The sequence below is a fragment of the Chrysemys picta genome, chromosome 7, assembly GCF_011386835.1.
Source record: "Chrysemys picta bellii isolate R12L10 chromosome 7, ASM1138683v2, whole genome shotgun sequence".
Lineage (NCBI taxonomy): Eukaryota > Metazoa > Chordata > Testudines > Emydidae > Chrysemys > Chrysemys picta.
The window spans coordinates 63,304,857-63,426,752 of NC_088797.1; the positions used below are offsets into that span (position 1 = coordinate 63,304,857).

Below are 121,896 nucleotides of genomic sequence, written 5' to 3' on the forward strand. Positions count from 1 at the left end.
TGACTTCCCCTTACCCCCGCAGCAGTTTTATGGCTCCCTCCTCCCTAAGGATGAATTCTGGCCAGAGGTTGCTGAGCCCGGAGACAGCCCAGGCGGAGACCAGCAAAGGAGTGGCCGCCCTAGCCAAGGGGAGCCCCATTGCTGAGGAGCAGCTGCCCAGGATGGGCTCCAAGGCAGTGGGATGCAGGGGCCAAACCACCTCCAGCCCTCTGCTGCCTTTCAGTGTGGAGTCCCTGCTGATCACGGAGCGCAAGCTGTGTCCCCGGAGCAGTCGCCCGCACCAGCCACCCCCTGCTGCCACTGCTGAAGTGCCACCCGCCCGGGCCCGGAGCAGCTTGTACACAGCGGAGTCAGGCCAAGATTTCCTGGAGCAGCGGGCTAAGCAGCAGCTACCAGCAGTGGAGAGTCCGGGTGACAAGGAGCCCAACTCCTGGTTTGCAAAATCTGCCTGTTCTCCACCAAGTAAGTACCTAAAGTGACCCCACACCTCTGCGTGTCAGAGCACAGAGCCAGCCTGGGCAACTGTCAGTCCAGCTAGCGGGACCCCTGGGACCCTTCCCCCTGCCTGCCAGAGCAGCGGGGGGAGCACTAAACTCATGGGGTGCGGGCTCCCTCCCTTGCTGGTATGTGACCCTCTCCCCACCTGAGAGCCCAGGCCAGGCTCACCTGTGGCCTCCTCTGAACAGCAGAATGGTCAGGACCTGGCCCCACCAGTGGGAAGGGCATGTTGACCACAGGGATAGTGGATGGGGAGACAATAGCCATTCAGTGGGCCCTAACTCACCCCAGCCCCTTGCTTGCGCTGTGAAGCTCTAGCCAGGCTGAGGTGCCATCACTTCAACCCCGAGCCAACCCTGAGACGGCTGCAGCTTCCCATGCTCTGCACCTACGAGCCCTGTGTGAGCAGCACAGCCTGACCCGGGCTCCTGCTGGGACCTACAGCCTTGTGGTAGAGTCTGCCAGGCCATTAGCCCTGCTATCACTCCGCGCCCCCAGCAGCCCTCGCCAGCCGCTCACTTCTGAACAGTGGGGGAAAGGCCCAGTGTGCTCTCACTGAACATTGCTAATGGTGCGCAGGGCGCCTGGACCTGGCCTGCACTCCTCCCTCAGGGGTCCCATCTGGGCCCAGGGCCACAGCTCATACCACTTGGTGCCTACCTATGAGCTCAGCTCCTCTGCCCACACCCAGGCCAGGTGCACGGTGAAACCCATTGCTCTGACCCCAGGCGGCTCTGACCCCAGGCAGCTCTTCCCCTGTGAGCTGAATGGCACACTGGCCACTCTGTGGAGCCAGGCACTGGGAACCCCGCGGGCAGGGGAGGGATCTGCCTGCTCTCTCCAGCTGAGACAGGAGCTCCTGGGGACTAATGTGTGGAGCCTTTGTGCCACAGCACCCTGCTCCCTGACAGCCAGTGCCCCATCCGCATCCCAGCTCAGCATGCCCAGCCCCATGCCTGAGGGAGTCTCCGGGCCCCAAATAGGGGCTTTGTGAGTACCCGTTGTGCAGTTGCTGAGGGGAAGGCCTGCTCTGTGCCATGCTGGCTTCCTAGCCCCGAGGGACCAGGCCCTGCACCAAAGCTAGCCCCACTGGGGAAACGTGCATTCATGGCAGGGCTGGAGCCCAGGATGGGCTCCATGTCTGATGTGGGTAGGAATACAGGGCTGGAGGGTCCTAGAGATTGCTTCTTTGGCCTGGCAGCCGGCCCAGGGCCACTCCACACTAAGTAGCTGGGCTGTTTGTTTGTGTCACCTTGCAGGGCAGCCCAGCCCTCCACCCTGCACTCTGAGGAAGCACAAGAACAATCGCAAGCCCCGCACGCCCTTCACCACCTCGCAGCTGCTGGCGCTTGAGAGGAAGTTCCGGCAGAAGCAGTATCTGTCCATCGCTGAGCGGGCCGAGTTCTCCAGCTCCCTCAATCTCACAGAGACCCAGGTCAAGATCTGGTTCCAGAACCGCAGGGCTAAGGCCAAGAGGTTACAGGAAGCAGAGCTGGAGAAGCTCAAACTGGCCACCAAGCCCTTGCTGCCCTCTTTTGCCCTGCCCTTCCCGCTGGGGGCACACCTGGGCTCCCCCTCCCTGTACGGAGCAACCAGCACTTTCCCCAGCAGAGCAGCCCTGCAGCCTGTCCCAGGTCTCTTCACAGCGCCAGTCACCTATGGCATGTACTACCTATCCTAACAACCTGGTGCAGGGGCTAGGCTCTGTGTACAGCGCTTGGGTCAAAGTGCCCCCGGCCTGCGCTACTGCACACGGGGCGAGCAGCACAATATGCGAGCCGGCAAACCCACTTCTTCACTGGCTGCTGATTGTGGACTAGCCCCCTTCTGACCAGCATGCACTGAGTGGCTTACGGCTGCCAAGGGTCAGTCCCTGGCTGTGGAACAGCAGGCGAAAATCCACTGGGAATAGTGTTTGGGCTTCAACGCTAAGGATCGCTGCCTCTCAGATTGTAGGCAAGAAAAAGTTCCTTCCCCATGGGCTCCCTCACTGCAGCACCCCAATGCAATGCACTTGCTTCCCAGCCCAGCTGGCACAGGGCTGACTTTAGCTCTGAACTGTGTCAGGTTCCTCTTGATCCTGGTGTGAATCTGATCCTGTCTTCCAGCCTCTGAACAGGGGAGACCCAATCACAGTACAACAGGAAGTTCCCATCTCCCTGTATTGGTCTCTGATGGCCTTTTCTGTTAGCATCTCCCTCTCCCAAGCATATCCTAGTCTAGGGGAGCTTGTCCCTGAGTGTTTACAATAACTACAAGTCACTGGTCTCGATGCTGGGGTTGCAGAGAGCAGGTCTCTGGCCTTTGCTGGTCTGACTGATTCAGCGTGATGATACTGTGTGGCTTGAACACCCATGGATGCGATTGTGCTTGAAACTGACACTGCAGCACTGCATGAGAAGCCTGGTGCTTCCCCTGATGCTGCATGGCAGAGCACAAGGTGTTGAAGAGCAACGAGAATAAAACAGCACAAAGCAGAGACTGCTCCCCCCCTGCACCCCTAACACACACACATTCTTCCAGAACCAGCTTGGGTTTGATTAATCAGCCCTCCTCAGTGACCTCCTCCCCCCACTCCCGACTACCGCTCCGCAAGGAGCCTCCTGGCATGAATGAGTTCCGCCCAGTCATGACTTCAAGGTATGGGACCAACAGGGCTGCCGAGAGCGGGCTTGGTCCTCTGTAAAAAAAAATTTTTCGGGCCTCCCAGCAAGGGCGGACCAGCTAAACAGGGCCAATGGGGGCGGGGAGGGGAAGCCGGGCTCCCTTCCGGACCGCTGAGCCATGGTAATTTGTACTGGCTCTCTTCCCCCCCACCCCCCATCGGCCCTGGGGACCAATGGGCCTGACTCTGCTGCCATTATCCATGAGCAGCTGGCCTCACGGAGTCACCCCATTGGGGGATGGAGCTCTGCCGGGCCCATGCTGCCCTCCCTGGGGCTGGCAGTGACTCAAGGCCAGGTCCCTTAGTGCTCTCTTGCTGTAAATAGGTGACAGTCTGATTTTTGTATGGGTCACTAGGGGGCTGTATTTGAGGATGCTAAGCTGTTTATAGGTGAGTTCTCGCTAGGACTCACAGGTGTGTCTACGCTGTGTGCATTTCAGCCCATGTGAAAGGCGCAGAGCTAATTCCATGTACATAGTTTGGGTTTTGTACAGAGCCCTGAATGGGCTGGGACAGAAATCTCCCTGTTTTGTACAAAGCAGTCAGTCAATAAAGCCTCTAAGTTAATCAAGGCAGCGGTGCCGCTCACAGCTTTGTTCTTTGTAAACAATATCGTTGCTTTCCCCAAAACGTAACAAACTGTCTCCTAACCAGAGCCAGTGTATTCAGCCTGCACAATGAGGCCTGGCTGCTGGGGAGAGCCAAGAGGGGTTCCTGTAAAATACCGCACAGATTAGCGAGGCCTGCCTGCCCGGCAGGTGTCAGGCTTGGGCTGCACACACAGCACTGCTTCCTCTCCTGCCAGTGCGATAATACTTGGGGCTCTTTGGATGTACTGCAAAAAGCTACCTCTGTCATTGCCCCGGCGTCTAGCCAGCTACTGTGCACTGCCACTGCTAGAGGCAACCCCCAGCCATCTCAGAGGAGTGAACGGAATTGAGGTGGCTGCCCTGCCAGAGAGCAGAGCCACTTCTCCAGGTGTTGGAGGCCTCCCAGGTGCCAAGGGTCTCGCTCCAAGCCCCCAGGCAGTGGCTCCGGTCCACTCCCTAGCACTTTGCAGCCCCGCTTCACCTGCTCCCTCCTCTCCCCCACGCACCACACAGTATAGGAGCTGCTGCTCTTGTGGTGCTTCCCCAGCTCACTGCCCATCTTCCTGGCTCAGGCCAGGAAGGGCGCAGCCTGGGGCTACTTACCAGTGGCAGGAAGTGGGGCAAGCCCAGGCACTGGTCAGGGCTTTAAGCGTGTCTTTGCAGCCACATTTCTTAAGAAGCTTCCTGAGGTGCTGCCAGAGAAGGTCCCAGCACTCTGTCAGGGGAATGCACCTCTCTAGGTGACCCGTCACACTGCCCTTCCCCTTTGGAGGAGGCTTTGGGAAACCTGGGGTCCCTTTCTGCTCCAGGAAAGCTGGGGTGGGGTGGGGTCCTACAGTTCACTGCCTGTTAGGCAGCCCTCTGGGTCCCAGGCACTTGCCCTGCTCCCAGTCAGGGAAGGCTTGGTGCTTAGCAGCCATTCTGAACTGGAAGCCCATGTCTCAGACTTTGTCATGATTTTAAACGTGTAGCAAACAGTGTGTGTTTGCACTAGGCAGCGTCAGTCCTCAGAACAGGAAATTACTGGTATTTCTTGGAGACCTGTCAAGTTTCAAACTGTGGCTGGCTGTGAGGAGTAAGGGGCTGGGGCTGCGGATCCAGACCTGCCTTTGCTCTTCCTTTAGGCACGATCGCCACCTGCTGGGTGCCAGACACTCTGCACCGACTGGGCTAGAATCCATCCCTTGAAGAAGCTACTGCTACAGCACTACTCAAGCCTCTGTGGGAATGGTTCTAGCAACTACCCTCCAATGCCCAGTCCTTCAACCGCTTCTCCTCATATCTGCCCTCTCCTAGCCTGGCTCCCTTTGGCCTGCTGCTCTGCCAATGTACCACCTGAATGAGTTTTCATTATCTTATCAGAGACAGTAGATGGGGTCTGAACTGCCTCTGCTTTACTGCAGCCTCTAAGGGAGTGCTGTTGGGCCACATCTGCAAGGGTTGCCTTCAAGACTCTGGGGCCATAACATCCTGCAGCAACTGTGCTCCTCGGGAACCATGACACTTTCCACTGTAGGAGTGACAGGTATGAGAGATGGAGATAGATTTTTGCTTAACAGCCCCCCAACTGTGGAATCCCTTCCAGGAAGAGATTAACCAGATCTCATTGCCTTCAAGACAAAATGTGAGACTCACTTCTTTGACAAAGTCTCCCCATTACAATAATGTTTTTGGCAAAGTGGTAGTGATGCCAATATTTCAAGCTGCCTAATCCTTTCCATTGTAATTCCCTAGACTCGCTGCTTATAACGTTGACAAACTTTTCTTCTGAAAGTTTCAGCAAATTAGGTTAGCCATTTTTAGATCCAGATCAATAAAAAAATAGATACTTTCACCGACGCTAAAAACATTTCCAAAGCTAGTTTGAACATCCCTAGGGCTGTGCAGCAGGAACTGGACATTTGGCAAAGGGATAGTTGTGGGGTCAGGGCAGTGCCTTTCACCACCTCCATAAAAATCTCTTCAGATTTGTAAGCCATAGGAAATCTCCCTTGGCACACGCTTGTTATTTCTTGATCAGTCCTACTGCACTGAGTTTGCTTCCAAGCCCCACTGAGCCTTCTTCATTGTTTCCAAATAACTGCATAGACTAATAGTGTAAGCGAGGTGGTGATGGCAGGAGCATGCCAGTCCTACAGCTGTCGTTTGGCCACTGGGAAAGTAGCTAGGCTAGGAGACACAAGCCTGTGAACTCTAATCATTAACACTTAATATCGGGTAGGGCTTCATACACCTGCTTTAAGACAGAGGCAAGTATTCCCCCCCTTCACAGATAACTGGGGATCAGTAAAGTTGCACAAGATCACTTCTGGTAGAGCTAGGAAGAGAACCCAGGTCTCTGAAGTGGCAGACCTACCTTTCAGTCACTTAGCCATACTGTGTTTTGGAATGTCCGTGCTAAATCTGTGTGCTTGGCTAGGGTGGCTCAATTCATTCCTGCACCAGTGAGGTATTTGCCACAGGGGACAAGGGGAGACAGCTTGTACGTCCCTTTATGAAGGTGCAGTTCAGCCAACACAAAGGGGCCACAAAGCACTGATGAATCATGCTCCATGTCTTCAAAATGGGGCTACTCTGACATACCCCTCTTCACAAATAGGTTTGTAACCCACAGATTAATGAGCACATTGTAAATGCAAAGCATCATTTAAAAGCAAAGACCACTCAGGAGTGCTAATTTGCAGATCCCTTCTCTACTCATTAGACCACACTCCCCCACCACAGCCAGGAAAGAACATGGACATACATTCCCAGCATTCTACAAATGTCTACAAAATAGTGGTTTAACGCACTGGCAAAGGGTGTGTTCTATCCCTCCCAATAAAGGCTATATACACAACAGCCTGATAGCTAAAGAGTGGGGGTCTAGGGAGCAACCGAGGTATGGTATTTAAAGCCCTTGTTTACTGTTACAATGTTAAATGCCTATGGGGGGGCTCTGGTCTGTTAGCAGCAGCTACCACTGTGAAGAACCGCCTTTAAAATCCCTTTTATTAAGCTTGTATAAAAAAGGAAAACAATGAAAACATTCCAACCATAAAAGGTTACACACATTTTAATTTCAACATTTCCCCGTATTCTGACCCAGCCTTTTAGCTGTCTAGACTCTCTTAAAGACATGACAGTCCTTGGCAGGATATTAAAGATGATGTTAACTGTCCTAATTGGGAAGCAACAGTCTCATTAGGCCGTCTCCATTGAAACAGCAATTTATAGTGCTTGTTTTAGGGCCAAATCAGCCTCAGTCAATAATTGTTTTTAGGTGCTTCATTTTGCATATCACACACTAACTAGCCCCTTTCTGCACCATTTAAACTCTTTCCAAACTGGCAATGCCCTGTTACTTTCCTTAATTCAATCACATACTCAGAAATTCTTTCATTGCCTTTTTGACTCCATTTATAAAAGTAGGAATGACTGTGATCACCATGGCTTTTGGGGATAGATGAGTTTGTAGAATTTCCACATAATCAGCAAATGTTTCGGCTGCAAGTTTAAAAAGCTGTTAGGCTGCTTAGTAAGATGCACATTTTAGCTCATTATGCTCAGTAAAACTGACTCTCTTCTCATCAGTTATACCATTTGCTCGTCTATCCTGTTCCAATCTCTTTCGAGAGGTGGGCCAGTCTGCTACTGAACTACCAAACAAGTCAATTTCCCCCAAAGTGCCAGACATTTTTAACACAATTTTTCTCTAAGTGAGCAGATCACTTATAGTCCTAGTGTTGCAAGGTGCAGTTCCCTTTTTAGTTGCACTGCCCCTAGGCCGCTCCCTATTCTGACTGTATTCCCAGATTAGAATCCTTGCCTTGCTGCTGAAGTGTTGTGTCTCTTGCTCTTTAAGCCACAAACAGGGTACGAAGGAACCATACAGGCAAGTGGAATCCAACTAGCAGTGTTTATTCAATGAACACAATATGCCAGACCTAGCTACATACACACATTGTCACTCTGGTTGGATTCTGGCAACTTCTAAAATATAGACCAGTGAGTACCACTAGAGGGCTCACAAATTATTTAAAGGGATACTACTTTATTCCTAACCCCTAGAAAGTAAAAGTGGTATGCTGCTTGGTCTATAGGTCTGAAACTGGCTTTGGGTGTCTGGGGCTCCTGGACTATACTGCACAGCACTTTGTGGTGTGCGATACTCTCGGTCATTCCAAACTCCCACCACTCCCCATGGGGTGGAGACCCCTCCTACAGCTGTTGTGGCAGCAGGAATTGATTCAGAAACCACTCCAACTGCTTTATCAGCAAACAATCACTGTCATCTGTGAACAAACAGCCCCAAGAACCCCTCCAACCAGAAGGCATCTTACCAGGGCTTCTTTCCGTGGGTTATGACGCTTCCTTCTGGGGCTGCAGCCCTGCAAATCTGCCTGTGCACAGGGACCGCACAGGAGGTAGCGGGCTGTGGGCCAGGCAGTAGCAGGGCTGCATGGTACTTCTCCTTGCACTCTCTGGGCTGTGCCCTGACCAGGAAAGAAAGCGCTAAGAGTTGTTGAGGCCCAACTCCCGGAGAGCACAGGGAGAGGCACCATGCAGCTCTGTGGGCCCCTAGCTCTGCATAGAAACCCCCACATCCTGGCTGCAGCCCTCCCCCCCACTGCTGCCTTGTGAGTAGGCAGGCTTACAGGGCTGCAGCCTCGCAAACCTGCCTTTCATATATTAGCAACTCCTGGATAGCAGCACCTTTTTGCTGGTGACCAAGGGGTTGATAATAAGTGGAATCTACTGTAGATATAACTGAACTTTAAAAAAATACCTTAGGCCTTGGCTACACTGGCAATTCACAGCGCTGCACTCGCTGCGCTCAGGGGTGTGAAAAAACACCCCCCTGAGCGCAGCGAGTGCAGCGCTGTAAAGTGCCAGTGTAATCAGCGCCTGCAGCGCTGCACTCGCTCGCAGCGCTGCAAGCTATTCCCCTCAGAGAGGTGAAGTACTTGCTGCGCTGCGAGAGAGCTCTCGCAGCGCTGGTGGCACAACTACACTCGCGCTTCACAGCGCTGCCGCAGCAGCACTGTGAATCCGCGAGTGTAGCCAAGGCCTAAGTTGCAAAGCAGCTAGTTTATTTCTTCTGGGTTTGGGAGAGTTGTTCTTTCATGCCTTGGTATTATGGCCTATCAGTAGTGACAACACAGTTTGGGTTGTATCAGTATTTTCTGATTTAGAGGGTCGGTACCTCAGCATCTAACCTTGTCTCAAAACCCTTTTTTGTAAACATGCTGATACCAGTAGCTCTGTGTACTTGGGGAACCAGGGCACAGTAGCCAGCCTGTCTGAGGCCTGGTCCACACTAACCCCCCACTTCGAACTAAGGTACGCAAATTCAGCTACGTTAATAACGTAGCTGAATTCAAAGTACCTTAGTTCGAACTTACCGCGGGTCCAGACGCGGCAGGCAGGCTCCCCCGTCGATGCCGCGTACTCCTCTCACCGAGCTGGAGTACCGGCGTCAACGGCGAGCACTTCCGGGATCGATCCCAGAAGATCAACTGCTTACCGCCGGACCCGGAGGTAAGTGTAGACCTACCTTGACTCATGAAAGACACCACCCAATCAGAGAAAAGACTTGCAGAGAGCAGTGAAGGGCGTTGGGAGACACACCTGGACCCTCCTGACAAGGGTGATAAGATTAAGGCATCTCCATTAGCATACAGAATGGAGAACAGAGAACCACACAGAACTCTGGGACCAGAAAAGTAGGGAAGCACTGCATCACGGAGGATCTCTGCTCCAGATGTTAATGAACCTACATCTGCACACACCCAGCTCAGCAGTTATCAGACCAATTATAGTAATAAATCCTTGATTGATATCCAAAATACTGAAGCAGCCTAATTGCATTGTGAGCTCCCTCGAAGAAAACACCACCCATAGCCAAGAGTGATCAGCTCCTATCGTCTAGCCTAAAGAAAACCCTTGAGTCATCAGCTTACCCATAAATAAATCTAGTGTTCTCCCTTGAACCATTGTTGTTTCTCTACAAAACCCTCTACCTATGCCCAAGTAAGTGTTCTGATGCATGGACCCAAACTCTGCATCAGTTCTACTGGGACTCAGTCTCCTGACTGATCGTGCTGGGGGCTCTGCCTGTCTCCAGCACTCAGGACCCTGAGCTAACACCATCACCTGGGAACCCTGACCAGTTCAAGCCTCATGAAGTAGGTGAGATCCCTCCATCCCTCTCTCTCTCTGTTTTCTTTTCTGCCTCAGGTATTAACCTTTAATAATGTAACTTATGTTTGTTTAGCCCTCCTTGTGTAGTTATCACTATTATTCAATAAATAACTTTTATGGTTAAGCTGGTTGCTTCTCTCTCCCTCTCTCTGACTTTACTTTTTTGTGTTTTTAGCTTCTCCATTTACTCTGCAGCAACGCTTCTTTTACCTAAGCTAAAGATCCCTGTAGCGCCCCAAAATAGTGTGGGGTTTGCTCATCAAGTGGGTTACTACCAGTACAATTGTAATGTGAAAGTGGGGATAGGGACGTGCTGAATCTGTGGCATATAAGGGTGGCAGCTTGAGAGTGCGGATTGACCAGGACCACTCAGACTTGCTCTGTTAGTGCCTGTGTGTATGTTCATCTGATTCTGGAGCTGGAGGAATCCAGCCCTGGGGAACCTAGATCCTGCAGGGTGGCTCCATTGGGAGGGGACTTGCAGAAGGGAGAAGTAGAGCTCCATATGAACACACAAGTGACACAAGCAATACATTAATAGAATTACAGAACCACACCCCTCCGAAGAGTAATCCTAATAAATGAGGATACCTCAAAGTAACGGGCACATCTGGTAACAGAGACTTGAACCACATTTCAGCCACTAATGACTATGTGTGTGAAAGATTTTCAACGTGTATTTTGGGGTCGGCTGTTGCTGGGTTTTTTAGGAAGTTTGGGAAAACCAGAGCACGAGAAAAGCCTGATTTTTTTACACCCTGCACATTTGCTGCCCCCTGCAGCTGCCTGAGCAGTAACATTGTGACATCAGAGATAATCAGCCACTTAGCACTCTCTCCCTCCAGGTCATTTGCACACTGGGAAAGTCACCAGGGCCCTGGCTGTCATGGCAACAGCTGCCTTTGCTGATTTCCCATAACATTATTTCAGAGGAGCTGCAGTCAAAGCTGGGCTTGGATCAGCTGCTACTCGGTTCCTTTGGGCTTGTACTGGGGTACTCTACACTGCTTTTCGAAGGTACTTGCTGAAAAGGGGGTTACTTGAAACGAAGATAGAGAATTACAGCTCCTTTCATGTATATTGTTTATTTGCTTCTTACCCATTGGACGCTATATATGGCTTTCTGAATATTTACCTGTCGTCTCTTATCATCACAAGAAAGACTCGCACTTATTCCCCCCTCAAACAAGACTTTGTACAATGCTCAAACAAAAAACTGTGTTTCACATTAGTTAAGGTTGCTCTCATCAATAAACTAATCCACAAAAATTAGAAAATACAAAATTAGAGGATGAAAAGAGTGCAAAGTCAAGCACTCTCAAGTTAGAAAATGCCAGAATGAACATTGCTCATGAACCAGTCGGGACCCCCGCAGAGATCCAGTGCACCCCCAAACAAACTCCAGGATCTTCTTCTGGAGGCTGACCAGGCTTCTCAAGAGCAGGCTCAGGGTATTGAACTGGTGCTAGAGCATGGACAGGAACAGCTGGTTGATCACAAGTGCCCTGCCTCAAAAGGAAAGGCACCAGAGCAGCCCCATCCACCTCCTCCCCGGAACGGCGTGCTGCGGCTCCCTCCTCCCCCTAGCAAGGCTGATCCAGCTGATTGGCGGTGGCGGGGAGGGGAACGTAGCACGCTGGGGAAAGGGGCGGGGCAGGAGCCAGGCTGACAGCAGAGTCGCCACGGAGCTGCAGCATCTCCCAGTGTCAAGCTTCTCTGACCCCAGAGGAGAGAGCGGGGGGGCAGAGAAGAATGTGCCGGGGCCCCTTTCGATCGTGGGCCTGGTGCCATGGCGCCACTGGCGCCATTGTAAATCCGGTATTGCATTCAAGGGGTGTTTCTTTCACACCCCTGAGCGACGAAAGTGCAATGTCGATATGGCCTTAGTCAGCTCCCAGGTGAGAAAACTCCAAGGTTTTGCCACAAACCAGCTCTTAATCCCTCACCTTACACCTCCCAGTCCTTTGTTCTTAAGCTGTAGTCTCTGCTCAGCTTCCCTGCTGAGAATTGGGGAAATCCTCTCTCTGGGTCATTGGTTGTTAGGTGTCAATGTCCTGGTGACTGGGCTTTCTATTGTCCTCTCAGATTTTCCACTGATATGGGTCTGTCTCGTTCAGTCCTTTTAATGACACATTCTGCCGGCTCAAACAGCTAGGCAACACACACACCCATGTGTATCAGCCTGCCCTGAGAGCAAACTTATTCCCCCACTGTGTAGCCACGTAAAGCGTAGGGGAAACCAAGGCACATTGGCTTCATAAAAAATATTACCAAAAATTCCTATTTCTTCACAGCTATGACCTTACAGTCCAGGCTGAGTATTGATACTAGGCACCGATTCCTCATGTCATGGAGGCCCCACTTTTTGGACAGCAGGGCAAGCATGGCCTGCCCTGCACAACATGAGACATGCCCCACTCCCCGGGGCCTTGGTCCGGACAACGGCAATGTCTAGCCCAAGAACGTTCCAGAATGCACAGTATAACTCTCAAGTTCAGCCCATTATTGCCTAGAGATTTTATGTTAGGCATCGTATGGAGGGTTTCCAAGAACTCAGACAGAGTGAGAGGAAGCTCCAGCCAAACCCGGTCATTCACACTGACTGTGAGTGTGATCCCCCATGGGATCTCACAAGCATCAGCATTAGTTGGACCATGGAGAAGTCTGCATAGAAAGCTCCCATCCTTTCCTGCTTCTCCACTGGATCCGTAAGAGGGGTGCTGTCTTCTTCCAGAGGGCAGGTGGCATGCTTTTTCTCCATGGCATAGAAGCAGGAGCCGCAATCCACCTCCTGAAGAAGCTGGATACATGATCAGACAAAATCATCCTGCATCCAATGGTCATCAAGGACCCAGAGCTCATCCTGCTTCTCCTGACACTACTTGCAGCAGGATGGATCTGCAGGGTGAGTGTCCAGGCACCTCTCCGGCTCCAAAACCTTCCACCCCAACTGCTCAATCGCCACATCCCTCCTCTGACTGGCCCCCCGATGTAGTCATGACAGAAGAACTAGGCATGTCTCTTCCCCACATCCCACCACCTCTCCTCCCGCCAGGCCAGCCAGAACTTCCAGGAGGCTGTTAAAATGCCAGTAGGCCAGCCCCAGCTGCCCAGGCATCAAATAAACCATCACGGATACCAGATGGTGGTCCAAGAAGGGGACCAACCTGATGCTGGAGGAGTGGGCCCACAAAGAGTTAAAAAGGAAACGTAAATGCGGTCCAGCCACGAGTGGCATGACTGAGTATACTCCACACAGACACAGGAAAAGGAGGTGGAGTCACCCAGGTGGTGGTTGCTCCAGACATCTACGAGGGCGTAACAATCTCCCTGAGGACATCCACTGTGGCCTAGCACTTCTCTCACGCACATCCAGAGTGCTGTTAAAATTCCCACCCAGGACCAGGCACTTACGAGAATCCAAAGTGCCAAGGAAGGCAGAGCCCACTGATACAACTGCACCTGCTTCGGGATTGGGTATCGGGGCACAGATCAAGTTGACAAGATTGAGGATCAGCCCCTCCTTGCAGACCCTGAGGTGCAGATGGCACCCTGGCATGACCTCGGCAACCCCCAGGACCTTGGGCCATAGGTCCGGGGAAAACAGGGTGGCCATCCAGCCCAAGAGTGCAGTGAGGTGGCTGAAGTACACCCTCTTCCCTCCCACCCCAGCCGCCAGCTGGCTTTGGTGGCTGAATCTATGTGAGTCTCCTGCAGGAAGATCACAGAGTACCACCCCCACACCCCCCAAAGCGAGGAGAGCACCTAGCATCAGCAGAGACTCACCCTACAGCCTCTTGTATTTGTATTCAGAGATGCAATGGTAGTTGGTTTAATTGGGGGCAGCGGCACCACCTGCACCTGCAACCTGTGCTTGATCCCAAAGGTGTCAGGGAATTGTGGAATCTGTGAGTTCACTGGTAGGCTGCCGAGTGCCACTCCTTGATCCCTTGACCCTCCTGATACGGCCCTTTCACCCTGGAAGAGGAGATTGAAATCCCCCCCCACTTCTGGAGAGTGCCTTCCTCCTGGAGCCTCGTGAGTCTTCCAGGAATTGGTACAGCTTTTCCTGTAGCATGGCAGGAGCCGAGAGGTCTCCAGCCTTGACTGAGTCCATGGACTCCCAGTCATCCTCCAGCTGGCCCCCACCAACATCTCCACAGCCTTTTGGGCAGGGGAGTTTACCCTTACTTTGATGGTGATGGAATGCTGGCATACCACCACCTTTACCACATTGTCCACCTCGTCCCCAGACAAAGGAGTGAGTGGAGTACAGAAGCTCCTGGTGGAGCGGGGAAGGGAAACAAATACAACCCTTTGGTTAAGTGCCCCTTCTCCATGCATTTATGGAACTCAAACATCTACAAACACAAGATCCCCTCCTCCTTCCTTCTCTCTTGCTTTTCCTTTGCTGCAGAAATTGCTGGCGTTGGATCATCCATGATCACAATGGACAGACCCAAGCCTTCCCTGCCCTCAGTGTACAGTAAATTCAACACATCCATTGTTGTGCTCAACCAGGAGGAGCAAGCAAACCCATGAATGATTAGTTGTATCTTTTATTAACCTCAGGGGACAAGGCCTTTTCTGCTTGTCTTTACTTGTCATTCCTTGTGAATCTGCTCCAGTGACCTTCATACTTTCTTCTTCATGCTTTTAAATCCTCGGCTGGCGCCCTGCCCGAAGCAAACGGTTGATGGGATTCTGCAACATAAATATACCATGTTAATACAAAAATCTTGATGTCTTGTTTTTTTGTACTTATGCATGTGCCACTCATAGCACACTTAACCGGAATGGTCACTTTGCTGAGATGCCTAACAAGAAACCAACTTATTCTGATAGGAAATGACAATGACTGCTGTTTAACAGAGAGCGCATTAGCAAAAGTTCTGCTTCATAGGGACACAGTCAGCAATGTAAAGGCAGGACCTGAACAGGGAAGGATTGGTCTGTGAGGAGACAGCATACTTCCACCTCTCCTTGGCAACCCTTTAGTTCTCCACACCCTAAACTCTTTAAAAATCCCCCTAGCCCTTATGAACGCTATTTAACATCTTCATCAATGACTTGGAAGAAAACATAAAATCATGACTGATAACATTTGCAGATGATACAAAGATTGGGAGAGTGGTAAATAAGGTCACTGATTCAGAGCAATATGGATCACTTGGTAAACTGGCCACAAGCAAATAATATGCATTTTAATACAGTTAAATGTAAATGTATACATTTGGGAATAAAGAATGTAGGCCATACTTACAGGATGGGGGACCCTATCCTGGGAAGCAGTGACATTGAAAGAGATTTGGAGGTCATGGCAGATAATCAACTGAACATGAGTTCCCAGTGTGACACTGTGGTCAAAAAGCTAATGTGATCCTGAGATGCATAAACAGGGGAATTTCAAGTAGGAGTAGAGAGGTTATTTTACCTCAGTATTTGCCACTGGTGCAACTGCTGCTGTAATACTGTGTCCAGTTCTGGTGCTCATGATTCAAGAAGGATGTTTATAGATTGAAGAGGGTCCATAGAATGATTAAAGAATTAGAAAACATGCCTTCTAGAATCATAGGACTGGAAAGGACCTCAAGAGGTCATCTAGTCCAGTCCCCTGCACTCATGGCAGGGCTACGTATTATCTAGACCATCCCTAACAGGTATTTGTTTAACTTGCTCTTAAAATCTTCACTGATGGAGATTCCACAACCTCCCCAGGCAATTTATTTCAGTGCTTAACTACCCAGACAGTTAGGATGTTTTTCCTAATGTCCAACCTAAACCTCCCTTGCTGCTATTTACGCCCATTGCTTCTTGTCCTATCCTCAGCGGTTAAGAACAATTTTTCTCTCTCCTCCTTGTAACAACTTTTTATGTACTTGAAAACTGTTATGTCCCCTTATAATGATAAGCTAAATAGATTGAGCTTCTTGAGTGTAACAAAAAGAAGGTTAAGGGGTGACTTGATTACTGTCTACAAGTATCTACATGGGGAGCAAATATTTAATTATGGGCTCTTCAATGTAGCAGCTAAAGATATAATATGATCCAAAGGCTGGAATTTGAAGCTAGACAAATTCAGACTGGAAATAAAGGCATACATTTTCAATGGTGAGAGTAATGAATCATTAGAACAATTTACCAAGGGTCACGATAAATTCTCCATCACTGACAACTTTTAAAGCAAGATTAGATGTTTTTCTAAAAGATCTGCTCTAGGAATTATGGTATTTTGGGGAAGTTCTCTGGCCTGTGACATATAGGAGGTCAGGCTAGATGATTCACAATGGTCCCTTCTGGCTTTGGAATTTATGAATGATACATTCTGTTCACATTTTGAAGGGTTTTTAACTGATGCAGCGGTGTCTGCCTGCAGAAAACCTGAAACAGCATCTGTGAGGTTTGAATTTCCTTGTTCATCTCATCCAGTCGGTGAGTTAGAGATCTGAGTTGACATGTCAACACTTAACTATTTCACTGCCCAAAGGGGGGGGGGGAGGGAGGGGAATATCACATTATGAAGATCTGCATAAGCCACTATGAGTAACAGCTCATTTTGGCCCCATGTATGTTACACCTGGAAGATACTTCCTCTTATTCCTTCCTCCTCCTAAATCAAGGAGCCAAGCCCCAAGAGGCTAGCAAGGCAAGCCTCACCAAGGGGAGTCGAGCCCAGCAGAACACACATGATCATTTTTTGAACATCTGCACAGTTTAATGTGAGCAGTGTCTTATTTTAGCATCTGAAGCAGAAGGACCTTATTTTGTGGGCAGAACTTGGAAAACCACTACTCGCCCCCAATTCAACTTTTTGGTAAAGTGAAGTTTAAGTTATACATTTGTATCTTAAAGGAGACTGAAAAGTCTGGGGGTAGGCCCTGTCTATACAACAAAGTTGCAGTGATTTAACTTCATTGGTTTAGAAAGCAATATAGCTAAATGCGTGCAATATCCTTTTGTAGGCTTTGAAATTTTTACCATTATTATGGGTAGGCAAGGCTTGAAGTCTGGGACTGAGGCCTGAGCCAAGTTAGGTAATTTTACAAAAATATTCACCCTGTTTTTCTGGATCAGTGTTAGCCCTTGTGTAAGCAAGTCTCCTGCAGCTAGAGCCATTTTCCCACCATCTCATTTGAACTTTTTTCACCATATTAACGGACAATATGGTAAAAATGTGCCTGGCCAGTAGAGCCTCATCTATGGCCTGGTCTACACTACGAGTTTAGGTCGACTTTAGCGTTAAATTGAATTAAGCCTGGACACGTTCACACGACGAAGCCCTTTCTTTCGACTTAAAGGGCCCTTGTCAAGGCTGTATCCCCACTTTGAACTTTAGGGTACAAATGTGGGGGCCTGCATGAAAACTTCTAAGCTTAACTACCAGCTTAGCTCTGGTCCGCTGCCACCATCTCAAAGCTAATTCCCTTCCCTGGGTAGCCTTGAGAAACCTTTCACCAATTCCCTGGTGATTACAGATCCAACCCCCTTGGATCTAAAAACAAGGAAAAATCAATTAGGTTCTTAAAAAGAAGGCTTTTAATTAAAGAAAAAGGTAAAAATCATCTCTGTAAAATCAGGATGGAAAATAACTTTACAGGGTAATCAAACTTAAAGAGCTCAGAGGACCCCCCTCTAGCCTCAGGTTCAAAGCATAGCAAACAAAGATAAACACTTTAGTAAAAGGTACATTTACAAGTTGAGAAAACAAAGTAAAACTAAGACGCCTTGCCTGGCTATTTACTTACAAGTTTGAAATAGGAGAGACTTGTTTAGGAAGATGTGGAGAACCTGGATTGATGTCTGGTCCCTCTCAGTCCCAAGAGCGAACGAACTCCCAAATAAAGAGCACAAACAAAAGCCTTCCGCTCCCCCCCCCCCCAAGATTTGAAAGTATCTTGTCCCCTTATTGGTCCTTTGGGTCAGATGCCAGCCAGGTTACCTGAGCTTCTTAACCCTTTACAGGGAAAAGGATTTTGGAGTCTCTGGCCAGGAGGGATTTTATAGTACTGTACACAGGACAGCTGTTACCCTTCCCTTTATACTTATGACAGCCCTTTAAACCGGTTTCTTTACACCGCCTCCAACGAGGGGATTAGCGATAAAATCGGCCTTTGCGGGTCGGAATTGGGGTAGTGTGGACGGAATTCGACGTTATTGGCCTCCGGGAGCTATCCCACAGTGCTTCATTGTGACCGCTCTGGACAGCACTCTCAACTCAGATGCACTGACCAGGTAGACAGGAAAAGCCCCGCGAACGTTTGAATTTCATTTCCTGTTTGCCCAGCGTGGAGAGCACAGGTGACCACGCAGAGCTCATCAGCACAGGTAACCGTGATGGAGTCCCAGGATCGCAAAAGAGCTCCAGCATGGACAGAACGGGAGGTACGGGATCTGCTCGCCATATGGGGAGATGAATCAGTGCTAGCTGAACTCCGTAGCAGTAAAAGAAATGGCAAAGTATTAGAAAAGGTCTCCAAGGCCATGAAGGACAGAGGCCATAACAGGGACGCACAGCAGTGCCACGTGAAAATTAAGGAGCTACGGCAAGCCTACCACAAAGCCAGAGAAGCAAACGGAAAGTCCGGGGCAGAGCCGCAAACTTGCCGCTTCTACGTGGAGCTGCATGCCATTCTAGTGGGTGCAGCCACCACTACCCCAACTGTGTGCTATGACTCCCTCACTGGAGAAACACAGGGAAGAGGGTTCGGGGAACGAGGAAGATGAGGATGGGGGTAATGTAGGTAGCTCACAGCAGCAAGGAAGCGGAGAAACCGGTTTCCCCAACAGCCAGGATATGTTTGTCACCCTGGACCTGGAACCAGTAACCCCCGAACTCACCCAAGACCCTCAGGGCACACAGGGGACCTCTGGTGAGTGTACCTTTGTAAATATTACACATGGCTTAAAAGCAAGCGTGTTCAATGATTAATTTGCCCTGGCAATCGCGGCCAGTACAGCTACTGGAAAAGTCTGTTAACGTGTATGGGGATGGAGCGGAAATCCTCCAGGGACATCTCCAGAAAGCTCTCCTTCATGTACTCCCAAAGCCTTTGCAAAAGGTTTCTGGGGAGGGCTGCCTTATCCCGTCCGCCATGGTAGGACACTTTACCACGCCAGGCCAGTAGCACGTAGTCTGGAATCATTGCATAACAAAGCATTGTAGCATATGGTCCCGGTGTTTGCTGGCATGCAGACAACATCCATTCCTTATCGCTCTTTGTTATCCTCAGGAGAGTAATATCATTCATGGTCACCTGGTTGAAATGGGGTGATTTTATTAAGGGGACATTCAGAGGTGCCCGTTCCTGCTCTGCTGAACAGAAATGTTCCCCGCTGTTAGCCACGCGGTGGGGGGAGGGGTGAAGTCATCATCCCAGAGAATTGGGTGTGAGGGGGATTTGTTGGGTTTGTGCTGCATGTTAACCCGGAAACCGCAGCCCCTCCTTTTACATTGCAAACCCATTTTAAATGGCCAACCCAATTCATCCTTGATATAGGAAATGAGGGCGCTGCTGTTTGAAACCATTCCCACATGTTAATAAGGTTAAAAAAGCCGAAAGACTGTGGCTTACCATGGCTGCCTGCAAGCCGAAATCTGTTGCCTGGCACCGCGTGAGTGATCTCTCACACGAAACTGGCAGGCCCTCACTATCAGAGGAAAAATGCGACCTTGTAACGAAAGAGTGTACCCATTGTTCTCTAAAATGTGTCTTTTTTAACCACCTCTCCCTTCTCCTCCACCAGCTGCAAATGTTTCTCCTTCACAGAGGCTAGTGAACATTAGAAAGAGAAAACGGAGGACGCGGGACGATATGTTCACGGAGCTCCAGATGTCCTCCCACGCTGATAGAGCACAGCAGAATGCGTGGAGGCAGTCAATGTCAGACATCAGGAAAGCACAATATGAACGAGAGGAGAGGTGGCGGGCTGAATCGCGGGCTGAACAGAGCAAGTTGCAGGCTGAAGATGATAGGTGGCGTCAGCTTGCAGACAGAAGGCAAGAGCATCAAACTGATATGCTCCAGCGTATGGTTGAGCTGCAGGAAAGGCAGCAGGAGCAGAGACCGCCGCTACAGCCCCTGTGTAACCAACAGCCCTCCTCCCCAAGTTCCATAGCCTCCTCACCCAGACGCCCAAGAACGTGGTGGGGGGGCCTCCGGCCACCCAGTCACTCCACCCCAGATATTTGCCCGAGCATCAGAAGGCTGGTTAAAGTTTTAAAATGCAGTGTGTCCTTTTCCTTCCCTCCTCCCCCACCCATCCCGGGCTACCTTGGCAATTATCCCCCTAGTTGTGTGATGAATTAATAAAGAGTGCATGAATGTGAAATAACAATGACTTTATTGCCTCTGCAAGCGGTGCTCAAAGTGGGGAGGGGAGGGTGGGGTGGTTGGTTTACAGGGAAGTAGAGTGAACCGGGTGGGGGGGGGGGGCAGAGGGTTCATCAAGGAGAAACAAACAGAAGTTTCACACCGTAGCCTGGCCAGTAACAAAACTCGTTTTCAAAGCTTCTCTGATGCACACCGCGCCCTGCTGTGCTCCTCTAACCGCCCTGGTGTCTGGCTGCGCGTAATCAGCGGCCAGGCGATTTGCCTCAACCTCCCACCCCGCCATAAATGTCTCCCCCTTACTCTCACAGATATTGTGGAGCGCACAGCAAGTAGCAATAACAATGGGGATATTCTTTTCGCTGAGGTCTGAGCGAGTCAGTAAGCTGCGCCAGCGCGCTTTTAAACGTCCAAATGCACATTCCACCACCATTCGGCACTTGCTCAGCCTGTAGTTGAACAGGTCCTGACTCCTGTCCAGGCTGCCTGTGTACGGCTTCATGAGCCATGGCATTAAGGGGTAGGCTGGGTCCCATCCACTATTGACTGCACGTTGCCCAGAGTCACTACCCTTGATATCACCAGGTCTTTCATTGCCCTGGCAAATTGGATCACAGCAGCCCCCACAGTAGATTTGCCCACTCCAAATTGATTCCTGACTGACCGGTAGTTGTCTGGTGTTGCAAGCTTCCACAGGGCTATCGCCACTCGCTTCTCAACTGTGAGGGCTGCTCTCATCCTGGTATTCTGGCGCTTCAGGTCAGGGGAAAGCAAGTCACAAAGTTCCATGAAAGTGCCCTTACGCATGCGAAAGTTTCGCAGCCACTGGGAATCGTCCCACACCTGCAGCACGATGCGGTCCCACCAGTCTGTGCTTGTTTCCCGGGCCCAGAATCGGCGTTCCACACCATGAACCTGCCCCAGTAACACCATGATTTCCACATTGCTGGGGCCTGTGCCTTGTGAGAGGTCTATGTCCATGTCAATTTCCTCATCGCTCTCGTCGCCATGCTGCAATCGCCTCCTCGGCTGGTCCCGGTTTCGCTTTGGCATGTCCTGGCTCTGCATATACTACAGGACAATGCGTGTGGTGTTCATAGTGCTCATAATTGCCGCGGTGATCTGAGCTGGCTCCATGATCCTAGTGCTAGCTATGGCGCCTGGTCTGAAAAAAGGCACGAAACTAGTATCTGACGGACCAGGGGAAGGAGGGAGGGAGGGCCGAGTGACGACATGGCGTAGAGGTACAGGGAATTAAAATCAAGAAAGGTGGCTGTGCATCAGGGAGAAACACAAACAACTGTCACACAGAATGGTCCCCGCAAAGATTAAACTGAAAACCCTGGGCTTAGCAGGCCGTTGATTTCACGGAGGGAGGGGAAGCAAATGAATACAGAACAAATCTATTTTTTACATCTTAAGCTGGCAGCTGACGGTGCAGCATGACTGATAGCCACTGCAGTACGACAACGACGGATATCAATCATAATATGCCATCTTCTACCAAAAGGCAAGGGGCTGCTGCTGTGTAGCAATGCAGCCCCACGTCTGCCAGCCCCACGTCTGCCAGCCCCCAGATCGCCCTCGGCCTCTTCTGGGTGCTTAGCAGACAATACTGGGCGATTGGCAGAAAATAGCATACTACGACTGATAGGCATCATCTTCGAGACAGTTGCATGTCTGCCCAGGTGCCCATGATTGACAGCCACTGCAGTACGACAACGATGGTTACCAGTCGTAATATACCATCTTCTACCAAAAGGCAAGGGGCTGGTGCAATGCAGCCCTACGGCTGCCAGCCCCACGGTTACCAGTCATGCTGCACCATCTACCGCCAAAAGGCAGTTAGCTGCTGCTGCTGTGTAGCAATGCAGTACCAGGTCTGCCGGCACCCAGATGACATATGGTGACGGTGAGCTGATCTGAGCGGGCTCCATGCTTGCCGTGGTATGTTGTCTGCACAGGTAACCCAGGTAAAAAGGCGCGAATCTATTGTCTGCCGGTGCTCTGACGGAGGGAGAGGGGCCTGACGACATGTACCCAGAACCCCCAGCGACACTGTTTTGCATCATTCAGGCATTGGGATCTCAACCCAGAATTCCAATGTGCGGTGGAGTCTGCAGGAACTGTGGGATAGCTACCCATAGTGCAATGCTCCGGAAGTTGACGCTAGCCTCGGTACTGTGGACGCGGTCCGCCAACTAGAGCACTTAGAGCATTTTATGTGGGGACACACACAATCGGCTGTATACAACCGATTCCTATAAAACCGGCTTCTATAAATTCGACCTAATTTCGTAGTGTAGACATACCCTATACTAGGGCTCCCACCAGTGCTAACACCAGCTCAGCAGAACTGGTGGGGAAATTTGGTTAAACCTAGATTAGGTTTGAGAGAAAATGCAAATAATAAAATAGCAGAAATGCTGACAAGTGAATTAGATCCCTAGAATTATTTTTGAGTTAAAAACCTCAGGTGTTACTAACAATTAATCAGGGCTGTCAATTAATCACTGTTAATTCAAGTGATTACCTCAAAACAAATTAACTTGATTAAAAAATTAATTGTGATTAACTGCAGTTTTAATCACACAGTTAAACAATAATAGAATACCAATTTAAATGTATTATAAATAGTTTGGGTGTTTTTCTGCATTTTCAAATATATTAATTTCAACTGCACAGAATACAAAATGTACAGTGCTCACTTTATATCTTTATTACAAATATTTGCACTGTAAAAAAGAAAAATAGTATTTTTCAATTCACCTCATACAAGTACTGTAGTACAATCTCTTTATCATGAAAGTACAACTTACAAATTAGATTTTTTTTGTTACGTAACTGCATTCAAAAAAACAAAACAATGTAAAACTTTAGCGCCTACAAGTCCACTCAGTCCTACTTCTTGTTCAGCCAATCACTAAGACAAACAAGTTTGTTTACATTTACAGGAGATAATGCTGCCTGCTACTTATTTACAATGTCACTTGAAAGTGAGAACAGGCATTCACATGGCACTGTTGCAGCCAGCGTTGCAAGGTATTTATCTGCCAAATATGTTAAACATCCTTATGCCCCGTCATGCTTCGACTTGCAAATATTTGTAATAAAAAATAATTATATAAAGTGAGCATTGTATTCTGCATTGTAACTGAAATCAATATATTTGAAAATGTAAAAAAACATCCAAAAATACTCATAATAAATTTAAATTGGTACTCTATTATTGTTTAACAGTGTGATTAAAACGGCAACTAATCGTGATTAATTTTTTTAATAGTTTGACAGCCCTACTAACAATACACATAATGAACTTCAGATTTAAATGAAAAGAATACATATATAGGGATAGTTTTGACCCCCATCCTGGCCTCTGTGCATTGCTGCATTAGCATACAAGGACTGTACAGGAACCACAACTGGCTCTACACTGCCCCTTGCAAGTCCTAGTTACACCAGAGGCTGCTCTAACTATACTGATGGCAGTTTCAATCCATAGAGCAGCCCAGAATTTGGAGCCACCTTTGCACTACCTCACCTAACCTGCTGGAGGTACAGCACACAATCAAATCCACTTGCTTTAACTGGATCCTAAGTAAGACTCAAGAGAAGACTGCACCCCTTCTGGGTCCCCCAGGCTGGCTGATTATTTAAAAAAGGTGAATTTGAGGGCATTTCCTTGGGTGAGTGTGTGCTTCTCATTCATTACACTTCTCTGTTACTGCAAAGATTCTCAGTTGTGACTGCAAGAATCAAAGAAATGAATCACTATCAATGCACAAAGCAGTCATTTGCTGCTGCCACCTGTTAAGTACAGAAACAGCAGTTTAATCCTAGTAAACTGCAAATAAACACTAAGAATTTGCTTTTTTTCTTCAAACTCTTTGCAAACATCAATTAAAAATCATGTTAACTTTTCAGAAGTGCTAAGCTTTGTGCATAAATGTGTATTTAGAAGGCTCAGCCATCACTTGGGATGAGCACTAAAAGGTATTACTTCGCAATACATCACAAGAGCATCCAAAGGCCCCAGTTAAGGTCACGGCCCTATTGCGTTAGGTACTGCTCCAGCACATATGAAGACCTGATCCCTGCAGAAGGAGTTTACATAAAGGAAAAACAGACCTGGATTTATAGAGCTTTTTCTCCTGCAGTGATGAAATTGGGCCACTCATAGGCTGGGTGGGATTCTCCACGCTCTCACTTGGACAAATTTCCATGGAATCTGCTTGCGACTGCTCGTAAGTCTCCACATTCACATCCATTGGCATGCTCACGTCCAGCTTAGAGGGAGGCTTATTGTGCTTGGTGCTGCTGCAGAAACAAAACCCTCCTTTCAGGAGCTGCCAACTGCCTCCAAGTCAGCTTAGGCTCAAGGGCCCAAGGTCATTTGATCAGGAGGCTACAAAACAAATTAAGTAAAACAGGCTCAGGAGAGTCAGAGGGGGCTAGCAGAAGGCAGCAAGTGTCCTTGGTCACTCTGGGTGGCCTGTAAAATGTTCAAGCAAGCAGAGCCCTGCAGTGCTAGAGGGAAGCTGGCTCACAGGAGGCGCTCTCTTACAAGGGGGTCTGCAGAGTGGAGAGTCAGAACTACTGCATTACAGTACATGGGCTTCACCACAAGCTTCTTTCTTATGCCCATAAAGCATACCTGGATTCATCTGGCTGAGCAGGACCAATGAGTTTCCTTCCTTCCATAGCTTAGGGCGTCATGCTCCAAAGAGATGAATGTTGGTGCCTGATCCATGGCTAAGAAAGACACTTTCTACAATCAGCAGTTCACTTCCTTTCTACGTTCTAAGCCATTCAACTGAAAACTAGTGATAACAGAGTGGGTTTGATTGCCTGAGAGATCACTGGCCATTGCCAGTGTCACTGCTCAGATCAGTCTGTAAGAGCCAATGGCTCTGCCCCACTGTGTGCTTACTAAACTGTTAAGGATAGAGATCACCCTTCATTGCTAAATAAGTCTCCATGGTTCCCCAGCCTTGGAATAGGAATGGCAACATTAGGGGAGAGACGAAAAAGTTGATTAGTGACATCATTGCTTCATGTAAGTGTGTCTGTATCCATACCACTACTACATAACTTCTTACAGCCGCCTGAGAAATGGGCATGCCTATGCATGGGGCCAATCAGGACTTTGCTTCTCCAGCTGTTCATGTAGCACTGAAAGGAATCCTATGTAAGTATCTATAACAGTGTCTCTCTCTCCTCTTCCTCCAGACTCAGCTGCACACTCATGGCTGGCTCCTCTCCCTTAATGCTTCCATTGCTCCATGGCCAGGACAGAGAGCCAAGCACCAAACAAAGGAGCATGCCTCTGTTCTGGTCATGTTTTTCAACCAGAATAGAGAGTGCTGCAGAAGAGGTGAGGGATAGGTGTCATCTGGCTGTGGGCAGCACCCTAACCCACAGATAGCGTGAACTGGAAGGGACCTTGCTTGTGCAGGGTCACTGGTACCCTCTGGTTGACTTGCCAGCCTCCTGCACCTGGGATAGGATTCCTGAGCACGTGTTGGGCTCTCCAGGCCCATGCACCCACTCTGGGGATGGATTCCTGCACTTGACACAGCTTGGCAGGCCTTTTCCTGCCACCGCCACCACAATGGAGACTGTTTGCCCTTCAGCCCTGCACTCACTCACCTCCCTGAAGTACACAGGCAGAGAAGGGAACAGAGTGCACCCTTCAGAGCAGAGCAGAGCAGGTGCTGCTGGGATTGCAGCTCGGCTCTCTGTATTTCAGGGAGAGTGCAAGGGAAGCAGGGGGCTGGGCAGAACGGGGAGGACTCATTGGTTCACTGATGAGGAGTGAGCAAATGTCTTTTTAGCACGCCTTTCACTCACGTAATGTGGGTGAGTCATCCCTATTGGAAGGGCCTGAAGGCCAGTATTCCTTGGCTCATGAATTCACATGCTAGGCTCTAACATTTTTGCATTCAGTAAATAACCTCTTTGTACTCCAGAGGCCAGAAATAAACTAGTGCAATTACGGGAAGGGAATGCAGGAGCTCTGGAATCTGACACTAGCTTGTGTAAATATGAAGTGCTACTGACTAAGCCCAGAGAAGCATGAGATTGCTGGATTTTCAGGTGTTCTCTGCTTCTGAGGACCAGTCCCCAGCACACAGAAGGATAAATGCTTGCTTTGTCAGTGTATTTGGCACTTACCTTTTAGCTTTTTTTGGTTTATCAAATCGAAAATCAGAAGGATAAAGATGTACTTTGACTAAGTGATCTTTTCTGTCTTTGCTGCTCTTGAACTTCTCCGCACAGCCTTCTACCAAACACTGATACTAAAAAGCAAGAAGAGGGAAAGGTAATTCTAAAACGTACGCAGTATAAGCAAGATGGGAGTTATTCATACAGCATTTCTCCAAGGCAAGACAAGATGTCTACCTGGCACTTCCACATTGATACACAGTACTAAAGATGTATCATCATCATGTACTGGATCCTCTCTGAAAAGTGATTTAGTCCAATCAAACTATTGGGCTCTACAACTTTTGTTTATGCATGAGAGAAAAGTCATTCCCTCTACCTCAGGAACCACAGTATATTTTATGGCCTGTGTTATTAAGATCATATGATTGTATGGTTCCGTTTAGCCTTAAAAACCTACGAAAGCCAATATAATTCACACATTACAATCTCCAAGTTACATGGGTGCGCTGAGATTGTTTCACAAAATTTGGAACTAGTTCAATTTGTTGGGAAACTACTTCCATCTCTGGTATTAGGAATACATTGTTCATTTTCTGCCACCCCTTGCACATGGCTTCTTGACTGCATGTGTATGAGGCAAAGTCCAAACTGCTAAGGCCCATCAGGCAAAATCCTGGAGAGTGCAATACTGGCTCCCCAAGTACCTGCATATGGTGGCAGCAGGAAACCTCCTTGATCAAAAATGTGTAGTTTACAGAGGACAGAAGAGAGAAGTATCTGCTGACTGAACTCAGGATGCTTAGATATTAGCAAAATTGGAAGCTAGTGGATAAATGTAAAGTAATGCATATTGGAAAAAATAACCCCAACTATACATACAATATGCTGGGGGGCTAATTTAGCTACAACTAATCAAGAAAGAGATCTTGGAGTCATCGTGGATAGTTCTGTGAAGACATCCACGCAGTGTGCAGTGGCAGTCAAAAAAGCAAACAGGATGTTAGGAATCATTAAAAAAGGGATAGAGAATAAGACGGAGAATATTTTATTGCCCTTATATAAATCCATGGTACACCCACATCTTGAATACTGCATACAGATGCGGTCTCCTTATCTCAAAAAAGATATACTGGCATTAGAAAAAGTTCAGAAAAGGACAACTAAAAACTATTAGGGGTTTGGAACGCGTCCCATATGAGGAGAGATTAAAGAGGCTAGGACTTTCAGCTTGGAAAAGAGGAGATTAAGGGGGGATATGATAGAGGTATATAAAATCATGAGTGGTGTGGAGAAAGTGAATAAGGAAAAGTTACAGAGGGTCCTGTGGCACCTTTAAGACTAACAGATGTATTGGAGCATAAGCTTTTGTGGGTGAATGCCTACTTTGTCAGAAAAGTTATTTACTTGTTTCCATAATATAAGAACTAGGGGCCACCAAATGAAATTAATGGGCAGCAGGTTTAAAACAAATAAAAGGAAGTTCTTCTTCACACAGCGCACAGTCAACCTGCGGAATTCCTTGCCTGAGGAGGTTGTGAAGGCTAGGACTATACCAGGGTTTAAAAGAGAACTAGATAAATTCATGGAGGTTAAGTTCATTAATGGCTATTAGCCAGGATGGGTAAGGAATGGTGTCCCTAGCCTCTGTTTGTCAGAGGGTGGAGATGGATGGCAGGAGAGAGATCACTTGATCATTACCTGTTAGGTTCACTCCCTCTAGGGCACCTGGCATTGGCAACTGTCGGTAGACAGGATACTGGGCTGGATGGACTTTTGGTCTGACCCAGTATGGCCGTTCTTATGTTCTTAGTTTGATTAAACCAGTTAACTATTCCAGCTCCACAGATGGGCAAACCAACTACTCCAGCACTGCACATGCAGGACAGAGCCTGTTTGACAAGAGACCCATCTCCCTTGTTTCTTTCCTTTAGGTACTTATTATCTAGGGAGAAGTTAGCTCAAGTCAGACTTACACACTTGTGTTTATCCACTTATTCTCATTTTTACAATAAGCAAAGGAGAGAGGATGGCTAGTCCTACATGCAGGAGATCTGGGTTCTACTCCTGGCACTGTGTGTGACCATGGGAAAGTCTCTTCCTCTCCGAGAGCCACAGTTTCTCCATTAGAAAAACAAGACTAATACATTCTTAAATCACTGGACACTGAGGCATAAAGCACATGTAGTGCTTAGAGATCCTTGGATAGAAGGCACTAGAGACTGCAAAGAATGTTATTGTTTTCCTTTTGTATGAATCAACTTGTGTCTTGTGCTTGGTCTATAACTAGGACCATACCAAATACACAGTCCATTTTGGTCAATTTCACAGTCATAGATTTTTAAAAATAGTACATTTTATGATTTCAGCTATTTAAATCTGAAATTTTACAGTGTTGTAATTGTAGGGGTCCTGACCCAAAAATGAGTTGGGGGAGAGGGGGTAGCAAGGTTACTGTGTGGGGGGGTGTTCCTAGAATGTTCTCACGTGCTGGAGACACCATGAAATCTTTGCTTGCAACTCACCATATTTTGCTTCTCTGCCATTATCTGGAAGAGAGAGTCATGCCACTCCAGGATGTGAGTATCCAACAGATGCACAGAGGGGAAAGAGCGTTTGCAGAAAGAGCACATGTTCCTGTGCAGTGTGTTGTAGTGATGTTCATAACCCTCTAAGGTATCAAAGACCTGGCAGCACCCAACAATATGACAACAGAATTCTGACACCCTAGAAGGAAGCGATGAAAACATTTGTATTTTTAGTTTATGTCAAGGCCACCCAGAGCATGTGGATCAGTTCTTCTGCATACATCTAAATAAAAATCTTTACATTATGGTAGTTTTCATTAATATCTACTCGACACAGGAGAAGATGAGCACTATTAAACTGGAGACACAGTAGAATTAGTTTGTGAGGATTCTGTAATTATTTGTGGCTCAGATTTGTGATCATATTTGTGGCTCAAACTCCTTTTACCTAACTCATAGCTAGAACCTGTGGGTCATGCATACAGAGCTGAACTTACGATTAATTATGGAATGAATTAATACTGGCAGCAGTATGAGGTATGAGCTACTATATTTCAAAATCCCAGTAGATCTCTATGAAATAGCTCACTTTCAGTTTGTTCTCTAGGTAACTGAGTTTTTTCTGGGATGACTACTGAATATTTTGAAACTAGATGGAGATCTTGGGCAATGTGTTCATTTTGACCAGGTTATTCTCCCTGACCAAACATCTGCATATTTTCCCCTGAACTCCAAATCTTTTTAAACTGACTGAAGTAATGATCTATCATGTAATTTACTCGGATCTTCTAGGTTAGCTGAGATTTAAATTCCCAGGTACCTTTGGGAATGCATTGTCCATTTACACCCATGTTTTCTGAAGGGATGATTTCTCCAGATCTGGCAAAGAGATAACCAACATTTCAGATTTAACATCATTTTAAAGCCAAACGCTTCCTCAAAACCTGAATTTTTTTCAATAACTATAGGAAAGCTTCAGGTTCAATAACTATCACGTCATCCACCTATAAGGCACTTTGTGATGTCTTCCTTCCTTCTTCTCCGTTTCCATGATTAGTGCAAAAAATAAAGGAGATTGAAAACATCCCTGTCTAGTGTTTGTATAACTCAGACAGATAAGACTCAACTCCAATGACTTATGCTGATGTTTTTGGACTGGTGTAAAGAGAACTATTCCTCTTAAGGAAAGAAGAGCCAAAGTTTATCTGAAGATGCAACAAACAAACAAAAAAACTGTACCATCCATCAAGAGACCTCTCTTTGTCAAGAAATAACAAAGGGGAATCAGTTTACTTTGAGCTGGTACTAGGAATGATTGAAAGTACTCCACAACTATTCAACATTTGTTTAGCCTTAATGAATCCACTCCGAGACAGATGTATACAACACTGACAGACAGTATGGACCACAAACTGGTAGTTAGAGAGAGGGTCAAAATTCAATCAAATGCATTTTTGTTAACAGGACCCACAACTGAATTTGTATGAACGACACCACTTACTTGGATCTTTCGGTCACTTCGGTAACATTTGTCAGGATATCTTGGAGATACAAGTGTCTATGTATGTCTCCATCCTGGAACAGGAAATAGTGATTATAGGCATGTTACAGCAATGTGTGTTCAAAAAGCAAATTGGAAATTACTTTTATTCCCAACAAGTAACTCTGTTAAAAAAAAGAGTTAAGAATGAGAATACATATTACTGTGAACTCGACTCTGGCTCAAGGATACTATATTGATCTAACTTTGCTAAACCCAGCTTATAGACCACGATTAAAAGTGCAAGTTGGCATACTCAACAGAGACCCTGGGCCTGTGTACACACATGTACCAGTGTCCTTTACTGTTACTATCACCTGCTTTGTTGCTAACAACCGAGAACATAATTCTAGACACACTCAAGGTCACCGAGACTAACTCATGGGCATAATGTTTGAAAAGGATCACTCATCAAAAGGGTATTCTTCTCTAGCTCAAGTGGAAAGGGGCTGTGCTTTTGGAGCAGGAATCAAGAGTTCTCTCTGTGCCATGGCTGAGAAGTTCTAAGTGGCTATATCAGGCAGCACAGCAACAAATATGCTGCTACCATGGACTGCTTTCAGAATTTTTCTTTATAAATAAAATTTAAAAAAGGGGGGGACGGACACAGTCCACTGCAGCTTTCAAAGAAGCACAGTCACTTTGAACCATTTTACTTGTAAATCTGTTTCCATACAGCTTCTTTTCTGCCATTATAATCACGTTTATACATCTGCATGCATCATGTTGCCCTAGCTGCATATCAGAGCATTCTGGAATAGACTCAGCATTTCTTCCCACAGTGCCTCACCAGATGATTGAGTGCCCTGACAGGCACCACTAAAACAGAACACTACACTTCAGACATCATATCATAGAAAGCTGGGAGGACGGAAGGCTGACAAAACTGCTGAATTAGTTACAGCGAGACTGCCATGTTCCAGCCTAGGCAACACATTGAGCTGCCAGTCATGCCATTAACTAGTTACAAACTCAGATAACAGTGCAGAGTCTATAACCAAAGGCAGAGGCCTCACTATCCAGGTGAAAGACAACAAACCCACCCTAGATGGTGGGAAAGGGGAGGGTTGTAACTCCTTCCAACGTGTTGTCCTTGGCCCTGCTAGGGGGCTCTAGTTTTTGTATCTGCTAACAGAAGTCTTATATATTTGATGCCCACTTGTGTGCTTCTCACCCCAACCTGGCCGCTGAAAAGAACTCTCTGTTCCACCCTCACAATGTAGGGCCTTTTAGCTGCTGTGATGAAGAGTGGTGGTGATGGTGGACGATGAATCTGCACAGTTCTGCTCCTGGTCCTAACTGGTTTGGAAGTTTGTCCTCAACCTCTGTGACGAACTCTAGCGCTTGTCTCTGCTGCTGCTGCTCGGACATTTCCTGAGAGCTGCACAACAGAGACAGGATTCCTGACCGTCATTGCTACTTACACAGCTCTGAACAGCAGCAGAGGTACTGCAGCCACCTGTTTGCAGACTTAGTCTCACCTCAGTTTGCTTTGCACTAAAAGACATTTTTTGCAACCAAAAGGGCTAGAGCAGTGATTCTCAAACTTTTGTGCTGGTGACCCCTTTCACATAGCAAGCCTCTGAGTGCAACCCCCCCTTATGAATTAAAAACACTTTTTTTATATATTTAACACCATTATAAATGCTGGAGACAAAGCAGGATTTGGGCTGGAAGCTGACAGCTCGTGATCCCCCCTGTAATAACCTCACGACCCCCTGAGGGGTCCCAACCCCCCCCGTTTGAGAACCCCTGGGCTAGAGACATGAGTATCTACATAAATCTACGTCATGGAGTCTAGCAGAGCGGACACATAGGACCCATGTCCAGGAGCCTGAAGACCCTGGCTATCACAGTGCCCAGCCCATCGGGGATCAGGAAGATTTAACCCACGGCATTCCCCAGCTAGACCACATGAGGGACTCATCCCTGGAGGTTGCTGGGCTGGACTTGCTCCTTTCACCAGTAGGACAAGCTTGCAGCGAGTCTCACAATTTTGGGCAATTTTCCTGTAACCAGAGGTCCTGAGTCACATGACTACATGAAACGCTCCCTTCGTTCAACAGGAGATAGTGTTAAATCTCCTGATTTGGGGGGAATGGGATTTTGGCACTGGGTCAGAGGAACCCCGGGGGTTGGGGGAAGCGCTGAGAACAGAGCTCGCTGCTGTTCGGCCCAGCTGGCGCCGTCGAACGCACAGGTACCCCCTCCGCTGGGACTGCATTTCCCATCCTGCCCCGCGGGTAGCAGGCCAGAGGCCACGCGAGGGCTGCCGGGAGATGTAGTCGCAGCCGGGGCCCTTACCTCAAAGAACTCGTGCTGGCGATGGAAGCGGAGGCGGCTGGGGGCGAAGCAGAACGGGGCCCGCGGCGGGGTGCGGGGCCGGACGGGCAACAGGGGCCGCTCCACCCGCAGCGAGACGCTGAGCTCCGGCGGCAGCAGCATCCTGTCGAAGTCCCTGCGAACAGGGCACGCTCAGCGAACCGCCATCTTTTGGGGGCCAGGGGAACGGGAAGATCACTTCCGGGTCGGCGGGTACTTCCAGGTCACATCGGAGTGGGTCGGGTACCGTGAGGTCTGGGAGCGATCCGGGGCTGCGGTTAGTGAGGAGACATCAGCACCACCCCGCTCCCGGGGTTCCCCAGCGAGCTGGGCAGCGCGGGGAAACACGGGCGGGCGTGCCCTGAAATGACAGGTTCCCACCCTGTTCTCTGATTGGCTCTAGGGATGCTGCCGCTTCTGCGTCAGCCAATCGGAGTCTGCGCACCTCTTCCCCGCGCGCTGCCTGCTCCAGCTAACGGCTGCGGTGTGAATTCCTGAATAGCCCCCGGTTCTCTCCTATTCTCTCGCACTGGGCGCGCGCCCCGGAGCGCCACCTTCCCGCCCAGCGACGTGGGGTCCGCTCCGCGCGCGCCGCTTCCCCTCCCCCCAACGCGCGGCGGCGAGAGCTGCTCTGCCCTGGCACAAGGTACCCGCTTCCCAGCCGGGCGGGCGCCGGGGCGGAGGGACACACGAGGATAGCGGGGTTGGGGGCTGCCGCTCGGCCCTGTTACCCCCCTCAGCGCAAGGCTTGTGCGGGGCTGGCTGGAGAGCGATTATCGCCGGCGCCAGGGAGTGAGCGGGAACCTGGGCCTCGCGTGGGGCCCCCACAGCAACCCCGGGCCTGGGACAGCGGTTCCCGTGGTGGCAACGCGACGGGCAGGGGGAGCTGGCTCTGCGGGGTGGTACTGACCCACAAGGGGATCTGCCCTCTCGCCGAAACCAATAGCAACGCCGGGACTCGGGGTTCTCTGGCACTTGGGTTCTTGGTCTCTGGTGTATTTATTACCGTAGGTTACTTGTTGTGGGACAGGCCAATGAATGTGCGTCAGTAGTGTCGGTGCAGAGGTGTACAAAGGCTTTCTGGAAGAGAGGTTTTTGCAGTTTGCTATAGAGGTTCAGGCACTGGGCTCACCTAATAGAGAGAAGCTCCCTGCTTAGTTTGCATACCACGTGATTTCTAGCCCCTAGCTATAGCATTTTTGTTGTGTTACTGCTCTTGTTTATGGAGATGCCCCACTACTGTCTGCAGGGATTAAAATTAGCTCTAGTCCTGTGGGAATATCTTTCCTACCAAGACAGTGTACATTATTACATCACTGACCTTAATCTGAATTAATGTGACAGGACCCTTCATCCCATTATTCTTAGAGTTCGTTCTCTGTCTGTATTTGATTTGGATCTTTTAAAATTATTAGCTGAAGTAGCATCTTTTGTTTTTATGCAGACTCTCTGCCTGCTCCTTTCATCTTCTCTTTGCTTGGCCCTGTACTATATCTAATTTATGTTGGTATGTAAGGATATCTACTGACAATAAGTCAAAATCAGTTGCTGTTTCCTCCTTGCTAAAACTCCAAATATATTTCTGTTTCCTTTACATTTCAAACCCTGTTGTGAAATAAAGCCACCAGATTCCACTCAGTCTTATTTCCCCCCAGATCTATGTTGGTCTTTTACTTTCTTAAGTGTGGATTTGATTAACCCAGTAAGGTTAGCGAAGTATATTGAAAAACAATGCTAAATTCAGAATAACTGCGTGAGGATTCAGTTATCTTTTTCCCATTAGTTGTTACTCTATTTGATGTTGCAAGAAAATGTGTGGAACTGTAATAAGTAGAAACTGGACACATTTTTATCCTTTAATCTCTAAAGATGAAAAGATCTGCTGTGCTACTCTTCTCTCCCAGGGCTTTTTCTAGACTCGGATTTGGAAAGTGTTTGGGTTATTAACATGTGTTAGCTAAAAACTTCCAAATCCTAGTCTAGACAAGACCTCATTGTGCGATCCAGGCATATATGTAGAGCAGAATATTGGTTTAGGGAAAGGCCCTGCAGATTTTAGAGCATTTTGCTCTTTGTAATCTAGTCTGTGTCTCTATACTATGCCCATCACCTTTGTATCTTGTTGCCAGTATTCAGCTATTCAGTATTTGACCATTATTTAAAAACCATTTTCCTGCTTTTCTCCTGCTAATGGGGCTTTTCAGTTTTGTGCCTTTGGTCAAGATGTTTCCTATTTGATGTGCAGACTTGTTAGTGTAAACTGATGGTTAGCTGCCTTCCTGCCATTTAACCTCTAGAGGGCTTCCTCCCCCTTCAGTGGGAGACGTCTCCCCAAGCATACTTTATGGTTGAGTCAGTGTAACTAATGGGGAGCTTAAGATCTGGTCATCAGATGAAGAGACAAAGTAGGCAGAGGCTGAGAGGCAAAGGAAAGGAAATACTTTTTTCTCTAGCTTTTCCACTGTAATCACTAACAGCTAATCTACATGTGGAAGTTGGCTACTGTAACTATTTCAGAAGTTATTCCAGTATAGCTAAATTATGCTGGAATAATTTTTTTTGAAATAGCTATCCTGGTCAATTTCTCCCAGGTAGACAAGGCCTAACTCAGTTTTAAGTCACATCTTTTGTGATTTTTGGTGCAAGTATGAATTACAAAGAATTTTTTTATTTTGGTGCAAGTATGAGAGCAATCCAGCCTTCAGAAGCCTGCAGCAACACCTTTAAATTTAACCTCTGCTGAAGAGAGCCTGTACTCTGCATATTGCAAAGCTGTGGGGTAAAATTTTCAAAATTGCCTAAGGGGCTTAGGAATCTAGCGGCTTGTTTATACATGGAACTATTTTATACATGGAACTATTCAGGGACAGCTATGTGTGGACACACTTATTCAAGAATGTGTGTGCCTTGTTCCTGGTTAGTTTAATATACTTTAAAAGTGGATTGAACTAAAGAGGAATAAAGCACTCTTATTCCAGAATAAAAGTGTCCACACATGGAGTTATGCAGGAACCGTTATTCCTGCATAACTCCATGGCTATGTACACAATGCAGCTCAAGTTGGTATAAGTTATGTCGCTCAGGAGTATGAATAAGCCGCCCCATTGAGCGACGTAAATTAAACCAACTTAAACGCCGATATGGACAGTGCTAGGTCAGCGGGAGAGCTTCTCCCACCAACATAGCTACGAGCCTATGCCCTAGCAGTGCTAAATTCTGTAGTGTAGTCATAACCATGTGTAAACAAGCCATAAGTCCCAATTTCAAAAATGATTTAGGTACTGAAGAGTCTAAATTATGTTGACTTTCAGTGAAATTTAAGCTTGTCTCATTTTTGAAAATGAGACTTGAGCTCCTAGGCCACTAAGGCAATTTTGAATATTTTTACCCTTGTTGATTAGCTTTGAGTTTTAGTGGTAAGGATCATCTGTTGTGCTTTGCATTCAGTGTGCTGTGAAATCTGTAACCCTAGGTGGAAGCATGAGTGAATTCCGCATTCACCATGATGTCAATGAGCTGTTAAGCCTGCTGCGTGTTCATGGAGGGGAAGGAGCTGAAGTGTACATAGATCTCCTGCAAAAGAACCGAACGCCTTATGTTACCACAACTGTGTCTGCACACAGTGCTAAGGTGAGCTAGTTTGGATTTACTCACTACTAGGCTGCAGTGATGGTTGAAATGCCTTTTTTTTTTTTTTTTTTAATTGGAGTGTGATTAGCTGTCAGGTCTCAAAATATAACCATAAACAGGGAATTGTCATTGAACAGGAGTGTGTCTTGTGCGGGCTCACAGGGATCATTATTGGCCCTATGCTATTTAACATTTTTATCAAGGATCTGGAAGAAAATATAATATCATCACTGATAAAGTGTGCAGATGACACACAAATTGGGGGAGTGGTAAATAATGAAGAGGACAGGTCACTGATGCAGAGCAATCTGGATTGCTTCGTAAGATGGGCATAAGCAAATGATACGCTATTTAATAAGGACATGTAACGTATGCATCTAGGAATAAAGAATAAAGGCCATGCTGATATGCTGGGAGTCCATGAGTTCTTGCCTCACTTCTTCTACTTATGATCATTAATAGTTCTGTGCAATTCCCATCCCTGTTGTTGAGCATGACATCATGCTTTCCTACTGCCTAGAGCAGGGGTAGGCAACCTATGGCATGCGTGCCAAAGGCGGCACTTGAGCTGATTTTCAGTGGCACTCACACTGCCCGGGTCCTGGCCACCGGTCCGAGGGGCTCTACATTTTAATTTAATTTTAAATGAAGCTTCTTAAGCATTTTAAAAACCTTATTTACTGTACATACAACAATAGTTTAGTTATATATTATAGACTTCTAGAAAGAGACCTTCTAAAAACGTTAAAATGTATTACTGGCACGCAAAACCTTGATTTAGAGTGAATAAATGAAGACTCGGCACTCCACTTCTGAAAGGTTGCCGACCCCTGGCCTAGAGTATGGGTATCCTATCCTGTCTGTAAAATGGGGAGGGAATCTGGAGTTTAGAGTGTGTACAGGCACTCTCTGAAGGAACCCGGAACAAAACCTAGATCTGTAACTCATTCATTTAGCCACACTGTCTTTCAGAAAGAATATGCCAGATCTTGGCCATGGTGTCTGTACAATGGGGATATTCCTGTATACCTGCCTTTGCAAAGAACTTTGAGACCTACATGAATGAGAATTGTGTAAATATAAACAATATTAAATGATCAAGTAGAACCCTAACTTGGAAGTCTGTTGCTTTAGCAACTGGATCATACTTCTTGCCCAGAGTCAGTAAGAGAACCCAGTATTCTATTTCTGTCTAGCAGATAGTTGCAGATGACTGTATATCTTTATTTTCTCTCTTTATTTTTAAATCCTGGAAATTCCATGCAATTCCATATAGTTAAATAACTGTATGAAGAGTTACTCGTGGGAGAATTCTGTGCCAAAAAAATAAAAATTCTGTGCGTAATAATTTAAAATTCTGCATATTTTTTGTCAAAATAACATAATATCATGCCAGTTTCAATTATTTTGGTAATTTTATTTCAAAATACCTTTGTTAGCAGGTATGTCTGTAACAATACAGACAACAGAAAAGATTCAGGAAATGTTTTTTGACAAATAGAGTCCTAACTAGGTATAGTAATACAGAACTTTGAGTAATACACCTCTACCCCTATATAATGCTGTCGGGAGCCAAAAAATCTTACCGCGTTGTAGGTGAAACCACTTTATATTGAACTTGCTTTGATCCACCAGAGTGCGCAGTCCTGGCCCCCTCCTCTCCCCCGGAGCGCTGCTTTACCGTGTTATATTGGGTCGCGTTATATCAGGGCAGAGGTATAATTCATTTAAACTACAATACAGAAACGTATTTCCCACATCCCTCAGAAATAGTTGCAAGACTTAGGGGAGTCAGGGATAATGATGGAGCTGAGGGAAAGGGAAGTAATTGCTGGGAAGGAACCTGGAAGTAAACTTGGAGGGTTGTTGGGTGTGGGTGGGAGAAGTATTTAACAGTTTTTTTGGAGAGGAGAGAGAGATTGTTAGGGAGCTGGGGAGCCTCCCCCATAGAGCCCTGGCTGACACCTATCCTCTCCCATTCAGTCAGGCACATCTGGCCCCATCCCCATGTGTCCCTTCAACCCCACTCAGCCCCGCCGTCCCTGATCTCCATGTGGCCCTGCATCCCCGCTCCCATTCAGCCCCCACCCCAGTCTGTCCTCCCCTCACTAGCCCTTCTGAACCCCAGTCTGTGTGACCCCCAGAAGCCCTGTATGCCCCACTCTGTCCGCCCCCATATCCCGTGCCTCCTCATCTGGCCCCACGGGCAGGGCACTGTGAGGAATACAGCTTCCCCTCCTCCCTATCAGCTGCTGGCTGCTATGATAGGTGAGCCAGCTGCCCTCTGTTCTGGTGTCACAGCACCAATTGGTGGGTGAAAGGGGTAACTTCAGAATCTTTCCAGCAGAATGTATTTTCTGCAGAGAACAAAAATCGGCGGGGAACATTCATTCTGCATGTGTGCAGTGGTGTAGAATTCCCCCAGGAGTAAAGAGTGTAAAGGAGAATCACTTAGAAATTAGGAAATGATAGAATTAAGGTAGCACATTGTGACATACAAGGGCACTTTCCGGACTAGTGGGGAGCTGTGTCACCCCTGCCCTGCAATGTTGGGTGCCTTGCTTTAGTAGCTCCCACCTGGGCTGCTCACAAACAGCCTTCCAGCATACAGGACACCCTGAGTGTCTGTGTGTAACTGCAGCCAGTCAGCTACATCCTGGTTCTCACCAGTCTTGGTTATACTGCAGGGTGACTCCAACACACCCTCCATCCGGGATCATCCCCCAGAAATGCATGTCCTGTACTGCCTGGTCCTCTCCTATACAGTACAAATACATTAAGTCTGTGATTTCTTTAAGTCAATAATATGCCATCTTATTATTTTAAATAGAGTACCCAGACACTCCAATTTAAACATACTGGATTAAATAAAACAGTAAAACTAGTTTATTAACTACAAAGACAGAGATTTTAAGTGAGTACAAGTACAGGCATAAAAGTTACAAATGATTACAAGAAAAATAAAGATAAAACACTTAATAGTGTCTAATTTAAGAAACTATATTAGGCTTTGTCTACACTAGCACTTTTGTTGGTCAGGGATCTGAAAAAAACACACTCCTGACCAACATAAGTTTCACCGACAAAAGCCCCAATGAGGACAGCGCTATGTCGGTGGGAGTTGCTGTCCCACCAACATAGCTACCGCCACTTGTTGGGGGTGGTTTAATTATCCTGGTGGGAGAGTTCTCTCCTGCCAGCATAGAGCGATTAAACGGGAGACCTTATAGCGGCGCAGCTGTGCCACTGTAAGGTCCACAGTGTAGACCTGACCTGAGATTCAAGCAAAGTTTCTTACCTCATGCTCCAGCAGATTACTGATCAAACTCTTAAATCAGGACCCTCCTCCCCCGCCGAGTTCAATGGCCGTTTTCCTTTGTCATCTTAGGTGCAATGCCAGAGAGAGAGAGAGGAGGATGTCTTTGGTGTATACCCCTTTTTTATGTAGTTCTGTCTCCGCTTTGAGGAGCATTTCCAGCTGGGAGCAAGATGACAGTCAGTCTAGTGAAGAAAGGAAACTCCATGCTGTGTCTTTGCTAAGATGTAGATTTTTGTCCCTGCTCTCTTCCTTGCCAAAGAATGGCTACTCAGGAGGTAATGGTCCATCAGCCTTGTTGACACCTGGCTGAAGCATTAGCTTGCCCTTTGTCTCCGAGAAAGTGGTTTAGCCACTCCCCAGACTTATCTGGGAAAAATACTTCAGTCATGATTTCAGCTTATGTTTATAAATTTACATATAATGTTGCTATGTGCATTTTGCCATGACATTATTGATCGTAAATTATGAACTTTTAAATGATACCTCACAAGGCATACCTTATACAAACATTATTACAGTAGTGTATAGTTTGGACACAGGGGTATATTCTGTCATACACATGTAAGTTTACTCCTTGCTATTTGTGCATATGCATTTTGATACAGTCTTTAGTTATATGATTACATACTGGTTTTTGCACAGCACCTCAGTGGCTCTTTGTAAAGTTGGGTATGCAAAGGTAGCCCCATTTTACAAACAACATAGCCAAGATTTGACATTTTTTTTTGTTCTTCTAAATCAGGGGTCGGCAACCTTTCAGAAATGGTGTGCCGAGTTTTCATTTATTCACTCTAATGTAAGGTTTCGCATGCCAGTAATACATTTTAACATTTTTAGAAGGTCTCTTTCTATAAGTCTATAATATATAACTAAACTATTGTTGTATGTAAAGTAAATAAAGTTTTTAAAATGTTTAAGAAGATTCATTTAAAATTAAATTAAAATGCAGAGCCCCCCAGACCGGTGGCCAGGACCCAGGCAGTGTGAGTGCCACTGAAAATCAGCTCACGTGCCGCCTTCGGCACGCATGCCATAGGATGCCTACCCCTGTTCTAAATAGTGCATTTGAAACTTTCTCCTAAAATGCTAACATTTATGTTTAAATACTTAACTTGTATTATATGATGTTTTACAGGTTAAAATAGCAGAATTTTCTCGAACTCCAGAAGATTTTTTAAAGAAGTATGATGAGCTGAAATCTAAAAATACAAGAAATTTAGATCCTTTGGTGTATTTGCTGTCAAAGCTCACAGAAGACAAAGAGGTAGCATATTTGTTTCTGCATTTCTGTCAGTCTGATGCATAATATTTGGAAGTAACAACAATTAAGCTGTTTAGACAAACATATCTGAACCAACTAATTAAGATTACAATAGGGTATGTGAGGGCATTCATTTTAACTCCCTGGTTTTGATTACTCATGAATTTCCCAGCAAGTTTTCTTTTAGGCCTAGACGTGAATTTAAATTTTGACTTTGAGAAAAATCCATTCAAGCTATTTTGAATTATATTAGGGGTAAAAACCATACATTTTACAGCTCTGAAAAGATGTTAAGATGTCTTTGTGCATAATATGTATAAAATTGGAAAAATAACAGTTCTAAGCATTTAAAAATTGGACATTTCACCAGAATAGGTCTTCTCTTATGCTCATCACTACACTGCTAAGGCCCGTATCCTGCAATCTGTTCTGCACAGGCTAACTCCTATGCCCACGCAGAGCCCCGTTGATTTCATTTCCGTTCCATGTGGATGTAAGCACACAGATTATATTGCAGGATTTGGGGCCTTAGTTAGAGTCTGAGCTAATATCTGTGGAGAAAGTACTCAGTGTACAAAACTTGATCTGCAGATAGAATTTCTGCATTCAAAATCTTTCTTCTTAAAACTTATCTGGAAACCTTCAACAAAGTAAACTTAATGTCTGAAAATTTTCAAAAGTGGCTTCTTACATTAGATGTCTCCATTTTTAGATGGCCAGCTTGACACATGTTGGCCCTGATTTACAGAAGCTTTAAGCATCTGCAGGTCCCATTGATTCATCTTAGTGCTTCAAAGTTGAGTACCCAAAATCAGAGGTCACTTTTGAGAATTCTGACCTACAGGACTTCAGCAGTTAGTTTCCTGGGGAGATAACCTCATGCCCTAACACGTTTGTTTTTTATGAAGAAAAACTAAAACATAAAAAAACTTTCAACACAGAGACATCAGTGTTTAATGTTTTATGCTATAAATTGTATTTGTTTTTTTTCAAACCCACTCTTCAAGCATGTCTCACTGCACATTACAAGCCCTGCACTCTTGGTATTTGCAATGTGAACAAGTAAAGGAACACAGGGTAGCTGAAATCATCTCATTTTTTTTAAAATGAATTAAAAGGAGTTACAGCTACTCTCCCTGCCACTAATACTCCTGACAATTTCTTAGTTTCAGAATCTTATCTTCTGTTTTCTTTGTTCTTGTTTTAAAAAAATTAATCTCTCTATTCCTTTGTGAGAAATCCACAGTTTCATCTATTGTTTCTAACTGGCTACATCAGGGAAAGAGTAAAGATGAATACAGGAAGGGCTGTCAAATGCATTAAGTAAACATACAGAAAGAGACTTTTTCCCCTCTGTTTTCTGTTACAATTGTCTGGGAGGTTATCTGAAACAATAGAAGGTGTAAAAATGCAAACAAAATTGTGATTTTTTAAATTGGTGTGTCCTTGTAAGTGTCACATCTACAGAGCTTGTAAAGTGCACCCCTTTGGAGCTTTTTTCTCCCTTTTTCCTTTGTGATTTCCTCATTAAAAAAGAGGGGAGGAGTAGAAAAATGTATGTTAATGTAGCATTCACACTGCACATTTAATGCCCAGAAGTCAAGAAATGAAAAAAATTCTCACTAAATTTAACTCAATCACATTGTATATACTGTTCATTATAGTCCAGTTTCTTTTAAAACATATATCTTAATATATTACTGCTTGTTGTTTTATGGCATACATTTAACAGACAGGAAACTGTTTTGGAATGTTTAACTTAGTGACCTTAATGTCACACAGATGTATGTTTTTGCTTGCCATGGCAACATTAAAAAGAGGATCTTGCATAGGGATATGAATACTGTTTTAAAAGTTAACCGTTTAAACGATTAAAATATATTTTGTTTAAACAGTTAACCGGCTGGGGCAGGCGGGGGTTAACGGTTAAGGCGGGTTAAAAGGTAAGACTAATGCTTACCGGTTAACATTTTACATCCCTTATCTTGCACAAAGACAACTTATAAAATACTTGAATCAAGGAGTTGTTGAAAGAGGGGTGAGATGTGCAATAACTGTGTCCATTTCAGTGAAGGTCTCTCTTTTATTTATCATTTTTTGATATTTCTAGAGCATCTTGTCTAAATCCTTGTTCTGCTGCGTTTGTGAATAAGTTTTTTGTTGTTGTGTATTTGTAGACACTCCAGTATTTACAGCAGAATGCTAAGGAAAGGGCAGAACTTGCAGTGAATGCCACAACAAGTGGCAGCATCAGTTTTACCATTCCCTCAACAACTTCCAAGATATCCATGCAGGAACTTGAGGAGTTACGCAAGCAACTTGGCAGTGTAACAACCAGCTCCAGTGTACAGCAGGTACTGTCTCTTCCACAGTCTGGAGATACAAGACTGCCTTGAGAGTGTAGGGCTTTAATCATTATCTTTTATTATCTTGTGGTGTAATTGTGGCAAAGTGCGAATTTTCTGTAATATTTTTATAAATCCTATGTGTGCCTCACTATCCCTCTGTACTTTGCATTGCTTTCCAGTGGAAGGAAAATGGGTAAGTCTTCTCTTGGGTAGGGGAAGAGACTCAGGACATGGTGTGGGTATCACCTTGCTATCTGGTCTGCAGTAAATAAGGATAATTAAGGAACTGGTCAAAACTGATGAAGATCAACATAGGGTCCAAAGGGACAATGAAAGCCCCAACAACTGAACAATTGACACTCAATACTAGGTAGATGGAGTTGCAAACTCAGCATGGCCCTGCCTGGAGGCAGAGGACTGGGAGGGCATAAAGAGTGGGCTTCTGGAAAAAGCCGGCTGCTCTCATCTGGGACTGAAAAAGAAGTCAGAGAGATAGCCTAAGAAGGAGTCCACTACAGCTTGGGTGGTGGATTGCTCTAGCTAGACCAACATGGACTATGTTTTAACATTTGTTTCTCTATGCTAACTCAAGGACTTCCAATGCTGTATTCCAATTGACTTATAAATCCTGCTCTGTTGTGAAAATGCTCTTTGGTGTCACTGCGAATACTTGCTGGGCTGCATCATTCCTTGAAGAATGTACAAGTCTCTAACCAGCAGTCTATTTCAGTTGGACACATTGAGCAGAGCTCACAGTATGAAGCTGAAATTCTGGAGTCAAGAGGTTCCCTTTGGTGGTCTAGCACACTGAAAAGATTCCTCCAAAAGATTGTTTAAAAGCTGGGGCATAGCACAGATTCTGTGGATTTGTGTATGACTGTAATAGAATCCCAGTGCAGGAAGGCAAGGAACTGACAGGTATCTGGTCGAGAGTTTCATCTGGCCTGACCAGTTCAGAGTTCCTTCATTCACTAATATCATAACCTGTATATAAAAGGTGTCATGTAAGTTATCAATAGAAAGCTAATAACATACTGATCATTAATATTATTCTGCCGTGTATATACAGAGGATACATTCAAAATTGCAAACGTATTGGGAATTATGATCTTGAAGTGTGTTTGCAAGGCATGGTTGAAGTTACCCCAACCTAGACAAAGGTACTTCCAAACTACATTAAGAGACAGTGGGAATGCATTTACATAGAAGGTAAACAGAACCATCAAGCTAACAAGGGGAGGAGATAACCACTTAGCATCATGTCAGCGGGGAGATTGCAGGAACAGATCAATTTATATTTTAACAAACCAGCTGGGAAAGAAGCCAGCATGGAACTTCGTTCCCCACAAGACTCCATATCTCCTTCCTCACAGCGTGAATGAACTTTATTTGGGGGTAACTGTCAGGAGAATCCATTTCAAAGGTTCACTGTACTATAAAAGGTCATCTTTCATCTAAGAAGACAAAGAACGGAGCACTTTGGACTTGGTGACAGAGCCTGACCAAGTGGGTGGTCAGCCATGTTGCTGGAAGGTACTGTGGTAAGAATCTTACTTTGAACCAGGACTGTAGTTTTGTTAAGTCTTGGTCTCTAGAAAGCATTTTTCACTTTTATTTGCTTGTAACTATTTCTAACTCTGTCCTTTATACTTGAACTCACTTAAAATCCTATTTCCTTTTGATAATAAACTTGTTTTGCCTTTAATCTAAACCAACCTAATGCTGTGTTGGAATTGAAGTGATAGTTAACACCAGTTATAGTTACAAGCTGTGCACTTTGTCTCTTTAGAGGAGCAAACAAATCGTATTCCTCTGAATGGTTCAGGAAAGGCGTTGGACATTGCAAAGTACACAGTTTTGGGAAAATTCGTGACTGAGCGGTATTTGGTTACACTTGGCAAGATGACCCTGAGCAGGTGGAGTCTAGAATGTGATTGTGTTGTAACAAGCAGACTGCTGGAGTCAGAACTGATCTGGGGCAGCTTATTACACACTCAGATCATGCTTGTATGCTGGCTGGGAGCATCCAGCTACAGCAGCAGAGCATTTTAAGGCACTCAGGGTTACAGGGCAAGTGATGACAACCTCTCACTGGTGTGGATTGCACCTAGAGCATGACACAGTGATAGTAATATAGTCTAGAAGTACAGAAATCCAGTATAAGAGCTGTCCTAAACCCCCATTCACCACCAAGAATATAGGGTTCTTTTCTGGCTATGGGGTTGCACCTTGAATGCACACTCCTCTTCCGGTGTCTTCATGACATTTATCACTGGGACAGTGTAATGTGCTGTCCTATTGGAGTAACTAGTGGCAGTGCCTGTTCATCTGACTTAAGTCCTTGGTTCTCTCATTAGAACTCCTGCCAGTGTCTAGTCCTCAGGATTAGCCTTGTGACTGTTGGGCTCAGAAGCCCAAACTGTTGAAAGGAGAAGGGGATCAGACCATGAGCTGCCTCCTCATCTGGTCCTAATTTTAGAAAGGGAGATTGCATGCAATAGAGGGCCCCAAGCATCTGGTTGCTTTGCTTGTGCTTAAGGCTAGCCCTGATAATGCCCTACTAATGCCAGAAGTGTTTGGAGATGGAACTGGCCAAGGTGGGGGTAATGGTATTGTTGGAGGAGAAAGAAGTGGAAAAGACCAGAACATAGAGAATTCATCCCACCTCAGATGATATTTGGGGTTGATTAGACGACAAGCACAGAGTCCAGCAAAGCCAGTTCCTACATCAGGGAGGACTTGGGATATTTTTATAAGCATCTGCATATTCTGGGGAGCACTGGGTCAATGTGTGCCAGGGATTCCAGGGGAGAATGGTGCATTGGGGTGGGAAAGTGCCATGCATTTCCTCAGATGCTCACTATTCCTAGAGCTGTTCTGTGATTTGTTAGCCAACATGTTATTCTCTGCATAATTTGGAAGATGGTATTAATTCTAGGTTGTGACCCAGATTTCAACCCATAGTGAATTGTCACAGTTGAGAAATAAAACTCTAAAATCACCATTTATTCTGTGGACAATGGTAAACTCTACCTGAGAATGGCAAAATGCAAAAATGATGTCTTCCATGGTACTGGCCACTCCCTTGTAGGCACAAAAGTTAACCTGCCTTTCTGTCTTATTATAGTGACTGAGCACTAGAGTTGGGAATGGAAAAGCCAGGCTGTTTTGTCTTTACTTAGAAGCTTTATTTATTTCAATAACATACAAAGAAAAAAGCCCTGCAGTGTTGTACCCAATAGCCAGGTCCTGCATCCTGTTCTCTCCACTGTTGTCCTCAGATTGACTAGTAATAGATACGTAGTTTGAAATTATGCTTTTCCAGGTCGGTGTTTTTAAAGAAGCCCCTCTCTCCTTTCTGACAGCCTCTTGAGCTTATACGAAAGATACTCCGAGACAAGCAAAACAAGAAGAATTCTGGCCAGCCTATTCCAGTATTTCCAGCCTGGGTGTATGAGAGATCTGCACTTAATGGGGATTTCTTAACTGGCTCCAGTTTAAGCACTGACACAACAGTGCCTATAGGTACGTATCACACAGACAAAAATGACGAGTGTTTTATTCAGTGTATTTGCTCTCTGGTCTCATTCAGATTTCACCAAATACGCAAGATGAGGAGAAAGCTTAGCTCCAGTTAACTCTGCTAAGGCAGAAATGGGCTGAGAGAACAGCTTTAAGGCTTTGTTTACAGTATTTGTCAATACTGAATCCAAGCCCCAAAATTTCATTGGATGCCATGTGTGAAACCAGATGATAACACATCTATTTGCTCCAGTCAGACCCCAGTGTGACAGGTTTCTTCAGATCCTGTAGCTCCTCAGAAAGATGGGGCCTCCTGAGATCATGGTCATTCAGATAACTCATCCCCACCTGGGTGCATGTCAGAAACATCTGGCCAAAGCATCAGGAATCAATGTCATCTGATGGCTCTGAGGGATGGGATGTAGGATGACTTGGAAATGTCATAGTGCTAGTCCTGACTGTATACTCTGTCAGATCCGTTCATACAAGATTTTCTCTGGAGCCACCTTCCCCCAGCATTGTGGAGATGAAAATGATGGTTCTTCTTTGAGTGATTGCACGTGTCTGTGCCACTGTTGGTATGTGTGCGCGCCTCGTGTACAGATATCAAAGAACTTTTCCCTCTGAAGCATCACTCAGGGCAGCTCGAGCGCCCTCTGCCATCAAGCACCATTGGGTGCAGGTATAAGAGGATGGAACCACCCCTGACCCTTCTGTTCCTTCTTACCACCAGTGACAGTTGTTGAAGCGCTCCAACAGTCTTGATATTGCAATTTTTTTCCCCTCACACTTTGTATATAGTTTGTTTTCTTTAGTAATTAATTAGGTATAGAGTATAATTAGTGATAGGTTTTAGTTTTAGGTCCTTTTTGGACTAAATTTGAATCTTGGGACCAGTATTGGAGCCATGCGTAGTTCTCCAGGGATTAAGTCCTGCTGGTCCTGTGCCAGGCCAGTGTTGGTCAGTGATATGTATCACATTTGTAAAGGATTTTTGCCTCTCTAAAAAAAGATAGAACAGCGAGACTTAAGTGTCTTCCTATGGAGGCAGCAAGCCATCTGATTCAGAGCATGCTCTGAGTGCTGCACTTTAAGTATGGAGTACACCACCTGAGATGTCTACAGCATCTTGATCTGTCAGAGAAGAGCGAGATCTTCTAAAGACCCAGAACCCCATTCAGCAAGATCATTGCTGCCAAGGCCACCTAGAGGCAAAGACTCTGGGGGACACTCTGAGGGGAAGTGTTCCCCAGAGTGCTCCTCATCTAGAAAGGGGGTTTTGTCAATTTTGGAACTTTTGCAACTTCCATTGCGGCTGACCCCTGAAGTTCCTATGCAAAGACAGCAAGCTCAAGACCCAGTTCAGGTACCGATGATGCCAGAGGCATACACAGCTGCCAGAGAACTACTCAATCTTTCTGTACCAGTGTCCCTGGTAGTACAGGAAGAATTTCAGCCAGTACTGGTGACTGCAGTTCCTACACTAGCTCTGTTAGAGCATGCAACTTGATGCCCTCTACACTTCTAGTACCTAAGAGCCAGTACATTCCAGAGGAAACCCACCATTAAAATCCTCAGTACCACCATCCCCAGGCTCAGCTTATCTATTTCCTGTCCACACAGGATCTGCTTCACTCTTATCGCAGGACTCAGAGTCATCTCCTTCAGATTCAGAGTTTGGGTCTGTGTCCCATTCAAAACGGGATGCATACCCCTCCATGAGAGCCTTGGGGTCCATGGGTCTCACAGCAGTAAGCACATCTCAAGGCACAATGGCCTGTGCAAGCACAGGCCTCACCACCATGTCAGTGGCCTTTCTGGACTCTGTGGGGTGTCTCTCCCCTGCTAGGACCTTACCTCACCCACCTCAGTTGACTTCTTTGAGGGTGTACTGAGATCATTGGCACCACAGAGAACATTCTCTGACACCCAGTGCAGGTACCAAGCAGCTGGAAGTTGCTCAGACAGCTCCTCCACCACAAGAGAGACCAGACATTGCTTCAGCTCCTGGTACAGTCTTCCTCATCACCAGATGAGGCTATAGAGATGGTGAGCAATTCACTGACACAGGAAGATTACCAGGCTCACAAAGAACTGCTTAAAAGAGTGACCTTAGTGTAAGACATTCGGGTGGAATTGGTCTGCAAGAAATCTTATAAACTAGTGGACATATTAGCTTAGACAGGTTCCTCCAAGTGGTGCTCCTGATTAATGAAGCAATTCTGGAGCCACTCAGAACACTGTGGCACACCCTTTCTTCCCTAGCTCCTACAGCAAAATGTGCCCTTTCTAAGCATTTTGAATGCGTCTACATTCACCCTCCCTCAGGCTCTTGATGGTGGCAGCAGATAATGAGTGAATGAGGCAGGGGCACCGACGCAAAAGGGGAAGGAATCAGAGAGACTGGACTAGTTTGGTTGCAAACTTTATTAGATGATAGGGCTGTAACTTAGACTTGCTAACCAGCAAGCTCTTATAAGGCTAGGTCTACACTACCCGCCTGAATCGGCGGGTAGAAATCGACCTCTCGGGGATCGATTTATCGCGTCCCGTCGGGACGTGACAATCGATCCCCGAATCGACGCTCTTACTCCACCAGCGGAGGTGGGAGTAAGTGCCGTCGACAGAAAGCCACAGAATTCGATTTTGCCGCCGTCCTCACAGCGGGGTAAGTCGGCTGCGATACGTCGAATTCAGCTACGCTATTCACGTAGCTGAATTTGCGTATCTTAAATCGACTCCCCCCTGTAGTGTAGATGTACGCTAAGTCACGTTGATTTCACTCTGTGGGAAAACATGAAGTTTAAAGACAGGCTACCAGAGGACTTCAGGCAGGAATTTATATGTGGTGGTGGAAGAGGGCAAGCTGGTGGCCAGGACAGCTTGGATACAGCAGACTCAGCATCTTGGCTGCAGTCATCCGATCTTCCTCCTGAAGTACAGCAGAACATTCAAGTTCTGCCCTTTGAAGGGCCTCCCTCTTTGTGGAAAAAATGGACGATAGGCCATGTAGCCTAAAAGATTCCAGGACAACTCTGAAGTTGCTTGGAGTCAACACACTGTGACAAGGAGGAAGCAGTTCCAGCCCCAGCAAGCTCACAGTTATCAGAGGTTTATCCCATGGGCCCAAGACCTTCTAAGAAAAAGGGGCAGGAATTACAGGCATTGACCACCTCCGCCCCCTCTTCCTTTGTGACAGTAGGTTCCTCTCGACTAGCAGTTCAGTCTAAGCATGCATTTTGACAGGTTTGTTGATGGCAATATTACAGTTCCTACAGGCCCATCTGTTCCTTCCCATATGTTTGCCAATCATCTATCCCACTTCCTCTGTTCCTGGATTCATGTCACATTGAACTGGTGGGTCCTAAGCACAGTGATCCACCTTTCAGCTGTGGGGGCTCCCTAAGTGGGTATGTTTGCCACAAAGGCCAACAGAAAATGCTATCAGTTCTGCTCCCCAGGGTTCTGTCAAGGCTGATTCTCCACTCTGGCACTTAGAGTGCAGAAAGTGGGGGCCCACAAGGATTCTAAAAATTAGAATATGCATGCTGTCAGACTTTTTAACCTTTTACAGGTAAAGCAAGTAGAGAACAGCTGCCAAGAGGGATTTTGTAGCTAATTGACTGGCTGGGTGTCCATAACAGGGAACTTCCGCCCCCTCCCCCCTTCACTTATCACAGGGTCACAGCCAGGTTCATTAACAAACGCTTTCCTGCTACTATGGAAGAACTCCCTGCTGTATGTCTTTTCTGATACATTCCTGTCCAGAGTCTCATGCAAGACCAAACAGGACCATGCTTGCCTTATACTAATAGCACCAGCGTGGCCTCGGCAATACTAGATCTCAACCCTACTAGTATTGTCGATGAGATCTTTTCAGTCTCTCCTGTTGGATCCAAATGTGATTTCTCAGGACTTCAGCTGTCTGCTCTACCAGCACTTGCAAGCCCTCTGCTTAACAGCATGGATGCTTCATGGTTAACACCATTAGAAAGTGCTTGCTCGAAACACGTTAAGGGTACGTCTATACTTACTTCCTGGTCCGGATGTATGCGATCGATCTTCCGGGATCGATTTATCGCGTCTTGTCTAGACGCGATAAATCGATCCCGGATCGGTCCCGGAAGTGCTTGCCGTCGACGCCGGTACTCCAGCTCAGCGAGAGGAGTACGCGGCATCGACAGGGGAGCCTGCCTGCCGCGTCTGGACCCGCGGTAAGTTCGGACTAAGGTACTTCGAATTCAGCTACGTTAATAACGTAGCTGAATTTGCGTACCTTAGTCCGAAGTGGGGGGTTAGTGTGGACCAGGCCTAAGGAAGTATTTCTGAATAGCAAAAAGCCTTCAACCAGGCACACTTACCTGGCTAAATGGAAATGTTTTTATCTGGTCTTAATAGAAATGTGTCTCTCCAGAGCAAGCTTCCATTAACCATGTTTTGGACTATGTATTGCAACTAAAATACTAAGATATGACAGTTAGTTCTGTTAGAATACATTGAGCAGCTATTTGTTTATCGCCGTTCAGTGGGTAATAGATTGCTTTTTTTTATTTAACTCCATAACTATCAGATTTCTAAAAGGGTTAGACAGGTTATACTCAAAGATACAAGAACTTGTTCCCCCACGGGATCTCAACCTGGTGCTAACAAATTAATGGGACCACCCTCTGAATCTCTTGCGTCTTGTTCCATACTCCACCTCTGTATGAAAGTGGGGTTTCTTGGATGCAAAACCTCCTTGTCCTTTTGCTCTTCCCATGGGTATGTTCCTGGATCCCACCTTGTGACCTCGATCCAGATTTGTTGCCTGACTAGCACATGCGGGTGGTTTCAGCATCCTCCCCTTCTGAGGATGCTGTGCAGTTCCATGACCTTGTGGATTGTATGGTAGCCATGTTGAACTTACCTTCAGTAGCTGTAGAGGAAACCTCCCATCTGGTATTTGATAATGTTGGAGCTACTTCCATGAATAGGTTGTCGCTTCCTATCTTGGATGTTTTTTTGCAACTTGCTATGGCTATTTGGTCAACTCTAGCTTCCTGTCAGCCTGTTAAGTGCTGGAATTATTGATAATATTTGAAATCATTATTATTAATAGGGCAAACCACCAAACATCAATTTAACTATAAATTCCTTTATTAAGTCCAAAGGCCAAATGGTATTTTATACAGTTGCTCTAAACATGTCTAACAGACTAAAAATAAGCAATCACTTCACCCAATATAGTAACAAAGTATTCATAAGCATGTGATCAGTATACTTACAAATAGGCCAGACCTAGGGAAAGCCATCTCATCCTGTCATGCTCCAACATGATTAGGTGGTGTCTGACAATTCTTAGATTCATAACTCTTTTTATACCCTTGAAAAACAAATAATGTGATAACCAATTATCACTTTAGCTAACTAATTTGAGACAGGATTACCCTAGTTTGGAATTTTAATTCAAATAAGATGTGCAACATCTTCTTTCCCAAGGTCTTTCCTCCTTATCAGGGTATTATCAAGGGGGGTTAATGGGCCCACTTCACCTTGAATAGTTCCTTGAAATATGTATTAACTACTTATGCTAAACAATCTGTTTCACCTTGTATTTAGCTGTGACACTCCGAGTATGTTTCCCAGATCTGAAGAAGAGCTAGCTCTATGTAAACTCAAACGTTTGTGTCTCTCACCAAGAGAAGTCGGTCCAATAAAAGATATTACCCCCTACCCACTTTGTTTTTCTAATACCAGAAGGTGAGCCTCTTCCTGGGTCTCATGGGATTGATGGCAGCTACCGCTTATGTGGCCCCCTTTAACCCTCTCAGAATGTTCAGGGTGTTTTGAGTTTATATACCCAGTCAGGACTGTCTTCATATGATTGTCACCATGTCTCAGGATGTTCTGAATTTGCTGAGGTAGTGAACAAACAGATCAAGCATTCTCAGGAATGTTCTGTTCAATCGACCTTCATCAATTATAATGTCAGATACTTCCAACACTGAATGGGGATCCCATTTAGCTCAATTTACAATCCAAAGTCACTGGGCTTTTCAGGGAAAGAGCTTTGCACATTAATCATGGAATCAGCCATTGGCTTGGTTCTCAGATCGTTCCTCCAGAGCTTTGCATATTATTTATAGAATCAGCCATTGGCTTGGTTCTCAGATTGTTCTCAGATGGTATGCAATGACCAGCCAGTGAGAGAAGCATTCACCAATCCCTGCTTGAACAGAACTTATCACCTATGGCGACCTGTCTTAATTCACATACCTAAAGAACATAGTGTATCTATACTGAAAACAGCTCCTTAAATATCTGTACATATATCTTGCAGCGATTAGGATGACCAGTGCATTACTGGCTGTTGGTAGAGACCTCACATGCCACCCTTTGGCATGCTATTATGTAAACATCGGATCTAGGGGTTTCCTGTAAACCCCTATGCACCTCTTATTCCTGCTGCCAGTTGGCACCAAGGCCTCCCTGGATCACAGGCCTTCTGTATGCTTTCACTCCTTTCCATTTTAATTTAGAAAGTGGTGAAGATTTGTCAGGACAGCAAAAATTATATTGATTGCCCCAGCTTGGCCAAAACAGCAGTGATACATGGATCTGCATCAGCTGTCAGACAGATAAAACATGAGTCTTTCTCTGTTTCGAAATATCTTGTCACAATAACAAGACAGGATTCTTTGTTCAAATCTACAGTTGCTTCATCTGACAGGTTAGGCTATTGGACTTGACTAGTCTTGAGCCATCATGTTCTTCGTTGGTACAAAATGTTCTGCTTAGTTCTAGAAGGCTGTCTACAAGATAGTGTTACCTGTTAAAATGGACCAGATTTGTTGCTTAGTTGAGGGATAAATTTGACTTTCTAGTGACCGCTTCCATACCCTGTATTTTACAATATTTAATGTACTTAGCGTCTGAAAGATTGTCTAATTTGTCTTTAAAAGTTCATCTGGCTGTTGTTTCAGTTTACCATGTTTTGATCGTTACTTGAATGCTTTGTGTATTGTTCTTTTGTTTTATTCATCTATTAAAGCAGTCTTCGTTACTGCTATTACATCAGCCAGAAGGGGGAGTGCATTGCATGGCCTGATTGCTAACCTGCCATTTATGAATTTTGACAAAGATGAGGTGGTTCCTACACCTGATCCCAGGTTTTTATCAAAAATAGTGTCTGAGTTTCATATCAATTGGACAATTAATTTACCAGTTTTCTTTCCAAAACCTCATGTTGTTAAAGGAGTGTCTGCCTTACATACTTTCGGTGCTAGGTGAGCTCTTGCATACTACTCAGATGGCATTAAGAGTTTTAGGAAGTCATCTAGACTGTTTATTATACTAAGAATCATGAGTCATGCTGCATCTGCTCAGACTACTTCCCGATGGGTTAAACAATGCATTGCTCAGTGTTGAGAGTTATGGAAATTCCTGAGCTGCCTGCTTTGCGGTCTCATTCTATTAGAGCTGTAGCTGCATCTCTTGCTTGTTTTAAATGTGTTCCTATCAGAGAAATTTGTAAAGCTGCTATTTGGAAGTCAGTATACACATTCACTAAACATTAGGCACTGGATCTAGTGTCTAGAGCAGATGCCAAATTTGGCAGAGAGGTGGCTCAATCGTTATTACTGAGGGAGGTTGTGGAATCCACATCATTGGAGGTTTTTAAGAACAAGTTGGACAAACAACTGTTGGGTGGTCCCAGTTTATTTGTTCCTGCCTTACCACAGGGGTCTGGACTAGATGATCTCTCAAGGTCCTTTCCAGTCCTACATTTCTATGGTTCGATGATGATTTAATTAGGACTCTGTTCTCGTCTTCAGGGTTTTTCAGCACCGCTTGTCAATCTACCTGTAAATAGGAATATGTAGAGCCACTCTAAAAAGAAATGAAGGTTACTTATTTGTAATCAGATTTCTTTGCGTTTACTCTGCATAGTCACACTTTCCCCTTTTTCTCAGAGCCCTATCCAGGTCTTCTGGGTTGGCAGCGGAAGGAACTGAGGTGGTAGAGGGAGCAGCCTTCCCTTTTATAGCCTCACCCTCGGAATATTCAGAGACACCCAGAGAAGGAGTAGGAGGGGGTGGTACACAGGTGCTCCAATAGGCACTGCCTGGAGTGGGAGACAGTTCTACCATTGGGTGCCGTCAGGCAGTGCAGAGTCTATAAGTGTGAATATTCAGGTTTCAGAGTAGCAGCCGTGTTAGTCTGTATCCGCAAAAAGAAGAACAGGAGTACTTGTGGCACCTTAGAGACTAACAAATTTATTAGAGCATAAGCTTTCGTGGAAAGCTTATGCTCTAATAAATTTGTTAGTCTCTAAGGTGCCACAAGTACTCCTGTTCTTCTTTTTGCGAATATTCAGTCATCTTGAAGAACTCCAGTTACAAGTAAGTAACCTTCATTTATTTTTACTGAAAAATTTCAACTCTAGGAAAACTCCTGACAAGAATGGTACTTCCCCAGTTCCAGTACAATTAGATTAGTGAGCAGAGTACAGTTGGGAAGATCAGAAGTGCAAAGTGAATGTAATTTGTTCCATAGCTATCATGGTCATATACGTTGGGTATGTATGTATATCTGTATAACTTATATTTTGGCAGACAAACAAAGTAAAGGATTCTGTTCTCTGGTTTAGAAATCTAAGTGGACATTTTATGGATTTTACCACAGATGAATTATTTTCCATCCCTTACACACACAAAGATGAGGTAACTTAGTCATCTTCTCCTTGAGTCATAATATTTTCTGTTGAGGTCCAAGTACTAGATCAAAACTCTGCAATTTTCACTTAAAAAGTCTCGGTGCACTGTAGTCCATCTTCTCTGAAAATTGCTTTGGTTTATCCTTACTACAAGGCCTAGTTTCACTCTGCTTGTACTAAAAGGTGGGAAGACAGCATTGCCATTGAGGAGAATGATGCATGCTGTCCCTTTTAACAGCACCTCCTCTCCATGTTTCGCTGTCTTTTAATCCAGCCTGAGCATACCAATCAAAAAGCCATGGAGGAATGAAAAAGGGCTGAGAATAGTTCTGTCGTATGTTCAGATTTTGTACTTTTTGTCCTCTGTTTTCAAATAGGTACCTTACCCTTAGCTTCTCAAGAGTCCACAATTGTGGAAGACTTGCTGTATGTCTTGATTGGAGTGGATGGAAGATACATCACAGCACAGCCTCTCATAGGCAGGCAGAACCGAGCTTTCTTAGTGGATCCCAATTTGGACATGTCAGTCAAAGAGCTAGTGACCAGGATTCTTCCTGTAGCTGCGAGTTACTCCACTGTGACCAGGTATCCGATGTGGCCTTTGTTGTTCCCATGTCAGGATGTGTCTGTCTGGTTTTATCTGACACCCAGAATTGAATTACAGAATCTCAGTTTGTGATGTTTTATGCAATGTTTTATTTGCAAGTATGCTGCCTGGTTTAGAAACCACCTTAGTTTAGTTTATACCCATTGGGATATAAAATAAAATAAAAAACCTCCTCAAAGTTGTGCAGCTGGCTTACAAGCCAGCCCCTACCTGAGTCTCTATTGGGTCAGCACCTTAGCTTCAGCAGAGTGGAGCAGTAGTTGTGATGTCCTAGCATCACAGCTGTTTGTGTGGTTCAGGGCTTTTGGGGTCTTAAATGGGGGCAGGAAGAGCAGTTTGTGGTGTTTGCATGCTGAATGCGTCTCTGAACTCTGGCTAGTGGGGTTGGGGTGACTGCTCACTGGGGGCACTCAGCACATACTAGTGAAGTAAATGGTTTACTCCACTTTACTTATACATCTGCTATAAGTATTCTTCTTTCATATGGCATTTAAAAAGCCACGGGCTGAGATTATAGCTGAATCTTGAGATTTGAAAACCCTTCTAATGCTTCTGCGGTAGCTAGGTGGATCCCTTTGTGTCACCACTGTAAGTGTGAATGGGACAGTTGTCTGTGATGTGACTGTGATGAGGTACAAACCAGGCAACACAATTTGGTGATTTTTTTTTTTTTTATTTTTCCATTTGTGGAGGAGATATCCACACCTGTATGTTTTCTGAAGTTGGTTATGTGCAGTCCACTGCCTATGGGGAAGACAGAATCCTAGAACTTCTGGGGGAGGAGATGACAATTTTCATGCAGTCTCCCCTGTTACGTGCCAAAGCACAACAAATGTAATCAAATCAGCAACTGAACGTTCTTAAAGGGCCACCCGATCAGAAAAACAATGGTGATAATGGCCCGTGTCAGGGCCAAACCTTTCCTATAAGTATTAATGATAGTTCTTAGAAAGGAGCTCACTTCACCTTCAAAGTATTATCCAATCTCTCATCTCCTTTCCTTTCCAAACTCCTCAGTCATGCCCTCACTACTTGCTCTCTGGAGTTCTTTTCCTCAATCTTCTTCCTAGGGCTGCTCCATGTGGCTCCCACCCTCTATGCTCCCAAAAATTGTTCTCGCCAGAGCCTCAAATTAACTCTTCTGGCCAGATCTCAGGTCCTGTACTCCAGACTTCTGCCTTTGACACTATCAACCATGCTCTTCCTCTTGAAGTCTTGTCCTCCTTTGGCTTTTGTGACTGTCTTTTTGTGGTTCTCTTACCTCTCTAATAATTTGCTCCAATGCCTCCCTTTCATCTTCCCCCACCCGTGCACACTTTCAATAGGTATCCCACAGGACTTCGGCCTTGGATCCATCCTATTCTCTTTTTTTATCTTATTGCTGGGTAATCTTATCCAGATGCCTACCATATTTACACTGATGACTCTCTAATCTACCTTTCCACTCCAGACTCCACTTCCTCCATCCAAAGTTGCATCTCTGCCTGTCTGTCTGAACATCTCCTCAAGGGTGTCCAGCCAACAACTTAAACTCAGCATGGCCAAAACTGAACCCCGCTCCAAACCTCCCACCTCTCTATCACTGTGGACCACATCACCGTACTCCTGTCACTCAGGCTAGTAACAGTCTCCACCCTCTCTCTAGACTCACATCCAGACCATGTTTCTTTTTCTGTTAACTTATTAGTGTTTTAAATATATATACTGAAAAAAAAACCATGACAAACTATACATAAACTTCTTATAGCTATATTTGATACATTTAATTTTATCAATAAATAAATAAAATAGGAAAGGTTAAAATATAAATCAGTACTTTGTATTTTGTATAAACAAAATTTGTTTATAAATATCCAACTAATTAAAGAAAAATTATTAAGATAAAAAATAGAAGCAAGGGAGGTGTAGGTAGGGGGGGGCAGGGAAAGGCAGTGGGTAGAGAGCAGGAAGGAAGCATTTAATAGGACCATTCAGATACTTCCAGGAAAGCATCCCATGTCTCTGAGAATTTTTCTTGGCCATCACGGAAAGAGGGTCAAGCCTATGAAATCTATGTGCCAGTCTTCAATTGTTGGTCACTTTTTGTATTTCCATTTTTGTAGTAATTTTAGCAATTATTAGTGGTCTGCTTATCCAAAATTTTTCAGATTTATTCAGCTTCCAGTTAACATCCATTAGGTTTAAAATGATATGTTTTAGCTTGTAAGACAATTTTATTTTATAGGAAAAAATTAACTCTGCAGTTAAGTTCTGCTCAAAACCTACAGGTATAGGAGCATTCGCAGAGCATACGGGTGAAGTTAGCACCTGCTGAATCACAGTGTCAACGTTTGTCTGACTTAGCGGCACCTGTTTTGAACAGTCGGAGAGGGGTCTGATGCATGTTCCATGTGATTTTCTGATGGATTAATCATAAACGGAGGTCCAAGGAACAGCTCAGAGCACTGGCTAAAATATGTTTCTATTGGTTAGCAGAGAATAATTGGCCTAGTTCCTCCTCCCATTTCTTTTTTAGGGAATCTGTGTTTAAGTCAAATTTGCCGTCCAAGTTTGTATATAGTGTTACCATAGCTCTTGGCAATCTGGATAATAATTGGAGAAATGAAATCAGTTCAGGTGGGTCGGGGTAGCTCAGGCATTGGAACCAAACAGATAGGAGATGGCATTTTTAAGTTAGATACATTCCCACTCCTCCTTGGTCTGTAGATTGAACATCTTTTTTAATATTGTAAAGGAGAGGAAGGTATAATTTTCAATAAATTGACTGATAGTCAAAATCCCTTTCCTAATGCAGTCTGGCCAAATGATGGGGTTGCCTGCTAGAGAGAGTTTCAAGTTACCCCAGATAGAGGCCTTGCTATGTAGAAAAGGGTGATTTTTAAATTTAGTAGACGTATGCCAAGTATTTCTGACTGCCACAATAATGGTAATTGTTCTTTAGGGAATCGATAGTAATCCAAGTGCAGCACCTTGGAAAGGGGTAAAGGAGTAACCAATTCTTCTTCCAGCTGGAGCTGATCTGGGGCTCTACAGCAGGAGGGAATGAGCTGCTGTGCAGCTTGGCTAAGAATTATTCCCTGATGATAAAGTTTGAAGTTGGAAAATCTAAACCCACCTCTTTTGGCAGGGAGCTGTAATCTTTGTAAGGAGAATCTGGGTTTGTTACCGGCACCTCACAAGAAGGACTGAACATGTTGTTAATTTTGGTAAAATAAAAGGGAGGAATATAGATAGGGAGGGAATTCAGAATAAAAAGGATCCTGGAAAAGGTATTCATTTTAATTGTTTATTTTTCCCAAAGGAAGAGAGGTAGTGCCTGTCATCGATTTAAATTGTTGCTAATTGCATAGTTGAGGCTAGGTTAACCTTGCCTATGTTCTTAATTTTCTTTGGGAACAGGATGCCATGATCTCTGAAGTCTCTGTTGCCATCTAAATGTCCCTACAGGAGAGTTACTTCCAAATAGATCCAATGAGATCATCATTGCTTCTGACTTATCCCAATGTATCTTGTAAGTCAGAGAATTTGTCAGTTATCTATTGTATGTAGGATATCTGGAATAGATTGATCCAGATCTTTAATAAATAAGATGATGCCTGCATATGGAAGGATTTTGTCTCCTGAGTCCGTGATTTGATCCCTTAAATACCTGTGTTCCCTAATATAATATTGCAAGTGGTTCTAATGCTAGATTGAACAGGAGAGGGGAGAGCAGGCATCCCTGGTTAATTCCCCCCAAAAAATCAAAGGAGGGATATTGTGCTATTTTTTAAGATGTGAGAGTTGAAATTATAATATAACAGTTTTATCCATGAAATAAAGAATTTCCCCACCCAAATTTATCTAGGGTAAGAAACTGATATTGCCTTTTCACTCTGTCAAAGACTTTGTGTGTCGAGATGATTAAATGATTGCATGGGAATTTCTAGAACGTTGGTGGAATGCAATAACATTAATCACCTGTGTGTGATCTGAATCATGCTTTTTTTTTTTAATAAATCTCACTTGATTGGGATGAACCCTATCACTCATTACTTTTTCAAGCCTCTCAGCCAGTATTTTTGAAAGTATTTTATATCATTATTGATTAAAGAGATGGGTCTATAGTTATTACACTTTCGCACATTCTTACCCAGTTTAAATAGTACAATAGTTAGGGCTTTCCTCATAGTAGGACATAACATATCTTTATTTAAGGCATTTTTGGAAATGTATAATAGCTTAGGAATCAGAATTTCTTTGAGACTTTGATAGAATTCTATCAGTAAGCATCCTCCTGGTGGGGAAAGTCTTGCTCAGGCTTATTTCTGTTATGAACTTGATTATTTCCTCGGATTGCAAGGGAGATGCCAGTCTTGCATGTTGCTCTTCTGAGATTTGTGGGAGGTTGAGTTTGAACAACTTTATTCGGCTCTTTTGGGTCAGGTGGTGAATTATTATCGTAAAAAATTATTGAACTGGTAGAATTTCAAAAATTGATTATTGAGCTCTTTTTAATTAGTAATAACCTATCCTTGTTCTGATTTGAGGAATACTATTCGGGATGTTTGGCCTCTCACTTTTAATCTTCATGCAATAATTTTATCCTCTTTTTCCCAACTCCCAGTGTGTTTGTTTGAGTATAAAAAGAGCGAATTTGGCTTGTGCTGAAGTCGATCTATTTACTTCACACTGAAGATTAATTTTTTAAGATTCCTTGGGAGGGGTAGTTTGCACATTCTAAATCTAGACATTTAAATTGTTTGGTTAATTCCAGGAGCTGAGCCTGGTAAGCCCTCTTTCTAACCACTGAGTATGAAATGATCCTTCCCCTAATAAAAGCTCATCCTACAGGGTAGATCAGGATATCTCTGACATATCATTTGTTTTGAAGAAAAACCCAATTTCTTCTGTGACAGAGTATTGAGAATGTTTATCTTTCAAAAGAGAGGAGTTCAGTCTCCATCCTTTACAAATCCAGTTTGTCTTGGGAGGGGGAAATTGTAGTATTGCTGGTGCATGATCAGAGATCATGATAGACTTGATTTCATTATGAAGCACTGAGTCCATCAAATTTGTAGAAATCAGGAAGAAATCTACTTGTGAATATGTGGAATGTGGAGAGGAGAAAAAAATAAAATCCTTCATTGTAGGGTTTTCCAACCTCTAGACATCTTTTCACCCTATTTTTTACATGTGATCTTTTATAATGCTTCTAGCATGTGACTGTGTATGCTTGGGCCAGCTTGACTTGTCCAAAAAAAGAGTCCAACACCTCGCTAAAATCTGCTATGATGACTGATTCTAGTGGGATACTAATTAATTTGGAAAAAAATTGTATAAAAACCCAGACCATGTCTAATTTTTGCTACTTCTTCCTATGTAATATTTCGAAGATTCAGTATTCTCTTTCTGTCTACACAGCTAAAAATCTCAGCCAGGTCCTACAGTAATCGCCTCTTCACTGCAACCTTGCCTTTCTTTAGTCCGTTCACATTGCTGCTGCTCAGATCATCTTCCTGGCTTGTTATTGATCACATCACTCCCTTCTCTGTCCTTCCACTGGCTTTACCTTCACCTTTAAGGCCCTTGACAATTTAACTCCACCCTACAGAGTTGCTTTCTTAGTTTACTGCAATGTCAAGCTCACTTTCACTTTGTCAACTTGCCCATCCCTTACCACCTAGCAGTTAGATGCTGAGCCCTGCTGTGACCATGACTAGGCAGGTAGTGAGCTGGGACTGCCTGTTCTTTCCTTCCTGTTCCTACTCTCGCTAACTCCCCCATACCTGCCATTCCTCTCCCCTGACCTATATTCCAAGATTAAAAACCCAACGTGAAGTCCGTAACTAACTAATGTGTGCTGATCAGCACCATGCTTATTTGCATGTATGTTATTCCCTGATTTCATCTGTATGTATTTTTTGTAAGCTCCCTGGAGCAGGGAATGTTCTTCATCTATGTTTGCCCTTGAGTGCTACTTTAATAAAAAATATTGTTGTTAAAGTCCCCCAGTGGCTAGAATCAGAAGCACATATGAAGTCAGCAATATCTTATTACCCTACATTTCACACAGCACCAGGGGGAGGGAATGCTTTTAAAAATAGAAAAATGTGATGGTTAAACAACAAAAATTGACTGGAGGGAGTCAAGGCAAGTATAGCCCTTAAAGCTACTTTATATTTATTTTTTTAAAAACTGCATAGATTTCAAGATGACAGTGCAGCTTCTAACTAGGTTGCACTCTGCCCTTCATGCTTCTACAATGACATGTAAATACAGCTCCTGAAAACATTAAACACTGCCTTGACAAACAATTTTTTGTACGCTTTTTTGCAGGTTCATTGAGGAAAAATCTTCGTTCGAGTACGGACAGGTAAATCATGCTTTGGCAGCAGCAATGAGGACCCTTATCAAAGAATACATGATTCTTATCACCCAGCTGGAGCATCTTCAGAGACAAGGGCTTTTGTCCCTACAGAAACTGTGGTTTTATATCCAGCCCACAATGAGGACCATGGAGATTCTTGCTTCACTTGGTAGGTGTCCATACTTTCTAATGATTGTTAAATTTTTCATGTCTTTGTCACGAGGTTCCAAAAGCTGCATAGAACTATAAATGATGCCCACATTACATGCAGTAATCTGCTTCTGTACAGCGTTCAAAGTGAACTCTAAAGAGGATTTTAATTATCAAAACTCTGTTATGAGATTCCAGAAGAGGACCAAGTAGCAATGGTTTAATTAGTGCTGTATTAACAGGTTTACTGATTTGTTACTGACTTTAATGTGCCTCCATAACACTGTTTGTTAGTGGCAATCATAGTTAAGGTTGAATCAGTCCTCTTCAGTTTGATGGGACCTTAAAACTCCTCTGTAGCCTAACGGGAGGTTTTTGATCAAAATAAAAATCTGTTCTTTAAAGATTCTCTGAATTTTGAAGTGAAGGGGAGGGTGTGTACTGCTTCAGGGAGACCAGATGAACTGTCTTACAAGTGCCACTTCCTTAAATTTCCCTTTTCTGGAATGCTATAGCTAACAAGCTAAGTTAAGGTTCCCCTTGCTCTGAAACATGCAGGTGTCCTGCAGTTCCCATCTCCTGCCCCACACTGTAATACTAACCCATTCATTTGCCCCAAGTACAGTATTGCTTTAGTATAGTACTTTTGAAGAAAGCCATTCTGGCATAACTGCAGAATGCTGTGCCAAGTTTGGGAGTGTATTTCCTTGGCATGACCACATACTTCCAGTCTCCCATGCAATTCAACAAATTCCTCTCAGTTATGGCTAGTAGTACTTTGCACTTGCCCCATTGCTTTAGCAAAGCATCCCCTTTACCCAAATTTTACTGTTATCCTAACTGAATTCAGAGGTTGAAGCAATTTGCATGAGAACTGTGTGTGTTAGTGGAGAAAATAAACATCTACCACCAGTGGATACATCTACATAGTGAGCGGCAGCAAGTCTGAGCCCAGGTTGACAGGCTCAGGCTTGTGCTACGCACTAAAAATAGCTACGTAGACATTGCGGCTCAAGTTGGAGCTTAGGTTCTGAAGCACCCCCCATTCCCCGAGGCTTCAGAGCCTGAGCCGCAACATCTACATATCTATTTTAGTGTGGGAGCGTGAGCCCCAAATCTGACAACCTGGGCTCAGACTTCCTGCCACTTCCTGTGTAGATGTACCCTTAGAGATCAGGCTTCTCTTCCCAGCTGTGTCACTAATGTCCTATGTAACCTTTAGCAAGTCACTTTAGTTATGTCTGCACTCATGCTAGGAGTGAGTCTCTCAGCCCAGGTAGACAGACTATTGTAGCTTGACTTGAGCTAGCGTGCTAAAAATAACAATGTGGATGTTGTGGCTCTAGTGGAGACTCAGGCTAGCTACCTGAGCTCAGTCCCAAATAGTCAGGTGGACTTGAAAGCCCGAGCTGCTGCTTGAGGCACAACGTCCACACTGCTATTTTTAGTACGCTAGCTTGAGCTAGTATGAATCTTGTCTTCCCAGGCTAGGAGGCTCACTCTGAGCTGCAACGTAGACATACGTTAGGATTCCTCAATTACCCATCTGGAGAATGGACCTGTTCCTGTGTCCCCTGGGTCTAGGGAGCTTTTTGGACCCTGATCCTGCAAACATTTGTGCATGTGCTTGACTTTAACCCTGGTGACTTGGAGGATTTTTTAACATCTGTTCTTGTTTTATTAAAAAAATGTTTTCAGGTCATCTTTAAATGTTGACTGCATAGCGGAATGGGTGCTGAGAATCCGCTAAATAATAGCACGTGTGCACTTCAAAAGTGAGGAGCGTGCTGCATTTTATGTAGCATCTGAGTTAATAAACCACAATTCTTATGCTGAAATCTAGCCAACTAATTAGCTGATAACTCTTTCCATAACCAGATGTTTGTGTGAATTGCCAATAGTTAAGCCCGTGTTTCAGAATTCTCAGTCTGTTACTTTGAGCCTTGATAGCCTTTAACAAAATGACTCATTCTGTAAATGTGTAGATTTAAATTAAATGCCTTTTGCCTTAAGAGTTTTTCCTTTTTTTTTTTTTTTTTTTAATTATAGCCACTTCTGTGGATAAAGGTGAGTGTATGGGAGGGTCAACCCTTAGCTTACTTCACGACAGGACTTTCAACTATACAGGAGACAGCCAAGCACAAGAGCTGTGTCTATACTTAACCAAGGCAGCCAGCGTGCCTTATTTTGAAATTCTGGAGAAGTGGATCTATAGAGGCATCATCAATGATCCATACAGGTACAGAAACATTGAAACAAAATTAATAAATCCTGATTGTTAGTTTTACATTTTCTAGTACACTGTAATATTGATTTGCTTTTGAGTAAATGATGGTAGCACCAAAATAAAGTGCCTATTTTACATATATTAAAGACACAATTGTACAACAAAGAATAAAACTAGTAGCCTGTCTTTGCCCCCGATCCCGGGGGTGTGAGGAAAAAACCCTGAAAATGAAGTCCAGTCCTCTCCCCGATGTGCCCTCAGGGCAGCCCTGCATTCCCCAAAGCCTGGGAATATAGGTAATCAGATTCAAGCCATTTCCAGGGATGGAGAAGCAGATTCCAAAGTCAGGAGCTCTTGGGAAGAATGTCCTGCCAACAGTGCTCAGTTTCTTTTTTTTTTTTTTTTTTTTTTGAGGGAAGTCCAGCTTAAGTGCCTCCCCTGACCGCAGCTGTGGAGGTATGTCACAGGGAGAGGGGCTTCTTTCAACTGCACTGGTCCCAAGCCATGTAGGGCTTTATAAATGAAAACCAATGCCTCATGTTCCACATGGAAAGCAGTAAGAAACCAGTGCAGATCATGCTTGTTCACAGTCCAACAGAATTTCTTTTCTTTTTACAAAGTTTGATAACTTAAAAATGGCATAAAGGGATTTTATCGTAATATGGGGAAATGGCATTTTCCACAGTGCACACTTTTTAGATTTACTTTTCATCCTTGTATAACTCAAACCAGAATTTTCTTCAATGGCTTGGCTTTTAATTTTAAGGCCAATCTATACTATAGAGATTTGGTAAATTTGTAGCCATGCTATACAATATCTGACTCCACACAAGGTTTACTTCTCTTGCCATGGTTAAAACATGGTTCCTCACTGTGAGTGGTACCAGTACTGCTCAATAACAAGGCTGTAACACAATTTGTGACAACCTGCACTGGAGATGGAACCAACTTGTGACATACTAAAGTACAATCCAGACCAGTCGGGAGCTATGTCACCTTGCCTTGTGACCTGGGGTGCTGTGCAATACCTTGCTGCTGTAGCCTCCAACCTGGACTGCTCACCAAATGCCACCAGCATGCAGATCACTCCCAGATGTGTTTGTGTAACTGCAGCCTGTCAGTCACAGCCTGGCTTTCACCAGCCTTGGTTATACTGCAGGGTGACTCCAACACACTCCCAGTTCCGGATTTCCCCCCAGAAATGTGTATCCTGTACTGCCCAGCCCTCTCCTGGATAGTCCAAATATATTAAGCCCCTTATTCCTTGAAGGGAATAATATACACTAGCCTATTATCCTAAATAGAGTTACCCAGACACGCTGGATTAGACAAAACAATAAAACATGTTTATTAACCACAAAGAGAGAGATTTTAAGTGAATACAAGTAATGCGGCATAAAAGTCAGAAATGGTTACGATAAAAATAAAACGCTTTCTAGGGCCTAACTTAACAAACTGTATCAGATTCAAGCAAAATATCTCACCACATGCTTCCAACAAGACTACTGACCAGACTCTTCAGGGCAGGGCTGTGGGGTTTGGAACATACGTTAATAAAAGATTCCTCTGTATGATGTTAACTTCATATACAATGTTGCCACACATATTTTATCAATACTATACTGACCAGCCAATTTTGAGTTTTCAAATGATACCTTACAAGGCATACCTTGCACAATGATTATTACGGTAGTATGTAGGATGTGAATACATGGGAGTATTCCATCACACACCTATCTGGTATCAGGGGGTAGCCGTGTTAGTCTGTATCTACAAAAACAACAAGGAGTCTGGTGGCACCTTAAAGACTAACAGATTTATTTGGGCAAAAGCTTTCGTGGGTAAAAACCTCACTTCTCAGGTCTGTGTAACCAGGCTAGTCAATCTTCCTACATCCCAGGTGCCTGTACTGAAGAACATCCCAAAATCCATGGTGTAAAATACTTGCAGTCTTCTGTCCCTGGCATGAGTGTTTGAGGCAGCATGGGGGAAGGACAGCTGCTTATTTTTTTCCTTAGAATGCACTGATGCAAGAGTTATTGTACATCATGGTAGATGTTGTCAAGCCAACATGATTATGCCAGAAGAATGCTGCTGTTTGGTTGTACTGGACCTTGTTGCTATAAGTAGACACTGACCCAGTTGTATGATTCTAGCTGTAGTATAGATAACATTCTTCCTGAGGATTGGTGGCTTTGACATAGGTTAAGGAATTTCATTTAGCAATAACTAAAATGATAATTTAATAAAACTAAAAATATTTTAAAATTTCATACTGCATGCTGCTGTCATCTCATTTTGAACAATACCGATTATATGAATTCATGTCTGTGGAACTCTGCACACAAAATGCAGTGTAAACTGATTATGACAGACCATTTGAGCTTTGAATCATCTTAACCATGACTGCTTCAGCTTCCTGTCAGCTAGCCTTCCTTTTCATCATCCTGCCATATTTGAAAATGTGGTAATTAAATGTGCTTTTGTACTCTCCAGGGCTATGTTAAAAAAAACAAACTATAAAAATAGGTGGCCCAGCTGGTCAGGGAGACTTCCTGCTGGGTCCCCGGTTCTGTCAGTCCCTAGTTTTCACAGGGATGCACGGCCCTAGACTCAGCAAACTTTGACTGGAATGTGGGGTTGTTAGATCACATGTTTAAATGCACATGCTTTTAGTCTGTGGCCATATAGTCAAATGCACTGGAACCTTCTTTATCTCTTTTTTGTTTTTAAAATTCAAGGAAATTAACTATTTATTAATGTATAGTTAAGATTTTACACACACTCAGGTCAGACTGAAAACCACCTTATTTCTGCTTAGTTTGTGTAGCATTAACTATAGTCAGTTTTAGTGCTCCCTCGTTCTCAAGCAGGGAGGGAGGCCACTCTGCCTCACTGCAGCAGCAGTTGGGCTCAGGCCCTGCTGGTGGGGCTGAGCTGCAAGCAGTCTGGAGCTCATAGCCTCCTAATGGGACACACAACCATTAACAGTCTGGAGCTCTAGCCCCCTTGGGAGGGGCAAAATAGAGCAGTAAGCAGTCTTTGGCCCAGAATCTTCTGGCTAGGGCTGACACCAGTCAAGAGTCTAGGGCTCTGGGCCTCTAAGCAGGCAGAGCCCACAGCCTCCTGGCTGAGGCAGACAGCATTAACAGTCTATAAGGGAAACTCCTATCCTCTGGGCAGGGCAGAACAGGGAGCAGTCTTTAGCCTAAGTCTCCGGACTAAGGCAGACAGCACTCAACAGTCTAGGACTCTTGGGGCAGAGAAAGGGGGCAGACTTTAGCCTAAGCCTCCTGGCTAGGGCAACCAGCAAACATACAGTCTGGACTCTGGCCCTCTGGATGGGATAGAACATGGAGCAGACTTTTGCCTAAGCCTCCTGGCTAGGGCAGCCAGCAAATACAGTCTGGACCCCCAGTCTCCTGGCTGGGGCAAGCCACAAAGAATGCACAGGCCTTCTAGCCTGGGGTGAATAGGCCCCACCCTACTCTACCAGGTCTCAGCCCAGGGCCCTAACAGTGGCAGATGGTTCTGCCACTAGGTCACTGAGGATCCCACCAAAACCTGCTGACTCGTGCTCCAGCGACAAAACCAGACAAAATCTGGTTTCCTTGGGTTATTTCCTACCCCAGTCCTGGGGTCCTGGCAACGCCTGTCCAGGGTTGGTCTCCTCTGGGGGCAGGGTGCTGCACAGTGCAGTTTCAGCTCCAGAGTTCTGCAGTGGACTGGAGACATCTGCCTCCTTCCATGTCTCCCGCTCAACTGAGCTGCAGTGCCCTCCCTTTATATGTCCTGCCTCGTGCTGGTACTTCCAGCAAGGGGAGTGGGGCAGGTTTGTCTCTTCGCACCATGGGGAGTGTAGTGGTCCCTTGCTCTCAAGTTTGGAGGGAGGCCACTCCACCTCACTACATCCATTAACAGGATTATTTAACAGGACAGGTTATCAACAGTTTGAGTTACAGTTACTCTGGGAACTGAAATATCCCGGTTTTTGTGGAATTAAGTTTTTTATTGATGCATTTTTTGTAATTTAACAGATTATGGAATATTTTCATTGTGTGTTTAATGATTGGATAACATTTTTAGAATACTAGAAAAATTATAGTTCATATTGATTGTTTAGATATTTTATTTTCAAGAGAGAAACATGTTTTCTTGTGGTGGGAATGTACATATTTCACTAAAATTATGCTAATTTCTTAGTTTATTCCACTGTAATTGAATTGTGCTTAGCCCTGGTAGACGTCTTCTAAAATTCCATAATTACAAATGGTGCTTTATATATGGCTTCACTTATTTACATTCCCCAGTGGTGACGGCTACAGGTCAATACTGAGACTTAGCATATTGCCATTTCTGTTGCCACAACTGAATACCAATCATCAAGACACCAGTGCTCGTGAAACATTTATTAGGAATTATTCCAGGAGCCAGAAGTCTTATGGATTCCCATTTCTGATAGATCACATTACTAGTTTGAGGTCAAGTTAAATAGTAATCTTGTTTGTACTTGTTGTATCTAAAAAACCTGCTTTAATTGCACAGTGAGTTCATGGTGGAAGAACACGAGTTGCAGAAGGAGAAGATACAAGAGGATTATAATGACAAATATTGGGATCAAAGATATACTGTTGTTCAGCAACAAATTCCATCATTCCTACAGAAAATGGCTGACAAGATACTTAGCACAGGTAAGTAAGTGACTCTGACTGAATGTATAGAAGTGTCTAAGATGTACAGTGACAACACAGGATGGAAGTGATTGGTTGCTATAAATTCTTCTACTATTCAGCTCATAGTTGCACTAAACGACATTAACATTTTAAATTGCACTTGAGATGCACAGACATGCATAATGTGATACAGCATGGCCAGAGGGCAACAGGAGAGTGATCGAGGGGAGATATGTAAGCCCCAGGATAATGAGAGCCTTATTTCCTGTAGAGGGAAGAGAGGTTGCTATAGATTAATTAGAGCACCTGAAGCCAGTCACCTGATAAAAACCCTCTGTTTCAATCGACAGGGAGAAAAGAGTTGAAGCAGAGTGGTTTAGTGTTGGAGCAGAGAGCGGTTTGGAGGAATTGAAGCAGAGTGGTTTGGGGTTGGAGTAGATAGCAGTTTGGAGGAGAGCAGTTTGGAGAAGTGCTGTGGCGGGCCAGAAGACCAAGACCCTAGGTAAAGGAAAACCCGGCTTGTGCGGAGCAGAGAGACTCCACAGAGACAAGGGGTTGAGAGAAACTTGGCCCAAGCGGAGAGAGGGCAGGAATCCCCCACAAGCTAGAGGGCCAAAGAGGGAAGTGGCCCAGGGGAAAGTATCGCTAGTTCAAGTGGTCTGCCGCTATCTCTAGGGCCCCTGGGCTGGGACCTGGAGTAGAGGGCAGGCCCGGGTCCCTCCCTCTCCACTCCCCTTCTCTGGGACACTAGTGGGACAGTTGATACCCCAGATCAGGGGCGAGAAACAGCGCCCTGAAACCCCCCACAAGAGGAGAAAGCGCAGGACCCATCATAATAGTGCCGGCAATTTGCCACAATAATGAAAGTCAGTAATCACATCAACTTTTCTGTTTCACATTGTCAGTGTATGATTTGGGGCTATTAATCAGCATTTTTTATTATGGGAAGACTACAGTATGCCTTGGCATACTCCTTCCAGAGAAGAAGGATCAACTAATGGTTAAGACACAGGATTGGAACCTTGGAGTGTTGAGTTCTATTCTTGGGTATGTCATTTCCCTTCACTGTGCCTCAGTTTCCTTGTCTGTAAAACGGTGATGATAATCTATTAGGGCTGTCAAGCAATTTAAAAAAATTTAATCACACAATTAATCACGCTCAATAATAGAATGCCATTTATTTAAATATTTTTGGATGTTTTCTACATTTTCAAATGTATTGATTTCAATTACAGTACAGAATACAAAGTGTACAGTGCTCACTTTATTTTTTATTACAAATATCTTCACTGTGAAAAAGAAATAGTATTTTTCAGTTCACCTAAAACAAATACAATCTCTGTATCATGAAAGTGAAATCTCTTTATCATGAAAGTTGAACTTACAAATGTAGAATTATGTACAAGAAAATAACTGCACTCAAAAAATAAAACAATGTAAAACTTTAGAGCCTATAAGTCCACTGAGTTCTACTTCTTGTTCAGCCAGTCATTCAGACAAACAAATTTGTTTATATTTGCAGGAGATAATGCTGCCTGCTGCTTGTTTACAATGTCTCCTGAAAGTGAGAACAGGCATTTGCATGGCATTATTGAAGCCAGCATCGCAAGATATTTATGTGCCAGATGCGTTAAAGATTCATATGTCCCTTCATGCTTCAGCCACCATTCCAGAGGACATGCGTCCATGCTGATGATAGGTTCTGCTCGATAACGATCCAAAGCAGTGCGGACTGACACACATTCATTTTCATCATCTGAATCAGATGCCCCCATCAAAAAATTGATTTTCTTTTTTGGTGGTTCCGGTTCTGTAGTTTCTGCATTGGACTGTTGCTCTTTTACGACTTCTGAAAACATGCTCTCAGATTTTGGAAGGCACTTCAGATTTTTAAACCTTAGGTCGAGTGCTGTAGCTACTTTTAGAAATCTCACATTGATACCTTCTTTGCGTTTTGTCAAATCTGCAGTGAAAGCGTTCTTAAAACGAACATATGCTGGGTCATCATCCGAGATTGCCATAACACGAAATATATGGCAGAATGCAGGTAAAACTGAGCAGAAGATATACAGTTCTCCTCCAAGGAGTTCAGTCACAAATTTAATTAATTCATTATTTTTTTTAACGAGCCTCATCGGCATGGAAACATGTTCTCTGGAATGGTGGCCAAAGCATGAAGGGGCATACAAATGTTTAGCGTACCTGGCATGTAAATACCTAGCAGTGCTGGCTACAACAGTGCCATGAGAACACCTGTTCTTATTTTCAGGTGACGTAAATAAGAAGTGGGCAGCATTATCTCCCGTAAATGTAAACAAATTTGTTTGTCTTAGTGATTGGCTGAACAAGAGGTAGGACTGGGTGGATTTGTAGGCTCTAAAGTTTTACATTGTTTTGTTTTTGAGTGCAGTTATGTAACAACAACAAAATCTACATTTGTAAATTGCACTTTCACGATAAAGAGATTGCACTACAGTACTTGTATGAGGTGAATTGAAAAATACTATTCTTTTATCATTTTTACAGTGCAAATATTTGTAATAAAAATAATATTAAGTGAACACTATACACTTTGTATTCTGTGTTGTAAATTGAAACAAAATATTTGAAAATGTAGAAAACGTCCAAAATATTTAATAAATTTAAATTGGTATTTTATTGTTTAACAGTGTGATTAAAACTGTGATTAATCGAGATTAATTTTTAAATTGCAATTAATTTTTTTTTAGTTAATCACGTGAGTTAACTGCGATTAATTGACAGCCCTATAATCCATACTTATCTCACAAAAGTGGGTTGTGAGTCTTTGTAAACTGCTTTGAAATCCTCACATGTAGCCTGGAGCCTGACTTTCAGAAGGGCGCAGCACCTACAACAAGCCTGAGTTTCAAAAGGTCTTTGTTTTGATTTAGGCACATAAATGAAGTAATCCAGTTTTTCACAAATCTCCAACATCCCATCAGTTCCCATTGTTCTCAGTGAGAAGTGCTAGGTGCTCCACATTTCTGAGATATAATCCCTGATTTTCAAAGGTTTTGAGTATCTGCAACTCCCATTGACTTCATTGAGAGCTAAGGTTGCTCAGCATTTCTGGATATCAGGCCAGTTCTGAGTGCCTATATGTGGATTTAGGAGTCTAATTTTAGATACCTAGGGTAAAATTTTTAAAAGTGCTTGCGTCCTCTTGACTTCTAAACCACATAGACATTTTTGAAAATTATACCCTTATATTTGAAAGTTTTGGCCTAAATGTCTACCTGTTTGAGAGAGTGCAAATTAATTGCATTAATATTAGTCAGACTAAACAGCAGCTGCCACTTTTTTTTTCCTTTTAGGGAAATATTTAAATGTTGTTCGAGAATGTGGTTGTGATGTTACCTGCCCTGAGGCTAAAGAGGTCATCTACACATTGAAAGAGCGAGCATATGTGGAGCAAATAGAAAAAGCTTATAACTATGCTAGCAAGGTTCTTCTGGATTTCCTAATGGAGGAAAAAGAACTTGTGGCTCATTTGAGGTTTGATTTATTTCCTAAATGTATATTAATGTTTGTATTTAATAGTGAAGTAATGATCTTTTCACCTTTTGGGTTTTTTCCATGCCATGTTACCATTACATCATTGCAGTTCCAATAGAAATTCTGATCTGTAAAAATAAAGCAAACTAGATTTATGAGTTTAATGTGAAAAACAAATGGCTCTGTCAAGTATTAGGTCAAAAATGTATCTCAGTTGGAATTCACAGAATCATAAACGTATTAAATCATCCAATGTATTCCTTAGGGCCAGTGCAGGATCATTCTTAATAGGATGCTTCGTAGTGATTTGTCCAGTCTGGTTTTAATTATCGTCCACTTTTATGTTGTATGTAATCCATTCAGCCAACAGCAGATGTATTCTATCTGAAACTTTCAGTTGTCAAGCATATTTGTAGATCCCTGTATGACCCAAGTTCTTGGTCCCTCAAAACCTTCAGAACTAAGTGGGGGAAACCACCCAGCCAAAAGACCAGTGCAAAAACAACCTAGTAGAACGCTGCAATTAGCTGCTGGCCAGAAACCTCAACAAGCAAGCCTTAAAATAGCTCCTTCCCCCATATTTCCCTCATAGGTCACTGTGGTTCTCAAAAGACCACATCAAATAAAGTGTGAAAGCAGAAGGCTGGAGCACCTGTGGTGCAAATTCCTCATGGTCAGTCCCTGAAAAGGTGAGTACCTACCTGTGGACATCTGCTACAGCCTTGAAGGCAACTGAAAGAACCTTATTCAATTGCATTTGTCAAATCATGACCCCCAAAGCTGGTCCATGCAGTAAGATACCTAACAGACCCAGAATCCTTGCAAACCAAAGCCCCTATCTCTGTAGAGAGCTCTCTGCCTATTTCACAAACAAAATTGCTAGAATCAGAGGACCTCACTGCAACAAAGGTAACTTCTCCAGAGCCAAGGTTGCCTCCTGTCCTGCCTCCTCTGGTGGAATTTAGACCAATCCCCTGGATAGAGGCCCTGGAAGCTCTGAGGTGTATCTGGCTTCTGGAACTGCTACCTGTCATTCATGCCTGGTCAAGACCACCAACGAATACTTTATATCAGACCATAAACGCTTCTTTGGAAGAGCGCTTGCAGATAGAATCATAGACTTTAAGGTCAGAAGGGACCACTATGATCGTCTAGTCTGACCTCCTGCACAGCGCAGGCCAGAGAATCTCACCCACCCACTTCTGTATCAAACCTCTAACCTATGTCTGAGCTATTGAAGTCCTCGAATTGTGGTTTAAAGACTTCAAGGTGCAGAGAATCCTCCAGCGAGTGACCCATGTCCCACGCTGCAGAGGAAGGCAAAAAAAAAACCCAGGGCCTCTGCCAATCTGCCCTGGAGGAAAATTCCTTCCCGACCCCAAATATGGCACTCAGCTAAACTCTGAGCATGTGGGCAAGACTCACCAGCCAGACACCCAGGAAAGAATTCTCTGTAGTAACTCAGATCCCACTCCACCTAACATCCCATCACAGGCCATTGGGCATATTTACTGCTAATCGTCAAAGATCAATTAATTGCCAAAATTAGGCTATCCCATCATACCATCCCCTCCATAAACTTATCAAATTTAGTCTTGAAGTCAGATATGTCTTTTTCCCCCACTGCTCCCCTTGGAAGGGGAACTTCACTTCATTCCTCTGATGGTTAGAAACCTTCGTCTAATGTAAAGTCTAAACTTCCTGATGGCCAGTTTATATCCATTTGTTCTTGTGTCCACATTGGTACTGAGCTTAAATAATTCCTCTCCCTCCCTGGTATTTATTCCTCTGATACATTTATAGAGACCAATCTTATCTTCCCTCAGCCGCCTTTTGGTTAGGCTAAACAAGCCAAGCTCTTTGAGTCTCCTTTCATAAGACAGGTTTTCCATTCCTCGGATCATCCTAGTAGCCCTTCTCTGTACCCGTTCCAGTTTGAATTTATCCTTCTTATACATCGGAGACCAGAACGGCACACAGTATTCCAGATGAGGTCTCACCAGTGCCTTGTATAACGGTACTAACACCTCCTTATCTCTACTGGAAATACCTCGCCTGATGCATCCCAAGACCGCATTAGCTTTTTTCACGGCCATATCACATTGGCAGTTCATAGTCCTCCTGTGATCAACCAATACTCCGAGGTCCTTCTCCTCCTCTGTTACTTCCAACTGATGCATCCCCAGCTTATAACAAAAATTCTTGTTATTAATCCCTAAATGCATGACCTTGCATTTTTCACTATTAAATTTCATCCTATTACTATTACTCCAGTTTACAAGGTCATCCAGATCTTCCTGTATGATATCCCAGTCCTTCTCTGTATTGGCAATACTTCCCAGCTTTGTGTCATCCACAAACTTTATTAGCACATTCCCACTTTTTGTGCCAAGGTCACTTATAAAAAGATTAAATAAGATTGGTCCCAAAACCGATCCCTGAGGAACTCCACTAGTAACCTCCCTCCAGCCTGACAGTTCACCTTTCAGTATGACCCGTTGTAGTCTCCCCTTTAACCAATTCCTTATCCACCTTTCAATTTTCATATTGATCCCCTTCTTTTCCAATTTAGCTAATCATTCCCCAGGTGGAATCATATCAAATGCCTTACTGAAATCGAGGTAAATTAGATTCACTGCGTTTCCTTTGTCTAAAAAATCTGTTACCTTCTCAAAGAAGGAGATCAGGTTGGTTTGGCACAATCTACCTTTTGTAAAACCATGTTGTATTTTGTCTCAATTACTATTGACCTCAATGTCCTTAACTACTTTCTTCTTCAAATTTTTCCCCGTGACCTTGCATGCTACAGATGTCCAACTAACAGGCCTGTAGTTACCCAGATCACTTTTTCCTTTCTTAAAAATAGGAACTATGTTAGCAATTATCCAGTCATACAGTACAACTCCTGAGTTTACAGATTTATTAAAAATTCTTGCTAATGGGCTTGCAATTTAATGTGCCAGTTCCTTTAATATTCTTGGATGAAGATTATCTGGGCTCCCCGATTTAGTCCCATTAAGCTGTTCGAGTTTGGCTTCTACCTCAGATGTGGTAATATCTACCTCCATATCCTCATTCCCATTTGTCATCCTACCATTATCCCTAAGCTCCTCATTAGCCTCATTAAAGACTGAGGCAAAATATTTGTTTAGATGTTGGGCCATGCCTAGATTATCCTTAACCTCCACTCCATCCTCAGTGTTTAGCAGTCCCACTTCTTCTTTCTTTGTTTTTTTCTTATTTATATGGCTATAGAACCTTTTACTATTGGTTTTAATTCCCTTTGCAAGGTCCAACTCTACATGGCTTTTGGCCTTCTCACTTTATCCCTACATGTTCTGACCTCAATAAAGTAGCTTTCCTTGCTGATCCTTCCCATCTTCCACTCCTTGTAGGCTTTCTGCTTTTTCTTAATCACCTCTCTGAGATGCTTGCTTATCCAGCTTGGTCTACAACTCCTGCCTATGAATTTTTTCCCCTTTCTTGGGATGCAGGCTTCTGATAGTTTCTGCAACTTTAACTTGAAGTAATTCCAGGCCTCCTCCGCCTTCAAATCCACAAGTTCTTCAGTCCAATCCACTTCCCTAACTAATTTCCTTAATGTTTTTAAGTTAGCCCTTTTGAAATCAAAAACCCTAGTCACAGATCTATTTTTGTTTATCCTTCAATTTAGTTTAAACTGAATTAGCTTATGATCACTCGAACCACGGTTGTCCCCTACAACCATTTCTTCTATGAGGTCCTCACTACTCACCATAACCAAATCTAAAATGGCATACCCTCTTGTTGGTTCAGCAACTACTTGGTGAAAGAATCCATCAGCTATCGCATCCAGGAAAATCTGAGCCCTATTATTATTACTAGCACTTGTCCTCCAGTCTATGTCTGGGAAGTCAGTCTCCCATGATTACATAATTCTTATTAGTATTTACTTCATTAAAAACATTAAAGAGGTCTCTATCCATATCCAAATCAGATCCCGGTGGTCTATACCACACCCCAAGCACTATCCCAGGGGTGGCTCCAGTAGCTTTCTTCCCCGATGTGGTTTTTGCCCAGACAGACTCTGTCTTATCCATTCCATCCCTTCTTATTTCTTTACAGTCTACCTCATCATTGATATACAGTGCTACTCCACCACCTTTGCCTTTATTTCTGTCTTTCCTAAACAGCACATACCCTTCAATACTTGTACTCCAGTCATGACTACTATTCCACCATGTTTCTGTTATCCCTATAATATGTGGTTTCATTTCCTGCACTAGTAACTCTAGTTCCTCCATTTTGTTACCTAGGCTCCTCGCATTGGTGTACAAACATCTTAATTTTTGCTGTTTGGCTTCGCTCACATTCTTTACCCGATTATGCCCAGACATTCTACTGCCAGTATCACCTGTTAGACTGGTATCTACATTACCCTTCCTCCTTATGTCCATTCTCCTACCCACGGCTGTATCCTTTCTTATTTCGTTTTCTTCCCTCTCAGTGTTAAAATCCGGCGTGGAGATTACTAGGACATCTCCCCCCAATTCCTAGTTTAAAGCTCTCTTAATCAGTTGTGCCAGCCTCCATCCTAGAAGTCTATTTCCCTCCCTACTCAGGTGAAGTCCATCCCAAGAGAACAATCCTCTGTCCATGAATGCATCCCAGTGGCCATACATCCCAAAGCCCTCCTTATAGCACCACTGCCTGAGCCATCTGTTGATCACCATAGTCTTGTCACACCTTTGTTGCTCTTGTCTAGGAACAGGCAGAATCCCTCTGAAGATCATCTGAAGCCATCTTTCAGAAGCTTCCACTTAGTGCTAATAGCTCACCAACCATTGCCATGTTTCCAATCTCCCCTTTTTTGGCTAAGACATTGAAAAGTTGCTGGCTTTCAAGCTCCAGTAGAGTATGTCCTCTGTCAGTGTCCTGGATACCACAGTCAGATTTCAGGCCAGAACACTGCTCAGAAACAACTCTGCTGGGGTTGATATATGAACTTCTTCTTATTTTAGACAGGAAATAAATGTCTTTGCTGATACACTGAAGGCTGCAGAGAGATCTACTAGTGTGAGCCCTACTGTGCTTTTGGTGAACACCCAAGCTTTGGGGACTAACTATGGTTGAGATCCCAGAGAATTGTTGTAGGGAACTACTCCCCATCACCCATCCTGTCTCAGGCAGAGTCCCCCACTCTTTCCCTCTTTAACACCTATTTTGAGCTCTTGCTGAGCGATCATGAGACACCATAGACTCGTGCGTCAGCAACATGCAGATGTCACAACTGTATGTCTCCTCCACTGATTCGACTCCTGCCATCATCAAGATGTCTCAGCCCCTGGAAGATATCAGCAGATGGATGAGAGTAGTTGGTTCAAGCTCAATATAAGAGAGACAAAAATGATGACAGCAGGAAGGGGCACTTTTTGAGTGACTTCATACACTAAACTTGCAAGTGATCAAGGGCATCAGATTGTCCAGGTGACGCACAGTTTCAGGATCATGCCGGACTCACCTTTGCTCCTGGACATAAAAATTGCCAAAAGGACAAGGAATGCCCTCATCCATCTCTGGCCCTCTTCCTCCTCTTGTTTAGATAAGAACTACATTTTCATTATCCCCAGGTTAGACTACTGCAGTTCACTGTGCCTTGGGCTTAACACAGCCATCACAAGAAGGCTGAAATTGACACTCCACATGGCAGCTCACGTCATTAGCAGCAAAAGCCTATGCAAACATATCACACACACATGTTTTGTGAACTCCGCTTCTTCACATTAGAGTGTTCAAGATACTGCACCTAATTGACAGCTCTGAATGGATTGGGTCCTGGCTACTTTAGAGATCTCCTCATCCTCCAGGACAGCTATGCTGCACAGGAATGATGCAGTTGGATAGACCAAGGTTAGGTTGTCAGGCACTGGGGACAGAACCTTCTCTAGGCTGAGCCCTACCTGATTGTTCTGATCCAAACGTAAGATGCATGTTTTCAAGATAATTTTTGCCCAGGAATGGGGCACATGTTTAATAAAAATCTGAACACACAAATACCTGGATCTGAGGGTGGGGAAAAAGGAAGACATCATAGTTCTAGTTGTATGTCCAATCACAGGAAAATCCATCCTCTACATGGGAGTCTGCATACTGACTGAGAGCTGATGGCTTTTGCTCCTTTTTTTTTCTACATTTAGCATTACGGATAGTTAACTTACTTAGCCGTCAGGAACAGTATCCCCGATAATGTCACGGCAAACCTGGTGGCTGAACTTTATGACTTTGTCTTCACCCACAACTATTTCACATTTGGGGACAATATATACCTTCAGGTCAGCGGCACTGCTATGGGTACCCCATGTTCCCACAGTATGCCAACATTTTTATGGCTGACTTAGAACAATGCTTCCTCAGCTCTCATCCCCTAATGCCCCTACTCTACTTGCGCTACATTGATGACATCTTCATAATCTGGACCCATGGAAAAGAAGCCCTTGAGGAATTCCACCATGATTTCAACAATTTCCATCCCACTATCAACCTCTGCCTGAACCAGTCCACACAAGAGATCCACTCCCTAGACACTACAGTGCTAATAAGCGATCGTCACATAAACACCACCCTATACCGGAAACCTACTGACCGCTATACTTACCTACATGCCTCCAGTTTTCATCCAGACCACATCACACGATCCATTGTCTACAGCCAAGCTCTAAGATACAACCGCATTTACTCCAATCCCTCAGACAGAGACAAACACCTACAAGATCTCTATCAAGCGTTCTTAAAACTACAATACCCACCTGCTGAAGTGAAGAAACAGATTGACAGAGCCAGAAGAGTACCCAGAAGTCACCTACTACAGGACAGGCCCAAAAAAGAAAGTAACAGAATGCCACTAGCCATCACCTTCAGCCCCCAACTAAAACCTCTCCAGCACATCATCAAGGAACTACAACCTATCCTGAAGGACAATCCATCACTCTCACAGATCTTGGGAGACAGGCCAGTCCTCGCTTACAGACAGCCCCCCAACCTGAAGCAAATACTCACCAGCAACCACACAACAAAAACACTAACCCAGGAACCTTTCCTTGCAACAAAGCACGTTGCCAGCTCTGTCCATATATCTATTCAAGGGACACCATCATAGGACCTAATCACATCAGCCACACCATCAGGGGCTTGTTCACCTGCACATCTACCAATGTGATAAATGCCATCATGTGCCAGCAATGCCCCTCTGCCATGTACATTGGCCAAACCGGACAGTCTCTACGCAAAAGAATAAATGGACACAAATCAGACATCAAGAATTATAACATTCAAAAACCAGTCGGAGAACACTTCAACCTCCCTGAACACTCAATTACAGACCTGAAAGTCCCAATTCTTCAACAACAGACTCCAACGAGAAACTGCAGAATTGGAATTAATTTGCAAACTGGACACCATTAAATTAGGCTTGAATAAAGACTGGGAGTGGATGGGTCATTTCACAAACAATAAACTGTTTCACCGTGCTATTTTTTCCCCTACTGTTACTCACACCTTCTTGTCAACAGTTTGAAATGGGCCATCCTGATTATCCCTACAAAAGTTTTTTTTTCTCCTGCTGATAATAGACTAACCTTAATTAATTAGTCTAGTTAGAGTTGGTATGGCAACCCCCATTTTTTCATGTTCTCTTCCTACTGTATTTTCCACTGCATGCATCTGATGAAGTGGGTTTTAACCCAAGAAAGCTTATGCCCAAATAAATTTGCTAGTCTCTAAGGTTCCACAAGTACTCCTCGTTCTTTTTGCTGATACAGACTAACACTCTGAAACTTAACTTACTTTCTAACTCCTTTCTTTTTTGTATTTGCATTTTGTCAAGCAGGTCTATAAAGCACTACTTCCTAATGGACCAAGGAGATTTCTTTGTTCACTTCATGGATCTAACAGAAGAGGAACTGAAAAAGCCGGTAGATGACATTATACCTACTAGATTAGAAGCTTTGCTTGAATTAGCCTTGAGAATGAGCACTGCCAACACAGACCCATTTAAAGATGATTTAAAGGTAAGTGTCTATATAAGCAGAAAATAATCTGAAATAGAGTAGTGTGGCCCATCCATGTCCTAGAAAAATCCATATGCTTTAAAGAAAATTGTAAAAGCAAAGCAAAGAATCCTAGATAATATAGATGGAAGTAAAAGCCCTCTTCAGCTGTCTCAGGATACTCTCCTTTCCACTTCTATTCCTGCTTCGTTATTGACTCCTGTGCTGAAAGGATGTGGTGGATGCAGTACTGCTGAGTGGGTACTTCCGCTTTTATTTCTAGCTCTGAACCCCATAGCCCAAAATAATAAAATGAAGTGTTTGAGTCAATTAGTAGCGTCTGTCTACCTATTATGTTCAGAAACTTTTGCATGAAAGTCCCAAGAACTTCTTGAAGCTTTATTCAGGTCTAGCTGTCCAGTAGTAACTGACATTCAGCAGAGATGGATCTTTGCTGCCCCTTGTTTAGCTGTCTTGAGGTTAATGATCTCTCCACAAAACATCAAACTGACCATTCTTCTATCTGTTCATGCGCTAATGTCACCAGAACTGACACTGCTGATTAGCCCATCAACAACATGATGGATACTGTACAAGTCGCTATTACTTAATTGGGTATTGTTTTCAAGACTTGAGAATGAATCTAACAACACTTTGTACAATGCATTCAGGCCAGTCCTCTTGCCACACATGCCTGCAGCTAAACAATAATAGAAAATGTCCAGCAACATCTTTTTCCTGCTCTTTGTTTCTTTACAGATTGACCTGATGCCCCATGATCTCATTACACAGCTCTTGAGAGTTCTGGCCATTGAAACAAAACAGGAAAAGGCCATTATCAATGCTGATCCTACAGAGCTCACTCTCAGTGGCCTAGAAGCATTTTCTTTTGATTACATTGTCAAATGGCCTCTGTCACTCATTATAAACAGGTAAAGTATTAGGCCACAAAGGAAAAACACAAACCTACTTCTGCACAGAACTCATACAGTAGTTTAAAAAAACAAGACAAAACAACAGAAGATGTCTCTTTCTTGGAAGATGTAAACTACCTAGGTTAGTGATACGTAAAAGGGCAGTACTGAGGTCATTTACTTCCATTGCTATGCCTGTTAGATCCTTAGACCATGACTTTATGTGCATTAAAACACTGGCAAATTATTGGTTATATGACCAAAATACCTGAGGCGTCTTTAGAATTTCAGGCTTCTGTTTTAAACTATATAAAAACATAAAACTTAGCTGGAAATTCTAGCAACATATTTTATAACTTAAGATTGCCTATGTATTTCCAGTCTAACCTCACCGTCCCCTATTGTAGTCACTCATAGCTTTCTGAAATGGTTGCCTTTCAGGCAGAAATATTCCAAGTTAAGTCTCTGCTTGAAGGTGAATTCTTATTTTAAAGTTTGAGCAAATGGATCAGCCATTCTTTGAATGAGAAAAGAGTTTGGGAAATACATTTCCATCATTATTTTAAAAAAAGGCACTTCTGTAGTAGCTCTTGAAACAAAATGAAGCAAACCATTGTCATTGAGAAATACCTTTAGTGTTGTGATGAAAATTGGTTTTTATTTGACCAAGTTCTTCCTCGAGTGCTTGCTCATATCGATTCCAATTAGATGCATGCGCGCCGCATGCACGATCATCGGAAGATTTTTACCCTAGCAACACTCGGTGGGTCAGCTGAGGCGCCCTCTGGAGTGGCGCCCTTATGGCGCCGGATATATGCCCCTGCCGACCCAGCGCCCCCTCAGTTCCTTCTTACCGCCCGTGATGGTCGTTGGAACTGTGGAGCGCAGCTTAGCTGATTTCCACTTCCCTAGCTCTTAGCTTGTTTATATTTGTAGATAGTTGTTATAGAGTAGTTGTTAGTAGTTTCTAGTTGTAGTTATTGTTGTTAGTGTACATGGTAATTGGAGGTAAGGGGTGTCTCCCCTTCCGTCCCTCCTGGTACCCGGGCTCATGCCTAGGTCTCCGGGTTTCAAACCGTGCTCGGCCTGCCTTAAGCCAATGCCTACGGGAGACCCCCACGACTCCTGTTTGAAGTCCCTGGAGGAATCCCATCAATCAGATAAGTGCAGCATTTGTAAGGCATTTAAGCCTTGGACTAAAAAGGAGCGGGACTTTCTCTTGAAGCAGCTCCTGATGGAAGTGGCACTTAGCCCAATGTCCTCGGCCCCGCGCCGAGACCCGGGGCCATTGGTCCAAAGCGCGCCTCCGGCACCGGAAACAAGAGCTTCGTGACCCGGCACCGGCAAAGACTCCTGGCACCGGACGTCTCCAGCACCGCTACCAGCACGGCACTGTTCGCTATCTCCGGGATCTAAGAAGCAGCGCAAGCAACCTGCTGCTCTGATGCAGTTGCCGGCACCGCCTGTGCCCCCCTTGGAGCATCGTTCTGTGCCGGACCACCCCTCGAAGGCACCAACTCCAGTACTGTCAATTCCAGCGCCACAAGCGCCATGGAGTCCGGTGCACATAAGCTCCCCAGTGCATACCGCGGTCGAGCTCGGTCTACCTTCCACCCCGGAGACTTTACTTTCTCCACGGCACGTGATCTGATTGTGCTCACCGAGCTGGGACTGTCGCAACCTTCAATACCGCCAGTGCAGGCTGTTCCCTTGAAAGGGAAGCCCTCCATGATGCGTCCTCCGTCGCAGACCGAGACGTGTCAGCACCGATCTTGGTCCCAATCCAGGTCACGGTCCTGATCCAGCCGTTGGTCTCGTCCACGGCACCGCTCCGCCTCACGAAGATCTTCGTCCTGCTACAGCCAGTATCGGTCCATTTCCCGGCACCAATCCCAGTGCCGATCTACTCGGAGTCGATCCCGGCACCGCTCCGCCCGTAGATCTTCATCGAGATCCAGATCTGCCTCCCGGCACCGATACGACCGTCGGTCCCGATCCAGATCGCAGTACCACTCAAGACTGCGGCGCTGATCTTCATCTCCGCAGCGCGGGGCAACAACGCAGGACAGTGCGACCCAGCATGAGCGGTCGGCTCCACCTTGGCCGTCCCACCCCAACTCGAGGTCGTCCCAAGCAGAAAGTGGCTACCACGTCCATGACCAAGACACAGACGGTGCTAGCCAATGGTACGACGAGAGGCAGGATCCTGCTTAGGGACCCCCACAATGGTCCTTTTGGACCCCATGAGCGTGCCATCAGGCCCAAGGTATCCCCTCGGGGCTTCTCGCTCTGCCCACTCAGAACCCCGGGTCCCGGAGGCCACTGTCAGTCGCTCCACCCGCCCCCCCACCCCCTCCGGGGGCTTGGAGGCGACGGCCCTACCCTCTGCTCATGCCCATGCCCATAGCATGGTGGACCTAGGGCAGCCGGACTCCCCTCCCCCAGCAAGATTTGCACCAGGACCCATTAGTCCTGGGCGTATCCTCCTCGTTTTCGCCTGACAAGGCGGTGGCGGGTACATCCTCCTCTGGCCCCCCACCTGTAGACCTCCATGCACACCAAGACTTACTTCGCAGGGTGGCACAAAACATGAACCTCCAGGTGGAGGAGGTGGTGGAGGTCGAGGACCCGGTAGTGGACATTTTATCTGCCTATACCCCGACACGTATAGCCTTGCCGTTTATTTGGACCATCCAGGCTAATGCCAATACAATCTGGCAATCTTCGGCGTCTATTCCTCCCACTGCCAAGGTGGTGGAGAGGAAGTCCCCTCCAAAGACTATGAGTACTTGTACATTCACCCCCAACCGTGCTCCCTCGTTGTACAGTACATTAATGAGAGAGAAAGAGACAGCCAACAAGCTCCCGCTTCTAAATCCAAGGATGGTAGACGCCTGGATTTATTCGGCCACAAGATCTATTCTACTGGCGGCCTACAACTCAGAGTGGCTAACCAGCAGACCCTCTTGAGTCATTATAATTATAATACCTGGAACTCGATGGGAAAGTTCAAAGAGCTTGTTCCTCAGGAGTCCAGGGAGGAGTTCAGGGCCTTGCTAGAGGAGGGCAAGAAAGTAGCCAGGACATCTTTGCAGGCCTCGATAGATGCGGCAGACTCGGCAGCTAGGACTCTAGCCTCGGGCGTAGCTATGTGCCGCATTTCATGGCTGCAGGTGTCCGGTCTTCCCGGGAACTGCAGCAAACTATCCAGGACCTGCCCTTTGGCCATGGTCTATTTTCAGACATAACTGACTCCAGAGTCTGAAGGATAACCGGGCCATCATGCGTTCATTGGGCATGCATACCCCGGTGACGCAACGTAGGCCCTTCCGACCCCAATCACAGCGCACCTACCCTAACCCCCGGCCGAGACAGGACTTCTCTAGAAGACGTAGCCGGGGTGGTAGGAGGAGACAATCTGGTCCTCAGACGGGCCAGACCCAGGACCCCCCTAAACCATCGGCGGGGCCCAAAAAAACCTTTGAAGGTGCGCCCGAGGGCGGAGCACCAATCTCCTTCCAGGATCCTTCCCTACCTTTCACCAACTGCCTCTCCTATTTCCTCCCTGCGTGGTCCCGCATAACGTCAGACCGCTGGGTCCTACGCACGATGGAGAGTGGATACCGCCTTCAATTTGTTTTGTCCCCCCCCCCTTCCCACCCTCCCTCCCCATCCCTCTTCAGGGACCCTTCTCACGAGCAACTCCTCCAGGAGGTCCAAATGCTCCTAACTATCGGAGCTATAGAGGAGGTTCCAAAGGAACTGCGGGGCAGTGGGTTTTACTCCTGCTACTTCCTAATCCCCAAGGCGAAGGGGGGCTGCGGCCCATTCTGTACCTGCGTGGACTCAACAAATATATGGTAAAGTTGAAGTTCCGCATGGTTTCCCTGGGGACCATTATTCCTTCCCTGGAGCCTGGTACTCCACCCTTGACATGAAGGATGCGTACTTCCACATAGCGATTTACCCGCTGTACAGGCGCTTCCTTCGCTTTGTGGTCAACCAACAGCACTTCCAATTTACTGTCCTTCCCTTCGGCCTATCCACTGCACCAAAGGTCTTTACAAAGTGTACGGCCCTCGTACCTGCCTCACTCCATCGACATCAGATCCAAGTGTTTCCGTACCTCAACGACTGGCTCATTCAGGGTCGCTCCAAGCTCCAGGTGCAATCTCATGTTCAGTTCACCATGAGCTTATTCAGACAGCTGGGCCTGCTGCTCAATGTCAAAAAGTCCACTTTGGAGCCGACCCAAAGAATAGATTTCATCGGAGCAGTCCTGGATTCAAATCTCGCCCGGGCATGCCTACCGCACGCCCGCTTTCAGTCCATGGCGAGCATTATCCACGGTCTCCAAAGCTTCCCGACCTCGACAGCACAGACGTGCTTCGGTCTACTGGGACACATGGCATCTTACACCTTCGTGACCAGACATGCCAGACTGCGCCTTCAGCCACTCAGGCCTGGCTCTCATCCGTGTACTGCCTGGGCCGGGACAATTTAGACACAGTGCTCACAGTACCGACGGAAATCTTAACCTCCCTGGTCTGGTGGCTGAACCCCAACTCGGTATGCGGGGGGATGCCATTCCATGCCCCACAGCCCTCCCTGGTCGTAACCCCAGACGCATCATCTCTGGGCTGGGGCGCTTATCTTGCGGACCTTCGCACACAGGGCCTTTGGTCCACACAAGAGCTATCCCTGCACATCAATGTACAGGAACTGAGAGCAGTACGCCTGGCGTGTCAGGTGTTCCGCAAACACCTTCAGGGTCATTGTGTCGCAGTTTTCACAGACAACACAACGGCCATGTTTTACATCAACAAACAAAGGGGAGCGCGATTGTCCCCCTCTCTGTCGGGAAGCCATTTTCCTGTGGGAATTCTGCATAGCCCACTCGATTGACCTGGTGGTGTCGTTTCTCCCAGGAATCCAAAACACCTTGGCAGATCGCCTCAGCAGATCCTTTCTGGCTCATGAGTGGTCGTTTCGCCTGGACGTTATCCATTCTGTTTTCCGGAAGTGGGGGTTTTCCCAAATAGACCTTTTTGCCTCTCGCGAGAATTGGAAGTGCCAGGTGTTCTGCTCTCTCCAGGGGCACTCCCCGGGCTCCCTATCGGAGGCCTTCCTGATACCGTGGAAAGACCACCTGTTCTACGCCTTTCCTCCATTCCCGTTAGTCCACAAAATCCTTCTCAAGTTGTGCAGAGACATGGCCCGCTTAATCTTGATCGCCTCGGCGTGGCCCAGGCAACATTGGTATACCACTCTCCTCGATCTGTCGGTGACCACCCCACTTCCACTCCCGTTGTGGCCGGACCTGATCACTCAAGAACACGGCAGACTATGTCATCCGGACCCGCAATCCCTCCATCTCACAGCATGGATGCTGCATGACTCAATCTGAGCTACGTTGCTCCCACTCGGTGCAGCACGTACTTTTGGGTAGCAGAAAGCCCTCTACTAGGTCCACGTATTTGGCCAAGTGGAAGCGTTTCTCCCGCTGGTGTGCCCTGAGCAATACTGTCCCTCTGGAGGTACCAGTACCTACCATCTTAAGCTATCTCTTGTCCTTGAAACAGCAAGGCCTGGCAGTTTCATCCATCAGAGTACACCTAGCAGCGATTTCGGCCTTCCAGCCAGGCGAAAATGGGCGCTCGGTTTTCTCCAATCCCATGGTCAGCAGGTTCCTCAAGGAATTGGAATGTCTGTACCCACAAATTCGGCATCCAGCACCTACGTGGGACCTCAGCCTGGTCCTATCCAGACTCATGGGTGCCCCGTTCGAGCCGATGGCCACTTGCTCGCTGCTGTACAGCTTTCCTCGTCGCCATCACTTCGGCGAGACGTGTGTCGGAGCTTCGAGCCCTCACGTCGGACCCAATGTATACAGTGTTCCATAAGGACAAGGTACAGCTACGACCATATCCCGCCTTCCTTCCTAAGGTGGTGTCAACCAAGACATGGAAGGCAGTCTTCCTTCCAGTCTTCTATCCGAAGTCTCACGCTTCTCGACGAGAACAACAGCTGCACTCCCTTTTAGGAGAACGACCCAGCTGTTCGTAGCTGTGGCAGACTGGATGAAGGGCCTTCCGGTTTCCACCCAGCGCATCTCGTCCTGGATTACATCATGCATCTATGCATGCTATGACTTGGCTGGTGTCCCAACTACGCATCTTACCGCCCACTCCACTCGGGCTCAAGTTTCGTCCTCCGCTTTCCTGGCTCATGTACCCATACAGCAGATCTGTAGGGCAGCAACTTGGTCATACTTTGCTTCCCACTATGCGATAGTGCAGCAGTCCAGGGGTGATGCCGCATTTTGTTCAGCGGTCCTTCACTCCACGACATCTCACTCCGACCCCACTGCCTAGGTAAGGCTTGGGAGTCATCTAATTGGAATCGATATGAGCAAGCACTCGAAGAAGAAAAGACAGTTACTCACCTTTGTAACTGTTGTTCTTCGAGATGTGTTGCTCATATCCATTCCAAACCCGCCCTCCTTCCCCTCTGTCGGAGTAGCCAGCAAGAAGGAACTGAGGGGGCGCTGGGTTGGCAGGGGCATATATCCAGCTCCATAAGGGTGCCACTCCAGGGGCACCTCAGCCAACCCACTCAGTGTTGCTAGGGTAAAAATCTTCCAAAGATCATGCACGCAGCGCAACACATCTCAAAGAACAACAGTTACAAAGGTGAGTAACCGTCTTTTCCGATAGTTTGAAAATTCCACTTAAGCTGCGGCACAATCTCCTGCCTTCATTAGCAAGTGCTGGTGTAACCCCCACACCTCCTGGGTGTGGTGCGCTGTCCCAGCTAGTGGCACCAAGACCACTAAAAGAGAGATTGAGTCTGCTCTACAGCTTTAGCTAAGGGCCATATGGATTTTAGCTCATGCAGTAGAGCTCATGTATTTAGCTCCAGAGGTCCCAGGTTTGATCCTGACAACTGGGGTCTGTCAGTGTTACATTGGCAGTCCTGCTTGTGACACACAAACAGACAGGAGGTTGCTCTTTCAACAGGAAGGAACAAAATGAGTTCACCTGGGATCCCACAATTAGCTGTTAATAAATGACCAAAATTGTATATCCTTTAATCTGGGCCTCACCTTTTAAAAATCAACAGGCTTGTGGGACTTTAAAGTCATGCTTATAAGAAAATATTTCTGCTCTCTAAAGGTGAGTGTGGTGTAAATTAGATCCATACTCTGGGGTTTAGGCTTAAGTTAGAGCTAGATACTGGCTAACAAGTTCATTGAGTTGAGTACTTGGGAGAAGTACTGTCAGCAAAAGTATCACAGCCTCCACGTGTCTGACCCTTTTCTTTTATCGTTGGAGAGGCTCTAGACTAAAGTCTGTTCTGTTACGAGGGCTATACTTAAAAAGCAAATGTTCTGTGAGATGGTCCCCTCATGTTTCTGCTTTTGGGATGCAGGTCTCTGCTGCAGAGCTTTAGAACTTTGCAGAAAGCTGCATCTGTTGGGTGGGGCACAAGGGCCTTTTTGTGACACTGAATGTTTGGTGTCCAAAGATATTAACAGAAGTGCCAGCCCCACCCACCTCTGTTCCCCCTTTTAGTGCATTGACAGCAAGTAGAGGAAACTGTCACTGTGTCCAGAGCCTGGTCCTTGGCCATGTCTTTCTCCTTTTTCTCTTAAAAATCTTGGTGAAAAGTAGAAGCATTAACACTAGTTTTTAGTGTAGTTGGTGCACTGCTGCACACTTTGGCATCTGCCAGCCTTCCAGCACTCCTTCCCCAGACAGACATGAGTGTGTTTCTTTTTCAGAACTGTGCAGAACAGTCAGGTGGGGGGGGGGGGGCTGTCTAACTGGCTGTTCATGGTGTTGGGGAGTTTGAGGAGGGGGTGCTGGAAGGCTGGCATCACTACTGGGGCAATTATGATTGTGGTTGCTTTAGTGATGAGTAGTGCATCTCTGGGTGGAGGAGTAAAATGTATGTCATGTTAGACGCCGTAGCTTTTTATTTCCTTGCTTTGGTGGTTTTGTCTTATGTGTGGTATATAGAGCAACCTTATCTTGTCTGCTAATTAGAATGGGGTTTAATCTTTATTATCTTTGTTCTTCCTGTGTTCTATTTCCAGGAAAGCTTTAACCAGATACCAGATGCTTTTCAGACACATGTTCTATTGCAAGCACGTGGAGAGACAGTTGTGCAATGTTTGGATCAGCAATAAGGCTGCTAAGGAGTACTCACTACATTCAGCTAAGTGGTATGGCTTTTTTTCTCCCACTGGAGTATTGTGAAGTTTTTTTTTCTTCTTAGTGGTTACACATTTTAAATGTCCCTTGTTCTGGTCCCTTCTCTAAGTCATTGTACGTGCCTTTGCCAGGCGAAGAGCCAACTGCAGTTGTTTTAAGCAGCATTTCAGCATCTGATAGAAAGCCTGCTGATTAATTCAGACCTTGTACTTAATGGTTATTATTCTTTAAAGATAATTTAGTGCTAGTAAAGTATTAGTAAAGTGTACCCACCCCCGGTGAGGTCTCTGGTGGTCTTAGCCCCCAGTAAGAAAGATGACAGGGAAATAGGTGTCTACCCCAAAATCAAAGTATGCTAAAACACTCAACCTGTTTGGCAGAAAGCTGGCCTGCAGTTCAAGATCACTAACCAGCTGGCATTGCTGGGGCACTATGACTTTAACTTCTGGGACAATATATTAAAATTTATAGACACATTGCCAAAGGATGCAAGACAAGACTTTCTTGGTTGCTAAATGAGGGAAAGTTATTGGCTAGAACCTCATTTCAGGTGGGGTTGGATGCTGCTGACTCTGCTGCTAGGGCATGGCATTGGCCATTTCAATGCACAGATGTTCATGGCTCCAGTCATTAGGTCTCCCTCGAGGTCCAACAGACTTTCCCTTTGAAGGGTGATCCGTTTTTCTGCAAGCAGACTACATGACAAGCCACGTATTCTGAAAGACTCCAGGTCAACACTCAGATCTTTGGGCATAGATTCATAGATTCTAGGACTGGAAGGGACCTTGAGAGGTCATAGAGTCCAGTCCCCTGCCCGCATGGCAGGACCAAATACTGTCTAGACCATCCCTGATAGACATTTATCTAACCTACTCTTAAATATCTCCAGAGATGGAGATTCCACAACCTCCCTAGGCAATTTATTCCAGTGTTTAACCACCCTGACAGTTAGGAACTTTTTCCTAATGTCCAACCTAGACCTCCCTTGCTGCAGTTTAAGCCCATTGCTTCTTGTTCTATCCTTAGAGGCTAAGGTGAACAAGTTTTCTCCCTCCTCCTTATGACACCCTTTTAGATACCTGAAAACTGCTATCATGTCCCCTCTCAGTCTTCTCTTTTCCAAACTAAACAAACCCAATTCCTTCAGCCTTCCTTCATAGGTCATGTTCTCAAGACCTTTAATCATTCTTGTTGCTCTTCTCTGGACCCTTTCCAATTTCTCCACATCTTTCTTGAAATGCGGTGCCCAGAACTGGACACAATACTCCAGCTGAGGCCTAACCAGAGCAGAGTAGAGCGGAAGAATGACTTCTCGTGTCTTGCTCACAACACACCTGTTAATACATCCCATAATCATGTTTGCTTTTTTTGCAAGCATCACACTGTTGATGCATATTTAGCTTGTGGTCCACTATAACCCCTAGATCCCTTTCTGCCGTACTCCTTCCTAGACAGTCTCTTGCCATTCTGTATGTGTGAAACTGATTTTTTCTTCCTAAGTGGAGCACTTTGCATTTGTCTTTGTTAAACTTCATCCTGTTTACCTCAGACCATTTCTCCAATTTGTCCAGCTCATTTTGAATTAAGACCCTGTCCTCCAAAGCAGTTGCAATCCCTCCCAGTTTGGTATCATCCACAAACTTAATAAGCGTATTTTCTATGCCAATATCTAAGTCATTAATGAAGAGCTTGAACAGAGCCGGTCTCAAAACAGACCCCTGCGGAACCCCACTCGTTATGCCTTTCCAGCAGGATTGGGAACCATTAATAACAACTCTCTGAGTACGGTTATCCAGCCAGTTATGCACCCACCATCTAAATTGTATTTGCCTAGTTTATCGATAAGAATATCATGCGAGACCGTATCAAATGCCTTACTAAAGTCTAGGTATACCACATCCACAGCTTCTCCCTCATCCACAAGACTCGTTATCCTGTAGAAGAAAGCTGTCAGATTGGTTTGACATGATTTGTTCTTTACAAATCCATGCTGGCTGTTCCCTATCACCTTACCACCTTCCAAGTGTTTGCAGATGATTTCCTTAATTACTTGCTCCATTATCTTCCCTGGCACAGAAGTTAAACTAACTGGTCTGTAGTTTCCTGGGTTGTTTTTATTTCCCTTTTTATAGATGGGCACTATATTTGCCCTTTTCCAGTCTTCTGGAATCTCTCCCGTCTCCCATGATTTTCCAAAGATAATAGCTAGAGGCTCAGATACCTCCTCTATTAGCTCCTTGAGTATTCTAGGATGCATTTCATCAGGCCCTGGTGACTTGCAGGCATCTAACTTTTCTAAGTGATTTTTAACTTGTTCTTTTTTTATTTTATCTGCTAAACCTACCCCCTTGCCATTAGCATTCACTATGTTAGGCATTCCTTCAGACTTCTCGGTGAAGACAGAAACAAAGAAGTCATTAAGCATCTCTGCCATTTCTAAGTTTCCTGTTACTGTTTCTCCCTCTTCACTAAGCAGTTGGCCTACCCTGTCTTTGGTCTTCCTCTTGCTTCTAATGTATTATTTCCCTTTGTTCCCGTAGCTAGTTTGAGCTCATTTTGTGCCTTTGCCTTTCTAATCTTGCCCCTGCATTCCTGTGTTGTTTGCCTGTATTCATCCTTTGTAATCTGTCCTAGTTTCCATTTTTTATATGACTCCTTTTTATTTTTTAGATCATGCAAGATCTCGTGGTTAAGCCAAGGTGGTCTTTTGCCACATTTTCTATCTTTCCTAACCAGCGGAATAGCTTGCTTTTGGGCCCTTAATAGTGTCCCTTTGAAAAACTGCCAACTCTCCTCAGTTGTTTTTCCCGTCAGTCTTGATTCCCATGGGACCTTATCTATCAGCTCTCTGAGCTTACCAAAATCCGCCTTCCTGAAATCCATTGTCTCTATTTTGCTGTTCTCTCTTCTACCCTTCCTTAGAATTTCAAACTCTATGATTTCATGATCACTTTCACCCAAGCTGCCTTCTACTTTCAAATTCTCAACGAGTTCCTCCCTATTTGTTAAAGTCAAGTCTAGAACAGCTTCCTCCCTAGTAGTTTTTTCAACCTTCTGAAATAAAAAGTTGTCTGCAATGCAGTCCAAGAATTTGTTGGATAGTCTGTGCCCCGCCGTGTTATTTTCCCAACATATAGTTGAAGTCCCCCATCACCACCAAATCTAGGGCTTTGGATGATTTTGTTAGTTGTTTAAAAAAAGCCTCATCCACCTCTTCCACCTGGTTAGGTGGCCTGTAGTAGACTCCTAGCATGACATCACCCTTGTTTTTTACCCCGTTTAGCCTAACCCAGAGACTCTCAACACTTCCATCTCCTATGTCCATCTCTACCTCAGTCCAAGTGTGTAAATTTTTAATATATAAGGCAACACCTCCTCCCTTTTCCCCCGTCTATCCTTCCTGAGCAAACTGTACCCATCCACACCAACATTCCAATCATGTGTATTATCCCACCAAGTTTCAGTGATGCCAACAATGTCATAGTTGTATTTATTTATTAGCGCTTCCAGTTCTTCCTGCTATGGGTAATAACCCATACTTCTCGCATTTGTATATAGGCATCTAAGATACTGGTTTGATCTTTCCTCCCAGTTTTGTCCTGACCCTCCTTTCTCTCTACCAATATAGCCCACACTCCCTCTCGTTTCCGACCCATCTCCCAGGTCTCCATGTTCCCCACTTACCTGTGGGCTTTGCTCACCTGTCCCTGTCGAACCTAGTTTAAAGCCCTCCTCACTAGGTTAGCCGGTCTGTGTCCAAATAGGGTCTTTCCCCTCCTTGAAAGGTGAACGCCATCTCTGCCTAGCAGTCCTTCCTCGAATAGCATCCCGCCCCAAAGAAAAAGCAGTTTTGTCCTCAGCAGCCACACTGCTATTTTGCTTTCACACCTTGCCACTAGGACAGGGGTTCTCAAACTGGGGGTCGGGACCCCTTGGGGGGTCGCAAGGTTATTACATGGTGGGGTCACGAGCTGTCAGCCTCCACCCAAACCCAGCTTTGCCTCCGACGTTTATAATGGTGTTAAATTTATAAAAAAGTGTTTTTAGTGTATAAGGGGGGGTCGCACTCAGAGGCTTGCTGCTATTTTCTTCATCTCATCTGGTCACCCTACTCACCACAGACCAGTGGGTCTGAAGCACAGTGGAATTGGGATAAACCCTTTAGTTCATTTCTATCCCCCCTTCCCACTACCTTCCCTATACATCTTCGGGGACCACTCTCATGAGGAAGTTCTCCTTTGGGAGGTGCAGTGTCTCCTACAGTTGAGAGCCATAGAGGAGGATCCGCAGTTGCACAGAGGGAAGGGGTCTTATTCCCTATATTTCCTGATCCCAAAAGCAAAATGAGGCCTCAGACCCATACTAGACCTGTGTCACCTCAACAAACATTTAAGAGACTGGAATTCTGCACTCAACTTAAAAGATGCGCATTTCCATATGGCAATACAAAAGTGTATGGTAGCAGTGGCTCCTTTCCTCAGAAAATCAGGAATTCAAGTGTTTCCCTACCTGGATGACTGGTTGGTGAGAGGGTGGTCCAACGCTCAGGTGCTGTCCAGCATGATTGTGATCCAATCCACCTTTGACACGCTTGGCATCAACACAGAGAAGTCAGTCCTATCTCCTGTACAAAAATAGAGTTCATAGGAGCAGTCTTGGACTCTCCAAAAGCAAAACCTTCCTTCCCCAGGTACATAAGAACATAAGAATGGCCCTACTGGGTCAGACCAAAGGTCCATCTAGCCCAGTATCCTGTCTTCCGACAGTGGCCAGTGCCAGGTGCCCCCGCGGGAATGAACAGAACAGGTAATCATCAAGTGATCCATCCCCTGTCGCTTATTCCCAGCTTCTGGCAAACAGAGGCTAGGGACACCATTCTAGACAATGCTGGCCATTGCTTTAGATCTGAAGGTTTATCCCACCGTAACAGTGCAAAATTGCCTCAGGCTTCTTGCAGCCATAACAGGTTTTTGTCAGAAGATAGACGGATATTCAGTATTCGCTCATTCAACAGCAAAGAGATTCCTCAAGGGTATGTGTAACCTCTTCCCACAAATCAGATGTCCTTTACCAGCATGGGACATTAATCTGGTCTTCAGGGGCCTAACAAAACCCCCTTTTGAACTCCTGGCCACATACTCACTTATGCATCTGTCTATGAAAACAGCATTCCTAGTGGCCATCACGTCAGCTCAGAGGATCGAGGAAATAGGGGCTGTAATGGTACACCCTCCCTTCACAATTTTCTTTAAGGCAAAGGTCACACTGAGATCACACCCAAAGTTCCTCTCCAAAGTAGCCTCGTCCTTCCATATAAAACAGTTCATTCACCTTCCCTCCTTCTTCCAAAAGCCTGACCCTAACAACAGAGAAGCAATATTGCATACACTTGATGTCAGGAAAGCTTTGTGGCATTCTATTTGGATAGAACAAAAGACTTTAGGAAATCTCCTAATCTATTCCTCTCAATTGCAGACAGATTCAAGGGATCTGCAATATCAGATCAGAGACTCCAGATGAATATCGAACTGCATTAACTATTGCTGTCATGCCCGCAATCTGCAACCTCCATTTGGAATCCAAACTCGTTCCATGAGATCCGTTTCCACTTCTGTAGCCTTCATCAAAAATGTTCCCATTACAGAAATAAGCAGAGCAGCAACTTGGGCATCCGCTCATACATTTTCAGAATGTTATGAATGTTACCCATGACTCAGCATGTGATGCCATGTTTGCCTCCACATTATTAGCATCAGTAATAGACTCGACTCTGAAGCCCCACCCCTCCATCAGGGATACCGCTGTAGAGTCACCCACAGTGGAGCACCCATAATGACACTACTCAAAGAAGAAAGAATGGGTTACTCACCTTGTACAGTAACTGTGGTTCTTCGAGATGTGTGTCCCCATGGGTGCTCCACAACCCTCCCTTCTCCCCTCTACTTTGGAGTTCTCAATAAAGGGCTCTGTGGGGAGAGAAGGAACTGAGGGCAGTTTGCCCGCACAGTACTAGATAGCCTCAAGACAGAGAGCGCAAGTGTGAGCCAAATGGAGACTGCTACCTAAAATCTCTGATCAGAAGTGCAGGGATGCAGATACCCCTACAATGGAATATGCCTAGGGACTCTCATCTCAAAGAACCACAAAGTTAGTAACCCCTTCTTCCTCTGGCTACCTCTCCCACCATCACCCAAGAGTTTGGTAGTGGAGATAGCCAGGGTTTAGGGGAAACCAGCCAAGTCTCTGGTACTGCATCCTAGCACTCCGTGCTGGAATTAACGTGCTTGGTGGGTTTACCGGTCCTGGCTGCAATGTTTCACAGGCCACGTGACTACTTCTTTAATTTGATCCTGTTTCCTTCTTGTCACTAAGAGGACCAGATCTTAGAAGGTTGTCTCATGCATTTTGCATTGCTATGACCTAGCTGGCCTAAAGCATAGATACCTATGTCAGAGCCCATTTGATCTGAGGAAGGGCCACGTCTGCCTTTCCCAGGAATGTTTCTTTTCCAGACGTATGAAAGCCAGACACATAGTCTCTCCTCTATACATGTACAAAGCAACTGTTGCTTTGGTCTGTCAGTCCTGCAGAAACTGTTTCCAAGACATGAACTCAAACTCTTTCACTGCTAAAAAAAGATTTCTTTTGCAATGTCCCTTATTTGAGCTGGTCGCAATTAAGGATTTTGATTTTGGGAGGTGCTTTATCCCTCCATTACAGTTAATAACAAACCTTTTGGTGATTCCCTGTTGCTTCAATGGCCCTTTGAGGTCCGTGGATAGCTGGTAGCAATAAGGCTACCCTACTTTACACCAGAGACTGGGTCAGCTCAGAATACCCTGAAGGTACTAAGATAGCTTAAGGTTCTTAACACGCCCCTTTCTGATTTGCACCAAGCACAGTTCATCGACAACTCAGAATCTTTAGAGAAGGGAAATTTAATTAAAGTACCTTGTAATTCTGCTTCTCTGAAAGTACCCTTGTAATGGTCTCTAGGCCTTAAAACGAATGAGATCTCTCCTTGGCTGTACTGCCTTATCTTAGGTTTGCAGGTGTAATGGTTAGTGATCTTTCTCAGGGGACAGAAATGGTCTCAGGGAGGCACTCTGAAATTCATGAAGGAGCACATGCAGTTGGTTCCATGGTTGGAGTTCCATGAACGGGGTGGACTAGAACCTCCCTTCATCTTCAGTGTGAGGAAAATCATGGTAGCCCCTGGTGATTCTAGCCAGTTTCTCTCTCTTGGAAGCAGGCGAGCAAAGCAGGCTGGGAAATGTAGGCTGTCTGGGCAACCATGCTGTAGTCCCAGCCCTGTCTTATTCATAATTTTGTAAAGACTTCTTTAACAATTATATTGAAGCATACACCTCTGAAGAGTTTTTGAATTAACATAAGAACAGCCATACTGGGTCAGACCAAAGGTCCATCTAGCCCAGTATCCTGTCTTCTGACAGTGGCCAATGCCAGGTGCCCCAGAGAGAATTAATAGAACAGGTAATCATCAAGTGATCCATTCCCTGTGATCCATTCCCTGTCACCCATTCCCAGCTTTTGGCAAACAGAGGCTATGGACGCCATCCCTGCCCATCCTAGATAATTACCATTGATGGACCTATACTCCATGAATTTATCTAGTTCTTTTTTGAACCCTATTATAGTCTTGGCCTTCACAACATCCTCTAGCAAAGAGTTCCACAGGTTGACTGTGCGTTGTGTGAAGAAATACTTCCTTTTGTTTGTTTTAAACCTGCTGCCTACTAATTTCATTTGGTGACCCTTGGCTCTTATGTTATGAGAAGGAGTAAATAACACTTCCTTATTTACTTTCTCCACACCAGTCATGATTTTATAGACCTCTATCTCATCCTCCCTTAGTCATCTCTTTTCCAAACTGAAAAGTCCCAACCTTATTAATCTCTCCTCATACCGATGCCATTCCATAAACCTAATTATTTGTGTTGCCCTTTATTGAACCTTTTCCAATTCCAGTATATCCTTTTTGAGACAGGGTAACCACATCTGCACGCAGTATTCAAGATGTGGGCGTACCATGGATTTATATAGAGGCAATATGATATTTCTGTCTTTTTATCTATCCCCTTTCTTAATGATTCCGAACATTCTGTTTGCTTTTTGACTGCTTTTTTGAGTGGATGTTTTCAGAGAACTATCCACAATGACTCAAAGATCTCTTTCTTGAGTGGTAACAGCTAATTTAGACCCCATCATTTTATATGTGTAGTTGGGATTATGTTTTCCAATGTGCATCACTTTGCAGATGAAATTCAATGTTGAGAAATGCAATTTTGTTGCCCAGTCACCCAGTTTTGAGAGACCCTTTTGTAGCTCTTCGCAGTCTGCCTGGGACTTAACTATCTTGAATAGTTTTGTATCATCTGCAAATATTTCCACCACACCTTTTACCCCTTTTTCCAGATCATTAATGACTAAGTTGAATAGGACTGGTCCCAATACAGACCCCTGGGGGACAACACTATTTACCTCTCTCCATTCTAAAAAACTAAAATTCTAGTAGATTGATGAGGCATGATTTCCCTTTACAAAAACCATGTTGACTCTTCCCCAATAAATTATGTTTATCTATGTGTCTGACAATTTTGTTCTTTACTATAGTTTCAACCGGTTTGCCGGGTACTGGAGTCAGGTTTACCGGCCTGTAATTGCCGGGATCACCTCTGGAGCCGTTTTTAAAAATTGGAGTCACATTAGCTATCCTCCAGTCATTTAGTACAGAAGCTGATTTAAATGATAGGTTACAGACTTCAGTTAGTAGTTCTGCAATTTCACATTTGAGTTCCTTCAGAACTCTTGGATGAATACCATCTGGTCCTGGTGATTTATTACTGTTTAGTTTATCAATTTGTTCCAAAACCTCTTCTAATGACACCTCAATCTGGGACAGTTCTTCAGATTTGTCACCTAAAAAGAATGATTCAGGTTTGGCAATCTCCCTTACATCCTCAGCTGTGAAGACCGATGCAAATAATTCATGTAGTTTCTCCGCAATGGCCTTGTCCTTGAGTGCTCCTTTATCATCTCGATTGTCCAATGGCTCCACTGGTTGTTTATCTGGGAGCCTATGGACATGTCCTCCCAAAAAGACAGTTAGGCTTAAATAAATACACCAGGTAACAGCACTTGTCCTTTATCTGGTCCAAAGACATGCCTGGTTGTTGTTTTGCCTGTGAATACTGTCTTCCAGAGTCAGGATTATAGCTGCTGACTATTGACTAAAATATTTTTTACCATTTCCACTCTTCTCATGTTAGTTCTGCAGAGCCAGTACTGTATATCTATGGTAGAGGAAGCTTGCTTATACCTCAGCAACATTGTAAACTACATTCTCTTTGTAGATTACTTATTACTGGTGATGAAATACAAGCAAAATCCCAGCTTCAGTCTCAGAGCCCAAGTGGAGTTTGCAGGGCTGACAGCTAGATAAGCCACCTTTCTCCAGACAACCTGAGCAAACTTACTCTAAATGGATGAATATGGACCCCCACCGTTCTATTTTTGATTTAGTTTGTTTAGCGTATAACTGCACCATAAGTGACTTGTTCGAGTATTTGAATTTCTCAGGGTTTTACTTTGGTGCGAAAAACAATATTTTAAAGTCTTCATTGAACCAGTAATATGCTTGTAGTCTACCATACAGACATTACTCCCTTATCTTATTAAATTCTATCCTAATAACAAATGCACAATAATTCATGCTGGATTTATCACCAAGATTAGAAGATAGTGACACCAAATAAATGTTTTGAAGCGTTTTCTTTGTATTCAAGTCCCACGCACAGGAACGTGAACCACCCACGGGACGGGGACCAGTGCAAGACCGCACCTCCCCTCCAGCTCAACAGCCAGCACCGTTGACTCTGGGCCCATGGGAAGGATTGTTGAGTCCGGTGCCACTGGAGGAGATCCAGGTGGAGGGTTTGGACCTCCCTTCCACGCCCTGGAACACTGACAGGTCCACACTCCCCCGACCACGGTGCCACTGCACTGGTTCCAAGGCCCCAAAAGACTCAGAGGCCACTGGTGCAGTCCAGAGGCAAGCAGGCTATGACTCAGCAATGATCCACATTGCCCTGGCACCGACGGGCATAGTGTTGCCATGGTCCCTGCATGCAGAGTCCGAATCAGACACTTACTCATGTGTGTCCCGGAGAGGTCGACACTGTAGCTGCCGGCACTCGCAGACAGTGGGGATGACCCAGACTTTCCCCCCAGTACTGTGGCTAACACAATGGCAAGTACCGGCTCAGATGCTGACTCAGTGGCCCTTCTGGACCCCATGGACTTACCACCCCTCCCAGGGGTCCGCCTCGGTACGCACCTTTTCGGTCGCGTCTGAGAGAAGGACTACATTTAGGGCCAGGGATTTCTCCCAGGCATCAGCCTCCGCTACCACCACCAGCGCCACAATTGGTACTGCGCCTGGCACTGACAGCAGAGCCGGCACTGTACCTGGCACCACAGCTACACTCAGTACCACGGACAGTACCGTGACCGCCGCCGCGACTAGTACTGGCGCTGGCACCGAGGCGGACACTGACTTGGGGGCTGAGCCACAGTGTTTTGAGCAGCCGGGTGGACAGGAGGGCCTCTCCCATGTTCAGGACTCCTCATCATCGTCTCCAGATGAGGCAGTGGCAAGAACATCCTCGGGCCCTCCTCTTCCTGAAAGCAGAGTCCACCTTGAACTTCTGAGGCGGGTCGCTCAACCTCGGGATACAGATGGAGGAAGTCACCGAGGTGTCCGATCCAATGGTGGATGTTTTATCCCCAGCAGGACCCACCAGGGTGGCCCTTCCCCTAATAAAGACCATTCAGGAGAACAAAAAAACTTTGTCAAACACCATCCTCTCTGGCTCCCACAGCTAAGGCATTTGAGAGAAAGTAATTTGCTATGAATCTTTGTTTACCCACGCCCTGCCAGACTCATTGGTAGTGGCGGCCATTAACGTGAGGGAGAGGCAAGAGCCTACCCCTCGAGCTAAGGACGCAAAGAAGCTGGACCTCTTCGGAAGGAAGATGTATTCCACCGGAGGGTTCCAGCTTCATATCGCAAACCAACAAGCGATCCTTAGCCATTATAACTTTAAGACAAGGGATGCAATGTCCAAATTTTCAGTCCGGATTCTAAGCCGGAATTCTCAGCTCTCGTTGATGAGTGCAAGATAGTCGCCAGCATGTCGCTGTGAGTGGCATTAGACTCAATAGACTCCGCAACGCAGACGACGTCTTCGGGCATTGCAATGCGCCCTTGCTTATGGCTGCAGGCCTTGGGCCTCCCTGGGGAGGTCCAACAGATAATTCAGGACCTACTGTTTGAGGGGGCCGCATTATTTTCAGAGAAAATGGACTCGAGACTCCACGGTTTGAAAGATTCCCAAGTCACTCTGAGATCGCTGGGACTGCACACCCCTGCCACCCATTATAGACAATTTAGGCCTCAACCCCCGACACAACCATACCAGGGGCAGTCTAGGCAGGACCAGAGCCGTAGGCATCCCAGAAATCAGAACCACCATTCCCAACCCCCGAATAATGGGATTTGGGTAATCCAGGCAGCCACCAGGCTCTGGGCAGACCTTTTGAGGATGCGCTCAAGGGCGTTATACCAACCACTCAACTGGATCCCACTTTCCCGTTTTCGGAACGTCTGTCCCATTTTTACCGAACATGGTCCCAAATCACCTCAGACCGTTGGGTCCTCTGCATGGTAGAAGTGGGATATTGTCTCAAATTTCCTTCGCCCCCCTCCCTCCTGACCCCCTTTCCCGTCCCTCTTCAGGGACTCTTCTTACAAGCAACTTCTCGTCCAGGAGGTACAAACTCTCCTATTGGTGGGGGCTGTGGAGGAGGTTCCACTGAAGCTCAGGGGAAAGGGGTTTTACTCCTGGTATTTCCTGATACCGAAAGCAAAAGGGGGCCTCAGACCCAGCTTGGACCCGTACAGTCTGAACAAGTTCATGAAGAAACTAAAGTTTCAAACAGTCTCTTTGGCCACTATCATCCCCTCCCTGGATCCAGGAGATTGGTATGCTGCCCTCGACTTTGAAGGACGCATACTTCCACCTTTCCGTAATCCTGCCCCACAGGTGCTTCTTAAGGTTTACAGTCAGGAGTTCCCACTACCAATTCACAGTACTACCTTTCGGCCTATCATCAGCACCTTGAGTGTTCACCAAATGTATGTCCGTCGTGGCCGCTTTTCTGCGGAAAAGGCAGGTTCAGGTATTTCCTTACGTAGATGACTGGCTAGTCAAGGGCCAGTCCAGAACACAAGTGGATCAGCATGTCTCCCTCATAAGATCCACCTTCAATGCATTGGGCCTCCTCCTAAACACTCAAAAGTCAACGCTCACCCCTCCTCAGAGAATAGAGTTCATAGGGGCAGTGCTAGACTCAACACAGGCCAGAGCATTCTTGTCTCAATCCCGCTTCCAGGCCATTCACGACATCATACAGGACCTCAAATGATTCCCTATAACCACAGTAAGGAGTTGCTTAAAACTCTGCATCTTGCACATATGTAGTGCAACATGCGAGGCTCAGACTCAGACCTCGCCAAGCTTGGCTAGCATTGGTGTATCAACCAAGCAGGCACAGTCTAGACATGGTGGTTACCCTTCCACCGGAGGTTCTCAAGTCTCTTCACTGGTGGTTCGACCTGCACTTGGTGTGTGCAGGGGTTGCGTTTTCCAAACCTTGTCCATCCCTATGTCTGACCACACATGCCTCTACCATGGGGTAGGGGCAACACCTTGGGGAGCACAGAACTCAGGGCCTCTGGTCTCAGGAGGAACTGATGCTTCACATCAATGTAAGGAAGCTCAGGCAGTCTGACTGGCATGTCAGTCCTTTCAGCCTCTCCTGGAGGGCAAATGCACATTGGCCCCGACAGACACTACAACAGTGATGTTTTAGATCAGGGGTCAGCAACGTTTGGCACCCTGGCCGGCTAGACCAGTTTATTTACCTGCTGACGTGGCAGGTTCAGCCGATCGCGGCCTCCACTGGCCGCGGTTCGCCGTCCCAGGCCAATGGGGGCGGTGGGAAGCGGCGCAGGCGAGGGATGTGCTGGCCACGGCTTCCCGCCGCCTCCATTGGCCCAGTACGGTGAACCGCAGCCAGTGGGGGCCGCGATCGGCCAAACCTGCTGCGTCAGCAGGTAAATAAACTGGCCCGGCCCACCAGGGTGCTTACCCTGGCGAGCCGCGTGCCAAACGTTGCCGACCCCTGTTTTAGATCAACAGATGGGGGGAGCACACTCCTCTCCCCTGTGTCAGGAAGCCCTCAAGCTCTGGGAGTTCTGCATAGCACACTCCATGCTTTTGGAAGCGTCCTGTCTTCCAGGGTCGCAGAATGACCTAGCAGACCACCTCAGCAGGTCATTTCACAATCACAAGTGGTCTGTCGTGGTTGAACCTGCTACAGCTCACATACTTAGACCCCATTAGAGAGGTTCTTCTGGGTAGCAGAACACCTTCAACTAGAGTGACTTACCTAGCCAAGTGGAAGAGATTTGCGATTTGGTGCTCGCAGAGTCGTATCCCTCCAACAGAATCATCGGTCACCTTTATCTTGGACCACCTCCTAAAGCTGAAACAGCAGGGCTTGTCTCACTCCTCAATAAAGGTTCACCTGGCTGCTATCTCAGCTTTTCACCCAGGAGAGCATGGACGCACCATCTTCACTAATGAAATGGTGCGGCGGTTCCTCAAGGGGTTGGACAGATTATATCCTCATATTCAGCAGCCCACCTCCCACGTGGGACCTTAATTAGGTACTCTCGAGGCTGATGGGGCCCCCATTCGAGCCCCTAGCGACCTGTTCCCTTCTCTACCTTTCCTACAAGGTGGCCTTTTTGGTTGCAATAACATCAGCCAGAAGGGTGTCCGAGCTCAAGGCTCTCACATCCCACCCCCCATATGCCATTTCTTACAAAGATAAGGTGCAACTGCGACCTCACCCGGTGTTCCTCCTGAAGGTGGTCTCGAATTTCCATGCCAATCAAGACATAGTCCTTCCGGTCTTTTTCCCGAAACCCCATGCCAATACTCGCGAGCAGAGCTCCATTCCTTGAATGTGCGGCATGCATTGGCCTTTTATGTTGAACAAATAAGCAGTTCCGCAAGTCAAACCAGCTATTTGTTGCGGTAGCGGACAGGGTGAAAGGCCTCCCAGTGTCCACACAAAGGATATCGTCGTGGATCACATCCCGTATCCGGGTTTGCTACGATCTCGCAAAGGTCCCTGCCCCCACTCTGACTGCACGCTCCACCAGAGCTCAGGCATCTTCGTCGGCCTTCCTGGCCCGGGGACCAATCCAGGAGATATGTAGAGCGGCTACGTGGTCTTCAGTCCACACCTTCATTTGACATTACTCAATCACCCAGCACACCAGGGACGATGCAGTGTTCAACCGGGCTGTGATTTAATCAGCGATTCCATAAACTCCAACCCCCCCTCCTACGTAAGGCTTGGGAGTCACCTAATTGTAATCGATACGAGCAAGCACTCGAAGAAGAAAAAATGGTTACTCACCTTCTCATAACTGTTGTTCTTTGAGATGTGTTGCTCATATCCATTCCAACCCCATCTGCCTTCCCCTCTGTCGGAGTATCCTGCAAGAAGGAACTGGAGAGGCAGCGGGTTGGCAGGGCCCTACATGTGGCGCCATGAAGGCGCGACTCCAGGGTGCTCCAGAGCCGATCCAATGGATGCTGCTAAGAGAAAAACCTTCTGGCGAACTGTGCACGCGGCATGCACACACATAATTGGAATGAATGTGAGCAACACATCTCGAAGAACAAATTATGAGAAGGTGAGTAAACATTTTATTTTCTGTCTTCTGGGTGGTTGTCTTCTGTTGTGCTTCACCTGCCTCTCTAAAGTCAATTCCCAGTGATGTTGCCATATCTGAGCTTGCTGCTTGTTGCCTCTTTCAGGTTTGCTGGTGCTTTCACACTACGACAGCGGATGTTGAATTTTGTACAGAATATCCAGTATTATATGATGTTTGAAGTGATGGAACCTACATGGCATATCCTTGAGAAAAACTTGAAATCGGTGAGTTTAGTGATTTGACCGGTGGCCAGTTGGACAAGAGTCCCAAGTCACCGAACTGTTACTCTTATCCCTTTTGTTTAAGAAAAAATCAGATTTCCGTTACTTAAAGTAAATATTTAAATGTACTGTTCTCCGGAAAACAGTTACTGTATTCCCCACACTTACTGCGCCAGAAGAGATTGTTGGGAATTCTTTAAGTGCTGTTCCTGTGGTGATAACATCAGAAGCCTGACAGTGCTTCTGCCTAGAAAGGAAAGAGACTTAAGGAGGGGCAGCTAAGGGAATATACTGGTTCCAGACAAGAGTTTTCCAGAAGGACACTTGTCTTACTCCCCATTATTTTATTGCCTTCTTAGAAGTCTAGATTGGAGTGACTTTCCGTAACAATGTTGTCCCTTGGCATTTGGCTGTTCCAGTGATTGACGTTTACAATGCTAGTTTGATTTTTGTATGTGTTTGTGCACCAGAACCTGCTAGGAGAATAGTTAACTCCTGCAGAAGAGTTTGCAACACACAATTTTGTGGGAGACGCACAAAAGTAGCTCTTTTTCTTTCCAAAATTTATTCCTCCAGAGGCTGTTGCTGTGCAGGCAGACACAGGGCTAAAATTGTTGGTCTCGCCACACCACGGTAGTGCTGACTCTTCTTCTTCACTTTCCAGCTTTATTATTAATAAAGGCTTTTTCTCTCTTAGAAACACACTTTTCTCTGTGCTCCAGCTCCTGCTTACACCACCATGTGACATGGTGCCAGCAGTGGCTGGATCCCATCTACCAAGAGAGAAGAAAATAACAGGAACAGAAGAAAGATTTCAATTCCTTTGCATGAGGGGAGAATGGTCCCAGAGTACTGGGATGCAAAGGTTTTAGACATACCTAGGAATCACTGATGCAGAGTTTTGGCTGACTCTCTGACTGTGACTATGACTAATGATCTCTCTGAATTCTTTTGTATGTTCACTCCACCCTCCCTGAGGATCCAGAGGACTAGACTTTTGGTCAGGAAGGTTGGGTGACATATACATTGCTTTTGTTATGACAGTCAGTTATGAAACAGAATCATCGTAATCACTAATTTGCTATTAAAGGCATGATACAGTCTTGTAAGGGAATTGTCAGCAAGGGTTTAGACCTCCCCAAGCATCTGGGAAAAACTTCCATTGATTTCAATAAGACATATATTGCACTACATGTTTGGAGCACAGAACTGGCTCTTAATCACACTTTGGGACTGTTTGGGCCAGTTTTTCCCTACCTGGTATTCCATGAATTAGGATCACTGAGATTTAGAAATTACGGGAAACTGCAGCCCCTTTCAGGCTGATGTTCTGCGTTGTGCCAATCTACCCCAGTTTTCACCAAGTTGACTGTCGTAAAAAAGAGCTCTGAAATGGAAAAGGAACCCCTTGGCATAAGGAAAGATAGAACCAACATATCTGACTCATCGGGGAATGGGGTTTATCCCTATTCCATTCTAGTTCTGGGAAAGGTTGTGCTTTTGACCCTTGTTGGCTCTGAGAAGTGTAAGCAGATGTCTTGGATGTGTTTGCTATAATACCTTCTCATGACTCAGTTTGTGTTCTTAATCTCTGCACATCTTGAGTCAGCGCAGAGTTTTATCTGAATGTAAACTTGTTAAAACTTGAAGTCATATCAGTTGAGATAACTAAAAACTTGTAAAACCCTACAGAAACAGTATCTCAATCTCATTTTGTTCCCATAATGTATTTCCTGTCTGAGTTTAACCTTATATTTTAAGCACTATTATCTTCTCAATATCTCATAGCAATTTTACTTTTTCTTTTTCCATTAATTTATTTCACATCACTAACGATATTTTAAATCTCTGGTAGCAGGTTAGTGTAAGGAACTGGTTGATGTGTTGTTTATTGTTGTGTTTTCCTATAACAGGCTTCCAATATTGATGATGTCCTGAGCCATCATACCAGCTTTCTGGATAACTGTCTAAAGGACTGCATGCTAACAAATCCTGAGCTGCTGAAGATCTTTTCCAAGCTGATGTCTGTTTGTGTCATGTTCACAAACTGTATGCAGGTATGGGGCCTCCCAGCACGCACCACAGTGTTTGCAGCTGCTCAAAATGCCACTTCCCTCTTCTCACAGTGCCATTTCTTTTGACTTGCCCCTCTCTCCTCCCTCTGGAATACTTTGCTTCTTTCACTGGTCTCTCCTGTTCTTGTGAGCAGCCTCTTTAGCTTTCTTTTTACTATTCTGACAGCTGCTTTGACAAGAAGATGATGACTGAAACATCCTAGGGAAAGTTTGATTTTATGTTCTGCTTCCAAGAATACTGATGGAGTTTAGTACTGATGAGAATTGACTTGTAGTGCTTGTTAAGAATATAAAAATGGCCATACTTAGTCAGATAAATGGTCCATTTAGTCCAATATCCTGTCTTCCGCCAGTGGCCACTACCAGATGCTTCAGAGGAAATGAACAGCATAGGGCAATTACTGAGTGAACCATCCCCTGTCATCTAGTCCCATCTTCTGGCAGTCAGATACCCAGGGACATCCGGAGCAGGAGGTTGCGTCCCTGACCATCTTGGCTACTAGCCATCGATGGACCTATCCTCCATGAACTTACCTAATTATTTTTTGAACCCACTTCTATTTTTGACCTTCACATCGTTCCATGACTACGAGTTCCACTGGGTGGACTGTATATTATGTGAACAAATACTTCCTTTTGTTTGTTTGAAACCTGATGCCTATTAATTTAATTGGATGACCCTCTTGTTTGTGTTCTGTGAAGGGGTAAATTACACTTTCTTATTCATTTTCTTCACATCATTCATGATTTTATTGTCCTCTATAATACTCCCTTCAGTTGTCTCTCTTCTAAGCTGAATAGTCTTTTTAACCTCTCCTAATATGGAAGCTGTTCAATATCACCAATCCTTTTTTGTTGCCTTTCTCTGTACCTTTTCCAATTCTAATAGATCTTTTTTGAGATGGGGCAGCCAGAACTGCATGCAGTATTCAAGGCATGGTCGTACCATGGATTTATATAGTGGCATTGTGCTATTTACTGTTTTGTTCCTATCCCTTTCTAATGGTTCATAACATTCTGTTGGCTTTTTTGACTGCTGATGCACATTGACTAACCACAATGACTCCAGGATCTCTCTCTGGAGTGGTAACAGCTGATTTAGACCCCATCGTTTGGTATGTATAGATGAGATTATATTTCCCAATGCGCATTACTTTACATTTATCAACACTGAATTTCATCTGCTATTTTGTTGCCTAGTTACCCAGTTTTGTGAGACCCCTTTGTAACTCTTCGCAGTCTGCTTTGGACTTAATTATCTTGACTAATTTAGTATCATCTGCAAACTTTGCCACCTCGCTGTTTACCCTTTTTTTCAGATCATTTTATGAATATGTTGAACAGCACTGGTCCCAGTAAAGATCATTGGGGAACCTGCTATTTACTTCTTTCCTTTCTGAAAACTGACCATTTATTCCCATCTTTTGTCTCCTGTCTTTTAACCAGTTACTGATCAATGAGAAGTCCTTCCTTCTTATCCCATGACTGCTTATTTTGCTTAAGATCCTTTGTTGAGGGACCTTGTCAAAGGTTTTCTGAAAGGCCAAGTACACTATGTCCACTGGATCATCCTTGTCCACATTTATTGGCATCCTCATAGAATTCTAATAGATTGGTGAGGCGTGATTTCCCTTTACAAAGGCTGTGTTGACTCTTCCCCAGCATATTGAGTTCATCTGTGTGCCTGATAATTTTATTCTTTTCTATAGTTTCAACCAGTTTGCCTTGTACTGCAGTTAGGCTTACTAGCCTATAGTTGCCAGGATTGCTGCTAGAGCCTTTTTAAAAAATTGGCGTTACATTAGCTATCCTCCAGTTATCTGGTACATAACCTGACTTAAATGATGGGTTACATACTCATTAGTATTTCTGCCATTTCATATTTGAATCCTTTTAGAACCCTTGGGTGAATTCCATCTGGTCCTTGTGACTTTTTACTGTTTAATTTTATCAGTTTGTTCCACAGTCTTCTCTATTGACACCTCAGTCTCAGTTCCTCAGATTTGTCATCTATGCCTGATTGGTTGGAAGAGTCAGCAGACTGGCTGTTAAGCCCAGCAGCAGCAGCAGTAGCATTCAATGGCTGCTCAAAGCATTCACCCACAGCTGCAATAGTTCCTGCACCTGTTTGTTCCCAGACTTGTTCTAGTCCCATTCCTCCTTGAAACCAGCCTTCTAACCTAGTGGTTAGAAGAGGAGTTGGTAGTCAGGAATATTGAGGTGTGCATTGTGCAAGGTCCCTGTATATCTCTGTCATTGCATCTCTGTTCTAACCCTCAGCACCCCAGGCTCTTCCTTTCTGTCCTCTTCCCCCAAACTCTGCCAGAGCACCACTGTACTGATCTGCAGCACCCTTTACTGTTCAGTCGTGGGCACCCCTAATGCACCTTAATCCTGACCTGTAATACAGTTGTGTCTGCCTGTCATGACCCAGCACTGGTGTCTCATGCAAAATGATGTTTTGTTTTAGTGATGTATGGGCAGTCTGATGGGAGACACCAGCTTCATCGCTGCCTTAACCAGGGTTTGATCGCATGTACCCCACTGCTATGGAAGAAGGCTTTTGTGAACTATTGAAGCTCTAAAGTCCTGCCCGAATTAAAACCAGTTCTTATGCTTCATTTTAACTATAGAAAAGTGGCTTAACATTTACAATGTTTTATCATCTACTCTTCCCACAGAGATTTACCCAAAGCATGAAGCTGAATAATGAAATGGGCCGGCTTACATTAGAGCACGGCACAATGTTGGGCCCACCAACAGAACAGGAGCGTGCCGAGGAAGTTGTGAAGAAGCAGCTAACTAATAAAGTAAGGCACCCACTTTTCAGAATATTTATATACTTGTTCTTAACTGGCTAATTCTTCCTTCCAGACAGCACCTTGGAAGTCTGGTTTCTCTTTCTTTCTACCTTTCTTCCATTGCACTGAAAAAGCCATAGAGGTACTTCACAATCATCCAGCCAGCAGCGTGTGCTGTTCCCGTTTGGTAACAAGGAGGGAATAAGTGTTCTTTAAACTAACCAGCCAGGCTCCTTTTAAGTGTGAACTTAGAAGTTTGTGTAAATAAATACACTCAAAACATTCCTCAAAGAGCGGCTTCGTTCTGAGAAATGGCCCCTCAGTGTTCCATGTCTATTATGTCCTTACACATGCCTTTAGTGAATTCAGAACAAATGTGCTCAGGTTACAAGAGAAAAAGAAAATATTTTTCTAACTGCTAGCACTACAAGTTCAGCCAAGGCTCTGACAGTCAGGCTGAGCTTTTTTCTTCTCAGGGATGGTTATCATTCATAGAGGTTCTGCAAGCTTCCAGTGACAGCCATGCAACTCTGTTGTCTTCAGTGGGTTTGCATTGCTGTAACTGACTGGAACTTAATACACAATTCTGATGCTAGAGGAAAGGAAGAGAATCCAGCTTTCTGTCAACCTTACCCCTACAGAGCCAGCCCAGTCAACAGATAAAAAAGCACTGAATGCTTACTTTGGTCACTAAAGTCAGCAGATCTGCCTCTCCATACACACATGGAGTGGGTCTGCTGGGTAAGGGCCACTTCCACACAGCAGCTGTTTAGTGCAGATCCTTGCTGAGATACAGAATCCTTACAGACTCAGAATTACAAATCTACGCATACTTCAGAACAACACATTTCCACTAATGCTTACCTTCTCATTTCACCACAAGTGTTCTTCTTTGAGCACTTGCACACAGATATTCCACTCTTGGTGTGTGTGCCCAGTGCAAAATCGCCAGAATTTTTTCCCTCAGTGGTACCCGCTGGGGAAACTTGAGCACCCTCTGCTGCCACATACCACTAGCATTGGTAAAAAGCACCTAGCCAACCCCGTGCCCTCTCAGCTTCTTTTTGCCAACCATGATGGTCTCTGGAACTATTCTTCTTGCATTTGCAAGTTCTCACAGTTAATTTTGTTCTTTATATATTGTAAATAATTAGTCACTAGTAGTAAAATTACTAGTGTTTAGTCAGTCAGTTAGATTTTCTGTGTTTATCTGCTTTTCCATCAATCCCTGGTGCCAAGAGATGCCTTGGTCACTGTGCTTCAAGCCCTGTGTTTCCTATAATAAGTCTATGCTCTTGAGCAACCCACAGTCAAGTTGCTTGAAGTGCCTTGGGGAAGCTCATACGGGGACCTTTGCAAAATTTGCAAGGACTTTAAGTCTCAAACAAAAAAAGATCAGGAAGCCCGGCTAAAGTTTCTGCTCATGGAGGAGGCACCGAGACCTCCATCTGAGCCAGCCAGTCAGAATCAGCACTGAGTGCTTTGGCATCCTACCATGTCAGAGTCCTGGCACCAATCCTAGTGCCTAGGAAGAGGCATAAAAAGCAGACTGCCAAAAGGGGGCAGTCCACAGCAATGAAGTCTGCCAGGCATGGGGATCAGAGTAAATTGCACTCTAAACCCAAGCACTCCTCTGCCTTGGTACCACCGAAGCCAGCACCTATGCAGGTACTGTTGAGTCCGGAGCCAGAAGAGGCTCCCATATCTGCAGCACAGCACCATACCGACACTCTCAGTACCGACCGTGACAGAGGTGTTTGTAGCTGCTAGTGATCTCTTGCTGACAGTACCGGTGTCACTGGCAGTACAAGAGTTGTCGCTTTCAGTGCTGGCGGACACGGGTGAACTGGCTGGATCATTACAACGCGTGGTACTGGACCAGTCTCACATACCCATGACAGCTTGCCCTTTGATATCATCAAAGGGGAAACCCACGATGCTGGCCTCGCTGCAGATCTCTCCACCTTTGCACTGATAGCCAGCACAGTCAGGAGCTGCACTCCCATGGCCACTGGAATGAGAGTTGACCTCTTCTGAGTCAGAGATTGGGTCATACTCTTCCCAGTTTCAAAGCTGCTTTTGTTACTTCTCCAGACATTTCTACCCTTCGATGGTTCCAGTCACAGGAGCACCATCAAGTGGTTGGCCAGGAGGTCACTGGGGTCCTACGCCAGTCTAAAGGCCCTTTTGGAACCTGTGGGATTTTCCTCTAGTTTCCAGGACGCATTCCAGGCACTTCTATTTGGTGGCCTCGGAAAGGTGTCCTGCACCTTCCCACTGGGCAGCACCTCTTCCCGACTCTGGTACTGAACCCAGTACCAGACTCCAAAAATAGGTTCAACAGGACCTCCTAGATAAAGAAGGGAAGGAAGAGCATCCACAACCAGTGCTGGCCTCCCTGTCCTCCTCTCCTGACAAGGCAGTCTCAGTCGAGGGCATTTTGCCTCCCCCAGATGACTATAAAGCTCACCAAGAGTTATTAATGAGTGTAGTCTTAAATCTGAGCATACAGATGGAGGTAGTAAAAGAATCCTCCCACAGGCTGGAAGGGTTTCAACTCCTGTTATTTCCTAATCCCGACAGCCAAGGAGAGTCTCAGATCTATTTTAGACCTGCATCAATTTAACAACTATTTCAAAAAGAGAAAGTTCTGCATGGTCACCATTGCATCCCAGGGACTGGTTCGCCACCCTTGATTTAAGAGATGCCTCCTTCTATGCCTCAATGTACTGAGGGCACAGAAGGTTCCTCAGGTTTGTAGTGAAGCAGTCACATTACCAGTTCACTGTGCTTCCATTTGGCCTGTCTGCAGTTCCTCGGGTATTCCCAATATGTATGGCCATAGTGGCAGTGTTCCTGAGGAGATTAGGAGTGCAGGCCTACCCTTATCTGAATGACTGACTAGTCAAGGGTCGGTCCAGGACTCTGGTTGTGTCCAGTGTTTGACTCATCCAATCAACATTCAAGGCCAAATCTACCCTTTTGTCTGGTACAGAGGATAGTGTTTATTGGTGTGTGTTGGACTCTATCCAGGCCAGGGTGTTCCCCCTCCCCCCCCCCAAAGTTACAATTCCAATCGGTCCAATCTCTAGTTACACACCTCAAATGTCATCCCATCACAACAGCCCGAAACTGTATAAGGTTCCTGAACTCCATGGTCTCGTGCCCATAAGTGGTACAACATGTGAGACTGTATCTCAGACCTTTCCAGACTTGGCTGGTCTCAGTGTACTTGCCAAGCCATCTTTCTCTGGACATTGTATTCACAGTTCCTTCTTGTTTCTCTGAATTGGTGGTCTTCATCCACCCTTGACCGTCAATGACTCTGGTCTCAGACGCGTCAGTGCTAGGATAGTGAGCTCACTTGGGGCCCCTCAGAACTCAAGGTCTTTGGTCATTGACAAAGATTTTTCTTCATATCAACATTAGAGAGCTCAGAGTGGTTAGTCTTGCCTGTCAGTCATTCCTGCCTCATATCAGAAGGAGAAACCTATTTGTTCTGACAGACAACACCGCAGCCATGTTTTACCTCCACAGGAAGGGAGGCGCTTGCTCATCCCTCCTTTTTCAGGAAGCAGTTCATCTATAGGAATTTTGTATAGCCCATTCAGTCTACCTTGATGCCTCTTATCTTCCAGGGGTGCAGAACGAGTTAGCAGATCACCTGAGCAGGTCTTTCTTTAGTCATCACGAGTGGTCTGTTTGCCCAGATGTAGCCAGAGGCATTTTCAAGCAATGGGGGACTTCCCAGACAGACCTATATGTGAACAAGTACGACAGAAAATGTCACCAATTCTTCTCCTTTCAAGGCTGCCGTCTGGGTTCCATTCCAGACGCCTTCCTGCTACCCTGGACGGTAAAGCTTTATTATGCTTTACCCCCAATTCCACTTGGCATGGCCACGCCAATACTGGTTCTCCACATCTCTTAGTGATGATTCCAGTTTTACTTCCATTGCACCTGGATTTGATCTCTCAAATAGATAATAGATAAAAAGATAATGCAGGCAGAAATCCAGCAACAGACTGGGGGCTATCCAGTTTATTGCACCCAATGCAGCATGTATGGTTACCTGCCCTATGGGCAGGTGGCATATGTGTGCATTCAGTGCAAGGAGCTCCTGGCCCTCAGAAACAGTGTATGGGCTTTGGAGACCAGAGTGGCTGGACTGGAGGAGCTAAGGGAGACAGAGAGGTACATAGATGAGACTTTCCGGGACATAGTAGAACAGTCCCACCCCCAGTCTGACAGCCTCTGTGCTGTTGAAGAGGATGAAAGTCTCAGGGAAGGAGAACATCCAACTGGAGCAGAGGGAAGTGATCCCATAGTTGGGACCCTCCTTCCAGGTGATGATGTGGTATCCTCTTGCACTGAGGATACCTCTCTGGGGGAAGGAATTCCAGTTATTAGGAAGAGACACGTATTGGGCGATTCGATCATTAGAAACATAGATAGCTGGGTTTGCGATGACCGGGAGAACCGCATGGTGAGACTTGCCTGCCTGGTGCAAAGGTTGCGGATCTCTTGAGACATCTAGATAGTCTTAGGTGTAGTGCTGGGGAGAAGCCGGTGGTCGTGGTACATGTAGGTACCAATGACATAGGGAATGATATGAGAGAGGTCCTGGAGGCCAAATTTAGGCTGCTAGGTAAGAGATTGACGTCCAGGATCTCCATGATAGCATTCTCTGAAATGCTTCCAGTTCCACGTGCCGGTCCAGTTAGGCAGAACTGTAGGGCCTCAATGCATGGATGAGACAATAGTATAGGGAGGAGTGGTTTAGGTTTATTGGGAACTGGGGAAACTTTTGGGAAAGGGGGAGCCTATACAGGAAGGATGGACTCCACCTAAAGCAAAGTGGAACCAGACTGCTGGCACTTAAAATTAAAAAGACCGTAGAGCAGTTTTTAAACTAAGGGCTGGAGGAAAGCCGACAGGTGCGGAGGAGCACGTGGTTCGGACAGAGACATCCTTTAGGGAAGGATCTATTAATGGAGATTCTCTGTCCTAGTAAGGAGGAGAGGATGGAAGATGATAAAATACAGATAGGATCTGATGAGAAACAGTCAAATGAAAAAAGTCCCATCCAATTACATTATATAATGGCAGACAGCTAAAAAGTGACAAGTTTTTAAAATGCTTATATATAAATGCTAGAAGTCTAAATAATAAGATGAGTGAACTAGAGTGCCTCATATTAAATGAGGATATTGATATAATAGGCATCACAGAAACTTGGTGGAATGAGGATAATCAATGGGACACAGTAATATCAGGGTACAAAATATATCCAAAGGACAGAACAGGTCATGCTGGTGGGGGAGTGGCACTATATGTGAAAGAAAGCATAGAATCAAATGAAGAAAGAATCTTAGATGAACCAAACTGTACCATAGATGCTCTATGGATAGTAATTCCATGCTCTAATAATAAGAATATAACAGTAGGTATATATTACCAACCACCTGACCAGGATGGTGATAGTGACTGTGAAATGCTCAGGGAGATTAGAGAGGCTATTAAAATAAAAAGCTCAATAATAACTGGGGGATTTCAACTATCCCCATATTGACTGGGTACATGTCACCTCAGGACGGAATGGAGAGATAAAGTTTCTTGACATCTTAGAGCAGCTTCTTAGAGCAGCTAGTCCTGGAACCCACAAGAGGAGAGGCAAGTCTTGATTTAGTCCTAAGTGGAGCACAAGAACTGGTCCAAGAGGTGAATATAACTGGACCTGCTTGGTAATAGTGACCATAATATAATTAAATTTAACATCCCTATGGTGGGGAAAACACCACTGCAGCCCAACATTGTAGCATTTAATTTCAGAAAGGAGGACCACACAAAAAAGAGGAAGTTAAACAGAAATTAAAAGGTACAGCGCCAAAAATGAAATCCCTGAAAGCTGCATAGAAACTTTTTAGACACCTTAATAGAGGCTCAACTTAAAAGTGTACACCAAATTAAAAAAACGTAAGAGAACCAAAAAAGTGCCACTGTGGCTAAACAATTAAGTAAAAGAAGTAGTGCAAGGCAAAAAGGCATCCTTTAAAAAATGGAAGTTATATCATAGAATATCAGGGTTGGAAGGGTCCTCAGGAGGTCATCTAGTCCGACCCCCTGCTCAAAGCAGGACCAATCCCCAACTAATATCCTAGTGAGGAAAATAGAAAGGAGCATAAATTCTGGCAAATGAAGTGTAAAAATATAATTAGGAAGGCCAAAAAAAGAATTTGAAGAACAGCTAGCCAAAGACTCAAGAAAAAATAGCAAAAAAAAAAAAAATTTAAGTACATCAGCAGCAGAAAGCATGCTAAACAACCAGTGGGGCCACAGGACAATCAACATGCTAAAGGAGTACTCAAGGACGAGAAGGCCATTGCAGAGAAACTAAATAAATTCTTTGCATCAGTCTTCACGGCAGAGGATGTGAGGGAGATTCCCAAACCTGAGCCCTTCTTTTTAGGTGACATATCTGAGGAACTGTCCCAGATTGAGGAGTCATTAGAGATTTGGGGACAAATTGATAAACTAAACAGTAATGAGTCACCAGGACCAGATGATATTCACCCAAGAGTTCTGAAGGAACTCAAATGTGAAATTGCAGAACTACTAACTGTAGTCCGTAACCTATCATTTAAATCCGCTTCCACACCAAATGACCAGAGGATAGCTAATGTGATGCCAACTTTTAAAAAGTGCTCCAGAGGTGAGCCTGGCAATTACAGGCTGGTAAGCCTGACTTCAGTACCGGGCAAACTGGTTGAAGCTATAATAAAGAACAAAATTGTCATACACATAGATGAACATAATTTATTGGGGAAGAGTCAACATGGTTTTTGTAAATGGTGAGGCATGATCTCCCATCTACTAGAATTCTTTGAGGAGGTCAGCAAGTATGTGGACAAAGGGGATCCAGTGGCTATAGTGTACTTAGATTTTCAGAAAGCTTTTGACAAGGTCCCTTGCCAAAGGCTCTTAAGCAAAGTAAGCTGTCATAGGATAAGAGGGAAGGTCCTCTCGTGGATTGGTAACTGGTTAAAAGATAGGAAACAAAGGGTAGGAATAAATGGTCAGTTTTCAGAATGGAGAGAGGCAAATAGTGTTGTCCCCTAGGGGTCTGTACTGGGACCGGTCCTATTCAACATATTCATAAATGATCTGGAAAAAGGGGTAAACAGTGAAGTGACAAAATTTGCAGATGATACAAAACTACTCAAGACATTTAAGTCCCAGGCAGACTGTGAAGAGCTACCAAAGGATCTCTCAAAACTGGGTGAGTGGGCAACAAAATGGCAGATGAAATTCAATGTTGATAAATGCAAAGTAATGCATATTGGAAAACACAATCCCAATTATACATATAAAATGATGGGGTCAGCAGCAGCAGTCAAAAAAGCAACCGATGTTGGACATAATTAAGAAAGGGATAGATAATAAGACAGAAAATATCATATTGCTTCTATATAAAACCATGATACGCCCACATCTTGAATACTGCGTGCAGATTTGGTCGCCCCACCTCGAAAAGGATATATTGGAATTGGAAAAGGTTCAGAAAAGGGCAGATGACTAGGGGTATGGAACAGCTTCCGTATGAGGAGAGATTAATACGACTGGGACTTTTCATCTTGGAAAAGAGACGACTAAGGGGAGATATGATAGAGGTCTATAAAATCATGACTGATGTGGAGAAAGTAAATAAGGAAGTGTTATTTACTCCTCATAACACAAGAAACGGGTCACCAAATGAAATTAATAGGCAGCAGGTTTAAAACAAACAAAAGGAAGTATTTTTTTCACACAATGCACAGTCAGTCTGCAGAACTCTTTGCCAGAGGATGTTGTGAAAGCCAAGACTAAAATAGGGTTCAGAAAAGAACTAGATAAGTTCATGCAGGATAGGTCAATCAATGGCTATTAGCCAGGATGGGCAGGGATGGTGTCCTTAGCCTCTGTGTGCCAGAAGCTGGGATTGGGCAACAGGGGATGGATCACTTGATGATCTGTTCTGTTCATTCCCTCTGGGACACCTGGCATTGGCCACTGTCGGAAGACAGGATACTGGGCTAGATAGACCTTTGGTCTGAACCAGTATGGCTGCTCTTATGTAATACCACAGTCAGCTGCTTCCCCCCGAACCCGTGTTCCCTTCATTTAACAGCCTGGAAGTTCCATGGCTAAATTCCAGAGAACAAGGTTGCTTGGAGCAAGTTCGCAAAGCTTTACTAAGCACTCTCACTTACTGTGGCCTCCTCTTGATAGCTTTTAGCAGAGCATGCAGACGCCTTCCAACTAACATCTGGCTTTGAGGCAACTATCAACAAGTTTGACAGCAATTTCTCAACACATCTCCTGGACCTTCTGGATAAGCTGAGCGTGTACAGTACCAATGACTGTGAGCACAGCATGATCAACATCATCTACAGGTGAGCAGAGTGGAACTGTCTCCTAGTAGCACAGGAAGGAAAGAGTCCAACTCTAGACCAGGCTGAAGTTTGTTCTTTATTCCTTTTTTGTTGTATCATGGCAGCCAGCTGTTCTATCAGTGTAACACTGAAATAGCAAGAAGCTTTAGTCAGCAGTTCAGCAAATAGCTTTTTTAAATGTACTTTTAAAAGACATAAAGTTGGGGAAATGGGGGGTTCTTTTTTAAGCTATTGAAAATCTGACTTTGTAAATGATGCTAGCCTCACTGTATTTGGTCATAGCCTTGTCCTGTGTCACTGAAATGACTATACTTCTTGGGAAACTGACTTACCCACTCCACGTCTCAGTTTCTCCATCTCCAAGATGGGGATAATAGTGCTGCCTTTGAAATGCTTTGAGATCTACAGATGAACAGCTGCTATAAAAGTGCCAGGTATTATTTATTAGTAACACTGGGTCTTTAAGATCTCTCCGCAGCTATGTTGCAACATGGCGTGAAATATGTAGGGCCTGCTGAGGCACTGCCAGTTTCTCATCCCCGCAGAGTATGCACTGGGAAAATCCTTCTCAGTTGAGGCTTGGGTGAAGTGCATCAAACAGAAGTGCCTCTCGCTCTATGCACTCCTGCCAGTATATTTTTTTTCCCAGAGGAACTGAGACTGTTGTTGCTATTGATGTCCACTGGTGGCAAGCCATTTACAGTACTGGACTGGGCTCATTTTTTATGAGAGAAAATTAAAATTAAATGAAATCCAAATATGTTAATATCTGGAAATGCACAGCTAAGGCACCAAACAACTGTAGGGTTAAGGGGATGAGTGAGGATGGAGTGGGGCAGAGAGACTTGGCATTCCTAATTTGGTGTGCCACAGGAGGAAAATCAGTGGAGTTACAGTCTAGGATACTTACCAGCTTGGATTTAAAAGCGTGGAAATGTTCCTTGTATTAACATTTCTAAGTTGAAATAGCTGCAGTTACAGAATTGATGGGCAGGTGTGAGATGCACAGCCCCAGTGGGCCATAGGCTGTAGCTTTGGTTCACAAAGCAAGAATCCTTATTTTAAAGTGTATAGTCTTGTTTTTTCCCTTGAGGAGACAGTGTGTTTATTGCGCATAGAAGTAATTTTAAATGGCTAGTAGTAGCTTGTAACCAAAATATATAATACCCGTTTGTTACCCAGAGACCCTTCCTAAAACACAGAGCTTTGCTTGATGTTTCAGAATCATTTTTCCCTAATAATAGTTGAGACTTGGATTAGTAACATTCAGTTTTATAAAAAGAAGAACAGGAGTACTTGTGGCACCTTAGAGACTAACAAATTTATTAGAGCATAAGCTTTCGTGGACTACAGCCCACTTCTTCGGACTGTAGTCCACGAAAGCTTATGCTCTAATAAATTTGTTAGTCTCTAAGGTGCCACAAGTACTCCTGTTCTTCTTTTTGCGGATACAGACTAAAACGCTGCTACTCTGAAACCATTCAGTTTTATAGCATAGTCCAGAGTGGAGGTTGGGAGATCTGGGATCTTTTCCCAGTTCTGCCACTGACTTGCTATTTGGACTAGTGCAAGTCATGCCAGCCTTCTGTGCCTCAGTTTCTCCATTCGTAAAATGGGGCTAATGCTGCCTATCTTCCTTTGTAAAGTACTTTGAAAGTTCCAGACACAAAGCCTTACAACTTGCTTTTATGGCATATTTGTGATGATTCTGTTTTAAACACAGGTAAACGCAGAAAAGTCTCTCAGAATCAACATTTTCCTTAACAAAAAATCCAGTTTTGGCAAACTCTGATTTTCTGAAATTCCAATATGCTCCCACCCCTGAGCCATTTAGATAACTGAAATTTACCTCTATAAGGTCTCCCATAAGTACACTGTAAATCATAAATAATGGTAATTATAGTAACTGGTGAATTTTAGGTGTATGCCCAGGAATCTCTCATTTTTACTATGGAATTTTGAAACCCCTGAATAGCATTTGAAGCCTGTTACCACTTCTCTCTGTTTTCACACTTCTGGGCCATTTGTGGGAAGACTATTGAATATGTGTTTGCTTTCCCCTAGGCTGGATTTTAATGGATTCTACACAGAGCGGCTGGAGCATATTTCTGCACAAAGGAGTCAGAAAGTAGTTTCCGAAGCTCCCCTTCTTCCCAGGGTCGTTGTAGCCACCCAATGAAGCTTTTATGTTACATATTTTAGATGCTGCACCTTTCGCATCAGAATACAGTACTCTTGCCCAGTTGTATCTGTGAGTAGTTTGCACTTTAAACTCCATAAAAGCTATAAAACAACAGTTGTCTAATAAGATAGTGTTTGAGCTTCTGAAATCTAAACAGGGAAAGGATTTTGTCACTTCTGAGATACTTTTGTTAACTTTTTTACCAAATATTAAAAGTGTGTGTGTTGTATAATATATAAAGAAATAAAACATCAGAATTATTTGGTCTCTGTTATCCTGAATTTACATCTCACTTCAGTCATTCTGGGTAACTAAAACTTGGTCATCTTATGAAGTTCTGCTAATGCATAGATTGAGCTGTAAGGTGGTTCCGTGTTGTGATTTAGGGCTTGAAGAAAGCTCGCTGAAGCCCAGGGGAGTCCCCCATGACTTAAGTTTGGATCCAGGCCCTTTTTCAATGTCTGTCTTCGATTGCGGCATAGATGCCAGAGCTGTGCAAATAACAGACTTTTCAGTCTGACCAAACTGGAAAACGGGAAGAGAAATTCACTTTCAGATGACCTGAAACAAATTTTTGGTTTTTGGCAAACTGAATTTTTTTTCTTTTGGATTAAACTAAACTTTTTGTTCCATTTTTAGTTCAAACTTTTAAAATGAAATTGAAGTAAAATTCAAAACAAAAAGTCATTTTGAATTTTTGAGCAAAATAGTTCAGTGAATGCCACATAGGTTTGCAAATGTTTTGGTTGACATGAATCTGCATTTTTCATTGGGTGGGGATGGGGGGAGAGGTTTGTCTGAAATATTTTTCCCAAGTCTAATGGAATCAGAACATCTGTCTGAGGCTCAACCCACTCATTATTCAAGTAAGTAATGTTTGGAGGAGTGACCCAGAGAAATGACAGAGCTCATCACCTCCATCCCTTACTACTCAGGATTGCACATTGAGGGGCTCCAGTTATCTAGGCCTTTGTCAGCTCTGCAAGACACTGTGGGCATGCACTCCACATAGGGCTGGTCCTCGGGACTGTTTGTGTATG

General features: G+C 45.0%; 3 protein-coding genes across 4 annotated transcripts in view; 2 read left to right on the top strand and 1 right to left on the bottom strand.

Annotated features, from left to right (window-relative positions):
* LOC101933578 (homeobox protein MSX-3-like) overlaps positions 1-3,734 on the top strand; it is a 4,381-nt gene extending 647 nt beyond the window's left edge. Inside the window, exons 1-2 of the mRNA XM_005310797.5 lie at positions 1-462; positions 1,758-3,734. The exon at positions 1-462 is cut by the window's left edge and continues 647 nt beyond it. Of these exons, the coding sequence (XP_005310854.2) occupies positions 30-462; positions 1,758-2,179 (855 nt within the window). The 5' untranslated portion in view covers positions 1-29 and the 3' untranslated portion in view covers positions 2,180-3,734. The remainder of the gene's footprint in view (positions 463-1,757) is intronic.
* Positions 3,735-14,477: 10,743 nt separating this feature from the next.
* ZNF511 (zinc finger protein 511) lies at positions 14,478-32,942 on the bottom strand. Its single transcript, XM_005310791.5, has 6 exons — positions 32,802-32,942; positions 30,459-30,532; positions 28,955-29,156; positions 26,439-26,563; positions 24,393-24,581; positions 14,478-14,640 (listed from the first exon to the last, which is right to left on the bottom strand). Exons 1-6 carry the CDS (start codon positions 32,940-32,942, stop codon positions 14,571-14,573), a joined length of 801 nt encoding a protein of 266 aa, XP_005310848.2. The 3' UTR covers positions 14,478-14,570.
* A 22-nt stretch (positions 32,943-32,964) lies between these two features.
* Positions 32,965-121,116, top strand: TUBGCP2 (tubulin gamma complex component 2). 2 transcript variants are annotated; one of them, XM_005310794.5, is made up of 18 exons: positions 32,965-33,096; positions 36,292-36,449; positions 40,904-41,032; positions 43,207-43,383; positions 46,743-46,902; positions 55,972-56,179; positions 62,520-62,719; positions 64,750-64,939; positions 69,473-69,618; positions 72,936-73,116; positions 80,981-81,161; positions 81,900-82,072; positions 90,153-90,281; positions 105,249-105,369; positions 107,280-107,423; positions 110,123-110,251; positions 118,511-118,674; positions 120,739-121,116. In XM_005310794.5, exons 2-18 carry the CDS (start codon positions 36,300-36,302, stop codon positions 120,851-120,853), a joined length of 2,697 nt encoding a protein of 898 aa, XP_005310851.2. In that variant the 5' UTR covers positions 32,965-33,096; positions 36,292-36,299; the 3' UTR covers positions 120,854-121,116. The 2 variants fall into 2 exon arrangements, with proteins under 2 accessions (XP_005310851.2, XP_005310850.2); XM_005310793.5 differs by lacking the exon at positions 32,965-33,096 and adding an exon at positions 33,334-33,465.
* The last annotated feature ends 780 nt before the right edge of the window (positions 121,117-121,896 follow it).

Excerpts from the sequence above, each read along its gene's own strand:
- ZNF511 (XM_005310791.5), bottom strand. The coding sequence starts at position 32,942 with ATGCTGCTGCCGCCGGAGCTCAGCGTCTCGCTGCGGGTGGAGCGGCCC. Across the intron at positions 26,564-28,954 it reads TGGCAGAGAAGCAAAATATG|TATCAGTGTTTGGTAGAAGG; the intron begins GTGAGTTGCAAG and ends CTTGCTTTTTAG. Across the intron at positions 14,641-24,392 it reads AAAAAGCTCTATAAATCCAG|AATCCCATCAACCGTTTGCT; the intron begins GTCTGTTTTTCC and ends TTTATGTTGCAG.
- TUBGCP2 (XM_005310794.5), top strand. The coding sequence starts at position 36,300 with ATGAGTGAATTCCGCATTCACCATGATGTCAATGAGCTGTTAAGCCTG. Across the intron at positions 56,180-62,519 it reads AGTTACTCCACTGTGACCAG|GTTCATTGAGGAAAAATCTT; the intron begins GTATCCGATGTG and ends GCTTTTTTGCAG. Across the intron at positions 110,252-118,510 it reads AGAAGCAGCTAACTAATAAA|CTTTTAGCAGAGCATGCAGA; the intron begins GTAAGGCACCCA and ends TCCTCTTGATAG.